The sequence below is a fragment of the Abramis brama genome (genome assembly GCF_963993115.1).
Source record: "Abramis brama genome assembly, chromosome: 21".
NCBI lineage: Eukaryota > Metazoa > Chordata > Actinopteri > Cypriniformes > Leuciscidae > Abramis > Abramis brama.
In genome coordinates, this window is record NC_139983.1 from 30,709,183 (window position 1) to 30,853,361 (window position 144,179).

A 144,179-nucleotide genomic window follows, 5' to 3' on the forward strand; every position below is an offset into this window, starting at 1 on the left:
GTGAAGTGAATTTAAAGCTCTCAGACAATTAATTGCATGTTATTTGCAATTAAATGAAAATGTTTTATAGTTTAAATTTATATTAAATGCAATTAGTTGAACTTTAGGGTGCTTATTTACATTCTTAATTAGGATGAAAGTACATTTCACAATTGTTTTACTGTTTTTGAAATATTGTTACTGTGTACTACCAAATGTACTGACAAGCATTATTGGTGAACTTAATTATATTTTAATGTCATTTCGTTTGAAACTTGTAATGTATATTTAAATATTTGTAACATTTGTATGTTTAGCCACTTTGACGTTTAATTCAAATGTTACTTGCGGTTTCTTAATAATTATTTGTAGAATTTACTCGCAATGTCTGAGTGAAAATTGTTTCAAAGTAAATACTACACCAATTTTTTGTCAGTGTATATTATCTAGAAGTACATTTATATATATACTTTTTATTATTTGAAGTACACTACAAGTGCACATTCAGTACAATAAAGTGAACTTCTTTTTCACAAGGGTTACCAACAACATGATAGCAGTCATCTTAATCTTTATCTACAATCCTGTTTTCCAGATAAATCCAATGGAGAGATCCGTCAACAGCCAGACATCTTTGCCAGCCATTCTACTGTGACATTAACATGTGAACACGATAATCTCGACCACTACAGATTGTACTGGTACAAGCAAACAAAGGTGGATGTGGGTTTGACCTTACTGATATTTTCTGCTGGCCAAAATATGGTGGAGAATGAAGCACCATTTACAACTTCTAAGTATAATGCAACCCGTCCTGAAATAAAGACGTCCACACTGGAGATTATGAAACTAGAGACTGAAGACTCGGCTCTGTATTACTGTGCCACAAGCACACAGTATCATACTACAGCTGCACTGCTAAACAACAACCACAACTCCAACACTGCGCCGAGAACAGGGGGAAAAATGAAGACATTCATCTATATCAGTTAGATTACAGTTACTTTCAAAGGTTGATGGTTGAAGACATGAAACCATTGCTTTACCATTTTGCAAAGTGGTAAATCTACTCTTAATAATCCTTAATATTAATAATATTAATCTTTAACAATTGGTGCTTTTGTTTGTAAGTGGTAATCAAATAATTCAAGTCAAAAACTATAGGACTAAATTAGACATCATTATAGGTTAGAAAAAAGGGAAATAATGAAAAAGGTTAGATCAGGTAACAAAGTTTCATGTATACCACATATGCAAGGCTTTCATATGTCATTTCCTGTTCCTTTTGTTCATAGACTCACTAGTGCAGTCACATCTATCTAGAAGGGGTGAGAGACAGCAAGGGGTTGATTCTCCTCTTTTGTGTCATGGGACTGCTGTGTTTGGGGTTTATTTTCCTGCTAGTTATTAGTAAGTTTATCCTGTAGTCAAACATTTATGTAGAAATCTTATTGTTGTTATGCAAGTTGATATAATCAATTGTTTTCTACTCCACAGAGTCATTAGCAGCGATAACCATCACTCAGAATGATCAAGTTAGTAAAACTCAATTGTTTGCCCAACGGAATCAATCGATTATTCTCAAATGTAACCATGATGATGGCAGCTATTATTATCTGTATTGGTACAGACAGAGAAGTCAAGGTGAACTGTCCCTTGTTGCTTTTTCTCTGGGAAAAGATAACACAGAAATACTTGCCCCTTTCAAAGACACCAAATACACAATGCAACGTCCCCAGATTAAAGAATCTTCGCTGGAGATCAAGGATCTAGTAGAGGAGGACTCAGGCATTTATTTCTGTGCCTCTAGCATTACACAGTACCTTTACTTAACCAAGCACCTGAACAATAACCCCAATCTGAGCCACAGTGATCAGAAAAAAAAAAGATAATAAAGGTGGGTGTGGGATATCCTATCTTTGATCTCACTAATCATATGGCAAAGGGAAATAATTATATAAAATCAAAAAATATATATTTATATTGCATGAAAATTATGAATATATTAGTTAAACTGAATGTTAATGTAAATCCTGAAAAGTAGTTGTACATTTTAATATCTACACTAAATGTATTCATGCATACTTATAAATCAAAATATACCCACAAACCTGTTTGTCACTTCATTTTGAAATGTATGCTCTTTCAAACAGAGGAGTTTGAGGAATAATGACATAAAATACTCAATAAATAAATAGCTATATGCATGTGTGTTAATATAAAATATTTATTATGAATTTAAGTTAAATTAAAAAGCTCTAAACTGAATGATAAATGTCTGTTGCACTGCTTAGTGCTTAATATGTTAAATGTCCACACAGTTATTAACAAATATCTATCTACCTTACAGTAAATGTACACGTAACCTTTGGCCCTCTAGAGGTTAAAAAACAAAACTGCATTCATTTTGCGGAAGAACTTGTTTTAGTTGTGCTTCAGCTCAACTGTACGGATGAATATGGTTCTTTCTCATTAAAAAAAAAAAATAAGATAAAAAAAAAGTATATATATATATATATATATATATATATATATATATATATATATATATATTATTTATACAAACATTAAATAAAACATTCACTACTAAGAGATATAACCAGTTTAGATGGAAAGGATCTCAGCTGACTAACTGAACACATTACTGTTGCTACACCTATAAACACACTTCCTTCTTGCTAATAAATTCCAGCACAGCGCTACAACCATAATGAAACGAACCTGTACAATAGACGCTTTACAATGAACTCTGTTAGAGAGCTACATATGGCAATTTATCTGTTTAATAAAATACCTTACTCACCCGTTGAGTTATAAAAACATCGTCATCTCCGCATCGCTTTTACAACATTTCAAATCCCTCAGTTCTCGCATAAAGCCAAGCTAATGTTGATCCTCGTTTTATTAAGAGCTCTGTCCTGTTCTCTGGTCGTTTTCTCTGTTGTTTAAAACGGGTGATTCCTCGGAGGTTCATGCATGATTTAGTTGCTCCATGTCAAGCTTTCTCGCTCGCTCGTTGTGACAACTATCGAACACCATACAAGCCTTGAGCAACTTTTCATTGTTTACGGATATGACGAAGCAACCAGGGGCGAGTGACGTGTGTGCGCAATTTCCCGCGAAAATCATCCCGTCAGGTCTAAAATATAAATACTATAAGCTTACCATAGTAAATCGGGGTAAGACATGAACACGTTTTGGAAGAGGATTTGATGATGTATTCATTATTTAAATTTTGTTAATTTTAAACAAAAATTTACATAGTGTAGGCCTAGCCTACCTATCTTTAATCTATTGTTAAAAATATTTGTATTGTTTTATTGTAAAAAATTACATTTATAACATTTGACATTAAATTGAAACTTGATGACATCTTTATATCATGGCTGCTATAATTTATCTCTCTGTTTTCCTCTTTTGGAAAGTAATTAAAATACAAAACATTAAAATACTATTAAAATAATACTATTTTTCCCCCCTCTTTGCTGTTGGAAACATAAGTATATGACATGTACAAGAAAAATACAGCAATGTATGAGTTGCTCAATGCTTCGGTAAACAGAATTAATCTGTGTTTTTATTTATATATATATATAAGTAATGTAATGTAATATAAGTAATGATTCAAATGAATTAATTGCTCAAAAAGACAGTGATTTGGTGCCATCTACTTGAGCAAAAAAATGTAACCTGCAGAAATAGAAACATCAGAAATACAACAAAAAAATTCCCTGTCACTACAGCCTAATACACAGACAGACAAACAATAAAAAAATCCCAGTGCTTATCCATGGACTAAATTTTCATTCTCTCGGAAAGCTGTTCAGATTCACAGTGACTTCATATAATTAGATGGTATCTATTTGGGTTCACAATTATATTTACAGACTTTTCAATGTTTTTTCTTTTCTTTTTTCAAATTAATATATTTTAGATTTTTTTTTTTTTTTTGCTATTTCATTGATAAAATGTCCTTGGCTACAGACACACCCTGTCAGTTCAAATCTAGACTGAAAACACATCTCTTTGGCCTAGCATACACATAACACATTATAGACTTCTATAATTCAATGTTTGGCTGCATAGTTTAGGTCAGCCGGAACCAGGAACACTCCCCATAAATCCTGATGTTCTTGTTACATCATAAGAAAGGATGGCGTCTACGCTAATATTAGTCTCTCTGTTTATCCCGAGGTTTACCGCAGTCCGCCGGATCCAGGCCGTATCCAGATCTGATGAAGGACCTGCGCCTGGACACGACGACAACGCAGTCCTGAAGTGTCAACCAGTCCCTCCCCTGTGAAGGCCTCCTTCCCTTTACCTCTGTACAGATAAAATGTTGTCGGGATAATTCCGGTTCGTGTGGCTACGCAGACGCAACAAAAAAATTCTGTATTATACATTTTTAAGGCCAGACAAGTAGTTTATTGAGGGATGATTTGTAAAGAAGGACTACACGCCTGCGCACATATATATTCAAACGCGCATACCTATAGACTAAACACGTAATGCGCATGTGCGCGACGTCTGTGTTTTCACAGGTTTGCGTTTTTGAGGTTTGCGCAGAGATAACAGATAATCGTTTGCACCTTCAAACCTATTTCAGGGAGTGCGTTCTCGAGACACCGTACCAGGCACTGTTATGTGCGGATGGGCGGCTGGAGCGCGTTAAGGGTTTTCCCGTTAGAATGGTGTTCTGTTAGCGGCCCCTAAGTTAATAACGATGATCTTCGCAATGGAAGTGAATCAGTCAATCAAAACTAACTTTAGCTGGACAATAACTTTATCCTAGAGCTGTTGTAAAGCCTAAACAATCTGTTACGGTAATTTCCTATTATCACTGTAAAGCTGCTTTGAAACAATCCATATTGTTAAAAGCGCTATATAAATGAAGGTGACTTGACTAGGCTACAGGGGATCTCTTGAACAGCTTGGCTTTGGAAATCATTAGATAAATCATTTGCAATCTTATCTCTGGATCTGCACATGTGTTCATAACCCATACAAAACAGATGCAAATATAATTCATTAAATATTTCTTGTCTTTTAATCCATATAGCCGTGTGCTCTTCATGCAGTATTCTTCCATTAACACAAACTTTCAGAAGAGGAGCACAGTTTAATATGAATTAATCATCATCTGGATTAAAGATCATATGCTGACCTCTGCAGGATGATATGAGTAACTTTAGGACTGTTTTTATACTGTATTTCACAGCAGCAGATGACGTGATCATCTTTATGTATTTCCACATTTGCCACTGTAATCTCTGATTATGTAATCATCAGTAATAAAGATGTTTAAATGTTGCTCTTGCTTTGCTTCTCATTTGTTTAGTATGTTTCTTATATTGCCAGATTGGATAAAGAAATCATTATTTATCATATTATATGTTAAGCTGTAAGAATTCTGTTACTTACCACTGAGAGAAAAAGTCAATAAAACACAATTTTTGTATTTTTTTAAAGGATGCTGTAGGTAATATTTCGAAAGACTGAGATATTTTAAAACTGCGCCATGACTGAAAATAATATTATTAACGAGCAGGTATTAAAGAGTTATTAACAGAACTATATTCCTCTGGTCATTGTTATCATATGACAGTTGTTTTATTTAGAGAGTGCACATGCTGAAGCCCCATAAACTGCAATATTAAATGCTTTTCTGCACATTTCTTTTACATAGATTTTTTTTTGTCTTACATGGATTTACACAATATTGAGAAAATATAAATGTTTTCTAGTGCATAATATAGAATTGCATTAGGCCTGCTGCATTTCTTCAGCTTTTATAGATACAGGCAACAGTTATTTTATTGCAGTCATTCATTTAAACAATACAGATGTTTTTATGCATATAACAATTTTGATTAATGTTTTTTTTTTTTTTGAAAGGGCAAAAATCTATCTGAATATTGAATGTTGATCATTAGTTGAATTAGAGGTGAATTTTATTCCGATTTCCATAAGTACATAACTAGATGATTTATTTATTTAGTTTTTATCAAATATTTTTCTTGGCTATTCCATGTCCTTGTTTCAGTGTAATTAATAATACATTTAAGTACTGAGTAATATTAACTAACAACTTGTAAGCTACTTACTTACTATAGGGTTAGGGTTTTGGGATTGGTTTAGGTTTAGTTGCATGTAATTATGCATAATTTACTATTATTAGTATAGTTAGCACATGTAACGTGTATCAAAGACACTGTAAAATATTGTTTGAATAATAAAGCATAATCAGTAACACTTTACAATAAGGTCCCACTAGTTAACTTTATTTAATGCATTAAATAGCATGAACTAACAATGAGAAATACATTTGTCACAGTATCTATCTATCTATCTATCTATCTATCTATCTATCTATCTATCTATCTATCTATCTATCTATCTATCTATCTATCTATCTATCTATCTATCTATCTATCTATCTATCTATCTATCTATCTATCCATCCATCCATCCATCCCTCCCTCCCTCCCTCCCTCCCTCCCTCCATCCATCCATCCATCCATCCATCCATCCATCCCTCCCTCCATCTATCCATCCATCCCTTCCTCCCTCCATCCATCCCTCCTTTCCTCCCTTCTCCCTTCCCTCCCTCCCTCCATCCATCCATCCATCCCTCTCTCCCTCCCTCCCTCCCTCCCTCCCTCCATCCATCCATCATCCCTCCCTCCCTCCCTCCCTCCGTCTGTCCGTCCGTCCGTCCATCCCTTCCTCCCTTCATCCCTCCATCCATCCCTCCTTCCCTCCCCTCCCTCCCTCCCTCCCTCCCTTTGTATAAAAATGCAAGAGTTAGTTTTTATTTCATGTTAGTTCAGGAAAAGTTTAGTAATGAAAGTTGAGATTAACATCATCTAAGCTTAAGATTGATAAAATTTACATTTTTAGTTCATGTTACTGTAACTAATTTAGCCAACTAATGTTAAACAATTAGAAAAAAAAAGTAACTAAAGTAAAGTTTAACTCAAGTAAAAAAATATTTTTTAATATCAACCTAACTTAATATGTGCAAACAAGTTGAATAAAGTAAAAAATAGCTCTTTAAGGCATGAGTAGCAGGTTACCACTTCTTACAATGTTATTGTAAAGTGTTACAGACTCAAATCATTAAACAGATCCAGTTCTTGTATTGTTCCCACACTCTGATGATTGTTACATGAGGATGTGGGAGGGGTCGGCAAACTGTCATTGAGACATTTTTAGGTGGAGGAATCTGCACCTGCCCAAATTCTCAGTAATCACAGAAATAGCAACATAGACTTTATACAGATAGACATAAAAAAAGAACATGTGCAAGAGAATGATGAGAAATAAAGATAAAATGGGGGACGGGGGGAGAGTGGGGGGAAAGAGAGCAAGAGAATATTTTGTTTTTGTATAATGTTTTAGCACCGTGGGGACAGGGGGCCACGGTGATACAATCCCATAGAGCCGCTGTACAAAAACCTCCCGCCATGTACAGTCAATTAGATGGAGACAGAGAATACACACATTGTACAGATTTTTATTGAATTTCAACATTAAATATAATAGATATCTAGGACAGAAGGAGCAATAATATTTTGAGTGATTCCCACATTTTTATGAAATTGATCACATTTTATTGGCGGTAAATACATGTACATGTTCCTGAGGTTGGACTTGATTGGATAATTTGATATTTTTCCTGAAATATATATTTTAGATTTACAAGCATTTACACTGAACAGCCTTCTGGGAGACATCTGTTATGGAATTAATGGACTTTTATATGACCATGGAAATAGAGGGATTCTAATGCAAATTTCGGAGCACTCGTTTACAATGTGCCTCTGGCACACAAGCATACTTTGGAAATGGAACAAAACTGACTGTTTTAGGTAAGTTTGCTTGATTTCATTGTTTAAATGCTCTTACTGACCAGTGTTCAATAGACTAATATTGTCCTTTCATATATTTATAATGACTTAACTATGACGGCAGTAGGGAAGAGGCCCATCCAAGAACGCTTTAATTATTCATAACATAGTTTGTGTCATAAATTTGTGCATACCATCTCACTGTGCAATGCTTATCAAGCTCACTTTGGAGATGGAACAAAATTAACAGTTGTTGGTAAGAAACACTTTTAATTATGCTAATATGTAGGCCTACATGGGAATATTAGACAGTTATATATAAGTTGCTGATGATTGTCAGGTAAGACTATGCTGACAATTTGTGTAAAATACAGTGTGATTGAAGTATTGAGACTGTTTTTGACATGACATACGTATGCTGTGCCAATTATCAAGCCTATTTCGGTGGCGGCACCAAATTAACTGTTCTTGGTAAGTACAGTACTACTCAGCTTCAATTGGAAACTTTTACAAATATGCTGTGCAACTGTCTTATAAGTTGCTAATTTAAACTAACATGATTGAAATATAAAATGTGTCATGTAGGAAAACAGAGAGCACAAATATATCACGATGCATTCAAAAAGAACCACATAAGTTTAGTAAATGTGAGGGTTATGCAGTCAAAGTAATTTTAGTGAGCCTGCATGCTGTGCTCTAATACCAGACCCGCTATCTTTGGAGAAGGGACAAGATTGACTGTTCTAGGTAAGTAAATGTAAAAGACAATGCAAATAATGCCTTGGACACATAGAATTACCAATGGGAATGGCATAATATAGTAGAGTAAGATTTCGTAAGTTAGAAGTTAGTGATACGGTCTTGATACTCTGTGCTCAAACATGCCAGCATATTTTGGAAACGGCACCAAACTCACTGTTTTAGGTAAGAAAAACAATGATTATAACTTTAAATCTTCCAGAAATACTAAGTGTAATGTGCAAAAAGTATCAAAACATCAAAAATAGTTGCCAATGTAATGTCTTCATTGTGTCTTATGACTGCTTGAATTTGTTTGTGACCAAGATTTGCGAAATATTGTTAGCCAGTGTTTGTATCATTTTTTATTGATCGTGTTCTATTGTTTAAGTCGTTCCTTAAAGCCAGTGTCAGTTGGATGTATTTATAAAATCTTTAGTGGAGTTTTTTACCGTCGCTAGACATCAGTGTAATCAGTACAGTCCTGCACACTTTGGCAGTGGAACTAAACTTACAGTAACAGGTGAGACATTTTTGACTGAATTTGTTGGATTAGTATTATTAGGTACTGAAGTTTGACGATAATTCTTTTGGAAAAAAGTCTATTGATCAATGTCCAGACCTGGCACATATCCTAGACATTTTATTAGTGCATACGTGTGCTGTGTCTACTACTGGCCAGGCTTATTTTGGTGAAGGAACGAAGTTAACTGTACTGGGTAAGAAACACACCTCATACTATTTAAATTATAGAGCTTAATCAAATGTAAGGCTTCTATTCAAAATTGCAGATTACATTTGTATGGAGACATTGGTCAATTCTACTATATATCAGAGTTAACGCATTTTGAAAGTTCTTTCTGACCCACGACTCTTCATTGTTAATTTGCTCTTTATTGTGGAATTAGTGACAGCATGATGGTATTAAGAGTAGTGGAGGTTTTATCTGTAGCGTAGAATCAGTGTGAACAACTACAACCCTGCATACTTTGGTTATGGCACCAAACTCACAGTACTAGGTAAGAAATATTTTGACCTAATTTTGCATAGCTTGCTGTAACATTGTAAGAAAACTAAGAAAAAATGCCTCTGATGACTCCTTGACATAGGCTTCAAGAAACATTGTGTAATTTTATCATTTGTAAAATAGGTAAAATTAGTAAAAATCATCTTCCCCAGCGTAGATAAAATGGCTAAGCAGCATTTCTGAAGCTTCAATGATTAGACTTAAGTCCACAAAGTCTTGAGTAATTTTATTATTGCACATGTGTGCTGTGACTCTGGTGGAGGTGCACAAGCTTTCTTCGGCAATGGAACAAAGTTAACAGTTCTTGGTAAGACATAAAACTAAAAGCTGACATTTGCAAAAATGCTGTACTGTAAATATTAGAAATGCCTTGTAGCTCAACAAACAAAGTAGGCTTGTTGCATTTTCTGAACACTCTTTAGCTTTAGAAAGTATGCATAGACATTTGATTGTCAATTGTTATATCATTCTGAGAAGTGTTGGTGTTCTCCAATTACTGAAAAAAAAACAAAAAACAAAAAAAACAGGTAAATATGTAAGAAATAGCTTGAGGAGGTTTCATCTGTAGCATAGAATCAGTGTGATCATACACCGACCCTGCATACTTTGGAAAAGGCACTAAACTTACAGTTCTAGGTGAGTAAGTCAAGTATCTTGATGTTCAGGCCTAAAGAAATGTTATTTATTCGGTACACTATGTAGAATCTTCCAAATAACATTGCTTGAATGACATAGACAAAGCATTTGCTTTGGCGTCTTGAGTAAATTTGTTAGTGCACATGTGCACTGTGACTCTGGTGCTTCTCAGGCTTACTTTGGCAAAGGAACAAAGTTAACTGTGTTAGGTAAGAAAAATCTATTTTTATAATTATCTCGGATAATACGAGTGGCAAAGTCTTGATAGCTTGAGGTTTTAACTGTAGCTTAGTATCAGTGTGAACACTGGCAATCCTGCATACTTTGGTAATGGCACTAAACTTACAGTCCTAGGTGAGTAATTTCAGTATTCTGTGTGATATGTATAAACTTATCAAGATATTACAGAAATTAAGCTATGTGATGTTTAGGTATTTACTGACTTTGATATCCAATTAATCTCCTAAGTTATGCTGTTCGTGTATTATATTTATGAAATGACTTACATGAGCACACTAAGTAATATAAGTAAATTTGATTGATGTAGTTGAGTTGCATGCATGAGACATTTAAGTTAAAACTGAACTTGCATTTGCCGCCCTGAGTGAATTTGTTAGTGCACATGAGTGCTGTGACTCTGGTAGTTATCCAGCTTACTTCGGCAGTGGAACAAAGCTAACTGTTCTGGGTAAGAATATTCAAAAAATGTTCATTCTACTTCATTGATTGCCATTGACATGTCGATGCTAAACAGTAAAGCACAACGGACTTGTGTCAAATGGAAGGTAATGTGTTATCCAAAATGATATTAAATTGGAATTAATTGAATTGGAATACTTCTCAGTAATCTTGAGATAATCCTTCTTTAAAATGGAGTTAGATGTATTGCGGTATAAGTAGCATCATTTATGATTTTGACTATCTGAGGTATTAACAGTTGCATAGAATCAGTGTGAACATGGGTAGTGAAGCACACTTTGGCGAAGGTACTAAACTTACAGTCCTAGGTGAGTGATTTGCTTAATCTTTCTTTATGAACTTACAAGCATATTTAGTAACAAATCCAGACTATGTGGTGTTAAGGTCTAAAAGGATGTTATTTTTTGAGAGCTTTTGTTTTATATGTCTCGAATGTATAAATGACTATATGGTAAATTGCTATAAGTATCTGTTCTATAGTATATGTAATGATATTCACAGGGCATTTTAGTAAAAACAGGTGCTAGGGCTTTAGCATTTGGTGTCCTGGGTAAATTTGTTAGTGCACATGTGTGCTGTGACACTGGTGGTTATCAAGCTTACTTCGGCAGTGGAACAAAGCTAACTGTTCTGGGTAAGAATATTCAAAAAAATTTCATTTTACTTCATTGATTGCCATTGACATGTCGATGCTAAACAGTAAAGCACAATGGACTTGTGTCAAATGGAAGGTAATGTGTTATCTAAAATGATATTGAATTGGAATGAATTGAATTGGAATACTTCTCAGTAATCTTGAGATAATCCTTCTTTAAAATGGAGTTAGATGTATTGCGGTATAAGTAGCATAATTTAGGATTTTGACTATCTGAGGTATTAACAGTTGCATAGAATCAGTGTGAACATGGGTGAAGCACACTTTGGCGAAGGTACTAAACTTACAGTCCTAGGTGAGTGATTTGCTTAATCTTTCTTTATGAACTTACAAGCATATTTAGGAACATATCCAGCCTATGTGGTGTTAAGGTCTAAAAGGATGTTATTTTTTGAGAGCTTTCAAAATGACATTGTTTTAAATGTCTCAAATGTATAAATGACTATATGGTAAATTGCTATAAGTATCTGTTCTATAGTATATATTGTAATGATATTCACAGGGCGTTTTAGTAAAAACAGGTGCTAGGGCTTTAGCATTTGGTGTCTTGGGTAAATTTGTTAGTGCACATGTGTGCTGTGACACTGGTGTTGGTCAGGCTTATTTCGGCGATGGAACAAAGTTAACTGTACTGGGTAAGAAACATCATTCTATGCTATTTCATTGACAAATTGCCATATTGATGAATTGGTATTGGATGAACTGGCAGTTCTTGAGAATCTAATTATGTCTTTAAAATTAGGTTAGACATAGTGGGATAAGTAGCACTGTTTATCTAACTGTAGCTTAGGTTTTAACTGTTGCAAAGAATCAGTGTGAACTCTGGATATCCTGCATACTTTGGCAGTGGCACTAAACTTACGGTTTTAGGTGAGTAATTTGAGCATTAAGTGTGATTTCTAGAACGTCTGATATACAAATAAGTTATTTAGGATCGTGGTGTCCTCATGAATGAGAAGAACTGGAATAGTCTTTAAAAATGTAGTTAGATGATACTGGGATGAGTGGCAATGTTCACATGCTCTGCACTAAAGTTGAAGTTTTAACTGTAGCTTAGAATCAGTGTGAACAATCGCAGCCCTGCATACTTTGGCAAAGGCACTAAACTAACAGTTCTAGGTGAGTAAATTAAGTATCATGTGTGATATTTATAATCTAATATTTTAATAGAATATCTAATTTTGGTATTCACATGCATCCGAAGAACTGGAACAGCTATAGTCTTTAAAAATGAAGTTAGATATAGTGGGATAAGTGTCAATGTACACATGATCTCTATACAGTAGCTGAGGTTTTAACTGTAGCTTGGAATCATTGTGAACAATCTCAGTCCTGCATACTTTGGCAGTGGCACTAAACTAACAGTTCTAGGTGAGTAAATTGGGTATTTTGCTATTTAAAAGGGTTTTGATCATGATATCTAAAATGATGGTGAATTAGAAGAATTGGACTAGTTAACTCATCTTTAAGAATAAATAAATAAATAGTGGGATAAGTGGCAATGTTCACATAATCTACACCATAGCTGAGGTTTTAACAGTAGCATTAAATCAGTGTGACCAATGCCAATCCTGCATACTTTGGCACTGGCACAAAACTTACAGTTCTAGGTGAGTAAACTGAACATTCTGATCTTTAAGAACTTTAGTAGTATATCTAAAATGATGATGTTAATTAGAAGAACTGGAGAAAAGAATATAGTTAGATAAGTGTCAATGTTGCATGATCTCTATAGCTGAGGTTTTAACTGCAGCTTAGAATCAGTGTGAACTATAACAGCCCTGCACACTTTGGCAAAGGCACCAAACTCACGGTTTTAGGTAAGAATATGTATTTTTGTTTGCTTGTCTCTTGGTATTTTGCCATCAGTTTATAAGTGTGTTCTGTGAATGGTAAATATTTGGTAAAAATAATTAGTTTAATTAGTGAATGAGGAGTGTTGATATGAATTAGAAATTCTAGGATAAGAGTTGAAAGTCGTCACTGTTCTTCTTCTGAGAATATTCTGTGCTAAAAGCAGTGCTGAGTCTGAGGCACCAGAATCACAGTTTTAGATAATAAATTGCCTTTAGACAAGCTATTTGCCTAACTCAAATCCTTCATAATGTTTAATTTGGTGATATGGAAGCTTGTTGTTTTTCTGAAAAGTTTTGATATATATTTATTGCATATGGTATTGAAATCTTTATTGAGTGTTATATAAATGCATAGAATGCAGTCAGGTTAAAGTGATAGGAAGAGTTTTACTGTAGCTGTTGAGCAGTGTGAACAACAGACCTGCATACTTTGGCCAGGGGACCAAACTCACTGTTCTAGGTAAGAAAGTACATTTTTTGAGTTTGTTTGGGATAATTGTGAAGTGCTTTGCATTGTCAGAGTAGCCAGTGCCAACAACTGGATATATAGATGATGTATATAGTTTCTCTAGATCTGAGTGTTGCACATAGCTGTTCAATGGAAACTCTTGTTGTTGTGCACTATATGAATCAGTGTTTTTATAAACCTGCATTACTGTTGGTATTCTGTATTCTCTATCAAGTAAGATATGAGCTATGAGCTGCATATAACTGTGAGCTGGCGAGTGCAGATACATCAGTTTCATGTAAAGTTGTCTGTGGTTTTCCTGTTGAAGAAGCAATTGAGCACATAAACTGTAGAAATGCAACCTTATTATTTACTAGCTTCCTTGCAGTACAATACACAGAGTTGAGTGTAATATGGTAACATTAGCCACAAAAAGTGCTTAATTTTTTAAAACTTAATGTTCTTGCCGAATTTTGGTTCCCACTTTATATTAAGTGTCTTTAACGGTATGTTCTATCATTTAAATTAATCATTTGATACAATGCACTTATACATACATGGTTGCATTACATATATTATTATAAAACCTGCATGCAATTATTATTTCTGTACATAATTTCAGTACTTATATTTCTGTAATTACATTTATAATTACACTGTTGACACTTCCCGGTAACACTTTATTTTAATGGTGTCCTTGTTACATATGTTACATGTACGTACCATAATAATAACAGTAAATTATGCATAATTACATGCAACTAACCCTCAACCAAATCCTAATCCTACCCTAACCCTATGGTAAGTACATGTAGTTGCTTAATATTACTCAGTACTTAAATATATAATTACACTGTAACAATGACACCTTAAGACAAAGTGTAACCCACTTTATTTTACAATGTCCTTGTTACACGTTACATGTAGTTTCTATAATAATAACTATAGATTGTAAATAATTACATGCAACTAACCCTAAACCAAAACCTAATCCTATAGTAAGTACATGTAGCTAATTATTATAACTCTGTACTTAGCGTATAATTACACTGTACAAGGACACCTTAAATATAATAATAATAAAGTTAACTTCATAAAACTGAATAATTCTTCACATTCAAAATTGTTAATGTAAATATGAATAAATTATGCATTTCTGACTGTTATATGCTTAAATTTTATTTTACAGATCGTGAGCTCAGTGACATAAGTGACATAAATGTCAGAATTATAAAACCCTCTGACAAGGAGCTCTGTAAGAAGAAGAAGCAGAAGGATAGGGTCACTCTTGTGTGTGTGGCCGAGAACTTCTACCCAGACCATGTCAGTATAACATGGATGGTTGCAGGCGTAGAAAGAAAAGATGGAGTAGCGACAGACCCTTCTGCCAAACAAGACAAAGTAACAAAAATGTTCTCCATATCCAGCAGACTTAAAGTCACTAAAAAAGAATGGAACAACGAAAAAAACGAATTCAGCTGCAAATTGAACTTCTACAATGGGTCCGAAACAGAGCCAATTTTCAATAAAGAAAAGGTCTTTGGAACTGGAGGTATGCAATAGAGATAAATAGATAAAAAAAGAAAGAAAAGAAAAATAAACTGCTGACTGTGAATACAGTATGTTTACGTATTTTAATATTTGGGTCTTCTAATTATTTATCATCTAATTGCAGGGGGTGGTTTTACCCAAGGTAAGGATATACTATTTTCTATTTGTATGACTGTGCAAGAGATGAATATTAGGAATTAGGGTCAGAGGTCAAAAGTTGATCAGTAATGCTATATAGAAATATAATATGTTATAATTTGTTCTCTTCATCTCCAGAGGACTATGTAAATTCATCACAGTGGTGTAAGCTCTCATATGGCGTGGTCATTGCTAAGAGTGGACTGTATGGCATTGTCATCTTTGTGTTTGTGTGGAGAAAGGTAAGGCTGATTAAACTTGCAATTAGTTTTAATAATTTCAAACATAAGAATTGGAAGGATGTTAACATCATAAGCAACTTGTTGTGTTTGGTTACAAGTGTATTTGTTACTAATTGTTACTACAGACAGACAGACAGACAGACAGACAGACAGACAGACAGACAGACAGACAGACAGACAGACAGACAGACAGACAGACAGACAGACAGACAGACAGACAGACAGATAGATAGATAGATAGATAGATAGATAGATAGATAGATAGATTTTTTTTTTCTCTGAATGTCCTAATATTTATGTGATATTTGTTTTACAGGGTTCACATAGAAAGTGAAAGAACTGAACATGTCTGGTTTGATGAAGTTACCCAAGAAAACTCTCTCCATTTACTTCATCCAGGAGAAGAGATGCTGTATATATGACTGAAGATTCTCTCTAGTTTTTATTTCTCTCTTTCGGCTCTTTTCTGAATATTTATCAAGTGAAGTTGCTTAAGATCAGATTAATCATAAAATCTAGTTGTGTTACTGTTTTGATATTTTTTTTGTTTTGCTTGGTTCCTTGCTATTTAGTAATAATTTGATAGCAATAGCATACTACTATACTAGAAAAATAGACTTAACAGAAGTAAAAATAATTCATTATTTTACACATTGAGATTTAATGTATTTTGTTTTTATTTTAATTTGTATTATAGCCTATACATAATACAAATAAAATCTATGATGCATGGATATTATCCCCAAAGAAAATTCTCATTTATTTTATAGGCACATTGCATTTTTATTTTATTGTTTTGCTGTAGCCAAACTGGTAGAGTAGATGGCACTAGTAATGCCAAGGTCATAGGTTTGATTCCCAGGAAACACAAATAAATTGTATATACCCTGAAAAGTCCCTCTGTAGTCAATAACCTTTATAGGACTTACTACATTGATCTCCCAACTACTTTGAATCAAGTATGGTAACAAAGATATAAGTTGTTGTTTATATTCTGTAGCCTACAGTGTGGTCTATGAGAAGCCCTCTATAGTGAATACTGTTGAACATTGTTATTAGCAATACATAACTTTTAGTGATCCCACTTCAACTCCAACCTTGAAGAAACATGTTCTAGCTTCTTTAAGCTTCATTATCAGAAGGAGAATCATCTGAATGAAAATCAAAGTAATGAAAAGCACATAGCACATTTGTATTATTATTTATTTCCAGTTTAGACTCCCACTTAATAAATGGGATTTAAAATCTATATTTTTTTTTTAGTTTATGAATGCTGCAGACTTGCACCCGAACACTTTATGAAGGTTTTTCTCAATCTGTACATCCTATACATCCCATTCAATGACTGTCAAACATAAATAGAACATGTTCTCAGTTAATATGATGAACTACACCTGTGGTTACTCTGCTGTGTGAACCTGTGTGAACTTGAGTGCAACTGACTTCATATCCACCAAAACTTTTTAATTAATTGCAAAAAAGAAGAACAGCAAGGTTACTTCTAAAAAAATATCTAGCATCATTTCCCTGCGGATGGTATTTGGTTTGATATATTACAATGCAGTGACATTCACCTACTGTATATACATCCAGCCACTGTACATTTTCATTAGTTTTAATTAGTTGAACATTAGACAAACTACATTTCAGTCTATACCTTCAGCTCACATGAGGCCTCTGAGTAACAGCTGGGAGGCCACTATGGCTTTCATGGTCTCAAACTGAAAAGGGGCCCCAAAAACAGTGTACCATTGCCCATTATTAGCTGAGTTGTTGAGGTTTAGGTAACGAGATAAATCATCGTGTACTAGCTACGCGAAACTAGAATTTGGAGAAGGGACTAAACTGACGGTTCTGGGTAAGTTTGAATTTTTAAACTTTGAAATAGTACTTCAGTAGACATATCAATAAATGCACTTGTTTGATTTGTGAAATGCAGTAAAATGGGTCATAATGTACATGGCATACAATTGAAAAATAGATTGGCAAAAGAAGCAAGGACCATAAAGGCCACTAGAAATGATTTTATTTTATATATTGAAAATGTTTATTTAATCATTACCTTAAGAATGATAAGTGTTTTTATTATTAATAATATATTAATTTCCTATCTATTTTCAATGAGTAAATTGGGGAACATTTCCGCTGAAATAATGCTGTAACTATCTACATAAATGTAATAATAAAAGGATTTACAATAAACTACAGGTGTTAAAAGCATGCGACTATTGAAAACAGTATACAAATGAAATCATCTAAACATTTAAATGTATGTTTAAACAAAGCAGCTAGATTACGTAAAATGCTATGTGCATTTTCCTTTGGGACAGTTACAGTATTTCATCCACATACTGTATTAGCATAAATCACAAAATACATGAAAGTAGCATCAGTGTGTTGCCATGAAAAATCATTGTACAGAAAAATCAAATAAAATAAATGATGGTTACATTTATATATGTAAGTACTGAGTAATATTAAGCAACTGCATGTACTTGCTATAGGGTTAGGGTAGGATTAGGATTTGGTTGAGGGTTAGTTGCATGTAATTATGCATAATTTACTGTTATTACTATGGTAAGTACATGTAACATATGTAACAAGGACACTGTAAAATAAAGTGTTACCAAAATGACCATGCTGCGAATGATCAATTAAAATCAAGCATTTAATTGAGCCATTTAATAATGACAGTAGTAATAACATAGTAATTGTTGTATAATAAACACTTTATAACACTTTAACACCAGTAACACTTTATTTTAGTGTCCTTGTTACATATTACATGGAGCTACTATAGTAATAACTATAAACTGTGCCACACCCAAACCACATCTAAACCACACCCTAATCCTAGCCCTATAGTTACATGTAGTTGATTATTATTACTCAGTAAATGTATTACACTGTAACAGACACCTTAAAATAAAGTGTAATCAAACTTCCTAACACTGCGCTCTCCTTCTCAAGCTACAAACATCACTCTACCTAAAGTCAAGATCCTACCACCATCTCCAAGAGAAATCTGTTCCAAGAAAGAGACAGATTCAAATGTAACGTTAGTGTGTGTGGCGACAGGCTTTTATCCCGATCATGTGAGTTTGACCTGGAAAGTGAACGGCAAAGAGAGAGAGGACAGTGTATCAACTGACTCCACAGCCCAACAGGACAATGAGAAATTACTGTACCATATCAGCAGCAGAATGAAAGTTTCTAAAAACGACTGGATGGATCCCACAAGTAATTTCACCTGTACTGTTCGATTCTACAACGGAAAAGATTATGTCAATGTCAAAAACACCATAAATGGTCAAAAAGGTTTGTGAAAATGCACCAAATCTATATAGACAGATTATTAGACTGTAATGCTTGGATATAATTGCAAACTTGCAAGGAAGGTTTTGTGAAATATTTAGCATACTTTCTTCCCAGATGCCACTTTGTTTGTTAGCTTTATCTATTGAGATTGCAGTGAGATCTTTTTCAGGCCTGTATGAGACAACATAGATTATTGACTATATTTAATTGCCTAATTTGACAGTCATTGAATTCATGACTTCAAGTGATATATCAGACATGTTTGTGTATTGGTGCTTTTAGAGAAGCCAAAGGGATTGAAACTGCTTGGCTTTGGCTACATCGTGCTCCTCTGCAAGAGCCTGCTGTATGCGCTGATCGTGTCTGGTGTAGTGTGGAAACTCAAGGTAATCCCTGATAAACATAATGCACATCTCACACATCAAATATGTATTTAGAGCATAAAGATGTATATGACTTAGCGTACGTTTACACGGCAACACGGATCCGCGAAAATGATCACAAACGCTGTATTCTGCTTTCAGACCAAAGAAAAACTCTGTGTTTTCACAAATTCGTGATTTTTGTAGTTTACACAGAAATGATAACGGTATAGTTTTCAAAAACATGCATTTTGAAACACTTTTTCAAAAGTTTGCATTTTCAGGCACCCTAAACACTGTTGTCGTGTAAATGAAAGGCCAAAACTCTTATTAAGTTTTAAGTTTTTAGTTGAAAACTGTGTAGATACGTTATGATCCCTTAAGTTAACATGAATTTATTTCCCTACAGTTTTCAATGAAGATGAAACCATTACCAGAGGACTGACCATGATCGTGTCCACAAACGTTCTCCTTGAGAGGCCAGAAGTGTCTTTCTTTATTATTTACGAATTGTGTAAGATTTCTGTGTATTTTTCATTTCACTAGATTCATGTAGTTTTGTATGACTTCAAATCACACATATGATTTTATTTTTCTAATTTTGAATAATACAATTTTACAAATACCTTCCTGAACACGTTTTTGCTTGTTACGCACATGTAGTTGAATGCATTTAGCCTGAAACATTAATCAGGAATGAACAACTAAGAATGAGAAACATATTAGCAGAATGTAATGGAAGTTTTAGATTCTACTTTCTGCGATGACTAAAACATCCTGTATTTAACTTTTAGATCTTTGATTTTATGAGAAACAGAGGATATTTGCATATGTTTTGTGCAGTGGAAAATATGTGCTTTTGGAAAGTGTGGGTTGTTATCTCAGTTATGTAAGAATCTTCCACGGCAATAAGAAAATAAGACTTTATATGACTCGTGCCCTCGACATTTCTCATAATGTGAGCTCTAAAGCTTTTCTATAATTCCTGGAACAAGGCACATCAAAAGTACTGAGATCAGTGACTGCAACTGAAAATAACAGCAACAACAACAACAAAAAAATATGGTTACACTTTATTTCGATGCTCCACTTTAGACAGTCTAATAACTATAAGTAACTTTGCAACTACATGTCAACTAACTCTCATTAGAGTATTAGTAGACTGTTAGGGTTCAGGTTAGTAGAATAAGTACATGACGTAGTTGCAAAGTTGCTCATAATCAGTTGAATGTCTGGAATGTGAGGACCATCAAAAAAAAAGTGTTAGCTGATATTAAGCAGACAGTCTCTAATGACTGGAAGTTGACATGTATTTGCAAAGTTACTTATAGTTAGTAAAATGTCTAAAGTGGACAGTCGAAATAAAGTGTTACCAAAAATATTGCTGTTTTTTACTCTTATGTGAATACACCTCAGATGAATGATTGTAGTTTGAATGGTGTCTAGATGAGTTCAAGCATCAGGTTGCTGGAGTTGAAAGCAGGATGTGGTGTCAGCTCTTCTCGAGCAGTGTGAAGGTGTTGTGGAGGATGTGGTCAGAGCGTTCTCGAGATGTTCATGATCAATCCTGCATCTTTCACACACCTGCTGCTGCACACAAGCCTCAAAGCTCATACACGTCTGCAGACTAAACCAATCAAAAAGAGAAGAGCTGTTGGAAACTGGTGCAGAGCTGATTCATTCGAGGAGCATGTTTGCAGGTTATTGTATCAACAGTCTGCACCACACACCCACACATCTGTATTGTTTTTCTGGAACATGGTGTTTAACTCATGCATCATGAATCATTTGCTCAGTCTGAGTAAAATGAAGCCTAACACATTAAAATGTTTTTTGAAAACACCAGTGATTTAGAAAGTCTTTTAGTAAAGTTTTATTTAAATGTGTAAAAAGAATTACATTTTCAATAAATTATACATAATAAAATGCGTAATATTTTTACATGCTATAGAATTTTTCATTGATGTACACAATGTAGCAGTTGCCAGTTGCATATTTGGGTTTGATTACCGTAATTTTTACAGTAAAGTCTAAGCCTACATTAAGAGGGTTAATTCTTCAGTTATATAATTCAAATGGGTTTTAATTAGGTTGGAGAAACATTTTTAAAGAATTTGAAGAGAAAATAAGTTAATACGGTTAAATTGATTATTGTTTTACACATAACTAATCTGGGTCTCTGGGACCCCAAATATAAAACCAGTGAAGTGAATCTCAACACAAGAGTTACATTTTACTGTAGATGATAAAAAAAAGAATAAAAAAAAAAGAATATGTCACCTCTTTGTCAACTAACTCTCATTGGAGTATTAGTAGACTGTTAGTGTACTTTAGGGTTAAGGTTAATAAATTGACATAGTTGCAAATTTACTAATAGTCAATAGAATGTCTGTTGTGGAGCATCAAAATAAAGTTGAAAGAAAAAATAGGGATGTGTGACCTCTTTCAATCAAATAATTTAAGACAAGGCCTAAAATTACCTTCAAATGAACTCAAAAAGTGGTTTTCATCTCTGAGGGCCTTGTCTACACCTGGTATTAAGATGGTCGATCAGATCACAAGTGGACGACGCTAAATACAGGTGTAAACAGGATCTGAAACATTTTGAGCTTGTCCACTTTCGACCACTTCCAGAGTTGAAAACGCATTCGACCGGATTGCTTTCGTAGTGTAAATGTGGTCGGATGTGTTCGAACAGCCACAAAAGACCATCTACTCTCCGCTTACTGACCTAATGCGTAAATTAGCCAGCTTTGTCGGCTGGAGACCCAGGTTTAGTTTGAAGACAAAAAACGTACCAAGCAAAATGTTCTTTCACCATTCCTGATTTCTAACACACACTCATAGCGTCCGGGTGGTCTTGCAGCTGTCAGAGCAGAAACTAAAGCTGATGCTCTCCGTATGTTTTTCTGTCTCCAGTAGCGTTCATATGCAAATTGAGTGAGCTTATTTCATCCATTAGATCAAAAGTATGAAAAAACCTTACATTTACCCGACCATAGACTCCCCTTGATTAAATCAGGACAGAAGTGGTTGAAAGTGGACACAAGAGATGGATTGAAACACCAGGTGTAAAAGGGAATGTGTCTCCAATGTCTATATGATCTGATCGACCAAAACCATCCTAATACCAGGTGTAAACATGCAGGGCCTTAGAGTTTTTGTACAGCTTTCACTATAGTCTGTCATACTGTGGGGACTGGCTGCACAATACCAAACAGCAGAACCAACTTGGGTTACACTCTTGGACTCCAGCAGTATCTGAAGAGACCCTGGTCTGTTAGACGAAAAATCCCCCACGCTTTCTGGATCCACCTGTCCTTTACCAAAAGAAGTGAACATCAGCTTGAAACCGTCTGTTGGGGTCCAGCGGTACCAGTACAGGTTTGGGTTATCATTGCCTGTGATGGAGCAGGTGACTTCAAGAGGTACACCTGGTAGACGAATAAGCTCCAATGGGTTTTGGTTTACCTGAATACCTGAGATAAAAAGAACTGGAATGAGTAATTTTAGATTTAAAACATTGTAAAAGGTGGTTTTGAGCAAATCAACAGCTTACACATAGTGGCAGGCCATTGTAATGATACAAAAAAGATGGCAAAATGCAAATGCATCATGAATAGCTGAACTTAGCAAAGTCTTGAGGCTTAAATAAACACGGTGTGCCTCTAGAGGCGAGGTTGGGTGCTGTAGTTTAGTGGATAAAGATCTAGGTTGGTCTAGGGGAAATCCATCGACTGTCAGCACTTGACTTGAGAACGATAGTGAACCCCAGGTTGGTCAAGGGGGATGTTCATGTATACGATACTGTAAGTCACTTTGTATGTACCTTTTTTCTACAAGGTGACAATCACTTTGAGTGAGTTTTTTTTTTACTCATTAAGGAATTGAGTGTGTTACTTGCACACTTGCTCACTACCAAAAAAACAAGGTGAATAGAGTAAGATTGAATTTAAGGCATAATTACATCTTAGCATACATGAAAGAATAGCATTCTTATGTGGTCTGAGCAATAACAGCAGTGCATTTCTATATTTTAAATTGCGTAGTGTTTGATTGGCTCTCTGTAAAAATATATATATATTTTGCTATTAGTAACTCAGTATTTTGCTAAACTTAGATATGTGGTTATTAATTCAGTGAGATAAGTAATTCAGAGATAAATGCATGGATACAGCAAAAACAATTATTAAGCTGCACTGTAATATATTGCATTAGTAACTTTAACAATGATATGTTCTGATGCATCCCCTTTACCTCATCCCATTAAATATCTAAAATTCTGATTAATTAAACATTACAACATAAAGCCATTGTTTTTGTATTTATTTCAGAGCTCAGTTTGACAAATAATGTGGAGAACAGATGGTAATTACAAGATTACACAAACATATTATTTGTAGTTAACTGCTTGAATATTACTTGTACTGTAGATAACTGCTTGAATATTACTTGTAGTTAACTGCTTAAATATTACTTAACTGGTTAACTGGCAGTTAACCATCTAATTTGCTACAAGGAACTTTTCCAACTAGGTGTGACAAGCTTTTTCTTGTACAGTCTGCAGAAAAAAAGAAAAAAAAACATGACAGAAGCCTCTACTCTACGCCTACTACTTCTCAGGAGAACATAGAGGCCTTAGCATAATGACAACTAAATAACAAAAAATGTTGATGTCTAAACATCATGTAAGCAATAATCATAATGTTTGATTATACCCATAATAGATAGTTAAAGAACACTAAACAAGGCTGGTGTTAACTATATCAGTGGCCTGGGCAGGAATAAGTATTAGGACTGGATAAAACTAGATCCACGAGGTTACAAAACAAAATATATAAATAAATAAATCACGTGACACTATGTTTCCTGTAACTAACTGAGATGTTACTGCAATCTGATTTCTGTGAGCCGCTTCCAAGTCCATAATATTGGTAATGTTATATGTTAGTGCCATCTGCTGGATTCATGTCTTATTGCAGCTCATATGTATGAAGGCAAAAACTCTGCTACGTTGACCTTTAGTCACGTATCACACATATTACATATTACCATCATTAGTACATATTACTATATAGTTATTATTTCATATAGATGATTTTCAATTACATATTTCTTTTTGATAAATTTATTGACTTGCTTTATGACAGGGGTGTCCAAACTCGGTCCTGGAGGGCCACTGTCCGGAGAGTTTAGCTCCAACTTGCCTCAACACACCAGCCTGGAAGTGAACATGCCTAGTAAGAGCTTGAACAGCTGATTCTGGTGTGTTTAACTGGGATTGGAGCTGAACTGCAGGACAGTGGCCCTCCAGGACAGAGCTTGGTTTCATGTTAAGAACTTCCTGTGTAAATAGCTTGTAATGTTCCTCATTTATAAATCTCTTTGGATAAAAGCAAATGTATGTATGCACTTATGTTTATTTTCCTAAAAAGTCACATCATTTGTTGGCTGGTCGCATACATAATACAGTTCTTTGTGGTTTATACACTGCAGTGTCATTTTATGGTATGTTATGAAGTTAAAGAAGTTATAACGTTTGTCATCTTGTAATAGGTTTTTGTACAGCAGCAGAGCAAGTCTGTGTCACTGTGCTCACTCACTGCACAGAAATACACACCACTGTCTTCAGGCTCCAGCTTGCTCACTGTGAAAGATCCACGTTCAGCTACAGTCTTATCAGCTGAGTATTTATCTGTAGAAAATTCACCAAAGTCTGGCTTGTTGTTTGTCATTGTGAACGCAATGAGTCTCATTGTCTCTCCCTGCCGTTGTCGGAACCAGTACATGTAGAAATAGGTAGAACCCATAGTATGACTGCAGTTCATTTGTGCAGATTTACCCTGTGAAGCCCATATTATTGGAGTCTGTGTAACATCACTGGCTTCTGAAAAATAATAATAAATTAGTTTTTTTTTCTTTTTCAGTTAAGTCCAAAACAATGATATAGGAAGTTAATGACATCCTACCTGACATATGTTGCAGAATTATCAGTTTAATGATTATTAGCATAAACATGTTAGTTCTCTGGCTAGACTAGAAATGCCAGAAATAGAAGGAAATCATGCATGCTTTAATGGAGAGGCACAGGATGTGACATCACCACGACTGTGTCTGCTCTTTGTTTTTTAGCAGACTCAATGAGAAATCTAAAAAATAGCTTGTACCAAAGTACAAGTGTTGTGAAAATGCTCCATTCATCCAAGTATCAACATTAAATTTGTCCAGATTCTGTTGGACTCTGTTGTAGATAAGAATATATTATAATGGGACACTAAATTTGCTGTTCAACAATATACAATAGGTCATGAGCTCCCCCTATTGTTTTCATTTAAAATGACAGGTGTGTTCAGCTGGAAGGAAAATATTTGTAAGGAAAAACCAGCTATAATAATGATTGAACACAGAATGATTGTGAACAGTTCAATAAACAAAGCAGAAAACATGTTATATTGATGATTGTCAAGCAGAGAGTGTCCAGATACTTATATCCTCATTCTGAACATAGTCTCATCAATCTGTTTGATTTATTCATTTCTTTTTGTAATCTGTTTGCTTACAATTTTTGCTATTTATCTTAAGAAAATAGTATACTTGACATTTCAGGTGCAAGCCAAAATTTAAAGGTCTGCCCTCTGAGTGACCCAGAGTTTTTTGATCAGTGTTGTTTAACTGGCAGTTTACATTAGATTAAATATCTCTGGCGGTTTGCTGCTTATTTTCATGGAAAGTGATTAGGTATAACAAGCACATGCTTCACATGACTAAGTGACTGGATCTCCTCACGAAAGCTGACAGTTTCAAACGCTTTTCATTATTGGACTATGAGGGACTGTTAAGAAATGCTGCTATATTTTACAGCTCTACTTAATTGAGCTGTAAAACTCTGTGGCTTCTTTCGAGTGCATTTCATTGTTCTACAGTGAAGACCGTGTTTGTTCTAATATTTGTTTTTAATGGGTTCTGCTAACGAGAAATTCTCTCTGTTCTTGTAATCTTGTAATTAGCTTGTTATGACAACATGCAACAAGAGAGCGAGTTTTTTCTGTCTTTCTTTGAGTTCACAAGATGTCCACAATGTCATGTCTTCACCTTTTCAGTTATTGGGGTTTCTGGATGTTTCCGATTTAACATCAAGAAAGAAAGAAAGAAAGAAAGAAAGAAAGAAAGAAAGAAAGAAAGAAAGAAAGAAAGAAAGAAAGAAAGAAAGAAAGAAAGAAAGAAAGAAAGAAAGAAAGAAAGAAAGAAAGAAAGAAAGAAAGAAAAGGACAAAAATGAGAGAGGTAAATTAGAACAATGTGTAGCACTTCTTGGTAATTTGGAACAAAATGCTGAAATGCTCAATCTTTTATTTCATGTTTACAATCATATTCACATGTTCTATCAACGTTTAAATGGGAAAAAATGGTGGACTGCTGTGAAACACATTGCAAATATCTCAGGGGATGCATATAAATCGAAAACAGTTTACAGGGATTTCCTAACAAATATTTATCAAGTAGTTTTGCTGCTATTACACCCGTCGATATCATCAGTCAGATTGTTTGGTAAACTTGGATTACCACATAGATGTCTGGCACGAGTGCACAAACCAGAGAGTTTTGAGATTTCACAGTGCGATAAAAACTTATAAAGTTTATGTTTTGTCTTAAAACGTCTTGGTGTTTTAGAATATATGTTGTTGGTTAACATCTCCTGATTAAATATTCTACGCAGAATCCTTGATATAAATATCAATACTCGTTAATATGTTGCATAAACACACCAGTTGCATTTGAGTTGATCACTGTTTACTGGTCCCGATAACCCAAAAGCTTAAAGTGATCAGGTAAAAGTGTTAAATGTGGTCTTGTCATGTAGTGGAATGCCTTCGGCCCCACGAAACTCAGCCGCAATGTCATCAAAAGTGCGTCCCTTGGTCTCAGGAAGACGAAACATGGTGTAGGTGAAGGCGAGCAAGGCCATACACATGAAGAGGAGGTAGACGTACGCCCCACACATTTTCTGCAAACAAGGTTCAGTTGTTAAAGTAAACTATTATATAAATGTGCAAAACAGATCTTGTGTGCTGAAAATGAGAGATGCACATACCAGCAGAGGTGGAAAGAGCAGTGCTAGTACAAACTTCCCTCCCCAGTTAAGCATACTAGTGAAGGCCATGGCAATGGGACGAGCCGACTGGTCAAAAAGCTCAGCGGCAATGAACCAAGAGATTGGCCCAGGCCCCACTTCATAAGCTGAGATCAGGAAGAAAACCACCAGCACCTGAATATTACGAATCTCTGGAACTATGGTCTAAGGATTGAGAAGAGAGACGAGTAAAAGTCAAGAATTTTGATTCATCTCTGGTGCTTGGAAACATGATGGATGCTCAATCTCACCATTATGGAATATGTGATGGTCATAAGTAGGTTGCAGAGCGCTAGTGACAGAAATCCAGCAAGCAACAACTTCCTGCGTCCCGCTCTCTCCACCAAAAAGAACTTTGCAGAGGGGAAAAACTATTTAAAATCTTTCATTTAAATATTTTACCTTTAAAATCTTTAAAGGGCCCAAATAAACTTTTTATACAATAAAAGTTTTTTTTTTTTAGGACTAAATAGCACGTTTCATGTAATGAACATTCTTAAAAGACAATTAATATTCAATGTCATGTTATGTCAGTTTTTTTGGTTTCATTTTCAAAGACTTTTAGTTTGATTCTCTTTATTTCCTGTTTCCTTCATTCCTATGTTCCCACTTGTCCTCAGTTGTCATTGGTTATTCATTGTTTGATTGATTTCTTACACCTGCCCCTCATTAGTTCAATAGTTCTCTGTGTATTTAAAGTCCCCATGAAATATTTTTTTCCCCTACTTTTGATTATGTTAGCCATAAGGTTATCTATAAGCGAGTGTGCTCCAAAACAATGACAAAATGTGCATTTAGAAGATATAAGCGTTCAAAACTTACAGTCTCTCACTTCCGCCAATTTGAATCAGTGATTTGATGACATCACTCTGCACTTCAGCTTCTTGTCAGATTTTCTATATTTTTCTATATAGATTGTCCAATCAAATGCTCTCTAGAATCTGAAGCTCCACCCCCTACATATATAAATCCCCCTAAGATACTAAAGCTGCGGCTGAAATCGTTCACTTGTTCACACAATTACTATTTTCTACATGGTGAATCGCACATTATGCATTATATAGGGGATAGGGAACAATTCGGACAGTGTAAATATGCTTTCTATTGGGGAAAATAAAGTCTGGTGGGCACTTCAGTGGGCCTTTAATGCCTTCAGTTCAGTCATTCTTTATTGTTTGTGTTCATTCACACTGTTACGTTGCCTTTCTCTTATGTTGCATTATTGTTATGTTGAAATATACTCTTGTTTTTGTTAAATAAAGTTCACGCTGCATTTTAAGATCCTCTACGTCTCATCTTTATCATGCAACATTGACAATGATATTGAACTGAATTGAACCAACATTGAGCTGACTTGAACTGAATAAAGCCACTATTGCCTTCTTGAAGAGCTGCTTATAGCTGAACTGAACTGTTTTCATGAACATGCAACAGTGACACTAAAATGAGCTGAATAATGATACTTCTGTAGAGCTGCTTTAAAGCTGAAATTGATTTTGTTTCATAACTGATGAATTTGACAACATTACTGTTATTTTCCTGTTTATTAATGTGAAGCTGCTTATATTTTATAAAGCACTATATAAATAAATGTGACTTGACATGACAGCCATATCCGAGGCTTAGAAGTAGTTTTCTACATAAAGTGGGTCATGTTGAATTCAGCCAAAAACACTCCTATTATTCCACTTTTTTATCTTAAAAAAAAAAAAGAACAGCTAAAACTATATAGGCCAGTAAAAGATAACCAATACTGACAATGAAATAAGGATTATTTGAACTAATTACAGCAGGGGTGTCCAAACTCAGACCTGGAGGGCCACTGTCCTGCAGAGTTTAGCTCCAACCCCAATTAAACACACCTGATTGGACATCCCTGAATTACAGTAATCACCAATAACAGCAGACTGAATTTGTAGATCATGTAATGAATACTCACTGCTACTATGGTGAATGCCACATTGACGGCCCCAACCCCTAGTGTCAGATATTTGGCTTCGTCAAAATTGGACTGGGCAAACATTTTTGTAGAATAATTTATGATCTGGAAGAAAAGTAAGACATGGGAAAGAGTTATTCTGGGCAATTTTATTTTGCTTGCAAACCCTTTGGAGGATCCTTGTGAAAAAACATTATAAGCACATTCAGCTTGTTCTAATTTGAGATTAGATTCTTGATGTAAAGAACTTTAGTGGAATTGGCACTGAAATTGGCTACAAAATGGAATACATCACTTGTTCTAGAGACATTGGACAAAATGGGTAACATGACTAGAAAAATGCTCAAGTACAAGGGAATTTTGCTAATATTCAAAAGGTGTCAACTAAATCAGATACAAAAATAGTGTGTAATTTAAGCCTTGCATTTAAGAATGAAATATTTTCAGCCTCATCTATTGAATTTGCCATCACCATCAGATTCATGGAGATATGGAAAGAGGAATTTAAAAAAAAAGAGAAATATATCATGAATCATAACCTAGAAAAATGAAATATGATCATGTTTAAATCAGATATTGCAGTGATGGACATTCAGGCAAAGGAATGATTGTTCAATTGGAACACCAACCGCATTGAATCCAGATAACTGGCTGCCCAGGTTTATGATGAGCACAAGTATTATCGGCTGCCTGTAGCGCTGCTTCTTGAGGAATTCTCTCACAGTCACTCCTGTTTCACTATGGGCTGCTTCCTCTCTCATCTCCTCCATTTCTTTCATCACCATCTCTGGATTTCCCCGAAGTTTTCTCAGGGCTGACAAAAGAAAGAAAGAAAGAAGGATGCTGGTCTGCTGGATCGAACTTCTCTTCACACTAGGTTCAACATGTTTACTTCTGTTCTAAGTGAGTCATGAGTCAACATTCTGTCCCAACGGAACTGTCATTAACTCACCCGCCTCTGCTTCTTTTTCTTTGCCCCTGTTGATGAAGAGGAAGCGGGGGCTTTTAGGGCAAAAAGGAAGGCTTAGATACTGGAGCGTTGCAGGAATAAGGGACAGAGACAACATCAGGGACCAGTATTTCTCTGTACCCAATACCGTTTCCAAGCCCACCACCTGAGATATACACAGAACAAACCATCAGGCTTGCATTGATGAGATCCAGGCCTGTATTTACGATTCACGGAACTTTTAAGGGCAAAGCTGGAAATGGAATGGGAGCAGGTGTGTCTCACCATTCCCAGCAGAATGCCTGAGGCGAAGGAGACCTGGTTCAGCGTTGCAAAGGCACCGCGGAGGTTTGTGGGCGAGACACCCTGAATGTACAGCGGGTTCAGACTCATCACCAGGCCGCAGAACAAACCAAAGATCAGCCGACCCACGATAAGCACTTCAAATGACGCTGTGGCTTTGCTCATGAACATCAGAGAGGCACCCACCACTGATAAAGCATTCACTATCAGAATTGCATTACGCCTGCAAGGAAATGTATTGATAGAATTATTTCAAAATAGCACTCACATACTGTACCACTGTGGGTGGGCCAATTAATAATATACTTTCTCTTTAATAATAATATAATTTCTCTTTATCAGTAGCTATCTCACTTAGCTATTTCATATATTCACACTCTGAATTTCATTTGGGTTATGGAACAAAAATTCACAGAAACGACTTTTAAAAAGTTTGGTAACACTTTATTTTGATAGTCCACTTTATACATTCTGCTAAATGCAAGTACCTTTGCAAGTATGTGTCAACTAGCTCTCATTAGAGTATTAGTAGACTGTATGCTTATTATCTGCTAACACTTTATTTCGATGCTCCCCAAACAGACATTCTACCAGCTATACATTTGCAAGTACATGTCAACTTATTCTACTAACTAACCCTAACTTAACAGTCTACTAATACTCTGAGTTAGTTGACATGTAGTTGCAAAGTTACTTATAGTTAGTACATTGTCTGAAGTGGAGTATCAAAATAAAGTTCAACCAAAAGAACAAAGTACAAATTGTGAACATTGTAGAGTCATGAAGTGAATTTTTTAAATATTTTTAAACGTAATGGTAGCAGAAAGATGTTTGTAAAGAGAAATGCAATGGGTTCTTCATTGATGGATGGAATGGGATGGATGGGATTGGATGGATGGATGTTTATCATTACTAACCCCAATGCTATATGTCTGCAATATTTGATCCAAATAAATACATACATACATACATAAATATTCAGGCACAAATGGCATTTTTTTTTACTCCCCTGAGAGTGGGATTCTTGAAGCACAAGTTTTCTCACCTCCCAAAAGTGTCAGCAAGACCTTTGACCCCAAGTGAACCAAGCAGTGCTCCAAAGTCCTTAATACTAACAGAGAGGGACCACAGGAACGTGAGACTGTGCTCTGGTATTGACTGATTGTGTCTGGATCTCCATGTTGAGTTGAAAAACTCCTCAATGACCTCAATGAAGAAAACCAAAAGGATGTAAATAAGATACAGTACATGTACCACAACTTGCTACATGCTCACACACACACACTTGCATGATACATAGTAAAGTCCGACAGTCATTGTTGATTCAGCAAAACTGTTGTGCATGAACACAGTAAATATAGACATTTGGCATAGTATTAGGCATAGTCAATACTTTCATTTCAGACACTTCATAATACATCAACAAGCAAACAGCATACGTAATGCTAACACTGACCAAAACTCAGAGCAGCCTGTAATTTTAATACTTTACTCTGAATTTCACCTGCTTGAAAGACATGACTAATATCTTGAGACCAGTCCCAATGTTTTCATAATGAAAAAGCGACTGGAGGGAACTGGACTATATCCACACACAGACGATAAATCAACACAAGCTAGACATCATAGCTACCTGTGCGCAAATATGGAGCGATCCAAATCCAACGCTGGCTGAAGAGAAATATTCTGTGTCTTGGTAAAGTTTATTCAGTGTTTTATGAGGGCCCTGAGAAGTTTGTATGTAAACTGAGAAACCATGCTAACCAGCGGCTGGCCCCCAAAGTCAACTCTACTCACTCGGGCAGGGGCATTGATGTTGCCTGTGTGGTATCCTATCTGGAGGGAGCCGAGCACCGCTGCCACGATGGAGGTCAGCAGCGGGACGGTCAGCTGATTCTGAGGCCAAGGAGGAGGTTTATTGATTCAACAGTGCAAACACATACAAGGCATTCTTGGTAGTGCTCGAACTATATACACAGGTATATAAACTGTATAATACAAGTAATCTTGCTTACAGTTTACTATAAAGGGTGAAATGAATGAGTTACTGATATGCACTAACCTCCTTAAAAGTCATCGGCCTTGAATGAATCTCACCGCCTAAAATGAAGGGGGTGAAAATGTATTTTTACACTGAATTTTGCATGAGTTTCTTGAATTGCATTATGAAGTGAAAACAAATTACTAATGAAAATGGTCCAACATTTAAAGATGCTCAAGTGGTTGCTTAGCTGAAATATAATGCAATATTTATTTAATGATTTTTAAGTGCATTCATTGCCATTGTCAGGGTTGGTTTTGGGTTTTGTTATCACTTTCATGTCTCATGTCTTTTATTTTGTAATTCTCACTGTCATGCTTCCTGGTTCCATGTCATGTGATTCCTTGCCCTCATGTGATCATATCTTGTGCTTCCCTTGTCTGATGTGTCATGTTTTGAATGGTTGATCGTCTTTATTGCTCACAGGTGTTTCTTGTTAGTCATTAGTCTTGTTGTATAAATAGCCCTCATGTTTCCATTGTATCTTGTCTAGCTTTGTTCATCTAACCAATATTTGGTGAGTTTTATGTGTCTGGCCAAGCCTTTGTTTATTTTCTTCATGTTTGGATTAAATAAATTGCACATGGGTTCAGTTATCATGTGACGTGTACATTGAAAATGTTTTGTGTTGAAATATTTTTCAATCAAAATTGCTAGTAAATATCACAAATCTGCAAGTAAAGCATTCACTGTAAGAAAAGTTGCTGCCTTAAATTAAGTACAATCAACTTGGATGTTTAAGTCATTTCAACTTAAATTACATTAAACTGACTTAAAAAATAAGTTGAATCTTGTATAACTTATAAAAACAAATAAATTTTGAAGTAGAAAGACTGAAATAGCATTTAAATCTACTCTAATAATGTTTTATTTACAGTGTAACATGAGCATCAGAAGCACTGTGGAGTTAGCGGTTTCAAGCTATTCAAATGTCTAATACTTTATAACATACAGAGTTGATGTTTTTATTCCAAAAAACAAAAAAAAAAATGTCAATGAAGTATTTGTGCTGATAAGTTCTCTTCAATAACAAAATAACATATCGCTTACCGGTGCGTAACAGTCGGGATCGGTTACGGATGCCAACAGCTCTGCTCAGAAATGGCTGACAGTAAAATGTCCTCACTGTTCCCTGGCACCTCTTGTGTATGTCTTGACTTCATCCATGAAATTACACCTCACTGAAGCACCGGTGACCGGCGTTCTGCAGAATGGCATCCATCTATCCCAAACTGTCTCTGAAACACCCCACACCCTTCTCTTTTTCCTCCCCCTTCCACCTACGGTGAGCCGTCCCTCACACCCCTGCACATACCGGGACTCACACCACCGTCTCTGGGACCCCTGAGAGCCGCAATGAAGTCACACCGGCCTGGTGAATTTGAGCTGAGTCTGATGGAATTGCAGCAATGAACATTCACTGCTCATGGAGCTCTGGGCCTTTTGACCAGGCCAGCATAAGATATATTTTGCCTCAAAACACATTTGATTTACACATCTGGTGTTTTATCAATATTACATCAGTTTTGCTAAAATATACATAGACAAAAATCTCAATAATGGTGACAACCATTAAGTAAAAAAGATGAGCTAACATCATCACACAACACGTAACTGACCTCATGACATACGTAAAACAACAACTACAGCATAAATAAAGTCAGTAATTATGCTCAGCAATAATGTTTGATATGTAATTGACAGACAAACTATATTAGTTGTCTATGTATTGTCTATATTGAGGTAGAAAATTATATAGCATTTTTGTAGTGTCAGACTTTGGACTCCATTATGTGGATGTGAATGTAAAATAAGTTGCCTCATATTGCTTAGTGCAAACTAAGGACTGCTATGGTTCGATGGTGCCATTGCTGCTTCAACCACTGTAACACAGTCAGCAGAGCTGTATGATTATTGCATACGTATTATTGTGTGTCTATGAGTGAGAGCGTATAGGTCTCATGCATTTCACATGAACATGCAACAATTCACAACCTTTAGGGTTTAGCGCAGTTAATGTGTGAGTGTTTGAACCGCTTCATTTGCAATGTATGCAAATGTTTCAAAGTTGTTTTCATTTCACTGTTGAACAATGACAATTTTTGTACTGTTGAAGTGCAAAACAAAATTTAGCCAAATTAATGTTTGAAATTCAATATGTTCTGTCAACAGTGTCCATTCATTTTGATTCATCTCTCAATTTTTATTTGTTGCTGTTCTAGGCAGATGAACTTCTGCATTACCTATTTGATCAATTTGATCAATTCATGACATATACCACTTTAATCAATAATATATATACATTATTATTAAAATATTAAAATCTTAAAATAATTGTAAATTTTTTGTTATCTTTAACCCCCAAAATGTCAGGTGGTGCAACTTTCCGAACAAATAAACAGACCAAGAAACGATTTAAATTTGTGTCTTAACAATAAACAATTAGAAATACTATATCGCATCATTTTAGGTTTAAAACCTTTCATATAAACAAATTTGATAAATATCAGTCGTTATAAAGCTGTTGAGATAATTGAAAAACATTTGTCCAGCAATTTGTATGTCAGGGTGGCACAACTGAAAACATATAATGAATTGACATAACAGGTAATAACAGTAAACATTATAAGGCATCATCCAGACGACCCCAACTGATCCTTGTGGCAGAGTGAAAGGCAGGTTGGTACACTTTCCATGTCAGATGGTACAACTACAGCATATATACATGATTCAATATAGATAACAATGAGTAGTAACATATGTTCAAGACTCCTTGTATAATAAAAGAACAGAAGCACCCCAAATATTTTTCAAATGTGCGAATTTGCAAAAGTTAAAATCCCCATGTGCTGTAATGCATAAGTAATATATCTCAATCTAGACTCCTACACATCACTCATGTATCTTTTCCCAAATTAATCAAGTGTTCAATCGGAGACAAGGAATCCTTATAGTGTGAAAAAAAATGCCATATAGAGAACAAACCAATTGGAGTTGAACATGTGGGCTGCTTCATCTGTAGCCAGATGTATCTACTCATTAAGACTTCAGATCATGATTTACTGTACACTTCATATGCACTGAGGAAATGAAGCCAATTGGGAGGCGAAGAATTCCCAGGGTACTTCATATGAGCAGCCAATCCAAGAGAATAAAAAGGGGAGGCCAAACACAGTGGGATAATGAAGAGAGGTGAAGAGGCATTCCTGCGCACAGACCACATCACAAGTGGGCAGAAACAGCAGGACAATAAAAGTGGGTGAAAACACTATAAAGTCAGAGTGCCCTCTGTGTGCCCTCAGGGGTGCTGAGTTCCAGGTAAACCTCAGAGAAGCATGTGACTCACTGCTGTTAGCGCAGAAACCACGTCATTCGGCTGCTCTCCTGTTTCATTGTGCTTAGATTGCTTGAAATAAAATTCTAATTTAACTGCTTCACTGATTTCATTTCAAGGAGTTTTGAGAAAGTGGATATTTCAACTCAATGTTACTTTGACTTTCAGTCTTCTATCAGAGGCCAAAAGTAAAATTGGACGCATGTTTTTTCAATTGTCCCCCAACAGGGGGCCTACGTTCACACAGAATGACTTGCCCTTCTATAAATACTGCCACAGATCTACAGTAAAGTTGCTGTTATTCAATTTTAATCATTTAATCTTTAACCATAACGTACATTTCATAAATTAGCTTTTCTTGTTTATGATCTTCAACATAAGAACTAAAAATAAAATAAATAAAAATTCTTTAATTTAGAGTTTGTAGCACTACTCATTGTATTTAGAATGAAGCTGGACTAAAGTTAGATTTGCAATGAGAGCGGATTATGTGATCAAAAACATCTGGCCTATACACAATCCTTTTTTTTTTCTTTTTTTTTTTTAACTATAGAAATGACTGAAATTCATAAGCAGAAAACATTTTCCATTTTTTCCAAACTGGCAGTGATGATAAAATTGTTTATCCATTGCAGTAAAATTTGAGACAATCAGAAGTTTCTTCCAATCCAAAATATAATAAAATACAGATGTTCCAAAACTGAGTCCAAAAGAGTGTAATCCCAAATGAGTGTGTATTAAAAGTGTTAAATTAGCTCTCCATCACAAACAGATCATTTTGTTTATTTTTATTTTTAGTTATTTTAGTACACCAAAACAAAATAAAAATGAAATGAGAAAATTAAGATTTTATATATATATATATATATATATATATATATATATATATATAAAAGGCTACAGTATAGCTCTGACTTTTCCACCTGTTTTATCGGACGCCAGGAAAAAAAAAGTTTGTTTATAAGTTTTCATTATATCAGGTATCATGTCTATAGCACAAAAGCTGCAAGATGAATTTATACAAATAATAATAAAAAAGTTGAACTTCCATTTCCAGTGTGATGAATGAACCAGAAGTCAGTCTATCTATCTATCCATCCATCCATCCATCCATCCATCCATCCATCCGTACACAGTAAGCAGTACTGTTCCATTCGGATGTGTAGCTCAAGATGAAGGATAAGAAAGGACAGACACCTGCCCTGATTAGCCCAGCTGTGTTCTCAATCACACATCACGCCTGTCTGGGATATGACCTTTGACCTCAGTCTTAGGCCTCCTGGCAGGTGACCCCTGACCCTGGAGAGCATGGCCTGTTAGGCAGGTGCTGCTCCAGACAGACAGACAGCAGTGTGTTACACACAAATGTTTCACACTGCTAGACCTAACATGCCCCTTTCTAATTTCACAAGGTATTTTGCTTTAACTATTAAGTGCATTATTGTCTAAATGACTGCCCTCCACGAGCTCTAATGTGCTTTATAATGGCTTACAGAGTTTTGCACATGTGTGGAACTGCTTATGTAAGATCCTTATTTCACACTAGTGAATCAAAACATTTGGACTGACTCCTTCAAAATAATGCATAAACCGCATTGAACGGTCCATTTCTTTTAATCAAATCTGGTTATTTTTCTTTAGTCCATTGAAATACAGTAAAATACTGTTTTCGTAGCTCACACTAGACTGCTGAAACGTCTTTAACTTTATTTTTATATCAGACTTTCAGCTTATTATGAAAGAAAGAACACTCTTTCAAAGAACAGATGGTCTAATTTACCCAAAAAGTCTTCAAATAACATGCATTTTGCAAATAAATAGGTTTATTTGCATAAAATAGTTTTAAATTCTGGATTTTGTCCAAACCCATATAATATACACTCAATATACACCTAAAATATTTGCAAAAAAATCAATATTGTTGTTGGTTTTATTAAAGTTTCCTTGTCCCTAAATCTTTATTTCAGTCGTCCACTTTAAATATTCTGCTAACTATAAATACAACTACATGTCAACTAACTCTCGTTAGAATATTAGTAGACTGTTAGGTTTGGGTCAGTATAGAATAAGTTGGCATGTATTTGCAAAGATACGTATAGTAGAATGTCTGAGGAGTGAGGAGCATCATAATAAAGAGTTAGCAGATAATAAGCAAACAGTCTATTAATACTCTGAGAGTTGGTTGACATGTTGCAAAGTTACTTATAGTAGAATGTCTAAAGTTATACTTTGTTTTAATTAAAAATTGGCTAATCTTATAAGCTAGTAGGCTATTGTTTTAAACCTAACATCTTGCATAAATGATTCTATGAAATCAAGTCATTTTTGTCCCTTCACAAGGCACACATTGTAAAAAAAATGATATGATCAAAAAGTCAAAACAACATATAAAAACGTTTAAAATTGTTATTTTAATATAATTTAAGAGGAAATTATATATGAAGAGTTCAGATGCAAAAACCTCTAAGTGCCATCTGAAATTTTCTTCTAGAATGATCATTTTTATCAAGCTTGTTTATTTAAGTTCAGTAATTTCACTTAAATGGCAATTAATAGGTAATTTTCATTGCCATTTAAGTGAAATTACTGAACTTAAATATACAAGCTTGATAAAAATGATAATTTTAGAAGAAAATTTCAGATGACACTTAGAGGTTTTTGCATCTGAACTCTTCATATACAGCCAATTTGTTTATATATATATATATAGTGTATATGTTTTGCAACCAAAAAATGTAATACATTAAAGTATAAAGTAGTGTAACTCAGAGCTGATTTGATTCCCACAAACGGAGGACCATAACCTGTAATAAATGTACTGTAGGATTCTATGGATAGTTGTCTTCCAAATGGCTGCTTTCAGTACATAATTACATTCTTTTTTCCTTCATTATGTGAACTTGATGATAATAACTGAACACTTAATTGATATTTTAATGAATAAAGTTTGACTGAAGTTAATTAACAGCATGCAACCACTCAACGTGACATTTCTAAGTAATTCCAATGTTTTTTAGTTTTTTTTGAGTCAATACGTTTCTTAAGAACAATGGAAATCTATTATCCTCCTCCGCAAAGCACCCACACACACACTCTTTCATGTACACATCCCTAAGCAGCTGCGTCATTAGAAAATTCTTTTGAACTTCACACTGAAAGTCAAATGCCACATGTGTCCGTGTTAGACACATGCATCCCAGCTGCTTTACAACCCTTATTTCATTTCTCCACCCCCGCTATCACCAAAATCCTTGACCCCACCTCTGACACCATCCTCGTCTTCAAGAACTTATCTCCGTGCTTCTGCTTCCAAGGGAAGATTAAACTTTGGTACCTCAATGCTCTACTGCATTTCAACAATGATCTGACATCCTCTTTGGATCTGTCCTTGTTCGATATCACCAGACATCTGATCAGTTGTGCACCTGGGAACAGGGAGTTGCCTCCTTTATAGAACTTCTCGCTTTCATTGCCATTCCGTACAATTCTGAACATGTGGCCTTTTCTTTACAGTGGACCTTCGAATGGCGATGGTTTAGGCCAATTCGGTGGTTGGGCGACTGGTTTAGGCCCATTCCCATTCTAAATACCTTTCTTTTAAAGCACCTTCTGTCTATCTGTGATATTAACAGTAATCTTTGCCTCTCTCCAGATTGGCTGCCTCGTTTGATTGGCCGTGATTACAGCTCAAACGATTTGAAACATTTAAAACGTGATGAGGCCTCAGCTGAGGTCTGGAAGTACTTCATGGGACGCACAGACCTGCGTTTCAGGTGGGCGTAAAAGAGAAAATGGGCGGCAGCTGTGAACAAGGGTGTGTTTACTTCTCTATTCAAAAACTCAGTTGTCCCAGGACTACTATTGACATACCCAGTTTCAGAATGATGACTGAATGTGAACCATTAAACCTTCAGGCCTGCTTAAAACACACTTGACATTGAAAATTCTGGTTAATACATCCTGAACTGATGAAAGAGAGAGAGAGAGAGAAAAAAAAGACTTAAATTCTTACATAAAAAGTTGCTTATTAAAATAATTTAAAAGTAAATAAGAGGTTAATTTCATCAAATTAAAGTTTAGGACAAAGCCTTGTGAAAAATAAGTGTACTAATTAAATGTGTACTTGTGGTGTACTAGAAATAATATATAACAAAACTGTACTTGCAGATATAATATAATATTAAAGACATAAAAAGCCACTTAAGTGTTCTTCAACACAGTACACTTTGTAATAATGTCAAAATAAAAGTTTTACTTTAAAGTACATTTGAAATCATTGTTTTAATAATCTGCTGTCGTGCTTTAAAAAGTACATGTATTTTGGTAGCACTTTATTTTACACTCCTGTTCCCCATGTACAATGTGCCTATTATAGTAATTTACAATAACTGAGTAGCCTAATAACTAGGTACTAACCCTGGCCTGAACCTATCCTAAACCTAACCGTACCCCATGTAGTTACCTTACAGTGCTTTCTTAGGTAAGTACATTGTAAGTACATGCAAGTACACGTACTGTAAAATAAAGTGCAACTCTTATTTTGATGTGTTGACTAACATACTAAAGCACATATGAAGTAACATGACTGTAGTGTTATATGATAAAGTTAATATAACTTAAATGTACTTCATTTTAAAAGTATGCTAAAGTGTATGTCTTTTTAACAAGGTAATATATGATTTAAAGCAAAAGATGTACATTATCAGATAAAAAAAAACAAACAAAAAAAAAAAACAAAAAAAACAAATGGACACAGATAGAATTTTTTAAATGTGTATTGTCACTGGCTGTCATTTTTACATTGTGTTGAACAGACTTAAAAAAAAAAGAAAAAAAAAAGACATGATGAGAGCAAAACAGTCTACTTACAATTATTTACTCTAAGATATAATCTAATTGATGTTTACATTGCTTTCAGAGTTTGCTAAACAATGTTTTAAGATTGAATTGGAGAAAAGCCCAAAAAAGCACATATGTAAATATTTACAACTTGACTATTTTAATTTTTAAGCCAAAGTAATGGCTTCCAAATACATGTAACACACACACACACACACACACACACACACTCACTCACACGCACGCACACAAACAAAACAAACACATCTTTCCTAAAGTAGAAAGTTATCGAAAAAGAAATAAGGGGTAAATATATTTATATATCTCTATTTTTATTGTTTTCTTGCAAGACGTTGAAAGTATCGCTTTTGGAATGGACAAGAAATGATCATTTCCAAAGCCCAGTAAAAGATGACATAGAATGTTATTTTGAGTCAATGTAAATACATCTATTTATTTCTTTTTTTAATCAATTACCCTTTTCTCGTATTTGTTGCTGCAACATAACTACTACACAACTGATTACATTGGCTGAGAAAAAAAATGCTTTCGAACACACTCCATTTATAGTAAGAGCTACATGAACCTCCAGATTTAGAAAATCCTCTTCTAACCAGAGAAGAAAATGTGAAAAAAAAAAACTGTGGAAATACCATGGTAAAAAATAAAAATACAGTGGTACTGAATGATTACATTGTACTTTTTTCAAGGAATACCATGGAACATGTAAAAAAAAAAAAAAAAAGGTATTACTAGGGTATTGTCTGTTAGTGTATGCCAAGAACTGATATATGGAAAAATGTTACACTCAAGTATTTCTTATGAAAGGATATTATTAATATGTATCCTAAACTAGGCCAGTTGCGTGCATTTATCAGTCTATAGCAATTGGAAAACCCGGTACTATCTAATGTTGTATGTAATGTTCAAGATATGATAAAACATTGTGAAAAAGCAACACCAGTTGTTGAGTATGTGAGACACACCATTACTGAATAATCCATTTGAAGAAAGCAAAGCTAAGCTAAGTGTTTCGTGACATTTACACAACTAATTTTGCGTGATAGTGTTTTTGACCTTTGACTTCTGAACAAACCATGTAGAATTTACTGCTAATTCTCAGGCGATGGTTGGGTGTACATTACTAGTGTCCTGAGGTGCAAGACTGAGAGACCGTAGCTAATGTTTGTTGACAGAAAATAATTCACTCCACTTCTTTTTCACTAATGCTCCATTAGTTCCGTTGCCAAGGTGAACAAAGGAGCAAACATATTGGTTGAATGGACATTTTCATAAACAACAGAAAACAGAAGACATTTAAAGACAAGCTTATTTCAAAATGGAATGCTTGCTTTTTTTCTATTTTTGAATTGACATTCAAAAATGACTCATTCAAAAACAACTATATAATACTGTCTGGATTAGCAGTGAGTGTGGATGTGCTGAAAATGTGGACGGTAGCAGATAATTGTTCAACACTTACAGTCTGTGTTCTCTGACATAAGTTTTTGTCAATCTTTAAGTCATATTAATAAAACGTTTACAACACAAACAAAGGACATTATAAAATGCCTAACAATGGGAGGAGAAAGTGCAAATATTTTGGCTCCATGATATAATTTTCATCATTTTTTTTTCTTTTTCTTGAGGAACCTCTTAATAATTTCTCAGAATCCTTCGTTGTACTCTTCCAGCAGTGAACAGATGCCTTCTCACTGTGCTTCGTGCTACTGCCTCATCTTCTGGAACTTTCTGTCTTCAGACCAGACGACCTACTGGAAAACAGACAGTGTGGTGAGACAGGTGAGCGGCGAGGTGTTTGCGCTCAGTTTGCTGGCCTGCAGATGCGCCAAAACACAGCCATAGCGTGACAAGACGGCAGCATTCTTGAGATTATCTGCACTCATGCATGCACACGTTCACATATGCGCACATACATGCACCCTAGATCTTGTCTGCGATCTCACACACACACACATGACAAATAGGAAGAGAGATATGGGGCAAACAACATGGTTGGATGTGTAGGCTTTGTCTGCGAGCAGAACATCTCCAGATGCACCAAATGCATTCAAGATGATATGCAAGATGGACTGGCTTCCTTCAAATTATGTTGTGCTTATGCGAGCATCGTAATGTTGTTGGAAGGATAAGAGGCCATGTTTGTTCTCTTTCCAAAGTCATTGGGAAACAGACACTTCCCCTGTGGCTGATGTGCAATTCTTTCTCTACTGCTACCTCCTTGTCTTAAATTCTCTCACTTATCCATTTTGCCTTTGAGGCTGGGACGTTTGACATTAGCCCACAAATCACTGATGATTCATGCAAATTGCTGCTTCTCAGTATAAAAAGTAACCCAACATGCGACAGAAAGGGGATTTAGTTCACGCCATGTACAGTACAGTAAACCATAACGGACTGATGTGGCGAGTAATTGGATCATGATGGCATTGGGAACAGGGACATTTGGTGTCCACAGTTTGGACCATAGGACTCCTTTTGGGGCTATCAATCAGAGAGGAACTTGGGAGATGGGTAACACAGACAGATTGCTTGCAGATGGCCGCTGTAGAAGGGAGTACAAGAGTTCCAGTGAAGAACCCCCTCCCCTACCCCATGGGGGAAGGGACTGACAGGCGGAGGGGGGTCCCGGGCCCTGGAGAGTCCATCAGATGTGTGTGTATGTGTGAGGTCAACAGCAGGCATTTGGGGGGTGGGGAAATGCAGGTGGACACCCAAAAGGAACAGACCTGTTTTATCACCTATGCTGAATTTATTACTTGCACAAACTTAAGCCTAAAGTATACTTCAGTTTTTACACAAACGCTTACAGTAGCGTACAGTATGCATACAGCCAAGTGCATTGCCTTTCCAGAATTTATGACAGATAAAACATTTACTCAGTTAAACTACAGTTCTGTCATGACAACTCTCGGAGTGACTGGCATGGTAATGGATGTGACAATGTTGATATATTTGGTTTAGGTGGAATAGATGTGTTGCTGCTGTTATTGCTGCAAGTACAGGACTTGCTACTGCCAATTAGAGACTGCACAGACTAGTTGACTTTAATGCTCTGCCATGACGCAGTAAGCTTGACGTCGACTAGTTGCTGATCATGGCCTATAGAGGGCGCAGCAGGATAAGAAATCTTTGAAGTCCACTTTTACGCTCCGTGTCCAACAGTTAAAATTACAAATAAATGCATACTCTGAGAGCGCTCCATAAGATATGTTTGATTATATCATCTGGATGCTCAATATTGATCAGGTAAATGCATTTTTCAAACAACTTATTGTACACGTAAGTTAACCGCCGTTCTAAACTAATGCACTGCTGGATTGTAACACACAGACAGCACATCACATGCAGATCGCGCGCACAGAAACATTCAGTAGCGCAGAAACATTGTCATTGTTCTGTGATTTATCAATAAAATAGCTTAGAAACTGAAAAGTTCACACATATATTTCTTAGTACCTACAACTCACAGCTTCGCTATTAGTGAGAGCCAGGTAGAATTAATTCACACGCAATCGTTCTCTCACTAATGCATTCATATAAATGTAATCATTACTGTGCTACTTTATCTGTGTCTGATTTAGAACGAGCAGAAATCTGTGAGAAATATAATGACCCAAAGACAAAAGAACTGATAAAAAGAATACAAATATTTAGGAGCATAAAATACATGAATAACATACATACATGAATTACCCATAGCAGATCTATACAGGGGAAGGTGGAGGGTTTCTGAAAGCGCGCTGCACTGCTACAGCAAATACTGACCAAGGTCAAGGCTATAAAGGTTGAGCAGCAAGCTCATTGACTACTGATACAGCAAGAACCAATCAGCTGTGCCATATAGAGAACCGTGTGATTGGACCATCCAAAGCCATCTACTTTGATGACAGAACTTTGCATTTATGAGTGTCTCTTAACCCAGTTATTGTTGTTGTGGTCTAAAGTATCCATCCCTTTTCAACTGTAAAACATGGCCTGCCAGTGTTGCCACCTTGCAGACCACGTAATTAATGCAAAACAATGCAAGACGTATTCGCAGAAAAAAAAAGGGCTGCATGCATACAGTATGCACGTACTTACGCTGATGATGACATTTACATCACGTGCACTGTACACATACCCTAGCGCACACGGAAAAACCAAAGCAGGGTTCGAATTATGATTTCATCTTTGTGGGGGTCTCTTTAAAAAAAGAAAAAGAAAAAAGTAGCCTAAGAGCAGGCGCGGTAGCTTAATAATGTAATATAAAAATATAAAAAATTGTAAATATAATACAAATTTAATAAAAAATCGTTGGTAACACAATTCAATTTAAATAGTACATTTGGTTTAATTTGTCGTTTAATGAGATCTAATATATGCTGTTATCTAATATATGCCGACAGATTCAACCGTGTAAGTGGTCCAGTGGTAGAACATTTGTCAAACGCGTCAGAGGTTCTGGGTTCGAATCCGAACTCATATAAGTTTTGTTTTTTTTCATCAAATCCGATTATGTTTATAAGTGGTTCTATATCAGGCAGAGACACGTTTGTGTGCATTTTGTTTTGTAATTTTACTGGAACGAATAGAGAGTCTCCACAACGGATTGAAGCGCGCCCGAGTGAAGACTGTGCGTGAGCCACAAACAAACACAGTATCCGCGCCAATGATCGCAACGGCACTTTTATCACTTGATTTAAGCATAAGGATGTACTGCAGTGTGATGACGATCCGAGATCCCGTGAGATCCATGTGTTTGGCATCTTGTCCTATCTTTTAAGTCCTGCTACAGTAGTCTGAAGGAAAAAGTGCTTTATTTGTAATTTAAAATATTGGTGCTGATGATTTTTAGAGACCCCCACAGGTGTATGATTTTACTGCTTTCATGGGAGCTCATCCTCTCTCTATGGGAGCTCAGCTCCCACTGGCTCCCACGTAATTCGAACCATGAACCAAAGCATACTTTTAGCTTTAGCTGAAACCACAACCTTGGGGATTACCTGACTAAAAGTGTCTCTGCTAAATTTAAAGGTGTACTGCGGAGGACGTTTGCCTTATTTCGTGTACCCCGATTCACTACGTTAAGCCTACAATAATGATTGACATTTTGAGTTGGATTTGGCAGGAAATTACAGATTTATGTCATTTGTCCTTGAATGCTTACATCATGTCTGTACAGTAAGTAAAGAAAAGAAGGTCCGGCTATTATGGTGTGACGTATGAAACTTCCTTGCGCAGTCAAGAAATGTTTCATCTTGTAGGACTTTCTTTTTAATTAATGTCAGGGGATCTTGGAGTAGAATGACAGATCTGTCATATGAAAAACCACAGATGTATTTTCAACCACAGATGGTGATAGAGAGGCCACAGTTCCATAATGCACCTTTAACTCTTTCAGAAGCATAAGAATACCTGCGTTACTTTCAAAATACTGCAACAACCTACTTTGTCCAACAACTGTCACTATAAAATTGTAATTTTTAACGTCTTGCGCTATAGCTTTATAGTGAACTGAAGTGAGGTTTTACACGCTACATGCGGTCCTTTCTCTGGAAAGTTTGTCTAAATTCATTCTAGTCAATTGGATCGCACATGTACTTAATCAATGAAAACTATTTTTTAACTATTTCGAGTCCCTGCAGAATTTACTAGCTTAGCTATAGGATCATTCATTGTTTTCACCCTGATTGCTAGAATTACTCTCTTAGCTTCAATGTCTTTAACTATTAGCTTGTAGAATAGATAACTACTTTTTCAAAAGAGCAGTTTATTTAACTGTGGTTGAACTATTTTAAATTATACTTAGCTTGCTGTTTTATAAGCTACATTTTCAAGATAGTTTCCCAACACTGACAGAAACATGTTATACTGAATGATAAATATACCACAGCAAACATACCTATTAAACATAGTTGCAGGGGCGGTTTTGAGGCGAATTTGAGAGTATGTCTTGTTTGTCTGTTAGCGTGGAGAATTCTTTTAGCTCTCAGTGTCTGCATACTCATTCTTCTCAAAAGCCCAATTCCCTTCGGTAATTAACAGGCACCAGAAAAAGGGTCCACTTTGGCCTCTACTCTTTCAGAGCGGTAAAGTGATGAAATGACTGTGCCATTAAGGACACAAAGCCTCTCCCTGCTCACCCCCGTCCCCCTCATCTGATAAAGGCCGGGGAAACCAGATCCAGTGTGTCTGAGAGCTGCTTTACCTGACTGCTGATCTCTGATTATAGGCCTTACATTGGAGACCTGGAAGGGGAGGATACTGCCTTGTGGCAGAAAAGGTGTGCATCAAGGTATCACTGATGCTGATTCAAAACGTATATTGTACATGATCTGTTCAACATTTAGAGGGGTACTACTAGTATTCTGCAAAATCAGGTGTTGATACAGAATATACAGTGGTTGATACAGAATATATAGTGGTTCTCAACTTGTCTTGCTTAAGGACTTTAAACTGGCCAACTTTATATTGGGCATTAAGTGGAAACCCAATGCAATACCAATAGTGTTTAGAACTCGTCAACAAAAAATGTCCTTAAATTTGTTTTTACATACTCTCAGACCTGCAACCTGCATTTCTGGATCACAACCCTAGTTATAAAAAAATATTGGGCACTGCAAAAACAGGAAATTTAAAAGCAAATGCTATATAATCTGAACATACAATAAACTCAAGCTAGACTTGTGCTTGTATACAAAAAGCTACTGAAAAGGAATAATAATAATAAAAGCGAGGGCGATTCACTCCCAGACAGCTCCAAATTTCCCAAGTGAGCAAGTAGTCTGCTTCCTTTTTTTTTGCATACTCCATAGAAAACATCACCATGATGTCATCCATAATTATCACAAATGACTAAGATGCAACAAATCAGTGTGTCTGCAACATTCTCCCAGCCAGATTGCGTCAGAAGCGTCTTTTTCACAAGGCTAATGGCACGTACAAACAAAGTCTCTTTCTAACGCAAGAAATAAGAGTTGAGAGCGAGTTGAGTCTCACGTCTGCTGTCAAAATTAAAGCAAACAAACTGACGTATTTTCCAGCTCACTAAAACTTCTTCAGTCTGACATCTACTTTTAGTCCATCCAAGAGCAACTGGCCTTTTTTAGCACTTAAAGCTCAAAAACAGTTAAGAGGCATGCATGCTATCTCAAATATGCTGCTAAAACACTATAAACTGCATTAATGAGAGGAAGTACCAAAATAAGTGTTACAATGCATTGGTAGAATCTGTAGAAATGTGCAGAGCAGGTGAGTCCCATATAGTGATATTTCTCCTTAAACAATTAGCCTGGAAGGATGGCCCACCCCTGTTTTAACAGCCCTCTTAATTTCCAACAAAAACATAAAAGCTAAGCAGCGCATTAGAGACTAATAATTAGTGCATTTAGTTCTGAGTTTCTTACATACAAAGAAAAGAATGCCTGAATGATAGATGGTTTTAAAGTGAATAGCATATTCAACAACACTTCATCTTGATAAAATAACTTTGTATCCCGCCTCCCATCCAATAAATCCCAATAGGCATAGGCAAATATTTTACATATTTATTATAGTTTTACTTAACTTTCTCTTCAATATTTAATGCATATTTGAATAAATCTGTCATAGTTCTAAGCTAATAGTGTTCATCAATGTCAATGTTGACAGTATGGGATAAGATGTAAGCAGTTAAACTAAATATTTAATATTTGACAGCTGTTTTATGAAAGGCATGTTAAATGACGGACAGAATTAATCAGGGATTTAAACTAGTAAACAGTTTTATTAATTAACGGACTAATTTTGCCATTTTGAACTGAAAATATACCGTCTTACTTGATTGCGATTAATGTGTATGTGTTAATTGTAATGTGATTCATGTAATGTAATTCATAATTGTCAAGGTGACAACACACACATTCAAGGAGCCATTTTCAACGTATTAGACTTACGATTAATAATGAATGAGCACATATTGTCAGTGAATTTAATAAGCTAGGTTTTCTGGTAGCTTTCAATAAATTCATTTGTAGTGCTCTTCGGTTTTGAGCTAAAATTTTTATATTATAGTTTTTATTTAATTTTTTACTTTATCGGAACGATATGAAACTTGGCAAAGGTTTTGGCACTTGCTATGTGAACGCACACGAACACTAACACGCACACGTACGCACCCACACAACCTTGATTCAAAAAGGTAAAATGGCCCTGAAAACGCATGTCATGCTTGTACCGCATTGGAAATGAATGGGAAACAATTTTCACACAGTGGAAACGTTTGGTACTGCGCCCAAACAAAATCTTACTAAAAGCTCATATTTTGAAATATCAACCTCAAAATTGGAACACGACTTGTTTAGATTTATGGCTTTGGTTTTCTCACAGATTTAGAGTAAAACATGTTTTGGAAAATATATTTCTTATATATATAAAACTGAAAACATTTTTGTGCATTTTTCATAATAAACTTAAACCACTATAATGTTTTTTTTAAGTTAACTTTTTTTTTTTTTTTTACTTCCGCAATAATCAACCAAGTCTCTTCTTTAAAAAGAGTCCAGACTTAAGTTTGTGCTCCAAAGCATTCAAGATTTAAACAGTTGAATTTTGAAATGTCATGCTCAAAAAGTGGTTAACAGGTAATAAATGGATTATAACTACATAAATATAATTTAGTCCCAAACAAATCCCCTAAAAAAAATTTTTTTCAATAAAAAAAACATTATCAAAATAAAATATAGTACATTCATTACATTGAAAAAAAGGTCATTTTTGAACACCACTTGAGGAGCACCAGAGGGTTAAGAAAACCTCAATTTTGGCACATCTGTATTTATAAAACCCTGCTAATGGCCCAGGTTATAACCATATATCCAGGTTCACAGTGAAGTAAGGAGCATCATCAGCATTTTAAAGAGATAATTCTGGTGTCTGGATTGCAGCAACTAATATTGTAACTAAATAAATGTCATACATTCACTGTCAAACAGCCACAGCCAGATGAAGGAAATGTCCATTGGCTCTCATCACGTTGTAGATATTTTGGCAGTGCACGGTCCCAAATCCCGACTACATCAGACTCATCAATTTTACTTCCAGTACACTTAAGCGACAAGACATAAAACTGTCTTTTAGGAGAAGCTTGGCCCAATTCATCAACCCTCGAGTGTGTACACGAGAGGGGAGGGGGGTGTCGAAAAGCAAACTCTTTGGCTGTGGGCAGGAGAAGCCCCCTCAGCTCTCCAAACCAAGCAGCTGTTTATCTTGGCAGTGCTAGTCACGGTCCACTGGGCCTGAGTTTCTGCTCGTTCCCGGCCACTGTTTTTAGGTTGAAGTGGGCAGCGCCAGGGTAAACACATGAGCTCAGCCCTCGCTGGGTCCTTGTTGGGTCTCTGCTAGGCTACCAGAACCCACAAGCCAGGGTAAACAGCAGCTATGCGACTAATAACAAGGGAATCCCACTGGTCGGAGAGCGAGCTAGCGAGAAACGGTGCTAGTGGGCTAGCGAGCCTGTCATCAAACGCTAAACACCTAACTACAAGCAAAACATTATGGCTGGCAAAAGTCAGACAGTGAGCGCAAAGGAGCGAGAGAGCGACTTGTCATCGTGCTATGAGACAGAACGTCTCTGCTTTCTGCTCTGTGTCTCTGTCTCCAAAACGGTAAAAATAAAAAAAACACAAGTGAGACAGTCTCGGTCTCAGAGCTATTACAGTTGCGATCATTTCAAATAAACAGTCATGCTTCCAAATAAGTGTGTTTTTTCTCTGGCTCTAAAGAAAATATCACTGAAGACTACCACTAATCAAATGTGAAGTAAATGGTGCCACAAAGTCTTATTCAAACCAGTTATAAAGCTGCGCATGACTTCTGAGCGTCTACACACAGGAGCCCAATGAATTAAACCTCACGCTGTAATTTAGCAAAGAGAAACAGGTGGGTCTGGACACACTGAATTATAGCATTTGGATAAATAATTTCTCCCCTTAAGTTCCACTTTAGAGAACCGCAAACCAGAGGAGGCCGATATGGAGAAGCACATCAGGATTGATATCAAAACCACACTTTCCTTCTCATAACCTGGTAATATACAGCCATATTCATGACAGCACTACATATATATATATATATATATAATTAAAAAAAAATGTTTTTATGTAAAACGGAAAAGAGTTAAAAAACCCAGTGACTCCTGGTGGTTATTTTGGAAATCGTATTCTCCTACTAGATTTATGAGGATGGAAACATTTTACAGACTTACTAAAGCACTTGTCATTGCTTATCTATGAAGCAGAACAAATGATGTGTTTGAGGAGAAGAGAGTAACTCCAAACCTGCAACTTTTGTCCAACAAAAGCTATTAGACGGGATGTCTTCTTGTAATAAGTAACATAAGTAGCAAGTCTCTCGGCCAGTGATGGAATAGCAGAACTTCTGGTGCAGTTAATGATGGGATGTAGCATTATTTTAACTCGATCAGTGGAGGATCAGGTGGACTGTGGGATACCGCGTCATCCGGCCTAGTTATCTGAGGTTAAGTAGTTGCTTCCAAGTTCCAACCCAAGGGCTGTTCACCATAATTTAGCTGGTACATGACCTCACAACACCATTGTGCACATCTTATTTAATTTGCTTTGCACATAGTCAATAATGCTGGAAATTTGGCTCACTTGAGCTGCATGAGCTGAAGCAGAACAATGAACAAACATTGCTAAACAGAAGCACTTTGTTAGCTGGTTAATTAGCATTCTAATTCATCACTGTCTGGTGGAAAAAGTAGGAGAAGCCACTCTCTATAAAAATTTTCGCATATAATAAATGACTTGCGCCTCAGAGCAAGCAGACAAAGTGCACTAAATGTGTTATCTTGCGTTTCAAGGCAGACGCCATGCTGTTCGGGAACGCAGTCGTGTAATACAGTTCTGGAAGGTAATTAACCACTTTGACGACAGACTTTACTCAGGCATATCAGAACAACCAAAACACCGTTTCAGATGCTGTGCAAAACAGATGCTGTGTCGGCCCAGATCCGGCCCACATCTGGTACGTGTGGATTCCACATGTACTAGATGTGGGCCGGATCTGGACCAACACTTTGTTGCTGTCTGGGTAGTCCAGTTATGCCGTCCCATCACGCAAAGTCACGTGATTGTTTTGATCCGCATCGATTTATTCGGTAAATGTGTTTCCATCGTAGTTTATGTGCATGTTTTCTTATCGGATCATTTTTTTTACAAAACAAATTTTTACGAAACAAATTTTTTGAATTTATGCGCATCTTGCCATTTCCGTCCAGATGTTTTTTTACGTGATATCCCAAAAAGCGCATAATAGTAGGTGGATGGAAACATTGCTATTGTGAATATGCTCTTTCCGTAACAACACAGACATTAAACAGCTAAAGCATGAATTCACAACAATAGTGTTATACAATAGTGTACTTACTATAATGTTATTTCTAAGGTTTTTACAACAGTTTCCATATGTTGTTTTTGTTGTGATTTTCATTTGCACTTTCTTGTCAACTAAACGTTTGGCTTAAAAAAAAGTGCCTACGAGCAAAGGTTCATATTTTCCTCACTGAGATGACAGCTCAACAGTCTCTAGGAGTTGAATGTGAATTTTCCACCAAATTACTCAAAGTAATGATGTCACTTTCTTTTTATCTACACTTTTTTAGACCCTGATTATTATCTGAGGATAGTTCACTTCTGACTCAATTATATACAGCACCATGACTACCATAAAAAACTTTGATTAAAGTAATCCAGCTCACAAAGAATACATGCACACACAAACGCAGACACAATGTGGGTGGCCATAAAGATGCATCATTCATGCCGTCTCCATCGTAAAAAGCCAAGGTTTATATTGTTCACTACATTGCTTGCTATCTATTCATATTGTTAATATATTATAAGTTCTGCTCTCTGCAGCTGCTGAGGCAAATGTTAGTGCGAAAGCAATTAGTCAGGCCTTACTGAACAAATTTGTCCCTTGCCTTGTCCCCTGACTGCTGCTGCTTGTAGTGCTACCTGCAAACAGAACATACAAGAAAGACAGATGTGAGTTAATAATAAGAAAAAGATCTGAGTAACATGTTTTCCCAGACAAGTGTATCTACTATCGATGTTTCCACCATTTTTCCTGTAGTCAGTAACTACTCTGTGCCAGTATTTGACTCATGTTATACAGTCACTAAAGAAGAGTTATAAAGAATGTTTTTTGGTTGTCTTTCCTGAGCCTTGTTTACTCCCATGTTCTTTTTGGGTTTTTAACATGAACTCAAATTGTGATGGTAAGTAAAAAATAAAGCAGCATTGTGAGCTATAAACTCACATGTGAGATATAAAATCACAACTGTGAGACTTAAAGTCACAATTGGAGTTAAAAACTCATTGACGTAATATCGAAATTAATCGAAATTAAAGGGTTAGTTCACCAAAAAATGTAAATTCTCTCATCATTTACTCACCCTTATGTTGTTCCAAACCTGTACAAGATTATTTTTTCTGTTGAACTAAAAAGAAGCTGAACTACTTCTGCTGATTAGTTTTTGGAATCAGCAGAAGAAAGAAACTCATACAGTTTCTTACTCATTTAGTCACTTACTCATGAGGGTGAGTAAGGGATGAGAGAATCGTTTTCATTTTGGGATGAACTATCCCTTTAAGTCTCAATTTGCAGGATATAATATTACATTGCAAGATATAAAGTCCCATTGTGAGATATAAAGTCATGTTGTTTGACAAAGTTACGGTGGCCGAGAGAGCCCAACGTGCTGCAACTGAAGAAAACACATGCAAATAGAAAAACACCTGCAAATTAAGAAAACATCTTCATCAGTTTTACAACACGTGTGCTCCAAATACTCACAACACAACCAAATACAGAAACGCACTGCCAATAGAACAGAACACAACGGAAATTTTTCCAGGGGACCCCAATAAGTGACGAACCCGGCTAGGACATGCTTATAACTCAAAGTCTACTTTTTGTTATACATTTTTTTAAACTTTTTTTTTTTTGTGCAAAACATACAGAGATGACATGTTTATGACTCTCAGAAAAAAAAGGTACAAAAGCTGTCACTGGGACAGTACCCTTCAAAAGGGTTCTAATATGTACCATTTAGGTACTAATATGTACACTTTTGGTACCAATATGTACCTTTGAGGGACTAAAATGCACTTTTTAGGTACAAAGGTGTACCTTTTGAAAAGGCACTGCCACAGTGACAGCTTTTGTACCTTTTTTTCTGAGAGTGTGAATCCAACATATCAGACTGGTAGGAAGTTGGTTGGAACAGCAACTTTCATTGTGTATTCAGTGAAACAGGAAGTATCAGGGGAAATTAAGTAACTTCCGTAATAACCTCGCCAAATGTGGTTCCACCAAAGCACTTTATCATCCGTTTTTATATCATAAATGCGTTCAGAAAAGCTGCACACCCTCTTTATTGACTCCTAGGCATCCTTTGAGTTCTTGAAGGGAGATGGTCTTGTCCTTGTTAAGGTCGCAGTAGTCGGTGAACTTGCGGGCGCATCGTTTGGGTTTGGCTTTCTTCTTCACGTAGCGCTTGAAGGGCTTCATCTCCTTCTTGTTGATATCGTAACTGCCATTATTATCCAGCTGGGCAAAGTACCATTGAACCACCCGTTCCTCCAGTGTGTGGCTTGGGTCAGGCTCAACAAACCTGGAGCACAAACAATCCCAGTTAGAGGAGTGTACTGTATATTACTTCACATAAAGTCATATTTACACAAGTCTGGCTATTATAAAACTTAACAATTTAAACTTTTTCACCAGAAGCTAATGAAATGATACAGACTGCATCACACTTCGGCAGATTCAATTTTACTATTTGAATTGTATTCTATATACAAAACTCTAAAATCAACACAACTTATCCAGAACTGTTTGTCCTATGTGGACATTAATGGAACCTCTTTTAATGAATTGCAATTAAAACATGATAAAATTGATTGATTTACATTGTGTTCAGACTCTGAACTCATATCATCCTTGGCCACTAGGCACTAGAATATCAGAGAGACGTGGGAAGATCTGGGAAATTTGTCAGGCCAACTCCACCATTGTGGTGGGACGTTTTGCACAAGTAAGAACTACTACTAAATATACTGTGTATACTCATATAGGGTAACAGTTGCTTAAAAGCATGCATATTACTAGGATATTGGCTGTTTATTAGAACTTATAAAGCACATATTAATGCCTTATTCTGCATGACCATATTCTACATCCATTAATCACCCAATACCTAAACTTAACAACTACCTTACTAACTATTAATACGCATGAAATAGGAGTTTATTGAGGCAAAAGTGGTAGTTAATAGTTAGTTAATAGTGAGAACTGGACCCTAATCTAAAGTGTGATTCTCAAATCATTACGACTTTGATCTAAAAATTTAATTTAGTCATCAAGGTTTGCAAATAAACACATAACACTATAGTAGCAATATTTTAGAGAACATATTAAATTCCACATTCATTTGAAAAAGCATTTAATAATTATACCTTTTCTCATAATATTTTTTCTCAGCTTTATTCTCCTAATTTTATTACTTTATTCTAATAACAATTCAGTGTTATTTTCAAATCAATAGAAATGTATTCTGTATTCTATTTATTTATTTTAACTAAAATGCTGATGCATTTGTGAATAACGCATTACTTTATCAAGTTCTTACCTCCCGCCACCAGAGGGGGTTGGTGAGTTGATAGCTTGCACCATGTCAGTAGTAAGGGCATCCAACAGGCTGGTTATGAATTCCACTTTCTTTCCCTCTGGACACCCTGTAACATTTAAAGCGAGTCCCACATAACCACAAGCATTCTCATTTAGTCTTACAGCAGAACACAAAAGAGGAATTTTTAACATTAAAACGTCGTTTTCAATTACGCTCACAGTTAGAGAGGAAAATATTAAGCTGTCCCAATGAAATATGCAACACGAAATCATGCAATATGGTTGTTCTAACATAAATGTCAACGTTGATAATCAGGCTTAACATCTTATAGCAATTCAAAGATAAAATATGCCAAACAAAAGATGTTAGCATTTGCAAATGCTTGAGTGCACGTGTGAAATGTAAAGTAGCAAATAAGCTGGATCGACAAGGTGACGAGGGCACTTTCGCAGACCACCGCAGCCCAGTTAACTTTTACGACACATTGCTGAACACCTTGGGTAGCGCTTTTTTTTTTTTAACTGTCCCAGATGCTCGGCTGCAATGGCGTGCACTACTTGAGTCAATGTTTTGGCCTTAACTGTGTCTCTTAAACGGTGACTTAAAACAGAAGAATGTAATAAAATAATCTCAGTTTACATTTTCACTTTGGTTAATTTTGGTTTTCTCGTGCCACCCTCACTCTAATTTAGCTGGTTCAGGGCAGTTTGGGAGGTGGGGCCCTGTGGCTTACAGTACCAGGTGACTCCAATTAGTATCTGTAAGGTTTGGACAAGTGTGATGACGTGCCGGCTCAGTGCTTCTCAGCCCAAGTGTTAAATTAGAACATATGGAATCAGAATCATCTTGTCAAACTTCCCATACAATATTCAGCAGATGTATGCTCCATAACGCCAGCTTGTGGGAAGCCCTGATGTAGATCAGCCTTGAGTTTGTTTGTTTGTTTGCACTAGTATGATGATGCTACAGGTAGGCCTTGTAGTGGAATTTGGCCTGTGGAAATAGTTATAGTTCATCTATCCAAAAGTTCTTCCCCCCATTCCTGTGTTGAAAGGATGAAACCAAAACTCTTTGCTCTGGTGCCAGGTTGCACTCAAGTAGAGTACATAAAAATAATTTGACTGAAGTCCCCCTGGGCACTGACAGCACCTCTCGGCCCCCCGCTGCTGTCCTCCCCAGTGGTCCACGTCGTCATAAACTACTCCACACATCTGTTACCCAGTCAGGAGCCATGTTTTACTCTGTAAACTTACCAGATGGGGAATTATAAAGGAGTTACAATGAAATTCTAAATGAAAGGGAAAGAACTGGAACGAGCGAAAGCCTAATATTTTTAGGGAAAACCACCTTTAAATGCTAACATGTGGTACTGCATGTTCTTGCAACCATTTGTCAAACATTATTAGCAAGAACCAAAAGAAAACCATACTCTTATTTATTGTAAGCATAGTCAAGGAGAATGAAAATATACAATGAAATAATTTAAATAAACATATTAGCAATATATGGAAGCTTCTATCCGCCACTGAATACAAACATAAAGGTAATTGCGACTTTTTATCTCACAACTGTGAGATATAAACTTGTAATTGGGAGTTATAAAGTCAGAATTGCCTGATATAAACTCACAATTGCTTGTAATAAAGTCTTAGAATTGGTCATAACTCAAAAGTTCGAGTTTATCTAATAATTCTGAGAAAAGAAGTCAGAGTGGCAAGATATAAACTCACAATTGCAAGAAAAAAAGTCAGAATTGTGGGTTTAAATCTCTCAGTTCTGACTCCATAACATGCAATTGCGACTTTATAGCGTCTTGCAATTCTGAGAAAAAAAGTTAGAATTGCGAGATATAAAGTCGCAATTGTGAAAAAAAAGTCGCAATTATCTTTTCAATTGTTTTATTCTGTGGCGGAAACAAGCTTCCATAGCAATATCAGGCATTGTTGCACATAAAACAAAATAAGCAATAGGCTTAAGCTGGATCATAGCCATTAGCCGCTACTTGCTAGTTAGTTGCAGGGGGAAGGATATTCTCATTCTAAAGAGCATCTGATTGGGAAATTAATCAATAAAATAGACTTTGGAGTACACTATCTTATAGGTTATTAATGACTTCAAAGCTAATAGCTAATAAAGCTAACAAATGACTGGTACACTGTATAACCAGTCAGGAACTATCTAACTATTTTAGAAATTATGTAGCCGACATATAAACAGAAGGAGTGACATGTAATGTAGTAATGAAGACAGTTAAGCCAGTCGCACACCGGACGGCAAACGCCATGCCGTGTCATGGACAACTCACCAGTATCGCACACCGATGCACACAAACAGTGAATCTCAACACCAATTCAGTTCACTTCAAGAACAAAGTAGCATCAATGAATTTTAAAGTTTGGTATTTGGAAAAACAGGGCAAACGTACAGAGGATGTGTAATCAATATAATTATAGGTCTCTATATGAAGCATATCGATTTTTTCAAGCCACATAAAGTTGAACGCTTCAATGCAAAAAATTGCACTCACAGAAAACAGTTTGTTTGTCCATAGTCCATAGTTGTGTCCCAAATGACATAATATACATTATGCACTTATACTTCACACTATGTAAACCATCTAGTGTACACAATATCAGCCCAATTTTGGCATGATCCATTTGACTTAGGGTGTTGTGGTGATTTGTAAACAACAATGGGCTTCGGGATGCATGAATCAATCGTTTTATCTCGTATAGTGTCATAGCGGATGACAACTGACGCCACTTCTACAATGCTTCGCAATGTCCTGACAGAAAGACTAGCATGTTACATTTTTTCCATCACATCTGTGACGTCCCGCTTTCTTGATGACATCACGCACGTCGTTAAATACGAGAAACGATGATTGGTTTGGAAACAACATGCAGTCGGACATGCTTCTTGTCCACGACATGACAAGAATTTAGGAGTCAAAATCACACAATCTGACAAAAAATATTGTGTAGTCTGAACCTGACATTATTTCTACTACAAAACAACATAGAACAGTGTATACGTATGCAAATTGGGAGAATTTGCACCTCATGTCAACTGTTCTGCTCACCTGTCAGATCTCTGTCTCTAAAAGGATCTTCCATCTCTGAGTCTCGAGAACGAGCCGCACTGTCACATTCTGGTTTTTTATACCTGATGGAGAACACAAACATGAGGCACTTTTACAATGTTTATACATCTTCTCCTCTATTATCAGTATCTGTACAAAGCCACACAAGCCTTATGTGGAGCCACATTTCTTCAGTTCAGTCTGTCGAAGTCAGACATCTGGGAGTGAAAACGTGAACACACTGGAGAGCTGCTTTAGAGTAGAACTTGAAGTTGTAATTATAATTGAAAGCGACATTGACATTTTTCATGTTTACTACTGTAAAGCTGCTTGCTTTAAAACAATCAATTGTATAAAGTGTTATATAAATAAACACGACATGACTTGACTGGACTGGAGAGCTGAATTACAGTTCTCAGTAATGCTGCAAAGGTATTTTGAACTTACCCCAAAGTGTAGAATGAAAAAGAACTTCACAGTGAATATATCATGGCTTTTATGGAGTCTTTTGACTTGGGACAGTAGGCAGCCACCCAAAACTTCCCAGCAAACGCTTAGCTATGTGCCTACAATATCTCGGAAAACTTGTGACAAACACAAAAATAAGGACTTGGCAACCAAATTATCATGGACAAACATCACGCATTTTCTTGTTCGTAGAGAATGCAGAGTTTGGCCTTCACTGTAGATTCAGAGATAGGACTAAAAAGATGCAGGCATACAAGTCCTGTCTCAGTTAACACAGCTATCCAAACACATGAAGAAATGACAAACCCTGAGTATTTGATTTCATTGTTTGATCCAATTTGGTTGACTGGTTTTTAGTAAGACAGACATAAGAATGCATGACACTGCAGAAATTTAACGGAAACATCCAGAACATCTATCCAAAGGATCACGCCATCTCAGCATGGTTCAGAGGCAGCATGGGCTCCATGCCTGAATTCAGATTGCGAATTTCGTTCAGCAAGAACCAGTTGGCTAAACCTTCTCAATGTTTCCAGGGCAAAAAAAAAAAAAAAGAGAGCAATTTACACATCTCCAAAAGTGGAAAATAAATCACAGCTCATAATGGGTAGAAACACATCAGGACGTGTCACGCTTTCAATTTGAGTGCTTTCTAAACAAAATTCAGCACTGACAGCTTTGCTCATGGAAAAATAAAGATTGTGGTTTGGAGAGAAAATCGATTGTCATAACATTCCACAACTAAACTAATCAGTCGCATTGGATGATCGCCATTCTTTTAGCATTTTGAGATGTTTAGAGCATGCAAGCTCATCCAGAGACATGTTGAATAAATAATGGGGTTACAGCACAGATAATGACACGATTACATAATTCGTCATAGTTTGTTTCTGTCTTACCTTGCAGAAGTTCCAGGTATGGGTCTCCCAGTGTCCACCAGCACACACCAGCAGTAACCAGTGGACTGGTGGCACTGGACTGGTTTGTAGAGTCCCTGCAGGCCACAGTCAGGGATGAAGATGGCTTCCCGCGGACTCTGCCGAGCCTCATCCTGGGCCGTCTGCCTCTCCTGGTCACAAGAGGGAACTTTCTCTAAAACCATGAGAAACACACTCAATACACAGAAATCTCTCATATCAGGTAGTGCACTTCAAGTATGGTTTAATATTCTTCAACAATGGCAATAAAGCAATACAATAATCTATATATAGTGAGCTAGTACAATGTACAAACTGGGACACCACATGGAAAGCATGAGGCATGGCAACAGTCAGAGTTCTCAGAGAGGTGGTATCCTTAATGTAATTCCAGCTTTTCTGTTTGAATGTATTTGTCTTCTTAGCAGTCTTTTTAGAACCACTGTTCAAAGTGGAAGAACTTCCAGTTCTTTGTTGTTAAAAGTGCTTCTGTTTGTTTAGCTTGCGAACACTGTAGAGAATTAGGCAGCCTCCTTTTAACCTCCATTTTAGGTCTCTAACTCCCTATAACTTTATTCCCTCTTCCTGTAACCTGTACAAAGACGGAAAAAGATTGGGATCAGTACGTTTTTATCATTTTTGAAAGAAGATTCATATGTTCACGAAGGCTGCGTTTATATAAAAATGCATGCAAAACTTTTCTTTTGCTGCTTTACGTAGTGCAGAAACTGTGATTCAGTGTCAGTTTGAAAGTTTAAAAGAGAAAGTTTGAATAACCACATTTATTTGAAATAGAAATGATTTGTAGATGTCTTTAAAATGTAACGGTTACACTTTATTCCGATAGTCCACTTCAGATATTCTACTAACTCAAGTAGAACTGATGTAACAACTTTGCAACTACATGTCAACTAACTCTCATTAGAGTATTAGTAGACTGTTAGGATAGGGTAAGTAGAATAAGTTGACATGTTCTTGCAAAGTTACTTATAGTCTGTTGGGGGGCATCAAAATAAAGTGTTAGCAGACGGTCTACTAATACTCTAATGACTGGTAGTTCACATGTAGTTGCAAAGTTAATTATAGTTAGTAGAATGTCTAAAGTGGACCATCGGAATAAAGTTTTACCAATGTAAATAATTAGGCCAAATTTTCTACAGGTAGCATTTGCAACACAAGTTTGAGTCATGCATCCACTGTATCAATCTTTTCACCATATGCTCCCTTAAAGGTGCAGTAAGCCATTTCTGAGAAACACTGTTGATATTTGCAATCAACCCAAACAAACACACCCCTCCCTTCATTGCTTCACCCCCAAAATGCACAAACACACAATATAAGATTGGATGTCTCTTTATCATAACTGAAGTGAAGCAAAATAATGCTTTGTGAAAGATAAAGTGAAGATAACAAACAAAGCTTTTCTAATATTAACGTGGGTCCTAAAGCTCTTGCCTGATCAAAACCCTTCTTTTCCCAGTGGTATTCCTCTGAGCTTTTCTCTTTTGTAATGTCTCTCAGCCATCTCTCTTTCTACAGTCTTTTTTCAAATCTCACTCTCTCTTCTCCCCCATCATGAGAAGACACGCCCCCTACTGCTGATTGGCTACAAGTTTGTTTTGCTGCTCGGTCCGATCCACTTTCAACAGTGTTTCTCAGAAATCGCTTACTGCACCTTTAATTTGAACAGATTTTAACATTCATGGTTAACGTCATTAATCAACACTGTTGCAAATGTTTTCATTCAATATATGAATTCAGTGTATCTGTGAGTTGAACCAATTCAAGTCCTGAAAGATCTGTGCTCTAAATGTCCATTTATAATGGAAATTGTGTTTTCCAGATTTGACTGAGATCTGCTACAATAAAACTTTCACCAAAATTGTGTTAAAATTAATTGAGGCAGAATTGACTTAAACACTTTTAAGGGGCATCTTTGCCCCTTTTCTTTTCTGAGCCATTAGGATTTAATTTTCATGTATTTATTAACACAATGGACACTTGAGAGATGTTCTTTTAAATGTTTTAACACCTTGTCTCATAAAACTCTATTTATGTTGAAATCCATTTAGTACGCTGCTCACTTGTAGTGCATCGGGCCAAGTATAATAGCAGCAGATGTTGAGGCTAATCCAGCTAGCAGGGTGCTGAAGAGCTTTTTAACACTCCTGATTGATGTCATTTTTAATCAGATGTTTAGTGAATATCGTGCCGCAAAAACAGTTATCAGAACCGCTGTTTTCCTCAGCACGACAGCCCGGGACACTCAAGCTGTTAATCATTAGATTGGGCAGATGCATAAGCTATACAAAACTCTCTCAAGTCTTTCCTTTCTTCTTCCTCGTTTCAGTTTCTTCATTCTTGTAATGTTAAAAGTAAGGTTGTGAACTGATTAAAAATGTAACTAATTAATCACACAAGTTAGACATTAAATCCCAAAATAAATGGGTTCAACATAAAGGACACACACACACACACACACACACACACACACACACACACACACACAAACACACACAAACACACACACACACACACACACACACACACACACACACACACACACACACACACACACACTGTATATAACAATACCTTTATTAAATGTATTTTTTTTTGGAGGTTAAAATGAGTGATTATGACCATTTAACATATTTTTAAGTTTTAAAAAAGTTTTGTCTTTTAATAAAACTACATTTTAAGTTCCCAGACTACTGTTTGTTTATCATTCATTTTTCTTAACATATCAAACAACCAACCTAGGCTCATTAGAAATATGTACCTCTACCTTGATTTTTGCATTCCTTTTGCATTCAAGTGCTATGTTATCATCTCAAAACTATTAACAAATACATTTTGATGTTATGCTTTATAGCTTTATAGCTTTTCTAATGTAGTAAACACCTGGTTTAGCGCTGCACTTGCGATGCGGAGAGCATGGTTGCAAGCTAAAATCGCATGGTTGTCGTCAAGTTTGCTTTTGTTAATACTATCAGTTAGGTTTAGGGTAGGTGGTACGTTATTTTCCAATGCGATAGAGCATTAACGTTTTAGCATTACTCGCTGGACATTTAATTTCAGAACTACCGCGATACATACAACAGCCAATGTAATAAAACATTACCAGATTTACATTCATCTGAATGCACTTTTAGCCCCACTCACTGGAATTTCACAAATTTCAAGAAATGTGCAAGAAACAACATAATATCATTTCGCAGAAATGTTGCCATAGGCACGCATTTTAATAAGCCTGGGTTGGAAATTTTTTCTTCTTTCAAAAGTCCGTATTAATTAATGAAATGTATGCATGTTTTTAAGTGATATGAACCGATATGGGCCGTTTACACGAAACCATTTTTAACTAAAAACGGAAAACTTTTTATGCGTGTTGGACGTTCATTTACACGACAACGGCGTTTTGGGGGCCTGATAACACATGCTTTTTAAAACGGGTTTCAAAGTGCTCGTTTTTGAAAACTATACTGTTATCGTCTCCATGTGAACTACAAAACCCAAATTTGTGAAAACAGTGACATCATACGCATGTGTATTACATGTCTATAGGCGAGTAATGTTTCTTTACAAAGTCACATCACCAACTTTTGGCCTGACAGAATAACACAGCGTTTTTTGTCGATTTCAGAAATAATGGGAAGAGATTACGGAATTATGCATTGCGAACTCGAGCACCACAGAACAATGACTAATCTAGTTTTACTTGGAGAGGAGGACCACTAAATGGTCCCCAAATGAATCTGTACCGAAGTATAAAATTCCTGGCCGGAGGGTGAGGGGTGGTACTGAGGAAGGACAAGATCTTTAGTGTGAGAGAATTAAACTGAGAACAGCACTGCCCACTCAGAGTGTTCGTCTGAGCCTCCAAATGAAAACCATGAGCTACAAGCCCGTTCAGTGTAACCAAATCCTGCTGTTTTTGCTTTTGTCTTCATTACAAACAGTTCTGGTAAGTTCTGACAGCGTTGGCACGATCGGGAACAAGGCTTGGGGTGTTTTAAGTGGAACCTGACTGCGAAGACACGGAACGGGGGAGAGCATTAATACGTCCTCTTTTCCAGAGATGGGCTTTACAATCCACATTCAAGTGTTCACGGCAGAGTCCATGACTCCTGCGCTTCCCGCCAAGGTTCCTTCATATCTAAATTATTTAGCACTGTTTATTGTAGCGAGGGTATACTGGCGCCAAGCAGATGGGATTCCCAAAAGAAAATTGTTTTTTTTTCTCTCTCTCTCTTTCGCCATAATACAATAAAACAGGACAGAAAAGGATGGACAGTCTCAGATCCCATTTAATCCTATTTGCGTCACATTTTTGTTATGCATTCATTTTTTTAAGATCTGCACGTAAAACTTGATCCGACCCTCCTCTCTTTTCAGAGTACAGTCATTTTTATGCACTCTGTCCCTTTTTATTCCAAGAAGTGAGTTGCATGAGTTCTGTTTAAACAAACAGACATAAGTGAGATACACCCGAGGTGAGACCTCATTGCTCCCAGAATGCTTTGCTGTTGTTCTCTCTCAGTGTTTACAGGCTGGTATTGATTAGTTTATGCGCGGTATGTTGTAGGTAAACTCTGCTGATTTCCTCACTATAACGGCTGAAAATCAGAGCCTCATGTGTTTCATCGTGCCAAGATCAGGCCAAACAAAATAGCTTGAAACTCAGACTTATCAGCCTCCTTTAAACAAAGTGTTCTCTCTCTCCCTTTCTGTTTTAGATGCATATATCTCACTCTCTCTTTCTATCTCTCTTTCGTCATATGCCATCCCTGCAATTGTTTTCAGCTGTGGGGAAAGTAATCACTCCAGTCTTGGATCTATGCATTCTGAGCTCATAACGTAACAGAAGAGGGCATGATGGGCCAGAAGAGGAGGGGTGGGCAACGTGTTCTCCTCAAACTTTAATATGCTAAATGGAAAGGTTTATAGACAATCATGTCAAACATGTCTTCATCCTCAGAAGTCTAACCTTTTCATTTTTATTTCCTTCACGTGGCCAGTAGTAGTTTTGGCGACTGGATGTATATCGAGAAACACAATATATTGTTTTTCACAGAGAATGAGCCAATAATCGCTTAATAACTTCCTGGGCATGTGACACATCCTGGTTATATCTTATCCAAAGTGACTTACCATATTGGATCATTCTGAGAAATTGGGATTATTCCTCATTAGTGTCCCCATGACTTATGACTACTGACTTTAATTAACAAGATACAGAACTTGGTCATATACAGTGGTTTAATGGTTATAACTCTGTAAAATGCAAAAGAAAATTAATTACATTTTATATTTAAAATGTTTGTTATTCATTAAAATATCAGCCAATTGCATGCCCACATTCATCACTTTTACATTTTAACAAGCTGTAATAATATAATAAAATAAGAATAGAAATAGATTAAGAACAGAAAAAGAATTTAGTAAAAAATAAATAAAAAAATTTCCTCTTCACACTTTCTGTTTGGTTGGTTTGCTCATATAATTGGATTGGAATCATGTATTTTTGGGGGCCACATTAAAAAACACAGGTAACTTAAGTAATTAATATAATATAATATAATATAATATAATATAATATAATATAATATAATATAATATAATATAATATAATATAATATAATATAATATAATATAATATAATATAATATAATATAATATAATATTATATTATATAATTAGTGGTGGGCAACGATCAATCATGATTAATCTTTTCCAAAAGAAAATTTTGTGTTAACATAATATGTGTGTATTGTGTATAATTATTTTGTATATATATATATATATATATATATATATATATATATATATACACATATGCAAGCATAAATTTAACAAATATTTGCATGTATAAACTATATATTTATACATAATTTATATTATATATATAAATATTTTATATATAAATAAACACATTTTCCTTAAATATATACATGCATATGTGTGTATTTATATATACAAAATAATTATACCCAGTATTATGTAAACACAAACTTTTATTTTAGATGCGATTAATCGTTGCCCAGCACTAACTATAATATAATATAATACCCATAACAGTCATGCCTGAAACATTTCAAAATACAACAAGGTTGGTGCAGAACATTAAAAAGAAATGTCAAAATGTTTTACCTTTTTTAGTTGATATAGCACTGAAACTGATTGACTATCAGAATTTACTCAGTTCTTTAAAATGATATTAATAAGTATTTTAATTCACACTGTGTCGGGTTCAAGGATTAGAAGTAGTAGTTTGAGGCCATGTGGTGGTCCCAAAAAGTCTATGGAAATTGCGACCCTATAAGTTTTAAGGCACAAAGGGCAACATTTCCTGAGAATGACAAAATTGTTTGTACAGTCACCATGGTTAAAAGGCTATTCTAGAGCTTGCGGTATCACGGTAACTCTATATATCCTTTTTTTGCCGAATATCTATACCTGCACTCAAACCAGTATAGGGAGCTTTGTATACAGTAGCTAGTCCAAACCTGTAATGCTGCTACTACCCCCAAATCTTAGGGGACACAATGATAATTATGCTTGTTCTGTTTCATGAGGACCACAACCACAATTACCAAAGAAACACACAATTTACCTCACCTCAGATGAGCATGTTCACTGTTATAACTGCACGAGTTGATGTGTGAAAGATCGAACTGATGCGTACCACCCACAATGCACTGAGAGATGGAAACTTGGCTTTCTTCGAGATTTACTTTAGCAGCAAAAACAACATCTCAGTGTTTCAATTTACTCCAGATCCCACACACTCCCATGAGCAGCAACGGTGGAGCCTGATGCCAACTCCGTCACTTCTGCACCAATAGCACCCCTGTGATGACCGTGGATCTGCTACTCTGGTTGAATAGTGTTGATGTGCAACAGATGCTAATTGGTCACAGGAGGAGACTCTGAAGCGTTCCAAAGAGGTGTCAGATTAGATATACAACGTGTCTGCTCAAGGTAAGTGTTTCCTTCAGCACAGAATATCTTTTGTCAAAATTTTGTCAATTATTCTCTGGTGAAATAAATTGATTATTTTTCATTGTTTACCAATTATAGGCCAATAAACAAGGAAATGCCACTGGAACTGCATACACAATTTGACGTATACAGCACACGCACACATACACACACAGACACACACACACACACACACACACGCACACACACACACACGCACACACGCACACACGCACACACACTCTTGTACATCTATCTTTATGAGGACATTCATTGACACAATGCAATCTCTAGCCGCTTACCCTAACCTTACCCATCACAACTAAGTGCCTAACCCGAACCCTTACCCTAAACCTACCCTTAACCTCATTATAACCTTATCCCTAAAACCAAGTCTTGACCCTCAAACAGGCCTTTAAAGGGGTCTCAGAAAGTGAGGACCGGCCAAAATGTCCTCACTTTACTCTCTTTGTCCTCACTCCAATGGTCTAAAACTCAAACTGGTCCTCACAAAGATAGTTGTACAAGTACACACACACACACACACACACACACATGCGCACACGCGCACACACACACGCACCCTCATTCAATCTGCTCTCCTCCTGTGCCACAAATATTCAGATCCCTACCTCTCAACCGCACTGCCCAGAAACCTCACAGAACTTGACGGAATTGACTGAGCTTGCCCAGAGGGTGCTCGACTCATTTGAAGGAAATTGTAAAGGAGACACAGAAAGCTAAACAAATTACACAGAGGAGAGCTGAGACAAACAGAGAAAGAGGGGCGCCATAATTCTAGCGGTGTTGGGTTTCTCCTCCCTGGACATGCTGAATATTAAATCTAAAACTGGAACAGAAATGTTGCACAATCAAGGGCGCTTGAATGTACCAACTTGGACGCTGCAATGACGATGCTTTGAAATATTTCTAGCTGTGTAGGCTGGCCATCAGTCTTGTGTGCGTCAACACAAAGCTCTGCTTGAAATTGTGTGTTTTTGGTCATTACTGTTTCAAGAGGGAAATGGACTAACAGGATTTTCTTTCCATTTATATCTTTAAGAAATCAAATCAGCTATTAACCATTGTGAGACAACTGAAATTGATAGATCAGAATATATCAGACAGACGATGGATGGATGGATGGATGGATGGATGGATGGATGGATAGATTCTCACCTGACTTCCTGCTGTTTGAACTGTTCTGTTTGTTCTCTTTGTACACCAGCTGCTTAATCCACAATGTTGGAGCTGTAATCTCTGTGGTGATAAAACAAACAAAATTGATGTTTTAAACAAATTGATATCAGTCATATACATAAATGCAAGACTCATGCTCATGTTGCTTGTATTTGCATGTGGTCGAAACTTACCCTCACCTTCTGGGACAACATGCGTCTCCATGGTTGGTGTGGGCTTGGAGCCATCATCTGGATTGAGGGTGAGAAAGAAACGGAAAGAGACTACCATTATTGAGGTTAATACAATCTACTCTCCACAACTGTTGAATGATTGGGATTTGCACATGGCCCGGCCATTAGCACAGAAAACAAAGTGGGTGAGGGATAGAGGGTACAAAGAGAGAAAATACAAGTCAGAAAACACAGATAAATAAGAGTATTCATCCACTCAAGAACAGACACACACATCTCAGAATGCGTAAATTAGCTTTCATATGCATACTGTTTAGATAAATAGTACTACGATTGTGTATAAACAAGCAATTGTAGATAATTTAACACACTCAGTCAAAATTGTCATGATAATTGAGAAATGTCAAACGTCCTACAGTACTTACCCACTTATGTTCTATTGCATTCTGGCTGATTTCCTTGTGGCTCACATCATTGTAGGCCCTGGCAGTGGAGGGGCCAAAGCCACAGTGCTAAAGCCACAATAAGGTGGCAGCGAAAACCAGTTCAAAGAATACATGTAGTTCACTGAACTGAATTACAGCCAAAGTGACATTGTAATTTTCCCTGTCCACCGTGTTTGCATTTAAAATCAGTGATCCCCTCTGCAAAATAAGTACATGTTCTGAAAGTGAATTTTATTATTCGCTGTCTTTTATATAAACAAGGGTCATTTAGAAAGATAATGGCAGTAGTAATAAAATGAACTATAAACTGTTAAAAGCCAATTCGTTTTGTTGTCTTTAAGATCTTTAAACATCAGAGAATGTGTCATTGAGAGCAACATGTGACCAATAAAAAAAAGAAAAAAAGTTTCGAGATGAATTTCAGCATCGCAGCATTTGATTCAGTGTAACTGAAGATTGGAAAAAAATAAATAAGACAAAAGGCACAATATTGTGTTCACAAATTTAGAATTGCAAATCACTGCTGTGTTTTAGGCTTTACAGGATAGTTCAAACACTGAGAAATGTTTAATTGTTTCGGTTTTGCGGGAAACCCCCCGAATTTCAGGTTTGGAACACCATAAGGGTCAGAAAATGATAGAATTTTCATTTTTGGTAGAACTATCCCTTTAATGCTGTGCAGATTAAATAATGCTATGTATGTAGCAAGCTTTGTAGCTAGCTTACGAGTGCCCTAGCTAGCCTCCACTAGCCTGTTAAAAAAAGTTCTCCACAGTCAGATTTTTACTGGTCTCGTGAAGCCAAACCTTCAGACTGACAGCAGAAGGTCTGGACTCCATAGCAGCTTCCGTTGGCCAAGGACCGCCCAGAGGCCGTATGACTGACATGTAGAGCAACCAATCACAGTTCATTTGGTTCAGTGTCATGTTTAGGGGGTAAAAAGATATAAAGTCAATATTCCTACAATAACAGACCGACATGCAACCAATAAATCATTCATTGAAGAACGTTGTGAAAATTCACTGCAACAATCAGTCTCCAAATTGTTTACAAAAAATCCAGAGTTTAGTTGATCCCGATAGGCTCTCATTGTCACAGTTGTAAACACAATGTCTTTCTTCTTCCATGAGGGGGTTTGGCATCATGACGGCTTTGTTTCCAGGTGGACCGGTAAAGAACGTGTCACACACGTCTCCCGGAATCTTGTAGAATTCAACCAATCAGATGGCGACTTCGAAACTCCTGAAGTGTTTTCCAATTTCCTACCAATAGTCCATGGGCATGACCAGAGATGGTCTTATTAATGGGAGATATGAGAGTTCGTGGCTCTAACATTGGAGAAAGCGGCCAACGGCCAACTTGGATCACGTGTGCCTTGATAACCAATCACATTACAGCCTTGACGTAATTTAATTTCGTTCATAGTTGTGCGATCACTGTTTGCGGATACCATAGAAATGAATGAGAAGTACCGAAAACCGAATCATACCTGTCACGCAATTGACCGTGACTTCTTTTATAAAACAGCATTTTCTTTGGTGTAAACTCTAAAAATAGATGAATCCAAAACGGATGTTTAAGAGCAAACATGTTGAAGATTACCCCATGGGCTGTCGATTCAGTAAATGATAAGCTATTTCCTCACAAAAGCAGTTTATTCAGCGTAGTGAAGCCTCTCCTCCATTGACATCAATTAAAAAGGCCTCTTGTCTCCTTCCCTGTGTACCGCAGCGTTAGCAGGCGTTAAGCTTTTTTAGCCTAAGTTTGCAGGCTTGCCTTCAATTGGCTTTGGCGTGGCATCTGAGGCTAAGACTAGACTTTTACAGACTAGCGGAGGCTACCCGTTAGCTAACTACCTAGTTGACTACATGTGATTTTGAAGCTTTAAAGCCTAAAACACAACAATGAATAGACTCTTTATTTTTAACAACATCAGAGCTCATTGTAGATCTTTCTTAAAAAGTGTAAATGTCAATTATGCTATCAAGAGTGTGAATGGGATTTATACTTCTGGAACCCAACAGTGATCTCTACAGGACTCACGTACAGTGGCACACAACCACCTTCCACCTGCTGGTGACATAAACATCTGGTGCACATGCACTTTGTCTTGAGTGCAGCCCAGTGCAGAAGAGGTGAAACAAGATCTGAAAAAACAGAGGCAAACTCCATTCCCAAACCCTACCACACATTCCCAGCACAACCATCTCCCACCCCAGTGGTTCAAACCTAAACGCACTCTCAAACCCCTATACGCCACCCTCGGGGCCTGTAAATGACAATCTGGCTTTCCTGAGTTAGGGCCCCAGAAAAGAAGGTGCCTGCCATTGCTGCTCTTAACATCTATATTAGCTGTTTGAGATTTCACTGCTGTAACAGAGCCCAGTCTTTGATGTGTGCTAAGGTCTTACACTGGCTGTTAAACAGAACAACTGGAATAGGTTTTCATCCTTTACGGTCCTTCGAGAAACTGAAGTCTGAAGTAAAAGCTTGACAGAAAGAGTCAGGCCAAATGAGCATGTCAGAGAAATATGAGGCACATTTGACATCTATTTAAATGTGCTGAAACACATTTAATCGTACATAAATAAATAAAAGGAGACACAAAATAGAAAGTTTAGTGGCGTTGCAGTATGGCGTCCTTCTGATTTGTTAGTTTTCAATATCTCTCATACATAAGTGCACACACTCACATTTCTGCGAATCTCAACTCACCTTTTCTGCCGGAGCTTGGAGGTCCCGGTGGCTTATCGGTTACTGTCCCTTTAAAGAGAGAGCAGAATGACTCGATTACTCAACTTTTGAAATGCAGTACAGCAACCACCTCACTTTGGGAGAACAGGTTAAATATGTTTAACCTGCACTTGTAGGAACACAGCATGCACTTTGGAAAGTCAGATACAAAAGAATAAAAAATGTAAGTGACAACTGTAACATCCGAACTTACACAAATGGGAGAAACAGTGATCAGCTCAAGAAAAAAAAAAAAAACCAAAAAAACCAAAACAACAACCTCTAGACCACTCTGAAACCACATTTTTCACTTCTAAATATGTTGAAATGTTATTATCTACAAATTAAGTTTCATGTAATGCCAATCCCTTAAATTATTCCAGGTGTTGGGTGTGTTCATTCATTATGGATACAAAAAAAGAAATAACACACACACACACACACACACACACACACAAACGCGCACGCACGGGCACACACAAACACACGTTTAATGGGGACTTTCCATAGACATAATGCTTATAGTTTATACTGTACAAACTGTATATTCTATCCCTTAACCGTAAACCTACCATCACAGAAAACTATCTGCATTTTTACATTTTCAAAAAACATTACTAAGTATGATTTATAAGTTGTTTTCCTCTTTGGGACCAAAAAAATGTCCCCACAAGGACAAGGATATTGAATATTGCCATCTTTGTGGGGACATTTTGTCCCCATAACGTAGGAATATCTGGAGCACACTCACACGCACACACACACACACACACACACACACAGAAATATTTTATTTATCCATTGTTACAATTATTACAACCATTATTATTATTTACTGTTATTGACAATAGTACTGTAGACATACCTTCCTGCAGAATATATTCCCAACCTTGTTCTAACGCGCCAGATTTTAAGCAATTGTTTTGAGCACTTCTGACTGGAACGGCACTACAGTTTGTTTTTCATGATTAAAGTCTCCTGTGTAGACATCAGTGCAAGGATTGTTCTGTTGTATTTGATTAGTGTTGAAAATAAATTCTGCAGCTAGATAGATCTCCAGGATTTAATATCCATACATAAAACACAGTTTAATGTGACACGAAACAGATAAAATACACTGAGGAGAGGATAGTTACTGTATGCACAAACAATCATCAATCACATTGATCCAAGTACGTGCAAATGCTCAGGATTAAAAGGCATGCATTAGTTCAAGATTAGACAGTCAAAAAATTTCAATGCTGGAGAGAAAGAGAACTTTGAACAAAAGGGCGATTTGGAATGAAATTTACTACCTGACAATCCACTTGTCCCAGCATGAGTTCCCATAAATTCACGGAAGTTTCCTGCAAACGTGTGCAAGACATTTAACTTAAGTGGTGATTCATGGGATTCACTCATTTCTGGGACAGGACTGGTCCATCTTTTGAGCATTCATGAAATATAGAACAGTGAGCCAAGTTTGAGACAAGAGAATACATCGGAGTGTGACGTTATTGCAAAAAAATAAATAATAATAATAATAAAAATTAAATCACTGGTTGGCACCTAAATGTGAATCCTTTACTTTTAAAAAGAAACAGTAACACAATTACAGGATCTTATGCAGGACAACAAGCAGCAGGAAGAAAACCTAGAAATGTATTAAAAAATTACCGGACAGGGGTGCGTTTCCCGAAAGCATCGTTGGCCAACTATGGTCGCAAGTTCATCGCAATGTCCATTGAACTCTATTGGTAACGAGGGAACTTGCGACCATAGTTGGCTAACGATGCTTTCGGAAAACGCACCCCAGAAATACTTTCCACTATTCCAGCTAAATGTGCAGAGACAACTATAAGTAAGCCTTTTATTCACTGATGCACTGAAGCACAGTTTACACTGTCCACAGCTTATTAATTTTAAAAACTAGTGTGTGAAACAGTAAATGATGTAATGCTAAAGAGTTGTGAGCTAAAGTGTTATCATTACCTAACAGCATCTAGCTAGTGCCTTCCAGTTCTCATCCCAAAAAATATAAACATTTCCTCTGCAATTTAATCAAATCTAGAGTAAACAAAGTGAGTTGAATAATCAAATGTTATGAAAAAAAAAAAAAAGTAACAAATCTTTGGTTATACAGAAGGCTGTAGGGATGGCGTATTTTTTTAGGCCAAAACCTAGAAATGAGTTAGCGTTTAAGCACTTCTGGTTCCATAGTTATGAAGTCGAATTTTTTTAATTATTATTTTTTTATTTATTTATGGGTTTTTGGTTAAAGGTAGGGTAGGCAATTTTTAGATAGTAGTATGGTAGCATGCTATGCTAATCACAGCCTGTCTCTGTGATGCTCACAAAGCATTGCTGTTTATTTGAGTGGCCCAATAATAATAACAGTAAGAGTGTTCGACTTTGGCTGGATTTAACCGACCGGCCAGACTTGCCGCTTGCAGTGTTGAAAACGGAGCCGTCAATTCAGAGCCAAGAATTTGTCAAATACATCGACGTTTCAGATGTTTTCATGTAGCAACTTGAACACTTTTCATTCAGTACTTTCACTACATCATGTGCATATATAAGAATAAAGTTCAAAATAAGTCTATTTACTATTTAAACACTAATAAAGTGGGAACTATATATTTTATCAGTTTTATTTTGATAAACATGTCACAATATAACATTAATATTACATGAAAAGAGTTTTTCAGCTGCTCTGAAGAAGCTGTGCAGAATGAATCTGCTTTCGAATAGCTCTTGCATTTGTAACAGTGACGTGGAGTCGATCGATCAGTCTACGCAGCGCAACATGAAGTCGAACACACCTACTGACTCAACCAATGCCATAAGTTTGAGGGCGGGACTTCCTATTCATTTAATTCATTTTTCAATTCTAGTGGTACAGATATGGTAACAGTATTAAGTAAAGTAACTTAGGTAAAAAGTATGTTTTTGTACTATCCCATCATAATAATAACAATAAAATAATGAATTATATTGAACAAGCTAAAACTCCAAAAAGTTTCACAGGTGTCTCTGCAATGTGCTACAGATGAACTGAACTGACAACGGTTGAAGGGACCATCCAGAAAGCTAGTAGACATTTTACATCAGGGTTAGGTAAGCGTGAGATAGCATGTAACCATAAAATGTCAAGAACCAGGTGCTCCAATCCTAACGTAATCCAGTTCTGGCAGGAGTCGGTGGTGTTATCTCCAACAGAACAATCAGAGCCATTTGAGCAAAGTGTTCCCATTCATTTACGAAGAGAAAAGCTCCCTCATTCCAACTGTCCACTGAAAGCAGTTATACAATGAAAAAGAGAACGAGAAAGCAATGATGGAGAAGAAGGAAAAATTGTAGAGAATGAAATAGATGAAGACAGAGATTGATGGAGTGTGAATTTGGAAAGAGACAGAAAGAGAGAAGAGCAGACATGTAGAAACCTTAAAGTAGAGAAATGAAAAATGGATGAACTTTCGGAGTTGGCGCAAGTCCTCCAGGATATTATCCATCAACTCTCGGTTCCATGCACAAACACAGTAGAAGTAAACTAAACAGAGCAGTGGCTAGAGTTTAACATCACGCTGACTCCATCAAAACAAAGAGCACAATTTAAATCAAACAAAGTCTAATGGCTTTGAAAGTGATGGACTACAGGCGCAGCTTCTTGACCGAGGCACCTGATGGTTTAGCGGTTCTGCTTTTCAGCACGACCTAAACACAAAGCGATAATCCAAGCAAACAGTCTAGAGATAAAATCTGCATACATACAGTACCTGAACACACTGGCGTTTTGTTCTGGACAGAGGAACCGCTGACTGGCTTGCCATCTGTGGTCACGCACCAGCAGTATCCTGTGAGGGTGTGACACTGGACCTGGAGGAGATACAGACGGAGAGAGGTGAGAGGAAATTCCAGTAACTGCTCTTGTATCTCCTGGACGACCCGCACGAAACGTCCCGGCGCTTGCGCTGGGGGAATACAATTATTCAGAGTGAAAAACGACTCTCATAAACGATGAGGCATTAAAAGCTTAGGCGGACTGGATGATCGCTGTTTAACAAAGCAAAGGCGCAGGTGAAGTAGAGGCTGCGAGTCTATAAATGCGATTTAATGTACACTTTCCATTCAGATTCCCAAAGCAGCCGTGCTGATGAGAAACACAGGGAAGTGCAAATTTTTGGAATCCCATCAAGGCTGGGGAAGATGTTAGAAGGCTAATTTGTCCACTAGATAGGTTTAGGCTTTAGGATCCGTCGATGTCAGAAGCAACATATTAAGTGCAGCGGCCCGGGACTCTGTCGGACCTGGGCAAATGTTCCGTCGTCATTGCATTCTGGGATAAAAATGGATTCCTGCGGTCTCTTGGCTTGTTCCAGAGCCTGAATCCTCTCAGTCCGACATTTCGTCTGGCCTGCTTCTGTAATACAGAAACAAATATGCCTAATTACACACTTGACGTACAATTGCAGCTAAACTTACATAAAGCTAGTGCCACAATGGGTTTGATTCTGCAGGGATTTTATATTTTAAAAAAAAGTTGCTTTGGAAAATATTATCTACAGTAGGAAATTAACAAATTGAATAACATATAAGGCTGAGTAATAAGGGGGGAAATTCACATAAGACACATAAACACTCCCACACTTTCCCCCCTACTTTTTGACCAGGGTACTCCCATGACATTTCCAGTTGTTTATGATTACTGGATAGGGATTAAAAATAAGGTATTACTCAAAGGTATTACTCATTTTCTGGTTTTCCAGGCCTGGAAATCACCATTTCAAATTGCTTGATGTTTCCATGACCATGGAAATCCTAAAAACAATTAACAGGCGCATTTTTGAAGATATGATTATTAGGAAAGAGCCTTTAAAAAAATGTTTTTTTGGGGGAAATTTCAATCACAAAGAGCAATTCTATTTTAGTCCTGGGCAACTACAAAAATATATATTCATGATAAAAAAAAAAAAATCAATGCCATTTCCATAACCTTTTAAGATATTAATTGTTCATGAGTTTTTCTGGCTTAAAAAACACAATTTTAAAATAGCTGGATATTTCCATGACCATGGAAATCCTGAGAACAATTAACAGGCGGATTTCTGAAGATAGGATTATTGGAAAAGCCATCTCATTAAACAACCATCTAAAGAAATCGCATCACTTGTGGTAAGAAATGCATCATGAAGATTCTTAATCTTGAAACATCATCTAAACAAGGAAAATATGAGGTTTTGAAATGGCAAAGCTGAGTGTTGTGTTCCAACATGTAGGCACTTTGTATGAATACAGAGAGTATTTAGTCATCCTAGTCAAATAAACAACACTTACAAGTTGGACCTCAGTGGTGGACTGCATCCAAGAAATGAGGAGGCTAAAAACCATGTGATACCAGCAGATAATTTTCACTTTTAACTTTCAATATATTCACAGTTCAGCCCTAATATGCTTGCTATACTTGCGTGAAGATATGAACCTGGACAGATGTAAAGTTCAGCAAGCACACAAGGACAAACTGCAAATCTGCCTGTGAGCAGATGCTCTTAAATCATCCATGATGCAAAAATGAGAAACACCTGTTGTATTTGTGAAGTCTGTGACCGATCGACTGGAAGAGACAGGTGGGCTGCAGTCAGCTCCAGATAACACAAGAGCTGAATTATATTGATATATACAGAACAACCAAACCTCAAAACATCAGTTGTTAATCTGACCTTTTTCGTTTTTTTCTTACAGTACAACATGCAGAACATGATTTCACCAAGTGCAACATGTTCCTGGATCAACATCTTTGTAGATCCTGGAATAACATTCCAATCAACCAATCAGATTTGAGGGACAAGTTTACAGTTTATGTCACGGCTTATAGACCCTCTGATTTTAGGGATAATTTATGGGTAGGGATTGGTTTAGGGGTTTAGAATTAAATGTTGATCCATGTCTACAAAAATCAGGACAAAACAAGCCTTAATTATGTATATAATATATTTACAATTCAGTGAATTTATGTACATTTCTATGGGACAAAATATGCAATATTTTTTTGGTAAACGGCTGTCTTTGTTCGTCTCGGGCCCTAATAAACCGACCTTTCCATTTGTTTTTTATTTTCAATTTCCTATTTCAGTTTGCTAAAGATGTTTTTTGTTTGCAAGGTATATGAACTTTACGCTGAGTAAATAACTGTACTTTAACCAAAGTTTCTATTTAGCATTACACAATTTGAAACATCTAAAGAGAGTTTGTTAATAGACACCAATTAGTGTTTTCCTAAAAAACAGTGATGACACCGATCATGCACCTTTAACTGACAGTTTAACACGGTCCAGTCTAAGAAACGTATGATGCAGGCTGACCGTGACTTAAAGACAGTCAATCTGCCTTTCACTATGTGAACACGGCCTGCAAAAACTTACATGCATACCAGTGGGCATACGCGTTCCCTTGGTAGTTTGCTCTAATGCTCCAGGGACTGTATATTCTCTCTGACACGCACACAGATGTGTTCATTTGAGATCAGCCACCTTTTTAGTGCCAACACTTGAAACTAAGACAAAACTGCAACCCAATTAGAAAAAAATGGTGAGGAATGTGAGGCCAAAGCTGCCACAGAAGTTTTAAATGTATTTAGCTTAAAGTAGGTAAAAACACTGCAAGCTTCGAAACTTGTACGAATATTTTGTTTCGAACCAGTGGTTTGGGGTGTGTATCAAACTGCCAAAGTCACCTGATTTCAGTAAATAAGGCTTCTTACAGGTTTCGAAATTTCCAAAATTCAATGGTTCACCACTGGGGGGCGATGATCTCTGTAACCCGTGAACCCATGAATCATGCGGATTCACTGAGATCACTGCCCAGCGGCGAACCATTTAACAAGTGTTTATGGGTTTTACCTGATCTCTGATCAGTTTTATACATTTGTAGATGTTTTAATTAGTCATTCGCATAATTAAAAGGAATAATAGTAGTTAATACTCTCTTATTGGCCTGTTTAGCATGAAAAAACAAAAAACAAGCCCTGAAACTTGATAAAAGAACATAGAGAACAAAAGAGCATTCATTTTTCAGGTCAATCTCATATTCATAATACGCTAAGGAAAGCGATATCTTTGTCTTAGTATCCTTTCAAATGTTATGGGGATTTCACATGACAATGCTAGTCAATTCAGTTGAGTCATACAAGGTGTTAAGTAAAACTAATGTCCATGTATACAGCCTTGTTTCAGACCCTTTCAACACAAAGGTCTTTGCTACTGATTTACCCATAAAGACAGTCTCTTGTCACCAATCAACCTGCACTGAAGTCAAAATCTCCAACACTAACACAGAACATTTCTAAATACAACATACTATTATTAAATACTACTATTATTTCTATAAAATAATATTTATTGAACAATAATATTCCATAAACAACAATCGCCATTATAAAAGTCGCTAAGCAATTCATTCAAAAGAACAAAGGCAGTGCTCTGATGAATTAAAATATAAAGATCTGAAACTTTGCTCTCAGACAAAACTATTTGCTCTGGAACAAATAATAGATTAATGAGACCAAAGATTGCTCAGTAGACATACCCAAAACGAATTATATCTCATGTTTAACCACTATAGAGACATCAGAGCCAGTGGCAAATTACAGAAGAACTGGCCGAGGTAAGGCTGTTCTCGGCGGGTACATGAGCATTGAGCGGCCGCTGACGGCCTGGAGCTCACATCTCTGAAAACATCGAAGAAAAGTTTAAGATAGGCGCTATCTTTATTAATAAACCACATATGTGAAGTTTAAACAACTACAATTTAGTCTAAAAACTTATAGAACTACATTCTGTCACACAACAACAGTACTGTTTGTAAAATTATAGTGGGTTTGCTCTTCCGCCATGACACTCGCTGTGAGAAATGCTGCAAGCGGAGTGATACAAACGGTGAAACTGTTCATAGGTTTTCATCTCATTGTTCATACCTTTCATAGCTGTCAGCTCTTTGACCTCTGAAACCATTGTGGGAGCAGGAAAAGGTTGATCAATCCTCACCCAGTTTTTACCTGAAATTTCAATATTAACAATAAAAAACATTTACATATTAATTACTTAACACAAATACTCAAGAAACAGTCTAGCTTACTATCATGTATGTTTAGTTTTGTTCAGGCTTCATGTTTTTGAATTTGGTCTTTTATTTTGCTATGTGCTTTTGTTTTGAAGTTCTTGTTCCTAGTTCCTGTTGCTTTGTTCATTGTTTCCTGTCTGTCATTTTCCAGTTTCCTTTATTACTAGTTTTCAGCACTGCGTTTGAATATGCCTACTTCTCCAAATAATATGCCAAAAGAGTAGTATAAAACATAAAACTGGAGTCAGCAATTTTTGATGGACACTTTACTATCCCATGAGGCCACAGGAAAAGAGTCATGAATGCCAGATAAGCATCACAATTGATGCCTTGGGTCACATGACAATGCCAATATGGCAGATGTATACGTCCAGTTCAAATTCATAGTACTAAACACATTCATACTATAGAGATTTTTTTGAAGAAATCATTTAATCATGTGGTACAGGTACCTACTTAGTCAGTGTGCAACTTCGGACGAAGCGCAGGTTTTTCTTGTTTTAGGATTAGCTTTCTTGTGAGACCTTAATCAGGGTAGCGCCATATTACATTTTTGACAGGAATGGAAAAAAAAGGCTATGAGGGATAAAATTACAGCGTGTTCAATTGATTGTACTGTTGTTAAACAACATATTGTTCAGCTGATAAAGTATCTTTCCAAAAACTTTCAGTAGACAAAAACATCATAAAACAGATGTGAATGTTGTTAGTTGTGAAAATGACATGTGATTGAGGAACTTTATACAGCACATGCCATTGTAAAGACTGTAAAAGTCCATCACTCACAGCCTCGTTTTCATCCAAATAAAATTTAATATGGTGTCTACCCTGAATAAGGTCTATAGCCCTCTTGTCTAGATTCGTCTTTATATATAACTCTGCATTTGGTGAGGTTTTTGGTCTAAGTTTTCATGTTTATCATTATTAAATTGCACTTGAGTTCATAACCTTGATTAGCCGTGAGTGGACATGTTATACTTATTAGGGTTCAGTAATCTAGTGGTATAGAATATTAAATCCTGCATTACGCATGAGCACCACTGCTTAATTTTTCAAAATGCATATGACAATAAAGCTTGTTTTCAGATAATATAGCTAAGTTTGCTTTCCTTACCCCATTTGCTCTATTTTTTCTGCTTTTAAACCTCACTAAAGTTTGTAAGATTTAAGCTGATATTGTCAGGGAATGTGTGTGTTAAATGAAGTGCACGACAGGAATAGTTTTTAATGATCAAATCCAAACATCTCCTATGTTTGGATTTGACCAACCACGTAAAACATAGACGAGAACGGATACGAGACATCTAATGGGACGACAGGTGAACTAAATGACTAATCAAACAGCATGAGAAAACTAGGTCACAGGGGAAAACACAATATACACGTAACAGTACGCCCCCTCCTGAAAAGGCACGTCCTCGCATCATACAGAACAGTCCAACTGAGGAGGGAGGGCGGATGCTTTGGAGGAGGGCAAAGGAAGGGAGTGAAACAAAACAGAGTCCAACAAAAAAGTCCAAGGGGGAGTGGAGGGTGGGAGGAGCCAAGAGGGAGCCCAGAGCAGGAGGAGCCAGATGTTGGTCCCGAGACCAACCATGATGAGACCCCAGGGTGGAGTCGAAGGCAGGAGGAGCCATGGTGGAGACTTGACAGGAACCACCCTGGGAACAGCCGATGGAGACACCAATGGAGACAGAGACCCAGGTGAAGCTGACATGCCGAAGAGCCCACAAGACACTGCTGGAACTGGAGACAGAGGTGGAGCTGGAGCGACAAGCATCCGAGGTGGAACACAGAAACCTGAAGACTGAGGTGGAGCCGGTGGAACTGAGGATGAAAGCGTAGTTGGTGGAAAGGTGGAGCCAGACGGAATCAAAGGTGCAGGCAGGACGACGTCTGAACAAGGCAGAGTCTGTGGGACGAGGGAGCCCGGTGCAGTCGTAAGGCAGAAGGTTTGTGGTGGAGCCAAGGGAGGGAGGAGCCAGGGCCGAGACAATGCATCGACAGGCTGCTGTGGAGTGTTGGGTTCAGCGGCTGGAGACAGAGCCAAGGGATCCTCTGTTTTAGGCGGAGCTAGTGGCCTGAAGAACCAAAGCGGATCCACACACTTCCGAGCAGGAGATGAAGAGGGGCTGAAGGGTACCAGAGGAGGTGGACGAGAACAGACGAGAACAGACAGAGAATGAGGGAGAACACAAGGTATAAATACACAGAGACTAACCAGATAACTAATGAGACAACAGGTTAACTAAATGACTAATCAGACAACATGGGAAAACTAGGCTGAGGAACAGGCAGTTAGAGGAAGCGGGAGAGGGAGGCTGGGAGGGATCACAGAAGATACAGGGCTGGACAGAACCGGACAGAACCAGCAGGGAAACGGGAAGTTCAGGGCTGGACGTAACCAGCGGGGAAAGCAGGAACAGGGAAATTACCTCTTACATATCCAATGGTGCAAAAAATGTTCCAGAAACCATAGCGATCCCATCCACCGCACTGAGATTGTGGGCGGAGCTTTCCTCCTAGCTCTCGAACTCCATTAACACTCCCTCAGCAGCACATGATGTAGTGGGCTCACGCACCTGGTCAGACACACCTTGTGGTTCAGGCTCCAGGGTGATTACTCCTTCCGTCCTCTCTTCAGGTTCGGTCTAGTCAGTCGCAGCAGGCTGAAGTCCAATGTCTGCAGTGGGCTCTCGTATCTCCATCGTGCCGGTCGTCGGTGACGAACGGCTGGTCTCTGGATGTGGAGTGGGGCTGGTGTCGTCCTCAGCCGGGCCGAAGGTGAACGGGGAGTTGTTGTTCACCAGCACCCACTCCACGGATGCGACGAAGTTTTCCCTTGGACCATCCGCTGAAATGCATGCCTTGGACAGCTCGCTCAGGCTGGTGTGATAAAATACACAGAGCAAGTAGTCCAGGTAGTGTGTCTTACACACTAGCTGGATAAAGTCCCGAATGTGTTCTTCCAGCAGTTCTCCCTGCTCCACCGCAAAAATTAACCTGTATTGGTCCGTTCTTCTGTCAGGGAACGTGTGTGTTGAATGAAGTGCATGACAGGAGTAGTCCAAGTTAATAGTATTTAATTATCAAATCCAAACACAGGAGAACATAACCACATAAAACATAGACGAGAACGGACAAAGACTTAGGGAGAACACAAGGTATAAATACACAGGGACTAACGAGATGACTAATGAGACGACAGGTGAACTAAATGACTAATCAGACAACATTGGAAAACTAGGTCACAGGGGAAAACACAATATACACGCAACAGATCTATTCTGAAAACAAGTCAGAAAACATTTTATGCAATTTTAAAGTCAATTTGTCTTGCTTTAAAGATGTTTAAATATTCGGATGCTGTGCAGTGATGTACACCATAACTATGTTAACAGACGTTTTGGTAACACTTTATTTTGATGGTCCCTTTTGAATATTCTGTTGACTATAAGTAACTTTTCAACTACATGCCACCTAACTCTCATTATAGTATTAGTAGACAGTCTGCTTAATATCTGCTAACTCTTTATTGTGATGATAAACATTCCAAAAACATTCTAATGACTATAAGTAACTTTGCAAGTACATGTCTTACTTATTCTAACCCTAACCCTACCAGTCTACTAATACTTTACTAACGCTCTAACGACAGTTACTAGACATGTAGGTGCAACATTACTTATAGTCAACAGAATGTGTTAAAGGGACCATCAAAATAAAGTGAAACCGACACGATACAATCCTCACATGCAATTCAAGATGCCTCAATGGTTTTCAGAAATGATCACACAAAAGTTTCTGATGTCCACTGACCTCCTTTGCATCGGCCCCTGTGGGCGAGGGTGAGAGTGCGGTCCTTGCATTTTGCCCTCTCCAGGTCACAGTTGGTATCATAACTGCGTCCGTCTGATCCACACACAGGCTTGCCGTGACCCCTGGAGCACGCAGGGGAACATGGGCTCTCTCTTTCCCCTATAAGCCACTGCACACACATGTACATATATAAAGAGCAGTGAGGGCATGACAATATAATAAGCCATGGAGAACTTGACAGAATACCCTGACTAGACTTTAATGATTGTGCAATAAATTAAACAGAGCTGCTGAGCTTTAAAACAGTTCAATGAGTTTAACAGGTTTTAGTTGAAGGATCATTTGGTGCAATTGCCATGAATCACAATTCTTAAAATAGCTCAGCTGAAATATCACATAGCCTTATAAAGATTTCTAGATAAAGATAAAGATCTATCTAATTCAGTTTTCTCACATGCCCTTTGTTGCCTCCATAGACTGATTTTTTGCTTTAAGTCAACATGACACTCTATTCAAGTTCTACTCTACATCCAAAATGTGATGTATTCACAAGTGGGACGGACTTAATTCTATTCTTAGTAACTGATTGATTAGGTGAAAATTCTAAAATAGTATTCCATACCAGAATGGAGGCATTTTTTATATCCCTGGAATAATGGACACTCGTGAATCATGAACAATAAGACCAGGAATGTGCGTTATGAAGTAAACAGGTTAATTTCTGATGTCATACTGACTTTATTAAAATAAATGTTGATTCTTCTCACTCACATTGGAAAAAACGTCTTATTCCCTCTAAACCAGTGTCCTAACTTATTTTCCCTTAGCTGCATTTATCATGTAACAGGCCACCTCAAATATATATATCATTCATGAATTTCCACAATTTCATATTCCCCCAATCATTGAGAGGGCCAGAAGAGTCTGAACAGTTTAGAGGTAGAGAGAAAGAAAAGCCAGCTTAACTCAGTGTAGATATATGCTGGCCTCCCTACAGTAGTACAAGACAAATTTGCTATAGATTGTGCTGTAGCTGCTGGACCATCATGCAGTGACAGTGGTCTCACAGCACATCAGGTACACAAACTGGAGAACTTCTACTGGAAAAAGGGTAGCTTTTGCCAGAAACACAGGGCACATTTTCCATTTTAACCAGACCCATCTGACTAAACAGAGCTGACCGTTTCTGATCACACACACATACACACATACATACAGTACACCGCAAACAACAAAAAGTTGCTCAGGACTGAATCTCTTGAGTTGAGCAATTAAGCAAATAGAGCCAAATTATGTCACTAATATAGACATGGAGTGAATCCGTCTATTTATTTTTCAGATGAGAGTATGCCATTATTAAATCTGGCTCCTTTTCCATGCACTGTACTAAATTATGCTTATATATTAATACATGTATGTCCATATCACACTGTATATTTTTTAATTCTCACTTGGGTAAATAATCCAGAATAGCCACATTAAAAATAAATGCCTAAGCAAATCTTTAGTGTTTTTTAAGACAGGCCAAAATATTCCTAGAGAAAGCTGCCCAGACTAAGTAGCACTATAAATGCTGCATCCAAAGCAAGCTGCTTTAAAGGAGATTTACAACTCAATACACGTCCAGATGGTGATTTTGTCTATTTGTCCATTTTCTGTGAAGGAAACTAAGAAAAAGAAAGCAACAGGCAAAGCCAAACAGTTGTAGTCTCCCTCAGAAAACTGATTACCATATTCATCTTGACCACATGCATATTTCAGTGATGTGTTGTGTATGGTTACATTATGACAAGGCGTAACATAATACCCAGTTGTACGACCTACAGTGCACTTCTTTATAGTCTAAGATACTGTCATCATTTCTCACACTCATGTTGTTACAAACCGGTATGATTTTCTTTTGTCTGTGAAACCAAAAAATAAGATATTTTACAGAATTCCCAGTCATTTGAACTCTAAAAACGACATGAAAACCACTAAAAAGGTAGTTGATAGAACTTGTTAAAAAGTTATAGTTTAACATTAATATTAATATTTAATTGATATTTAATATTTTTGTTGTGCTTTAAAGAAGTACACTTTTGATGTTCTGACTAACATACTAAAGCTCATGTAAAGTACATGATCATAATTTTAACTGTAGTGTGAAATATTACATTTAAAGATATTACATGTAAGATAAGGTAAGTTCAACTTCATTACAAATGTGTAATTACAAATATATTTAAAGACATGACATTTTTCATTTTATTGCAATTAACATGCAATTTAGTGTCCAAAAGCGTTATCTCACACATATTAGTGTCTCACACAACACAAGTTAACAACATACACAACTGACATGGAACAGAGGACACATTTATGCATCACCTTGTATTGAAAGCATGCTGATATATGACTAAGTCTGTGAAAATGTGTTTATTTGTAAAATATGAGCCTAACTATAACAGACTGTTTAAGTGTATAACTGGAAGTGAACTGAATCACACACATTCGGTCAGTTTGTGTGGGCAGGAGTTTAGTTAAGCACAGAACTCACAGGAGCACAGAAGCTGTCAATGGAGGGACAGAAAGCTCTCAAAAAGATGGCTTTACGGGTTTTAAAATGACATTAGGATGTCATTTATGACACAAATGATGACATAATTTTCATTTTTGGGTGAACTAACCATTTAAGTCACACATTTCTAATGCATTGCATTAGATAACAAAATTTCAAACCGAATGGCATCAACAAACAACTGATACTAAAACCTGTAACCAAACCAAACCAAACATGTGACCAAACATGTTCCACTAATACCCGACAACCAAATACCTAAACAGTTTTGTCTGTTTTACCATTTATAACCTAACATACATATATTGATTATATCTCTTTAGTAAATTCCTTGTTTTTGCAACTAATGCAATGATATTCATAAATTTATAGCTGTATTTAGTTGTGGCGCAGGTGCCTAAATACCTTTTGGGGCCACTGTATGTAATTCATTATTGCATTGCAAAGGTTTCTCAATCAGTACACATATTTCCTATTGAGTGAAATATCGGTTCAGTAGTCAGCAATCCATAAATCCTACTCTGACGCTACTAAAATCATATGTAAATCGTTAAAAACAATCCTCTTGTTGATTGAACAATTTGTCAAGCACATTTTTCTAATTACAAGTGATCTCCAACAATTTTCTTGTTTTTCAGTTTGGGGTTTATGACTAATGTTTCTTCTTAGAACTCTATTTTGAGAACAAGGATACTCTTAACTTTTGCCTGGACTCCTCACAATAAAGTGGAGATTTCTGGACGAGCTGGAGACACCAGAGAAATCTCATTGCACAGATGGATTTTTATTCTTGGCAGGCATTCTCTCTCTCTATGTGTGTGTGTGTGTGTGGTTTTCACAAGGAGTGCCAGAGCTACTCTCTATAATGTGTGAAGCACTCATTACCTTTAGGAAGAATAATAACAAAAATGACGAACAAAAGCCGACTTCTGATTGGCTGCTACAAAATTAGCAGGCCTAGCCAAATGTAGCTGTCATCTCACAAAAAGGTACAGAAAATAAGGGAGAATTATGTTTCAAATTAGAACTCAATTTCAAACAATATTTTGCAACTTATAAGGTTACACTTAAATATGTAATGACCAATGTTTATGTAATAATAGAGAAAAAAATGACTTAAAAACCAACCAAAGCTATTCACTTTTAGTGCATACATGAAAATTGAAAAGCAGAGTGTTAGAAACTGGTTATGCAAACTTCAGATCCCCTCCTAAAACAGCTTTGCATTATTCAGTAACGACTGTCAGATTTCATACGAAGGAGATCTGCAATCATAATCCCTCTTCTCTGATCACTAATTAAATCCAGGCTAACTGTAAATCTGCTTCCTCAACTTCCTACTTTGTCACTCTAATGATACAACTTGGCTAAGGAACAGTCATGTTATTTCTTCTGGCGAATCTCACTGACTGTCTGATCACCCACAAAAAAAAAAAAAAAAAAACGGAAGGAGGGAAGGATTGTGATATAAAATGTTAGATGACTAGTAATGTTCTTCTATTAAATTCAGATAAGATTGAGGCAAATTGCCTTTGACAGCAACTTTTCTTTTGGAAATCATATTACAATTAGCTACAATTAGTCCAAAATGCAGCTGCTATAGTTCTTACCAGGTCAAGAAAATATGATCATATAACACCAATTTTGTTATCTTCTACACTGGTTACCTATTAAGTTATGCATCGATTACAAAGTATTGCTACTGACCTATTAGGCCCTAAATGGTTTAGTTCCTGTGTATTTTACCAAGATCACAAAACTCTGGACTTTTGGATATTGTAATCATGATGTTCACAACTTGTAATAATTACTTCAGAGAGTTCATTGTATCTGCCTAACACATCGACACAGTCACCTCTGATAACAGATCACTCTAAATTGTAATGTAGACATGCATTTTCTGTAAAGCTGCTCTATACAAATAAATGTGAATTGAATTGTATTTGAAGAAAAAATCATGTGGCATTAGTTCTGGCAGGTCACGTCAGTCAAGCTCACAAACCAAGCACAATGTTCTCTCATCATTCCTGATTTCTAACACACACTTACAGCGTTCGGATGGTCTTGCGGCTTTCAGAGCAGAAACGAAAGCTGCTGCTCTCCGTGTGTTTTTCCATCGTCTCCGGTCACGTTCATATGTAAATAGCTTATTTTGTCCATAAGATCAAAAGATCTGAAAAAACACATACATTCACCCACCCATAGACACTCCCCTAGAAATCAGGACAGAAGTGGAGACGGATTAAAACACCAAGTGTAAACGGGAATGTGTCCCCCTCGTCTATGTGTGATTCGATCGACCAAAACGCATCTTAATACCAGGTGTAAACATGCAGGGCCACTATCAATTATTCACTATGAATTCCACTCTCTGGGTCTGGGTTCATTAAAATGGACAGTATGATTCTTGGACCAACAAGGATGGATCTGGTTCTTGGTTAATCCCAGTGTCTAGTCTTGGAGTGAGTTCTAGGGGTTCTGGTTTTGTTCTGGGTCTTGTATGGTCTGGTCTGAACTCTATAGCTAACCATACAACACATCAATGAAGTCATTATGGGAAACTGATTGATTGACCACTGCTGAAACCACATAGAAAGTATGAATTAGCATTAGCCATAAATCCCTCTTTGTTTTCACATTTTTATCATTCATTGGGGGAAAAAAATAATACTTTTGGTTTGTACGCCATCTACATCCTTGGGATTCACAAATTTCTTCAAAATGCCACAATCACACACAACAATCACACAAAGAGAAGATACCGCTTCGGCGTGCCAATATGGCGAATTTGTGACATGCTTTTCAGTTGATGAAGCCTGCTATGTCATGACTAATGGCTGTCCGGTGAATTTAAAGAGACACTACTTTTATCGGTCTGTAATTGAAGCCTCTGGGAGGCTGGTAATCTCTGGTATTTTCTCAAAGAAAGCCGTATCATTAAATGCTGATAGCCACTGCTATCTCTCCACAGCAAAATGCCATAGCACTGACCCAGAACACATTCTCTCTGTCAGAAAACCTTCCTTATCCAAATCCCAGCTGTCGCTCACTGTATATCAAGCACACAGCGCTGCTTTTGGCCCACACAGGGAGAACAGCCTTTTGTCCCCTGACTCTGTCTCCCAACTTGTTCTCTATCCCTCACACACACATTTCCTCTCTCTTTACTCGACTATCTAGTTCTGTCTTGCTCACACTATCTCTCTCTCTCTCTGTCTGCTCCAGTCCTTGTCCAACTCTGCTGTCTCTCTAGTGTAATTGAGTCTGGAAACATGATGCACACACACACACACACTAGGGGTTGAACTCAAAGGTTGTGCAAGAAATAATCATTAGTCAACACTTTGACGTACTTGGTTGTGTATAATTTTTCAGGCTCTTTTGTATCGCTTGGTATTTTTAATGTGACAGAAGTTTACAAGAACTTCTGTAGAAAGATCTCTTGTAGTGTTTTGGATTTTTGGTTATGCTTTATTTTAACGTGATTCAATGAATTCTGAATAATTTATTGCCATTCTGTGGATATTAAGTAACCATGAAATTAAGTATTTTTTTAAGTAATGCAATTATAATTATTTATTTTTGATTACATATAATTCAGATTACATATAATTAGTTGCTACCTAGCATTGCTTGCAATGCATAATTTACTGTTACTTATTACTATAGTAAGTGCCTGTAACATGTTAATATGTCACCTTAAAATACAGTGCTACCAGATTTTTTGCTTTTTATTTTGCCCTCACATTGTGAAAAAGAAATAGACATTGAGGTCTTGACATCTGACCTCTCAATTTATTAAATAATACCACATGAATTATTCCATTGGACTACACTTGGAATCTTTCATTTTGCATGCTAAATTCTCATGCATCCATTCCCATCTATTTTTGCATTTTCTTAACTTTTCATTCACAATTCATCCTTCAATATCTTTGCCAATACCTTTGATATACAATAATCGTAACAACCATCGTAAGGAACAACTTCACAATATAGTAATTCAGCCTGAAATCAGAGATGTTCCGAAATTAAATTACAGCCATATCCTATATTTCTCAACATTGTTGCTTTAATGACTGCTAATTAAATTTGGAAAATGTTAAACTCACATCAGACAACTGCCTAGTTTTCCCTAACGACAACTGGTTGTATCTTCATTGAAGAAGAAGAAGAAAAAAAAAATCATCATTGTTATACTGTATATCGTCATATTGCCTATAGCCCTAAAATTTGCTCTATGGTAAAGGCATTATAGACATAAAAGTATGACTTTCTGTAAAGCTGCATCAAAACGATATGTATTGTGAAAAGCGTTAGACAAATACATTTGACTTGATTTTATATTTTTTGTCAAAATGACGGTCTCAGTCCGCTTGTTTGGTGCACCAGGGTTCAGATGGCAGCGTTCACACTTATTCAAATGAACCGCACTAACAGAGCAATCGCATCAGGGTTCGTTTTAATCAAACCAAACATGCCAAGTGTGAACACACGCTTAGTGCACATAGCCTCTGCCAAATTATAGGCAAGGCAAGGCAAAGCAAGTTTATTTATATAGCACATTTCATACAATGGTAATTCAAAGTGCTTTACATAGAAGGAATTAAAATAAATCAAAATAATTACAACAGATGCATAGGAATTAAAAATAGCATGCATAAGAATAAGAGTTGAGAATAAGAATTGATATAAAATATATTACAAGAGTTTAGAATAAAAAAAGGAGGATACTGAAGGCTAAACTACTATTCCTGACTACCTGAATCACTAAGCTTGGAGATCCCCTATCTGGAATGGAAGACATTGAGAGTCAGGTCCGTGATTTTACACTAGAAATTCTGGCACAATTTTTATGACATTACAAGTAGTTTGAACTGAAATCTGCAAGCTTTTCTTCCGCATCATCTCAGCTGCGCGGACATTCATAGACTGTCAACAGAGTGTTGAACAGCGAAGCCCGCTGATGCTATACAGTGTATCATGAGTTATATAAGGTAAACAATGACCTGATGACTGACTTCTTTTCTAGACTATTAGATGCCTGGTTAATACTCGTGCAACACACACATAACAGACACTCTTTCGAAATACATTCAGATAAGAACCTTACATATTCACAACCCCCAACATAAACTCTCTCTCGCTCTCTCTCTCTCTCTCTCTCACTCTCTCTCTCTCCTCTTTCTCGCTCTCTCTCGCTCTCTCTCTCTCTCCTCTCTCTCTCTCTCCTCTCTCTCTCTCTCTCTCTCTCTCTCTCTCTCTCTCTCTCTCCCACAAACACACACGACACTAACACCTGCATCATTGGGTCACTGGGTGTGATGTGGGCCGCTTCAATAAAACAGTGGAGAGAAGGGGAGGGTTGAGGAGGGTTGGGGGGGGGGCTTGGCGCTCATCTGCGGCGTTGGGAGAATGTTGTCTTGGCATGAAACTCGCACTCGCCTCGCTGTGTTTGTTCTTTACATGACTTTACAAGGTTTCAGTGATGTACTCGAGCAGGTATGTTGTATACACCGCGTTCCTCCATGTGTCCATTTTTCAATCACCGTTATGTTATGTTTGGTTTTTACAGGGCAGCTTAACCAGAATGCCATGATGATGATTTGTTTGTTTGGATAGCTATTTCAGAAAAATGTGTGGGAATGCTTATGTTGTATCTTTTAATTGAACTACTGAATGAAAACAGATTAGACTATGTTTTTGTCATGTTGGAAAAAGTTCACACTCTATTAAGTCCATACTTCAAAGGGAAGGGAATTTTAAAGTGCTCTAAAGAGGTCTCGTACGATTCGTGAGCGTTCTGTTGAAAGCTGTTGTTACTGTTGTAACATGCAGTGCAATGCGGGTTTAGGCTGTGTGTACTGTAAGAAAAATGCATCACACCAATTAGTATGTAGTAATATGTTATGTGTTCAGCTTGAAAATTCAGCATCATAATTTGTATCTGTATCATTTAGCTTTTAATTAATTTTAAAGGTTATTTGGCCTTCCACATTGTGTTTTGTAACAAGAATAAGAATAAAACTACCCTGTTCGTGTCAACCCAATGCCAAAGTCAAATTCATCACCGTTTGTAATGCTAATAATGTGTTTTAATTCACCATTAAACTACATTGACAATGTGTTTCCTATCGAGGTACTCAAGCTGTAAAGTTTTATTTCTGTTTTTCTGAGTTGTCTTTTTAAATGTCAAGCTACCACGAGGATCATGTTTGTCAGACTGTTAACAAGTAAATAACAGTGAAACCTTTGCACAGGAACAGATTATATGCGTAATTTGTTTGATGCTAAAAAACTTGATCCAGCCTTATATGCATGACAACTCTATATGGCTGATTCATTGTGGCACTATGAAAACACAGCAATGTTGGCACAACCAATCATGTGTGATTAGGGGCAGGACTATCTGTTTATCCAGCCAATGGCAGATGAGGGGAGAGTTGGGGAAACTTGGATTATTTCATATAATTATTTATGGAATTCCATTTGGTGATGCTAGTAGAAAGAAATTATACTTGAACCCAAAGATCTTAAAATGGACCAATGCCTACTGAAAAGTCGGTATATTCACTGTGCTCAGACGCATCACTGCATGTTGACAGAATTAAATCCTCAGAAAATATTATCTTCTAAGTCTGCGGCATGTCAGAATTGGCTCGGTCAAAGAGCTCTGAATAACTGTGACTGGAAAAGTGTGCTAAATTCATGTTAAATGTGGAAAAGGAAACCTAAAATCCCTCTACTGTCAAGGGACACTTCCTTTCTTTCTTTCTTTTTTCTTTTTTTATATATAAACCCAATCACCCAATTGGCTTTCAGGAAAGAGCTTGATCCTGTTATTGGCCCAAATACGTCTTCCAGCCCAGTTGAGCAGCCATAAGCCCTCATGAAACTTTGGGTTCTTGGAGCTGACAGCATTCAGAGATAAGCTTTTACAAATGAGGCACTGAAGGGAGTATAACTTTTGAAGCGTTTAACTCCAGATTTTTTTAATAGCTTTTTTAACGCAACCTTTCTGGCCTCCTGTAATGATTAGATGAGGATGATGAAGGATGTTTTAGCACCGTGGAGATATTTCTGCACTGTTTTCTGCTGTTGAGCAAAACAAATCACACACACACACACTCACACACATATATGTATGGCTACTATTACAGTACATTTCAGTCTGTAGAGTTCTTGCCAAAAATAAAATAAGTAAGCAGATATTATATCACAAGAGATAAAAGTCTGTTGGTGTTAATGGCAAGAAAAATGAGAAAGTGGCTGCATAAGTATAGAAAAATGGCAAAATCATTAAAAGGAAAGAAGTCATTAATGAAAAAGATTAATGCTTCTCAATTCTTGCAAACAGCCCTCAAGAACGAGCACCACAATTTAATCATACAGAACTTCATGTCTTTCAAGTAATCATGCATAACGGTTTCTCGTCCATAATTAAGAATTAAATTATGCAGGGCTATAAATGTCTGTGATGTGAGTTAGATACAGCTGATGATCCCAAGGAATTTATTTTGATCCACTTTTAAAACCTATTTATATCTCAATGAGGTCCAGTGTGTTCCATGCAGATTAACTGGTTTGGAAAATATTTCCTGAAGACAAAAAATGTGATGTTTTTATACTATTAGAATCTTCTCAGCAAAGCTTTTTTTTTTTTTTTAAAGAAATGAATCTTTACTCTGTTCACTTTTGGAGATGTGGTGTGTTTTTAGGTGTGTGTGTGTGTGTTCCTGGAATTCCCTACGTTATGGGGACCAAATGTCCCCACAAGTAAATTTTGACCTTGAGGGGACATTTTTTGGACCCCAAGAGGAAACAAGTGTATAAATCATATAGAATGATAGTATAAAAATCATTACGTCTATGGAATGTCCCCATGAAACATGTAAACTCAGGGTGTGTGTGTGTGTGTGTGTGTGCGTGTGTGTGTGTGTGTGTGTGTGTGTGTGTGTGTGCGCGCGCGTTCGTGCGCATCAGATTTTTATACCGACCACCTCCTCCAACCACAAGTATTACAATACCTCAGCAGCATCCACAAATTTCTCTCTTCTGCTTTCTTTCTGATTTGTTCTCACTTTCATTCTCAATGGTCAATCTCAATGGTCTCAGTGCACAACTGAATGGACATTTACCACAACAGCTCTGCGGCAATCTTGACAAACCATTCTTCTGTCTGAATTGCTCAAATACTTGAGGACATAAAAGAATGCTGCGGCAATTCGATTTCTGGGGCAAGTTTTCATGCCTCGACCGGATAGTGTTATTAATCACGCATGTAAGATCCTATAATTGTCTCTTTTTTTTTTTTACTTTACTACTATTAAAACAAAAAGGTTGTTAGGGGTCAATAGATCATCACCTTGACACAAACTTACTGACTTATAGAAATCCTGACAGATGAATTTGCATTTTTTTGCGAGACATCATATAGCTCAACTATTCAATATTTTGTCAGCAAACTGATTCAGCCACAGAAAGAAATACTCCACACAGTTGTCTTTGTTGAAATCGTATGAAATGCTGCATTGGAAAGGCAACGGTCCTCTTTTCTATGGGCACAGAGGGGTGCACAGGAAGCAAAAGACCTTTATGACAAAAGGTCAATGGGTGTACTCAAGTCTCACTGACAATGTGCCTCAGCAAGCAAAACCCAACTATTCAGCTGAATCACCAAATATTCAGCTCTGATGTTGGGTTATTACGCATTCTAGAATGTTTAATCCTTCCAATAACAAATATAGGACTAAAAAAGGACTAAAAATAAGGACAGAGAATGAGTTGCCCTGGTATCCAGGATGCAATCCAATGTTTTTAACTCAGTGTCACTGTTTAAGGCAGCAAAAAGATGCTGTGAATTTTTCAGTGGTTGATTGTGCATTCTATTACATAGTTATGTATATCACTAACAAGTAAGATGAATGGTCAAACTCATATTCTGAGTAGGATGCAGAGGAATATATTTGGGGCACTTTGATTTAATGGCATTGTAGAAATGTTCATACATAGAAACACTGTATCAGAATATTGAATTGCATCATTATTTTAGCATAATGCATTGACATCGATACAGTATAAACACTTTATGCGTCACATTGACAACTTTGAATGACGCACTTAAGTTATCAGAATGACAAATGCGTAAATGTGCGGCGTTACGCACGGACTTACCCGAGGACCACTGGACTTCTGCGCTGAGGCTGGTGGCAGGCACATCATCATCAGTAGCGCGTGGCAATACAAAAACACAAAAAGGACCCGATTGTGGAAATACATTCTGTCTGACGTTGAAGTATTTAGACAACTGACAGCCTACGGACAAGATTAACTTAAGAATTGGCGAAGGTCCCAAAGTTGCAGGAAATTCCAAAAGTTTGTTCCCAGATAAATTCGTCCTCAGCGGGTTTCTCCTTCACATGTGTGCGTTTTCATAGTGCCAGAGAGAACGCAGACAAGATGAAGATAGTCGTAGTGATACACTATTTCCACTGCGTGGGATGTACTGTCCTTTCCAGAGCTACAGGTTGAACAGTTTGTCTTACACTTTGGGACGCGTTTAAAACCTCAGGAGGTGGGATTGGTTGGCGTGATTGACAGCGGGATCGTCCAATGACAGCGCAGTTCGACTGGGTGGGGGGTGCAAAAGTCCGCGGATTAATCATCAGTCCACTTGGTTGCAGCAAGAGTAATGACGCACTCTACGACTTTCTTTGACACAACTGTCCTATACGCAACTTATTTCTTTTTTACGGTTGTTTGATTAGCGTAAAAGATAAAGCGTAATATTTCATCATTTTTATATGTAATATTTAATAATTTATATTATTAGTTTTTATATAAGGGAGATTGACGCAGCTTGTCAGAAATGTTTAATCTTCTTCTTCTTATGATTATTAGCCTACTCATTTCAATAAAAGCGACTTCATTTAGTGAAGGCAATGGCTTTGACAAGCAATTCTTCTGTTGTTTAAATATTCCCAATTAAAATATAAAAGCCCATTTTATGTTTAAAATATTGATATTCTGTGGATATTTTGTTTTGTATTATTGTATTATAAGAAAAAAAAATTCTAATCAAGTGATTATAAATATTGTGACGCCTTACTACTATTTGTTTTAATAATTATTTTTTCAAGACATGATTATTAGCTAGCATGATTGTGTCATCCCATTTTACCTTTTTTATTTATTAGTTCTTATGAGATGTGTGTCTAAGTGTGTGAGAAAGAGAGGAAGAGTAAAAATATTAAATAAAACATTATCTAGATAGATAGATAGATAGATAGATAGATAGATAGATAGATAGATATCCATCCATCCATATATATATATATATATATATATATATAGAGAGAGAGAGAGAGAGAGAGAGAGAGATATACTTATTTAAAAATTCTGAAATGTATAATAAAAATATATGGTTAAATTTGTCCCAGCTTCTCAAAAGTTCAATTCTACCCTATTCAATTGCATTGTAAGGAGAAAAGCAGAGAAAGAGAGTCGAAGCTCAGGCAAGCAGGGCTCAGGTCTGCTCAGGTCTGCCTCCGTGTGGTTCTCCTATCATGGATGTGGGATGAACCTCGATCTGCCGTTAGGTTTCCACTGGGATCTTGGCTATGCCGTGTTCCACACCGTGTCAGCTGGTCTGTGTGTCCGGGACTGTGTGAAGCTCCCCTGGGGGAGGCGGGGGGGGGGATGGACAGGAGTGTCTAATGGAATGTTAACGAGATCACTTTATGTCCTGTATCCACTTTCCTTTAACCATGTCCTCAAAACAAAGACGCTTTCTGGCGTGTGAAAAAAAAAGGTTGTTGTTGGAGAAACGTTGACCAACACAGACGGCTGTTGTCACTTGGCTGGACTTGAAACAAATGTTTGACAAGGGGCAGAGAGAAAGGAAAGGGCGAACAAGCTGAAAAGGTCTGTGCTGCCCAATTATCACACCGACCCTTTCCACAGATCCTCAATGGCGGTTCACTGTCTGTTTATAGCAAGCAAAGCCGACAGAAAATTAGCAGGTGTCTGTAGACAAGAGCAGCCAGCCCAAACCAGCGGGCACCCTGCCGACTCCAACACAATTATTACCAGGCTATGCACATTTCGTGGCTTTCATCAACACATCAGTACAGAGGAGAGGTCTCTTATGTTATTATGATGTCTTAGATAAGCATGACAGGCCCGCTTCATGTTAAGTGTCCTTAATACCTTTGTACTTTAAATTGTGTGCTTCTAACTGCTGTTAAACCCATTTACAGCTTTTATAATTAGACATCTGGACCGAGCTTTATTGTGGTTTCACCAGCTTTCAGAGAAGTTAAAGTTTCAGTCCTAAGAGATTCCTTCATGCTAATGTCTTTGACAGCAATTGTCTTCTTCAAGATGTACGGATCCTCGCCAGATGTCTAATTAATCCATGAAATGTTTTACTGTGTGCACTTTTTTATCTTTTCAGAAATGCATGGTTTTAAAATGAGAGGCAAGGAGAAATTCTTCTAAAATTAATTTGGAGAAATAAAATAGACAGGTGACTAAATTGTTGACATTCAGGAATATTCCATGTTCTGTTCAAGTAAAGCTCAGTTGACAGTATTTGTGGCATAACTGCACAATGCTGATTATCACAAAAAAAGTTTACACTTTATTTGAAGGTTTTCATGTTACAGTGTAATTGTACAAGTAAGTATGGAGTAATCTAAATTAACTATGTACTTATAGGGCTAGGATTAGGGTTTGGTTTAGGGTTATTTGCATGTATTATGCATGATTTACTGTTATTAATATAGTAAGTAGATGTAACGTGTAACAAGGACACTGTAAATCAAAGTGTTACCAAAAAGCCCTTTCTTTTATTTAAAAAGTATTTTTAAAGGCACTTACACTGCAACAAAGTCACCTTAAACTAGTTTATCCAATTACTGTGCATAGTTATGACTAAGATCATTTATTATTGGATGAGTTTAATGCAACATATTGAAGTTGATACTGAAAAAGATCACAAAATCTGTCCTGAAACTGCAACACTGTGTTCTTTTACTCAGGAGAGAAAGAAGCAGAAGTCTCCATTTCGTCTCAGTGTAATCTCAATGGAGAAAGAACTCATTAGAGATCTCATTAGAGGCTGAACGTTCCTACAGGAACTGTGTCTGTGTTCTCAGTGCTGGGTAATAACTGATTACATGTAATCTGGATTACAAAAAATAAGGGTTACACTTTATTTTAAGGTGTCATTGTTACAGTGTAATTATATATGGCTAAAATCACACAGAAAATTGAGAGGTCACACAGCATTTGACCTCTAGATTTACAGAAATCATTTTGTTGTGTTTTTTGCATAATTGCATATCATCTCCTGACGAACACATTATTAATTATATGAATTATTACTCAGTAATTTAATAATGTATTGATGTGTCTTTATAAGGCTTTTGTCTTTCAAACACATTTTTATTATAATTTGTATTATTTTAAAATTATTTATAAATTGTATGATAGATTTTCAATATACTCATAAACCCTCTGCAGTTCCATCACAAACCCCAGTCTGAGAAACCCTGACCTAATGTGATGTTTAATGCACTTCATGTTGTTGATAACAAAGAAAGACATATATTTTATTTCTCTTTGTATTTTTATATCAATATGGTAAATTCAATGTGATGGTCAAAAGTATTCAAAAAGTAGTCTGATTATATTACATGAAATGTGCTGTAATTACGTTACTAAATACAATTTTTGTCTTGTAATTTGGAATTACTATCAGACTACAATTTGTAAGTAATCTACGGCACTGCTCTCTGTGATACATTTAATCATGTATTATTAATTTAATCATTTATTATGCTTTTTGGAAGTTTTTTTTTTCTTTCACGTCATTTTGTATTTACATGTGATCAGGGATGGGCAGTATTTCAGATACATGTATTTAAAATACGTATTTGGAATACAAAATACTATTTTGTATTTGTATTTAAATACATTTTTCCACACAGTATTTTGTATTTGTATTTAAATACATTTAAGATGAGTATTTTTGTATTTTCAAAATACATAAAATACTTTTTGCCAGTCAACCTCTTTATCAGGGTATTGATTTTGTGCATCAACTAGTTCAGACATTCACTAGCTCAGCATTGGATCAGCGATTTCTTTTGGAATAAGGTGAGAATGTCATGATCAATTCTACTTGTTGATTAAAGTTAAAATAGTGCATTATTCACTTCAGTTAACATGAAAGAATAAAAGAGCACAGACAAGTGGGCGTTAGCCAATCAGACTTCTTGACCGGTTGTTGATTTTGATCAACTAGCTTGTCAAATGTGTTTAAAGGTTGTATCAGCGATTTCAGGCCCAAACATAAATGATCACATTCATCTAATCTTTCCTAATGATCCGCTAGCTGCCCGCCCCATAAGCATGCTGTCAAAAAAATGCATCTCTGTAGGCAGCCTAGGCTCTGAGATCTGCACACAAAAACAATTGGGTTCACCAACCACTCAAAACCAAAATAAATAGTGTTCCAAACAATCACCGACAGGGTGTTGTGAGGTTTTGCAACCTCACAACCCCTACAGAGACGTGTTTTTTTGACGGCCTTCTTATGGGGCGGGCAGCTATCAGATCGTTAGGAAAGATTACATGAATGTGATACTTTATGTTTGGGCCTTTTTTGGGCCTGAAATCGCTGATACAACCTTTAAAGCATTACTGCATGTTAGGGCTGGGTGATATGACACTACATATCATAGCGATGATATAAAGTTTGAATTGATGGAACTTTTTCTAAATCGTTTACATAGATGGGCCTATGTGTGGGGTAAGCAAATTTATCCGTGCAGCTTTTAGTGGGCAGGAATTACTGGAACGTTGGAGTGGAAAAACAAACACTGATGAATGATACACCACAAAAGTGATACACCTTTTAGTTTTATTGTACATAAAAATAATAATAAAAAAGGGGTAAATAGTGTCAAATGAATCTAAATTAATTCTAATTTAAAATTTTAGATACACTTTCTAATTTTAATAAACTTATAGAAACAAATAAACTTTACATAAAATAAACATAAAATTACTTAAAAAGCATTGAGACTAGCCTACCTGCAAAAAATAAATTAAAATAAAAAACCTCAAAAGAGTTTGAAATTCAGTTTATTCTGTGGAATCAAAACTGATATTGAGAATTGTGAAACCATGATACTGTTACTGTGAAGTAAAATTGGGATTTTGGTCATATCGCCCATCCATATTCTTTACTAGATAGCAGAAAAGGTTCCCACAGTTTTACATACAGTATGAATTTTTTAATAGTGTTCACCACAAGTAATAGACTACATTGTAACCAGAAATAAGTATATAAATGGCTGCTATTTTGCATAGGTTTATTTGTAATTGAAAGAAAGAATGCCCATCTCTGCATGTGATACAGGGATTCACAATTATTATTATTATTATTTTTTTTTTTTGTCAGCCGAACCTATACAATATTAAAATATAATACTGACTTTATATATATTATTATTTAAATAAATATATTAAAATATATTATATAAATATATTATTGACTTTATATACTTTCATATATTTAAGTACCCCCTGAGAATTTAAATGTAATAAATTAATAATTTATTCATTTAAAAAGTAGTCAGACTATATTACCTAAAATGTGTGATGTAATTGGATTACATTACTAACAACAATTTTTGTCACGTAATTTGAAATCTGTAATTGACTACAATTAGTAAGTAATCTGTGTGTGTGTGTGTGTGTGTGTGTGTGTGTGTGTGTGTGTGTGTGTGCGTGTGTGTGTGTGTGTGTATTTATTCCTTGTCACTTAATACTTTAAGATAAAGCATTGTGAGTTAAGGGACTCATATAACAAGACATTTCAGATCTGAGGATTGCTTAATACATCTTTGTCTATATTTCTCACAAGTGCCTTTTTGACCTGATCGTGGAAGAATGAAGAAAATAGATGGACGGAGAGAGGACTTCAAACAAGAGAATGTTAGGTCAGATGCGGAGCCCTTTCACTTTAAAGTCCCTCATCTGGCTTTCATTTGTGGAATTCCATGTCTTTTACATGTACTGGCTGCAGTTTTCACAAGCTCCCGTATCTTGAGGAGTCACATGATCCCAGGCCTGGCCAAAGAGTTCAGTCCAGTCACCGATTTTTACACCTTCTTTGGGGTGTTCTTTAAAGGATACCTCTCAACAGACACACACACACACACACACACACACACACACACACACACGCACACACACACACACACACACACACACACACACACACACACGTTGGGTTTCCATTTTTTTCATGGGGACTATACTTAGACATGATGATTTTTATACTGTACAAACTGTATAATCTATATCCCCTAACCCTAAACCTACCCCTCACAGAAAACTTAATGCATTTTTACATTTTCAAAAAATATAATTTAGTATGATTTATAAGCTGTTTTCCTCATGGGGACCCACCCAAAAAAGCCAAGGACAAGGATTTCGGATATTGCCATTTTTGTGCCATCTTTTGTCCCCATAACATAGGGTTTACCAGGACACACACACACACACACACACGCACATTTCGATTTATTCTTCATCCACCTCGTTTGATGGACACAGCGTAATTGAGACAGAAAAAGAGAGACTTTATATAAATGTATATTAAGGGGATATTCCATGTTCTGTAGAAGTTAAGCTCAGTCGACAGCATTTGTGGCATAATGGCATTATGTTTTCTTTAAAGGTGTCCTTGTTACAGTGTGACTACACAATTAAGTTCTGAGTAATGGACGTAAGAGGGATTGAGACAGAAGTAGAGAATGTTCAGAGGAAAGCGGGGCGTGAAAAGAACCATTGAGACAGTGTCCAACGAGTGGTGTGTCCAACACCTGCACCGCCTATTCACCCGAGTGTTTACACACTGTCATCCACAATTAATGGCTCTCAGGGGTAGGGCTGCTGGGGCCCCAGACCCTTCCTGGGCCCTTATGAGTGCCTAATTGAGCATACCACCCTCCTGATTGAATTAACAGCTTGGTCCCAGGGACCTTCACCCCACCGGAGAGGGGGGCTTCGTTCCCTCTGTGCCAGCCCGATGGAGGAGGGGGGGGGGAGGAGCAAGGGGTCGAGAGCGCAGAGTTGTCAAAATGTCAGCAAAGCGTGGCCTTTGCTGTTGGCAAAACCAAGCAAGAAATGTGAACTGGGGGCATTCAGAGGTCCCGGTCTTCACAAGGACAGGCCTGCCAGGTGGACACTGGGTCGCAAGGCTGGATGTAGTCCATTCTGCATGTTTGGGGCCTACAAAGTATTGCTTCCTATACCTATACCTAATACATTTTGAAAGTAAAGGTACAATAGGTAAAGTATAAATACTTTAGAGCTTGGGCAATTAGACAAAATATAGGCCTACGTAACAGCATAAATGATTATCTGAATGGAGCATGGCCATTTAAGATAAATCAAAACACTTAAAAATCCCAATAAGCTTCCACTTCACTGTGTGGACGGCTGGGCTTCGCTGGTTACTTTTAATCCAGAAAAAAAGACCTATGAGGAAAGATATCATGCTCTAACGTACAGTTTTTTAAACAGTTTTTACACACTAAAAGTGTGATTTGAGGCCATTCACTCATGTACCTAATCTTCAGATCAAGTCACATTAAAACACATTATATGCTTTTCACTTTTTCAAAATCAAACTTTTTGCAAAATGCTCACAGTTCCCTACATTAGACACATCGTTTTAAACTAACAGCTCTTGTGTTTCATTTGGTAAACACTGCCATTCAAATAACACACTCATTTTCCGATTATACCTACATCCAGTGATCATGGATGAAAACTCTTATACATAATTTGTTCACTAAAAAATCAAAACATTATTTTTACCCCTTGCATTTCTGTTTAAAGTGTAAATATACCTAATTTGATCACTTAGAAATCAAAACTTAATGTTTTGAGAAAAAAACACATTTTCACCCTTGCATTTATGTTTATTTTGTAAATACTGAATATTCACAAGTCGTCACCTTTATTTCTATAGTGCTTTATATTGTTTCAAAGCGGCTTCACAGTAACAAATTGAAATTCTGCTGTAAAGCAGCTCTTACAAGCCAATAGTGTCATTACACAACTGAAGTCACTTCAGTGTTGATTTAGTTCAGTTCAATAACTGTAAAGTTCATCAATTGTGCACTTACTGTATATACAGTGTATTTGTGCGCATACATGTATGTGTGACAAACTCCTGTACACTCGACTGCACACTGAACAAGCAAAAGACAATATTTTTCACATTCGTGTGTAGTTTGACGTGTATGGCTAATAATTTGATGGTTTGCTTGCACAGTTATTATACAAAAACACAATTTTTAGAAGAGTTATAATAGTTTTGAATGAAGTGTTTGCTTTTGCAAGAGATGTGTGATGTTCTGCATCTTGTGTGTGTTTGTGGTTTTGTGTAGAGTTCAGAGAAAAGGAGCCATAGTTTGAGAAATTGTGTGTAAGCGATTTTAAAAAACTGCAATAGAATTCATATGTTTGCCAAATAAAAGAGATATGTCTCATACTCTGTATAATTTCATATATAGACCAAACCTTTTTATCCATCCACAATGCACCAGTTCTAAAATCCAATAATCTGACTTTGAGTCAAATTAAAGGTGCAGTAAGCGATTTCTGAGAAACACTGATATTAACCCAAACAAACACACCCCTCTCTTCATTGCTCCGCCCCCAAAATAAACAAACACGCAATGCAAGATTTGATGTCTTTTTATCATAGCTGAAGCAAAGCAAAATAATGCTTTGAGAAAAATAAAGCAAATATGATGAATATACAGTAGACAAGAGTATATACAAGCAAGAGATAGTTGTTAGTTGCCAGCAGAGCAGCTCCAGACAAACAATGACACATTAATAACTGTGCTGTTACTAGAGCTAACAGTGTATCTCGGTTCTGTGAAACAGCAAAACCAATGTTACTCACAAATGGAGCAGAAACAACGCAACCTCACGTCCGTTTTCAGCTCTTCCCGCTTAGGTCTTTCCAGCGCTGGAAAGCTTTTCTATTATTAATGCGGGTCCTAAAGCTCTTGCCTGATCATAACCCTTCCTTTCCCAGTGAAATTCCTCTGAGCTTTTCTCTTTTGTAATGTCTCTCAGCCATCTCTCTTTCTACAGTCTTTCTTCAAATCTCACTCTCTCTCCTCCCCCAACATGAGAAGACACGCCCCCTACTGCTGATTGGCTACAAGTGTGTTGTGCTTGTCAGGCCGATCCACTTTCAACAGCGTTTCTCAGAAATCACTTACTGGATCTTTAATTACAATTAGCTTTTGATTACAGCACCGTGTGTAGCCAATAATCAAAGTTTAAACATGAGGATTCTACAAAAGATCACCATTACACTGTCAAGTTTCTATATTCCACTATATGTTAGCAGCAATTTAGACATGACATCATGGTTCATGAAGCTGTCATTCAATCAGCCAATAGTGCTCATAACTGAAATGCAATCCAGATGGGAAAAAACCCTGTTGTGTCTTGATTAAGGCATGGAAACCTTTCCATATGCTATGTCTCAATCCGCTAACCCCAACCATTTTCATCACTATACCATGCAACTCACCTCTCTGTGACCCCCAGCACATAGCATTGTGAACTGTGCAATAGCTATATCTCCCATAACCCCCCCCCCCACACACACACACACACACCAGATCTCATGCCCTCAAATGACAAGACATCCTGCACGTTCCTTGATGTCACCCCGGTCTCACAGCTTTTCTGACGGAGTCCATGGACGGGGCCAATTAAACTCGCACTGTTCTTACACTGGGTCAAAAGTTTAGTGGGTCACCACCACAGACTCCCCCTCCAGTTATCTAATCCTTTTCCATGAAAAGTGGCTCCGGATGCCAATTAAAACGCATCCTGTTGGTTTTTAAATTTAATTTAGCACAACTGATAATGCAGTGATTTGCTATTCATGAGTTCACACTAACAAATAAGTCGGCTGTGTATATATTTATATGCCTCCTTTTGTACTGATTGGATAGGCAATTTGAATGTGTTCTTTCCGAACTTTGTTAATAAAACATAATTTATTGGATAAATCTCATGACCAGTCTGTCAGGGTTTCTTTCATAATTTCTGGACAGTTAAAGGACTACATCATCCGCTGGCAAAATCGGCTTTCAATAAAACTTTGTTGCCTGTACAGTTGAAAGGTGATTTTTTTAATTTTTTTTAATTGGTGCTACCTGACTAGAGAAAACAGAAAAATTCTGTTGTCTTCCCTTTTGAACGAGGTAGGGAAACGTTGACACCCATTATGCACTGGGAAGGTCGCTGTCCAAAGGTGCGTTCACGCCATGTTGTAATTACCGTAATTACAAGATTTCAACTGGTAAAAAGCGTTCACTTCCTCGTAGAGCTCGGATACAGCTTGTAAGATGGGACATTTCTGAGAGCTCCTAGTTGTACCTCGTGACCGCTGCAGATTCATAGGCGTTGATAGTGTTGCCATAGAAAACCATAATTCCCAGTCCGAGGACATGAACCAGTCTTATTATTGGGAGATACGAGGGCCCTTGGCTCCACCATTGGAGAATGCGTAAAGGCCAACTTGGATCACGTGTCCCTTGATAACCAATCAGCCTTGACGTCATTTAATTTCGTTCATAGTTGTGCGACAGTCAATCACTGTTTGCGGATACCATAGAAATGAATGAGAAGTGCCGTAAACCGAATCATACCTGTCGCACGATTGTCCGTGACTTCTCTTATACAACAGAGTAGATCAATCCAAAGCAAATGTTTATCAGCAAACATGTTGAAGATTAGTCAATGGGCTGTTGATTCATTAAATGATAAGCTATTTCAGCACAAAAGCGGTTTATTCAGCGTAGTGAAGCCTCTGCTCCATTGACATCCATTAAAAAAGCCTCTTGTCTCCTTCCTTGCGTACCGCAGCGTTAGTAGGCGTTATACTTTTTTTCAGCTAAGGTTGCAGGCTTGCCTTCAAGTGGCATTGCGTGAACAAATCCAAATGAATTAATCTTGAGCCTAAGTTATTACTGGCGTGAACGTAGCACTCCCACAAGACTGCTATGGTCATGCTTATGCTAGAGCCACACCAAAAGATATTTAAAATCTTGTAAGATTTTCAAAATGTGAGAGACCACAAACATGAAGACAAAAAATCCTAGATTTAACAGTTCTGCTCCTATAGTGTGTGGTGTGCCGCGATGTGAAGAAGACAACACACCACACAAACAGATTTTCAACCAGAGTCCCGACTGTGAACACGGGAAATATCGCGAAATCTCTCGAGACTTCAGAATAAACATAGCGGACGATAGGCAACAAGAAATTGCTATGAAATTGTGGTATGTTCTACAGGACACGTTGTAAAAACACTCGTGCTGTTGCCACAAATCGACAAGCTGATCCTCCTTCTCTGATGTCCATATCCATTTCACTGACTGCGGTTGTTATGCTTCCGTCTTCTGTCAGCTCGCTTTCTGATTGGGTATTGTTTCGTTCCACCTGACAATCAACATGTATGTGCGACTTTGTCGTCAGGGTTCCCCCCACACATCAGGATTTCAGATCGTAAATATTCAACATGTTAAGTATTTACGATTCGCGATCAGGGTGGCTCGGACATTCTTCCGAGCTCGTTCGGTCACTCTTAACACACCTCACACCACAGATAATCAGGACTTCACTTAGGATTGTCGGAAAGGGAGAAATCGGCCCGAATATCTTGTGGTGTGGCCCCAGCATTATCAGAGTCAAATACTGTCCTGCTTTAGAAGGAAACACTTCTCAGCAAACTTTTAGTCATAATAGTGTCGACTTGTATTGTTCCCGGGTGACAGAATTCAAAGAGAAAACGTTTAGAGGGAGTGAGTTTACTTTGTGTTTCCAGTGAAGGATTCAGTGTGTTGTAGGCAGCAGCTAACGGCGGCAAAGAATCGTAAATAAAAAGAGAACAACGCAACGAAAAATCGAGTAAACCTCTGTGTTTGTAGTCAACATTTCAAACTGATGACCACAAACACAGTGTTTTAGGCCAAATGGAGGGGAAAACGGCTGTTCTGCAGCCAAAAAACACCGTACAGGTAAGAAAGCTGTTTCCACACTGTTCCATTTTTACCATAATGCTGTTTAATGAGATAAAGTATTATACAATTTTCAGTGATAAACCTATTCATATATATATATATGAATATATATATCTTACGTCAGCAGCGTCACTGCGGAGTCGTGAACGCGGATTGACAACAGACCCGGAAGAGAATACAATGCTGAATAAAGTCATAGTTTTTGCTATTTTTGGACCAAAATATATTTTCGATGCTTCAAAAAATTCTAACTAACCCACTGATGTCACATGGACTACTTTGATGATGTCTTTATTACCTTTCTGGACATGGACAGTATACCGTATACATTTTCAATGGAGGGACAGAAAGCTCTCGGACTAAATCTAAAATATCTTAAACTGTGTTCCGAAGATGAACGGAGGTCTTACGGGCTTGGAACGACATGAGGGTGAGTCATTAATGACATCATTTTCATTTTTGGGTGAACTAACCCTTTAAGGATAAGTATATGGAAAGTTGTTTTTACTGGCAGTCTTACAAGTATATGGTAAAATACTTGGCCGTTTGTTTTGTGCAGTGACTAATCTTCTTCACTTCATCCATCTCTGTTTGATTTCTCAGCTTTCCCCAGCTCTAAGACCAGCAGGTGTTAGTGTGTCATCTGCTCAACACTGGCTCTCATCCTCTATCCATTAAAGAGATTGGATGTTAATAAATGCTGCAAATATATATTGCTCATTGTTAGTTTTAAGTTAATGCATTAACAAATGTTAACAAATTAAATCTTATTGTAAAGTGTGACCAAGATATTTATACCCATGAAAGAGAAAAAGTAAAAGAATAACACCCTACCAAAATCCCTGTAAATATCTTATAGGCTACAGTGTCCAACTGTTTAAACAATTAAGACATAGGCTACTTAGAAATGTAAAAATGCTATTGCATTAGATAAACTATTTAACCAAGCAGCATTCAGCTTTCAAGCAAAACATTTATCAAAATATACGTCAGGTTTTAAATAATGAAACAATGCCCATGCTGTTCAAAGACAAAGGATATTTGGCCACTTTTGTGCAGCAGCGCTGATTTCCACAGAGCCACATTATATTTGTGGATAGTGCGCCCTCTAGTGTATACATGTACTTATTACAGCATTAAAAACAGACTTCCCCTTTTCTCCAAAATAACCCACTGAATTCCTGTGAATTCTTTAATAATAATAATAATAATAATAATATTTATAATAATAAAAAAGTATTACTATTAGCATTACTATTTATTTTGCAGAAACATGATAGGCTATATTATAAATCTATTTCAAGTCAGATTTTAAAGTAACACCAACAACACTGATATGCGTAAATACAATAACGCCTGGCCATTCTTCAGCACATTCATCATGACAGCATCGCAGAATCGCTCATTCTTCGTTCATATGGTCAAAATGTGGGGACAAAGGGCTGAATATTTGCGATATCTTTAGAGCGCAGTCACGCGGAGGCGGAGCACAGATGCTTCACGGCCAAGGATGCGAGTGTCAAACAGCAGGTGGAGACTGACTGACTGCTGAAGGAAAGAACGAGACGAGAACCGACCATAAAAACACATTTGATGAGGAGGAGAGGACATATCAGCCTCCTGATCCCCTCTGAATGAGTGGGCCCTGATAACGGTAAGACTGGCGTTTATTATCGTGATGTGTTTGCAATATCGTCGTTCGCTGTGTCCTTGTGGATTTCTTGATTTCTTGCGCATTCATGTAATCAGATATTATTGCGCCCGCACACTGTAAGCAAAATCAAAGCATCTGCTCTGGAAACCGTCTGTGATGAGAGATGCTGCTTGTATTTGTGCTTGGATAGAGTCGTACTTATGCAGTAGCCTATGTCTTCTTTAAAGTCAGCGTTTCTTTACTGTACAAACAACATCTGTCTTTTTAGGGCCTATAAAACTAAGCTGTTTATCGAGGCTTTCGATATACATAACCTCAGTGTCACTAATGTTAAGGAGTGCACGAAACGACATAATTTGCATGCATAAAAAATATGCAATATGACATTTAAAAATAACAAAATTGTGACAATTCTGTTTATAAATGAGTAACTGTGTTAATGAGGTTTAGATGCAGATAGATAGATAGATAGATAGATAGATAGATAGATAGATAGATAGATAGAAAGAGCAGACGTGAGGCATATTGAAATGGTTTTACATGCATGCATGATTACATCTGAATCACAGACTCCAAAAATAGCTGCACGAGTTCTTTAATATTGCCCAGCATGCATGTAACCTTATTTAATTACCCTGAGGCAGGAACCGTCATCACATACAGAAGCAGAGCGTAAAAAATATGCATGCATGTGCAAGCTTTATGGCGTCCCTCAACCTTAGATAGCACTCTTAAGCCTTGATCTCTAGACAGAACATAATAATCCCTGTGATTCCACTCTAGAAAATATGTGTGTGGGTTATCCAGTGCTGTCATTGAAACACTGTAGAATTCATTCTTTTTGCCTTCTGTTTTTTTTTTTTTTTTTTTTTTAAGTGAACCATGGTGGATCCATTGGAACCTGATGACCAGAGTAAATTCAGAGGGACCCAGTCTGAAAGCCCAGCTGCAGCCTCTGAAGCACCATGTCTACCTGAGCCAGGTGATAATAGAGAGACAGATGTTAGTGTGGATTCCAGTCCACAGACAGAGCCCAGTACTGATCCTGTACCGAGCTCTCAAGAACCATGCCAGCAGCAAAACAATCAACCAGAAGAGCAAAAATTACATCTGGACCTTTACAATTTTGACTCGCCAGTAGCAGAAGGCAGTCGGTATGTCCTGACAAGCCCTCGCTCTCTCGAGGCATGTGCACGTTGTGGAGTGAAACCTGTGGAACTTCTGGCTCGTCCACTGTCTGATTTTGCCCGTGAGGCACCCGGCCGCAGCATGCGTGTCGCCACAGGAATGTTTGAGATATATGAGAGGGATAGACATGCTAAACTCCGACACTGTAGAGAGGAGAGAGAGCGGATTATCAGAGAGGAGAAGAGGCGAAATCTGCAGGCAGCTCTCAACAATAATGGTGGTCCGCTGGCTTCAGAGAAGTCACAGGAAACTGTAAATGCTAATAATAATCATAGTTTAACAAATCAAGCCCACAAAATAGCACCTACCTGCAGCGGTGCACCCAAAAAACAATCTGCAACATCTAATCCTAAAAGCATGACAGCGGGATCAGGACTGGTTACTACAGTGTCCACATCCAGCTCTCCTCCGTTCTCAAAAGCCAATCCAGTGAACTCTGCTACTACTGCTAAAGGAACGTCTGCAAAAAAGTCCAAGTCCCTTGAAGTAGAATCTGGGGGAAAACCTCAAGGTTCAAAACCTTCAATAATCCAACGATCAATTCAGTCAGCTCCAGGAGGTCAGGCCACAAAAAAAACTTTTAGTACTCCTACAAATGCTCCAAATACCTTCCCCAGATCAATACAAAAACCTCCTTCTTTTCCAAGGTCATCAACTTCACTTGCCCCAACAGTGTCGAAATCTTCTGTCCAAAGTCCTGCCAATGGCATCACAAGTACGTTTGCACAGCATAATGGACACATCATCTCCAAATCAAAGGTTAGATGCAGAAGCCACTCGCTGGAGTCTTTGCAACGAAGGCGTGATGCGTTTTGTTCCTCGACCACTTCAACAACGAACACCACAACTACTACATGTACCTCCTCTGAATCTGCTTCCTCTTCCTATAGCTGGGAAGGGGCAAGAGATCACTGGGCTAAGACATCAAGCCCTCACGCCCGCACTTTAGCTACCTTTAACTCTCTGATGGGTCGCAGTTTAAGCTTGGGAGACCTTAGCCACTCTCCACAGACTATGCAAAAAGTGGAGCGCATTGTGAAGGAGGTGAAACGCAGAGGACTTAAAGCTGTTCCAGAACGTGACCGAAAGATTGCTGCGTTAATGCTTGCCAGGTACCAAGAGGAGGACATAATGAGCCAGACACGCTACGTAGCACACCTGCAATGGGACAGTGAGAAGCGGCTAGAGGAGCTGCGACGGGAACGTGAAGAGCGGGAGAAACAGAGGGCCGTGCAGCAGTGCCAACGAGCATGGCAGTCGCAAGTTTCTACCCGGCAGCGCTGGCTTAACCAGCAGGAGCGAGAGGCTGCAGATGCCAAACTTCGCCAAGTAGTGGAAAGTGAGGAGCGTTGGAGGGAATTGGCTGAGCAACAAGAACGCAGCCGATTGCAGAAACTGCAACAGGCTGCTCGTGAGGAGAAACACAAGAAGTCATTACAAGAACAGAACCTTAAAGCTCTGGAGGAGGACCGAGCTGCTGTTCTTGAGCAAGAGAAGCTGCTCCTCAAGGAGAAACTGACTATTGCTGAGCTGAAGCGGCAGGAGCGAGAGCACCAAGCACAAGAGGAGCGTCGTGGACTCAACCGTGCCGAGAAGAGGCGCCATGCGGCTCTTATCCAAGAGATTGCACGTCGTGAAGCAGACGAGCGAGAAGAAGCTCGGAGAACAGCTGTCGAGAAGCTAAATAGGTCTTTGGAGAACTATGAGCAGATACAAGAAAAACGTGGGCAAGAGCTAAAGGAGAAAGCTAAGCGAGAAGAGAAGCAGATCCAGAAAGCAAGACGGGCCGCAGAGCTGCGTGAGCAACAGCAGAAGGAACAGATGGAGGCAAAGGCCCGGGAAGCTGAAAGACGAGCACAACAAGCCGCTCAAGTGGCCGAAGTGCGGGCGCGGGAGAAGGCCCAACGTGCGGGGCAAAGCCGGCAGGAAAAAGAACGACTTCAGAGGCTCAACCGTCAACGTGTAGAGGAAGAGGAGAAACAGCGCCGGCTAGAATTGTTGCAGTCCATTGAGCGCAAACTGGAAAAAAGTGAACAGATTTTCCGAGAAAAACGTGCAGTGTTGGAAAGTGCCCGATCCGTGGCCCGCGCATCTTTCCATGTGCGAGATCGTGTTCGCGAAGAGACAAACATGCGCACCTTTGACAAGATGGCCCTGGAGGCTCAGTTAAATGCAAATTTAGTTGAGAAGTGAGCAACTGTGCAACTTATTTGCTCTTTCCATGCACATCTGTCTAGAAATAAGTTGTGCTTGAGCCTACATGCTAGCCTCATCACCAAACTACAGCAACAAAACTGATGGTCATGCCCTCAAGTGTTTAAAGATTCATTATTCCTGATGCTGGATCATTTTCATCATGTCATCTAAAGAAATATTTTTCTGTATTTATATATTTTAAATGTTAATCGAAGAACTTTGTGCTTATGTGTGGATGATCATATGTCGGGGCATGATTGTTTTTTTTTTGTAACTTGGCAGCCATGTTGCTTTGAGAGCTGTATATAAAGAGTTCATTGTTTACAAAGACGGTTGGCACTATGGCAACAGTGATGGCTTCTTTCTAAGGGTGGCTTTATTTCTTAGAAGAAGAGAAAGAAAAGGGGGAGGGGATGCTTCTTCCAGAGTCCCAAAGTAAATCTTTTGAGGGAGACTCAAGGCCATTGCAGGGTGATCCATGACTTGATGTGTGTAAACCAAACTCTGGCGAAATGCGGAGTCAGGACATGACAAAGAATGATCTCAGCACAGCGTATCTGCTGATGAAGCACAGGAGTCTTCGGTCAGCAATTCCACACTGTCATCCCCTGCATTCCTTCAGGTGTGTTCAATCATTTTTTCCTCATGAGCTTCATTCTTCTTTACTACTGTATATATGGCATGTTAGTATACACTGTATACTTAAAAAAATATATATAGTGACACAGTAGGCATCATGTATGGGAATAATGCACAGTCATCCAGACATTTTTGCGAAATAAACCCTGACATGATGAACAAAAACACAATCACTGAACTCCATCAATGGTCATTATTCAGAAATAATTGATCGCTGAATACAATTGACCAATCAGTATCAATTATTTCTGAGGGGGTACATTATTGATCTCATCACATTTTGTGAGGACCATCCAATCATAATCTTGGGAATAAATATGATAACTAAAAACAGAGAAAGTGGAGAGCATTGCATTGTGGGATATGGTGTTCTGTGCAGTATGCTTTGTTTTATACTGCACATTTTGGGAGAATACTAAAAAATTGCATACTATGCACAGGATGCATACTACATTTTGAACATTGTCTACACATTGATGGTTAACGCATGTCCACTATCATCACATTAAAATAATTTGCTTGTGTAATGTAAATGAAAGTGCACTGAAGCAATATGCATATTGCATGCAAGTTCATATTACATAATAGCTAGGTATTTGCATTCCAACCTTAATTAGGCATATTCACACTTTTGAAGGTGACATTGGGAACTTGTGAGAAACAGGGCGCTAGTCAGAAAACATTTGACTAAAAAATGCCATGTCATCTTGGTACGTATCTAGAGGACAGGATTGGAGGAGAGCTCGCGTCGATATCGATGAGAAAAGCACTGCAGTCGGCATTTCAATTCCTATGAGAGCTTAACCCACAGTGATGTTTGTCACGGCAGCCATCTGTCACAGGATTTCTTGTTCTGTACAGCAGTCAACGACCTGGAAAAAAACTGTATTCTAGGGCTAGCATTTTTTTTCAGTGCCTCTGTATACAGGCTCTTTAAATAATTATTTCATTTATTTGTATGATAATTGCAAAACACATTTCTATCTTTGTTATATAAAAAAAAAAAAAAATCAAATAAAAAATATATTTATATATCTCCTCTAAATCCATTCTGTAATTAAAATTAAACTATATTAATGCAGCATTTTACAAAGGAACTACTGTCTTCTAATGCCAAATCTGTTATCCAAGCAAGTGTTACAGCTTAATTATTAGTTATGTGATATAAGAAAGCTTCTGTTAATTGACTGTTGTCTGGTTTGTCTCTTCTGATGCAGGTTTGGGAGAGGAGAAGATGAAGATGACATCTGCGACCTGATTCAGTGAAAAATAACCTCCAGGAGACCGCAAAATACATTTCACTTTAATTATGGACCCTTATTCCCTCTCTGGCAGTGACTCAGCTAGGCATGATGTAATTGGAAGGTTTAATAAACACTGAAGCCATTTTACTTCCAGCATATCCAGATGGCTCACCAACAACACTTTTAATAGCATAAAATAGCCAGAAAAAAAACATTTCATTTGTATAGATTATTGTATAACAGGTTCGATTTTAAATGGAAGCAAAGTAGTGGTGCTGGATCATAACTAAGTAATCAATTATTCCTAATTATTGTAGCTAATAAGTCATACCTATCTCAGTTTTAATGATGATAACCAAAACAGAGTAATTCATACTCGAGCCATAACAGCGCTTTTTAGGGCTATCTGGAAAGCTAGATATAATACAGATCTTGATTTGTTCACACTGACATTTTTGATTATTAGTTTTGCTGTAGTAAATTTGGCCAGCAATGACTTGACGATGACTGTAGCATTATTATTTTAAATCTAAAAGTATATCTTATCAAGGTGTTATATTTTTGTCTCAGTACCATTCTTTTAATTATGTAAATGAAAATATGTTTCCCGTTGGCAGCAATGTTTTATTTCTCATTCATAGCCTACTGCAAAGAAATGTGTAGTTTATGAAAAAGTAACATGCAGGGTGATACTTTATCTGAGAACCAATTATTCAGTTTTGAAAATAACATTATGTATTACAAAATAAATAATTTCTAAACAATGCAGGTATATTAGTTGTTTTATGTATATGAACATAACAATGTTAAATGAATTCAGTTCATGTGCAAAATTCAGGTTCCGGAAGTAAAAAATGGCATTAATTTTCTCCATATAGGAATTGATTTTTAATGATAACTTGTAAACCTTTAAAGACAAATTACAATAAGCTACAAGGTTGTGAATCAATGGAATATGCTTTTGTTGAGGCCGTCAGCCTCTATTTCAACCTACTCTTAAAATAATCATGTTTAACTGGAGTTCCTGGGGGAAAACTACATTACCCATGATTCTGCCATGAACTCTCCACCAATCAGAGAATCGTGATATATATATATATATATACATATATATACATACATACATACATACATACATACATATATATATATATATATATATATATATATATACACACACATGCATATATATACATATATATATATATATATATATATACATACATACATATATATACACATACATACTTATATATATACATATATATGTACACATGTATACATATGTTATATATATATATATATATATATATATATATATATATATATATGTGTGTGTGTATATGTGTATATATGTATATATATATATATATGTGTGTGTGTATATATGTGTATCTCTCAGCTCTCTTTTTAAAAAATAATTTCCACAAAAATATTTCTAGAACCAAGGTCGCTGAAAAGTACACAGAAAAAAATCAGAGTGTGAAAAATATCAAATCATTAAAAAATAAGAGGCTTGAAGCCATTTTTCTCAGTTACAGTTTTGACAAGTACATCATAGCTCACCATTACTCCTCAGGCTTAAAATACATTTTAATTTGAAGGACATATTTTTCATAGAAGCTATGTGTTGTTGGACTATAGTTATTTTATTTTCACTAAAAGCTAACATTTGACATTTCAAAGTTCTATTATCCTACAGTGTTATAAATTTACAATTGAAGGACATATATTTCCAAACTGTGTTTGTACTTTCCTCTTACTGAATCATGTTAAACTTGTTAAACTTTCACCAGAGGTCGCACAGCAGAGATTAGGGCGTTAGTTTCTCCTCCGTCCCAGGCCGTTCTGTCTGTCAGAATCGTGTTAGTCCTCAGACTGAACGGTGTCCTGGTGGGTGATGATCTTGAAGACTCTTCGTCTCAAACAGCTGTCTGAAGTGAGACGCCGGGCGGTTTCCCTCAACTCTTCCAGACTGGTGGAGGATGCGTCACCGCGAGAGGAGGCGAATGATTGAGAGTGCTTCACTGCACACAGGGAAAGAGGGTGGAGCATATGATGAGGAGGTGGAGGCTATTTATTTCCATTGACAAATTAAAAGTAATTTTGGCCACTCCACATGGCATTAGTTTCTCTCATATGTGACCCTGGATCACAAAACCATTCACATGTCGCACGGGTATATTTGTGGCAATAGCCAACAATACATTATATGGGTCAAAATTATCGATTTATCTTTTAGGCCAAAAATCATTAGGATATTAAGTAAAGATCATGTTCCATGAAGATGTTTTGTACATTTCCTACCGTAAATATATAAAACATTTATTTTTGTGAATGAATGCTGCACAATCGCGAACATAAATGGACAACTTTAAAGGAGATTTTCTCAATGTTTCAATTTTTTTGCATCCTCAGATTCCAGATGTTTAAATAGTTATATCTCGACCAAATATTGTCCTATCCTAACAAACCATGCATCAATGGAAAGCTTATTTATTCAGCTTCCATATGATATACATCTCAAAAAAAAAAAAATACCCATGTGACTGGTTTTGTGTTCCAGGGTCACATATTATGTGTAAAAACAACTGTAACAATGTGTGTTCTTGTATATATGGTTTATGAGAACACAAATGTGTACATGGCATGGGTATTACAACATAAACATCGTTTATGAGGACACTTCCCCAAATGGCTTAAAAAACATACTAAACAGTGTTTTGTTTTGTTTTTTTTTTATTTAAAAAAATGCAGAAAGTTTTCTGTGATGGGTAGGTTTAGTGCAAGACAGTTTGTACAGTATAAAAACTATTACGCATATGCATAGTTCCCGTAAACCACATATACAAGTGTGCAGCCTTGGTATGCCTATGTGTGTGTGTGTGTGTGTGTAGTTCAGGTAAATGGGGACAAAATGACATTTTTTGGTCTCCATGAGGACAACAGCATGTTTTTTTGAAAATGTAAAAATGCAAAAAGTTTTCTGTGATGGGTTAGTGTTAGGTGATAGAATATACAGGTTGTACAGTATACAAATCATTACGTCTATGGAAAGTCCCCATAAAAGATGGAAACTCAATATATTTCAGGATTCTTTGATGACTAGAAAATAAAAAAAACAGCATTTATTTCAAATAGAAATCTTTTGTAACATTATAAATGTCTTTATAGAAAAATGTAAAAGTAAATGTATTCAGTTATTAAAAGCATTCACCCCCCAAAATAAAAATAAAAAATCTAACTGATTCCAAACTCCAATAATAATAAAACCGTAATGACATAAAAGTGAAGTCAAAGTTGTTACGGTTTCATTGTCTTGTTTCCAAAAGCGTTGTTAGCCAACTATGTTCATAAGTTCCACTAAACTGTCTGTTATGGCAGAACTTGGCTTTGTAAAAACGCACCGCTGTTTAGTTTATAGCCATGCTTTTCTTCGTCATTGCATTTGCCTGAGTTCAGATTTGTTCCAGTGTTTTTGATTAGTGCACAGTGCAACAGTTAACGTTGTTGTGTGTTTGTGTTCTCGCTCTCCATTTAATAAATATCGAGTTTCACACAACTCTTTATTGGATTCGCTACATTGGCTATACCCGTTGCAAAAGTAAACTGCAGGACTGACAACCCTGTTACTTTTCTGAAGACATAGTTATATCCTGAAATATATAAAATAACACTTTACCAAAAAAAGTTATATTGGTTAACATGTTAAGAAAATTTATAAAAACAATTCATTATATGTTTTGAAAAAATGTAAAAAATCTATTATGCAAAGGATGTTTAAAAATGTACAAAATAAATCTCCTTCAATGGAACCAGGTTTATAGTGTTACTCAGTGGTAATAGATGCATACGTTACCTCAATATAGAGTTGAGGCTAATGGAACTACTTAGGTGATAATGTGATCATGTGTGCATGCATGCACCTATACTGTACGTGTAACACTTACACCAGTGCTGTCTGGAGGCCCGTCTCTGGACACGGCAACTTTTGATGCGCCGGGCAGCAGCTTTATGCAGATACACTGCGTTCTTCATGATGGATGGTAACTTGGCCTCGATCTCTGCAGCACAGATACATTCCTCAAAGAACTCTGGGAGAACAATATACACAACTGTAAGTTCTTATGCAGTTTAGTAACGTTTACTAAAAGATATTTGGAAATAACAAAATAATTCAAGTAATTCTGGATTGAAAGGGCTTTCAAAAGTGGTTCACACTTTATATTAGTTTACAAGTGACTTAATTTGTTCATGTTGTAGAACACGACTGATGGAAAGTACTCACTGCGGAGATGGCTGACATCTCCTTTCATTCTTTCCTCCCTCTCGTGGGTACGATCTATTGCATTTAGACCCTGTTCTAGATCTTGCAGGGCTTCCTCAGCCAATTTCAGCCTACGCTCCAGTTCCACACGAGACTCCATCTCCGCCTGACACACACACACACACACACACACACACACACACACACACACACACACACACACACACACACACACACACACACACAATAGTACAAATACACACAAACAACATATAATGTATATTATGAAGATGAGTGTAAGGGAAATACATTTCAGATGTGAAAGGTATGAAGGAAGGAGCAGACATGGGCGTTTATAGAATTTCAATAGATTTTTATATCACTTAGAAGTGAGAAAAGATGAGCAGATGATCCAGAGATGGAGAAGAGGTAATGTGACACACAATGCTGTGTGTAACTGAACAATTAAGTATACTGTTAGATCCAATGCAACCTTAATATAATAATTAGAATTTTTGTTCTAATTATAATTAGAAGAAATGTATAATTAGAAGAATTGTTCCACATCCAAATTTACAGCAAGTTTAATTTTTTTTTATTTTTATTTATTTATATATATATAGTGCTCCCCAATTTCAGGGCACATTAGTGTTCACCTTCAGCTCTTCCTCGGTGTGCTGTTTGTCTGCTGTGAGCTGTGTGAGAGACTGCTGGAGAGCTTGAGCTTGAGAAGAATAAAACTCCCTCTCCTCCTGCAGAACTTTGGCTCGCTTCTCTTTCTCCTTCAGCCTGCAGGGGGCGACAGAAACAAGGCTTGTCTCACTCACACGAACACTAGGGACTAGAAAAGCCAGCTTTGGCGTGTAGTTTGTGATAAGATGCCAGAGATGCCACATTTGCAGAGGCTTGTTCTTTGCTTGCTGTTTCCTGTGTAAAAGTGCTGAATAAATTATTGATCATATTCTTTTGTATATTTATTTATCAAAATTTAAAGGGACACTATCTAACTTTTAGTGAAAAAAAAAAAAAAAAAAAAAACTGCATGCATTTTGTAGAGGAACATTGTTTTGGTTGTACTTCGGCTCTGCGTGACTGCATATGAATATGGTTCTTTCTCATAACTAAAAAGAGAGAGAGATTATCCTAATGCTCATAAAACATTCACTTCTAGGCTTAAGAGATACAGTATAACCAGTTTAGATGGAAATAATCTCAAGCTGACTAGCTGAAGTTATTACTGTAGCTTTACCCATTAATAGACATTTGAAAATAAATTCCAGCACAGCACTACCACAGCCATAATGAAATTACCCTTCACAGTAGACAGTAGATGAAGAAGTTTTCAACATTGATAATAATATTAAATGTTTCTTGAGAAACATATCAGCTTATTAGAATGGTTTCTGAAGGATCATGTGACAGTGAAGATTGGAGGAATGATGCTGAAAATGCAGCTTTGCATCACTGTAAAAAACTTTGCATTTTTAAAATATATATAAAAAAGAAAACAGTTATTTCAGATTGTAGTAATATTTCACAATATTACAGTTTTACTGTATTTTGATTAAATGCAGCTTTGGTGAGCAGAAGATACTTTCTTCAAATTTTTTTAACAAATAATGTTTTCAAACTTTTGACAGATATTGTACATACTACAATGTATATATTGCAGCAAACAGTAGTAGTATAAATTCAATTATATATTTATTAAATCTGACATTTTTTAAGAGTTAGCATCAGCAAACAGAAATAAACTTAAGTAAAAAAATAAAATAAAAATAAAAATCAATGACATCTTATCAGGTTGTTATTTGTAAAATTGTTGTATCATGCGTAATGGACCATACAGCAGAGTCACATGTATTTATATCCTGCTTTTGAGGTCACTCATATCCGCTAGTCAATCCACTCTCTGTCTTGTGTGCTTCATTCACATCTGATCGATAGACTGGATCATTTAGGGATCAATGTACATTTCCACTGTCAGGATCTCAACGGTCCATTTATTCTAATGCACTTTCTGGACAAACGATGGCTCTGCACACAAACACTGCAACATTCCAAATAAATGTTTTGTTTTTTGTTAAAGGAATAGGAAATCTTTGTACATGGAAAGACTGTTATGTGAAAATGTGTTATTAACCTGTCATCTGCCTGTTCTTTCTCTTTCAGCAGACTGCTCATCTGCTCCTCGATCTGCCACAGGTTTCCCTGAAGCTGCACCTCAGGATTATGGGAGTCTAAAGAGGCCCGACGATCACTTCCTGTTCCGGCCACATCCTGTCCTCTTTCTCGCAGCAGCTCGAGGGTGCGCTTTTTCTCTTGGGATAACTCCTGAATTCAGACAGAGTCAGATGTTTGTTATGAACCTTATCAGGGCACTTAATATTCATTAATATTATTGATTTCTCTGCACTGACACTATTGGGTGAGAATTTACAGTATGGGGCCGCTTTCTGCAGAGCTGCTTTAAAGCTGATTTGACTTCATTTCATAATTGATGAATTTTGTATCATCAACGCTGTTACTGAACACTGAATTGGCTCAAAGTGAATAACGACACTATACTGTATAGTGTTACATATAAAGTTTGTAACACTATAAAGTTACATGGTAATCTGTAACACAGTTATTGAACTGAACTGAATCTACACTGAACTGACTTTAGCTGAATAACAGCTGACTTTACAACAGAATTGAATTCTGTTTGCATTATTAATTCTGTTATTTTCCTGTTTATCAAGATGCTTTGAAACAATCTGTATTGAAGGTGCCTTGACTTGACACACCTCATGGATAAACACAAGCCGGAACTACATTGTAAAATGTGCTAGCTAAATATCTTTCGTATGACTCTGCGGTCTCATTCTTCTCACAACATTATTATTTTTAAACTTCATTTATTTATTTATGGTCCACATCTGAGTTCTGATAAGTATATGGGTGATTTTGTAATGATGAATCTGACAGTACATTGTCCCTTAACTTCTATAAGGACTATATTTTATTTTTGGATACCTCTAAAGACTTCTGCAGAAGTGTGGTAAGATTATGAAGCTCCTCTTTCTCATTTTCCACTCCCTTCAGACACTGAGAAGTACCATCCATATCTCTACCAACACAGAGAAGTAGAACATGTTCAGGGTAAATGACGTGATAATATAAACATATTCATTTAATATCCTATCTATTCTAAAGTTGGATTGCTCTCAAGACCCATTTTTATGGCTGGATGGATGGATGGATGGATGCAAGAATGACAGAAGGATAAACGAAAATGTTAATATGTTTGTAAAACTGTTTATAATAGTAAATGTGGTGGGGTGTCTTACATTTTAATTTGCTCTTGTTCTACTTTCAGCTCTTGAACCACTTCTTCAAACTTCTGCTTTTCTTCTTCCAGCAATTGATTCAGTCTCTCCAGCTCCTACAAAACACAGACACACACAGACATATTTATCCATCAGTCATGATGGACTGCATATCTAAACGTATCTGTGTACAAACATATGTCATAATATAGTAAAAAAAAACTGGAGAACTAAATATTTGTGGGTGTAAATCATCATAAATAGTGAGCTAACCGCCTTCTCTTCTCTTTGCAAGCACAGTTCCTCAGTCTCCTCCATGAGCTTATCTACATAAAATAAATACAATCAAATCAAATAAAAAGACAATACATCACCCTTAATAGATTGTATTGTGAATTTGACATGAAAAAAATAAGATAAAAAACATACCCAGGTATTCCTGCTTTTCCTTAGCTAGCTGTAACCCCTGAGCTTCAAGACTCTCGATCATAGCCTCACCCAACTGAGCATTCTTCCAAGTGCTTTAAGAGAATACATAATAATAATAATAATAAAGTAACACTAAAGTCATAATCTATAGCATCTAAAGGCTCAAATGCACTTTTTTTTTTAAGTGATGGAAATGATATAATCATTTATCTTTCCACAGAGATGTTAGAAGTCCCTCACACTTTCCCCGACTCGTGTAGCATCTCCACCCACTGACTCTGCTCTGACTCCGACTCCGCAGCCAGGACAATGTTTCCCTGTGTCAGGGTAAGGAGAAACATACAGACATGTATTTATTATTTTATTTATATATTATTTATTAGTGATTATTTCTTCCACGGTTAAAAAAAAAAAAAAAAAATCACCAAAATAGTTTTGTGGCTAAAGACTAAATACAAAAATGCAGCATGTGTGACTGAGTGACTTTTTCCTTATTAGAAAAAAATGCTAGATCTGATGTCCTACTAAAAAAAATAAAAATAATATGTCCTACTTATGCAAAATACAAAAGAAGAAAATGCGTTTACAGTGAAGTCCTCGTGGTTGATGACCATGGCAAACGGCATGCTTTGGTCTTCTCTTGGCTCAACAATGCATCCACCTAATGGAATCACCCCCTAACATGGAGGAAAAGGTTCAAACAATTATACATATCATGCTTTTAGTAAGAAATATATTAGAACACACTGGACATATTTTTCTGAAGTTACTCTGTATGTTATCTTGGTTAGAAAACCTTTTAAAAGTAAGCAATCATCCAACAGCTGTGCTGATATTCAACAACCCTTTTGCTTGTGTGATGCATATGATTATATAATTCAATTTATAATCATTTATATTTAATTAGTTTAAAATGCATAGTACACTGTAAAAAAAAAAGTTGCTGCCTTAAATTTTTAAGTACAATCAACTTGGATGTTTAAGTCATTTCAACTTAAATTACATTACACTGACGTAAAAAAGAAAAGAAAAAAGAGTTGAATCTTGTTTAAAAAAAAAAAAAAAGAAAGTTAAAAATAGCTTAGTTAAAGCAATGTAAAAACATATGTTGTCATAACTTACTAATCAAATCATTTTTTATGTGCGATGTTGGTGTACCTTAGGGTGAATGTTGAAATATTTATTGGTCTCAAAGCTTTTTTTCTCGTTTTCAGCATAGTACAACAGAAAACTATCCTTGATGATGAAGAATCTGTTATGAAAGCACAAACATTCACGATTAACAGCAACGAGAAATTCAATGATCACCTCGCAGCTAACGCAACACATAATGAACACATTTCCTCCTTTAAGCACTTGTTGAAAACTGTCCCTTGCTTCCACCACAAATTCATAAATGACCGTAAATATAACATTCATTTTCCTGGAATTGATCTTTATAAGTCCTAATGTACGCAATAGATATGACTTACTCAGCTTTAAAGGCACATTTAAAGCATCTCAGGTCAGTAAGCTATAATGATGGGTTACTCAATATCGTCTAAGCTGCAAAGCTTTTAAAGTGCACTATAACAAGGCACCACACAAAACATATTCCAATCATACCGTAGCTTCTTCTTTTGCATCATTATAGCATTACGTATTTCATAATAACATGTACTTTGTTATTGACCAGAACAACAAAAACTGATAAACAAAATGTGTATCTCTGTGCAGGGAAAGGAAAACATAATGAAAATAAGATCACTAAAAAGATCTTCTAATAAAAGAGTCTCAAGATTATTTTTTTGTTGATATTTTTGAATGCATACCTGCGGGACCACTTGGCCGAGGGCCTGCCGAAAGGTCTCTTCCACAGAACCCCATGCAGTTGCACTTTAGTGCTGATATCCAAAGCGTCCGAGTCGGCTTGCTCCATGGAGGTCCAGGGTGAGAGTAGGGAGGACGAGGAGAACATAGCTGACTCTTTCACAGGAAGAGGGAGATGAGGAGGTGTGGTAAAGAAAAAGTCAATGCAGTTAAAATGGTAGCATGTACACTTTCCAATAGAGACGCACTGAATCAGGCAAAGTCTGTGATGATATCCTCCGGTCATTCAGCGACGTGGAATGATGCATCTGCCAATATAGTGACATCAGCTGGTACTGGACAGTGTGGAAATAGAATCAGAGCGGGAGGGAGGAATAGATATGAGAGGGTTAGACCAAGAGGCTTTAGGAATGAGTGTTTTTTTTTTAATCTGAAGGACGTCAATGCAGTATTTTGAAGGGAAATGCTATTACTTTATGGATTATCTCACTTATGACGTTGGAACTTATATATATATATATATATATATATATATATATATATATATATATATATATGCACACGCACGCACGCACGCGCATGCACGCACACACAGACACACACACACACACACACACACACACACACACACACACACACACACACACACACACACACACTGCCGTTCAAAAGTCTCTTATTCTGACCATGGCTGCATTTATTTGATTAATAACACAAAAAATAGTAATATTGGGAAATATTCCAATTTAAAATAACTGTTTTCTCTGTGATCAAAGCTTAATTTTCATTATCATCATTACTCCAGTCTTCAGTGTCACATGATCCTTCAGAAATAATTATAATATGCTGATTAACGTATATCCATTGTTGGACAGGTGGGCAAACTAGAAAGAGAAGTAAAATATTTTAAATATTTTTAGCATATGTTTTAACAAGTTTATTTTCTAAAAGTCCACAGGGACAAATTTTCTTATATTTACCATATATAACCTTAGACAGGTGGGGAAAGGAGATTTTAGACATTGTTCTTCTTACATAATAGAGCAATCTGTCCAATTTCACAGACAGATTAATCGGCTAAAGAGCCATTTGGTGTGTTTGTGTGTGTAAGTGTTATGAATACAGATGTAATTCCTTTTTCAAACAACTTTATCAAACACATTATGGATCTATATGCTCGTAAATCTGCCATGTTTACAGCGTTCCATCTTATCCACCATTGAACATATGTGTATGAGCATGTAGTTTGCTAATGGATCAGGGATTATGTATCCTAGACAGTTAACACAGCTTTAATATGCAGTGGATTTATATTTAATAACACTTAATCTGTGACTTTACACATGGACTAAAGGTTTACAGCTTAAACCTTGTTATTTGCATAGTACCATACATCTTAAAGGAATGTTCTTGGTTTAAAGCAAGTTAAAATGTAAGTCACAGATGCTGTCGATTACCACAGAGAATAATTTCAATTTGAAAAGCAAAATTCACATTGACTGTAAAGCAGGCATATGTGGGATTTAAAAGCAGGAAACTTAATAGTGTACTTTGTTATATTGTGTTGTATGTCATTTCACACTACAAGTATGCATTTAGCAGATGCTTATAATATTATTATATATGGAAATTATGCCACAACACAGGCATGACTTGTATACTTGAGTTGTAATTTGTGTAATTGATATAAATTATTTTCACATTATTTTTCACTGTTTGGATTTTATTTTGTATTGTATTGTATTATATTATATTATATTATATTATATTATATTATATTATATTATATTATATTATATTATATTATATTATATTATACAGCAGGTCTGGTTCTTGAATCTGATATTCTGTAAAAAAAATTATATGATCAATATGTTGACAACATGTTTTTACACTGATTTAGCTCATCAAATTAAGTTAAGAAATTTGCATTTGTTTTTAGTTATACAAGATTCAACTCATTTTTTAAGTGTATTTATAATGTGATTTAAGTTGAAATGACTTGAACATCCAAGTCTATTTTTTATACTAATAGCCTATCACACAGAAAACGTTTCACAATTTGTATCACTCCGCTTGTTTCTGCCGGATCTATACTGGCTGCATTTCTCACAGCGAGCGTCAATGGCAGAAGAAAAAACCCACTATCATTTTAAAAATACTTCTGTTATTGTCAAGAAATGTAGTTTTAAGAGTTTTTTTAGGCTAGAATGTAGCTGTTTAGACCTCAAATACGCGACCGGTTTATATGTAGACATTGAGCCTATTTGGAAATGTGTTGTTTGTGTGTTGCCAGTGTGTGTACACAACCACCCATAATGGTAAAAATCCACCCACTCCTCTTTTTAAATCCCCATAAATCATAAACAGTGTCTCAGAACAAGGCATTTGTAGATTCTAGTTTTTGTGATGTCACAAATATTAGGCCCCACCCACGACTGCGGATGGACTCTGCCTTATTAGCATAGACTCCGCCCTCAGTGAGGTGTACACCATCCGCCATGTTTATCTCCTCGCCAAAACATTTAACAGCAGCATTCAAGTAAGAAATGTATCCTTATTAAAGCTATAAGTTATTCAGTCAAGAGCAGTGAGTGATTTTCTGTTTTTCTTTGTTGCTTGATTCATGTTAACAGCATAGGTACTGTAAATTACGCTGCTTTCATTTTATTAAAGATCTAACATACACATGCAACTTTTATACTTGCTGTTTACGTTCACAGACATAACCCACTGTGTGTTTGTGAACTTTGGTGCTTGGACATAACATTGTGTGTATTTGACAGAATAAGCCCAATAAGACGTGTAAGAGAACTAGTTTAATACTCACTGGACGCATCCTCTGACAGCCAGCTTTCGGTGTGTGCTTCGGATGTGTGCGCTCAGAAAACCATATATCAGAAGTTTAGACTGATATGGCTTTAAAACGCATGCAGATAATAAACTTTCATGATGATGAAGAATGTCACGTGAGAGTGACGCAATAGAGAATATAATCAAAACCAAACAGATGCTTTGTTAGTTTTTGGAAGAGTATCAATCTGAGGCACGAGCTGTAAAGGCTCCGCCCACTTCTGGAAAGTGTGGTGGGAAGCAGCAGCTCATTTGCATTTAAAGATACATGCACGAAAACAACATGTTTTTCCTTACACTCAAAAATGGCCATTTACAACATGGTGTAATAAATGATCTATGGGGTATTTTGAGATAAAACTTAAAAAGGGGCATAACCTTTAACTTAAATCCTGTACTAACTAATGCTGCTTTTGAACTTTTGACTGAATTGTTTTCTTGTTTATTAACTATCGTGCAAACTTCTTTAAATAACTTATAATGCTTATGGCCTAATCACAGACGTGCTGATATAGAGCCATATCACACTCCTACTCAAATAATAATGCTCAAATATTATATTATTTTATTTCAGCTAATAGTCTAATCAAAACTGGAGTAATATATATTTCTGAACTTCAATGTGAAATCACTAAAAGTTAAAAATGTTGAAAAATGTCCCAGATTGCTGTCAAAATCCATAATGTGTGCCTGTTCTTAATTACCAGACAGTAACTGTGTGAAAAGCACTAGACAAATAAATGAGAATTAAATTGCAAAATTGTTTTTTAAATGATTACTCATTGCTCATTTATTTGCTTTATTAATTCACAAAGTGAAAATATTTCTCAATGCAATTCCAAATGTTCTTAGACAGGCAAAATAAGGTACGTAGTACGACTTGCATCCATTAAAAAAGAAAATAAGTTTATTCAAATCATGAACAAAGACTTTTGCAACCATTTTAAGTTAAACAATTGCGAGAAAAATAAGGCATACTCCTCTTGTGGAATGATCACATAAAAGCCCCAAAACTGAATTCATCATGTTCCGCTTCATTGTAAAATCTCTACCCCAATACAATCACTCTTCCTAGACTCTGCAACAGCTGAGCTGTAGGAGAAGAATCAATCAAAATAAGTCAATATGGCACAAAATTTCACCTAACCAATCAAAATTCAGTTAAATTACATATCCGTGCCAAGTCTCGAGGAGGTCATTTTAAGATTCGCATTTTCCCTTTCAGAGGAGTCATATCTACAAATCAGCGTGAAGTCTCTTTCGTCTGTATATCTTCCACAATTTGAGATTGATGCTGCACTTTTGCACTATAGTAAGATGAGGGCGCTAGAGAGCTAAATGCATTAAAACACAGCTTTCACATAGACTTTAACTATCATTTTTCAGAGCAAGAATCCAACACTTTGTAAACCAGGACCAGGATGTTGCTGGAGTCCCAGTTTACCTCTTAATGCTTTCCTATTCAAGCTTCAGAGGCAACCTTAAAAATAGCTTGGTGATGAACACAGCAGCGTTCCAGCTCAAGGATCACTTCTTCATCAAGTGCAAAACCTTCAGGTTGCCAAAACAGAAATCCACCATATAATCTTCCCAACTGACCTCAAATTCCCTTCGGTTAAGACAAAGAACAAAAATGGACCTTTAATGTCATTAATTTAAAAACGATCTTTCTCTCCCACCGATTACAGAAGCTAAAATGAGACTAAAAACTACTCTGGGGAACATGGTGTCAAACAGGGTCTTTTTTTGTCATTTATACAGAGAATACATATTTACAGTACACAGGCTCTGCTCTGAGCAAGCATCACAGTACAAAACATCTGACTGACCAATGAGATCCTTTTTCCAGGATTAAACAACCAATCAGGATCCAATAATAGTCAAATAATAATGCTGTACATGCACTGAACTCAACAGAACAATGTGTTCATCCGCTAAACCTTTGGACATTTGAAAAAGAAACATTTCATATTTGTCAAATTACCATATACATGATGAAACTAGTTTAAATTTAGCAGTAACCAAGTAGCCCAGTGTATGTTCCCATATTAATCATATTAATGGAATACTGTCATCTCATTATTATGATTTGTGCAAAAAGGGGGTAAATAAGCTTAAAGTAATTACTCTGGGCCAATGAATTTTAATATGTTTGTAAAGTATCAAAACTTTTTTAATTTTTGTAAATGAGCACAACTGTGCAAGTTCATCATTTATCAAAGACCCATGAACATATTCCATATACAAAAACCAAAAGAATAGCAAATTTAAAGCAAACATGACTACCCAACCACAAAAGATTCTTTTAAACAAGCACCACTGAAGAAAGAAGAAATTAAATGAAGAGTTGGACACTTGATCGCTTTTATTTGTGTATGGTCATCGTAAGCTGTCAGTCACAGTGTTTTGTGGAGCAGCAGGGCAGCCCATTCCTGATGTCCTCAAATCCCATTCCCGACTGCAAAGTTCCTGCGCTCACTCCAACCACCGACTTGAATAAACTGACAGAGGCATGATTCAAACCACTTCTGTGAGGGTGTTGTTTGGCCAAAGCTGTTCAGAGTTCAATTCGCACGTTTCCGACCTGTGGCTTGAAGTGAAGAACACTAGTGCTGGTGTCCGATGGACAGCACTAGAGGTATCAGACAGCCGAGAACCAGAGCTCCAACCTCCACTTTGCTCAGTCCTTTCCCCGCGCTGGCCCCGGGCGAGTGGCTGTGGCCGCCCATGCCGCCCACTTCCGGGAGGACGTGCACCGTAGCCACGTACAGGAAGGTGCCGGCAGAGAACAGCATGGCCACACCGGTGGCGTTGACGTCAGATAGCGCCTCTTTACTGCTCTGGATAGAAGAAGAGGAAAAGTGTTAAGGCCCCGATATACTCACGGCGAAGCTCTTTTTTGTTCTTTGCTTGTTTGAAATAGGTGAGCAGCGATATACTGTTAGTCAAGTCAAGTCACCTTCATTTATATAGCGCTTTTAACAATATGGATTGTTTCAAAGCAGCTTTACAGTGATAATGGGAAATTACCGTAACAGATTGTTTAGGCTTTACAACAGCTCTAGAATAAAGTTATTGTCCAGCTGAAGTTAGTTTTGATTGATTGATTCACTTCCGTTGCGAAGATCACTAGTTAATAATTTAGGGTTCTAGCAGGAAAACCCTCAACGCGCTCCAGCCGCCCATCCGCACATAACAGTGCCTGGTGTCTCGAGAACGCACTCCCTGAAATAGGTTTTTGAAGGTGCAAACGATTATCCGTTATCTCTGCGCAAACCTCAAAAACACAAACCCGCGAAAACACAGACGTCGCGCACATGCGCATTACGTGTTCAGTCCAAAGGTATGTGCGTTTGAATATATATGTGCGCAGGCGTGTAGTCCTTCTTTACAAATCATCCCTCAATAAACTACTTGTCTGGCCTTAAAAATTTATAATACAGAAATTTTCTGTTGCGTCTGCGTAGCCACGCGAACCGGAATTATCCCGACAACATGTTAGCAAACATCCGATGCCGCCAACACTGCTGAGAGCGACGTTTAGATGAATATGTAAATATGTTCTGCACGCTTTCCTCTAAATAACAAAATAAACAACCAAATTGTGAAAACAGCAAGCATTTTTTTAAATAAAGCATAAGAAATGCATATGATCATAGCAACGTGGATGTTTGCACGAGCTCTGCAATTCGGCACTCTAGTAAAGTCACGTCACGTTTATTTATATAGCACTTTATTAGGGATGCACAGATTCGAAAATTTAGTCCGATACGATAACCGAAAATTTGTTTTATTTGAAAGCTGATAACCCATATATCGGCAGATAAATCCAAATCTATATTTTTATATAATTTTTGAGAGCTTGATTACAAAAACAAAAGTCTCACTATTAAAAGCCATGTCCCAAGCACATAAATATAATGTTCTCATTATGATTTTATGTAGCCTATTTGACAGACTTGCACTGCACGTTGTACTTAACCGTATTTTTATTTTTGAAGTGATTTCAATCATATTTCAAGCAATTCAAAACCATCATGGCGAACAGTGCGTATCTGAAGTGTCTCAACTGAAGGAAATAATCCATTATTCCACAGCATTAATATATCAACCGAAATGTCTTATTGGGCCGATAATGATAACATTAAAAATGGTGGCCAATATAACGTGCATCCCTACACTTTATACAGTAGATTGCTTAAAATCAAGCAGCTTTACTGTATTAAACGAGTTACTGACACTTTTTCATAAGTACAACTTCATTTTCTACTATAAAGGCACTGAGATACTTCAAGCGAAACCGAAGAACGAACTGCTGTGATGTCATTTTCAACAAAATCAGGCCAAAACGAACTTCGTTTGGAGTTTGTTTTGGGAGTTCGAAACAGCTTGCCAAAGTTTGGAACTTTGTTTTGGCCTGATTTTGTCCGAAATGACGTCACAGCAGTTCGTTCTTTGATTTCGCTCGAAGCACATCAGGGCCTTTAGATAAAGGGTGAATCTAGGACGTTTTTTTGGTGAACATTAAATATTCATGATTGTTACAGGGATGATCGTTGGTGTCCCAGCGGTAGAAATGGCACTGCATCTCAGTGATTTCCAGGCTGTCTAAAGAAAGAGAAATGGGGCGTTTCACAGCAGGGGAGCAAGAGGTGAGTAATCTCCACTCTGCCACCTCAGCTGTTCCCATGGCGATAGGATGTGGGATGCCTGCGGCGAATCTGAAAAACATAGCGTGGGCCTCCATGGTTGTTATGTAACCCTGGTGAAGCATCTGAAGTTTTATTAGTTATTGTGCCATTATGGGGTAATTAGTAGACATAAAACAAAAATGTTAGCACAAATACTAAAAAAAAACTATTTGCCAATTCAGCACATATTTAAATTAGAGTCTGAATTTTTTTAGAGGCAAATTGTAATATTAAAAATAACCTATTAAAACATTTATTTCATATTATTATAGTCACTATTTACATATTTTATGTTGTTTTATTTTACCGCATGTTTTTCTGCAAACGAGTATGAGTGTTTAATGTTACTTGTGCTCGGCATATTGAAAAGAATCTCAACATTGACAAATTAAAACACTCCAGGTCTTTATCACTTTATTAATATTAAACAAAACAAAACAAAATGACAAATGTTTACTTGCCGTCACATTTGCGAGCTTGCAACAGGAATCTGAATTAAAGGGATGGTTCACCCAAAAATGAAGAATGTTGGTAACCAGACAGTTGATGGTAGCCATTGACTTCCATATTAGGAAGAAATATACTATGGAAGTCAATGGCTAGTCAACTGTCTGGTTACCAACATTCTTCAAAATATCTTCTTTTGTGTTCAACAGAAGAAAGAAACACATACAGGTTTGGAACAAAATGAGGGTGAGAAAATGATGACAGAATTTTCATTTTTGGGTGAACTAGCGTAGCATCTTCTGGGATTTCCAACAGCATTCGATGAATCCTCGATATCAAGAACACATCCGGGTTCTATATGCGTCTCTACTTGCGTTCTTGAGTATAGGAATTGAACTTCAACGGTTGATAATGACGTAGTACGAGAACACGCATATTGAGAAACTGCCAATGACTTTACTAACTGGCGATTGGCTCTTTTATTTAGAATGTAGTAGGACTTATTCCGCCATATTCTCCCATTCATAGTAATATGAGTGCACTGCGTCTTTGTATATCTAAAGTCTTTGTTTTAACCTAGTTCAAATGTTATGCAGATATTGTCTTAGATATTGTCTTTATCAAATTGACACTAACAAGGCTTACAAATACTGTCTGTTTTATTTTAATACTTGAACATACCTGACTGAGTCCTACGTAGGTGAGCATGGCCAAAACAGGGGCAGCCAAGGCAAAGACTAATAGATGTTTCCGGATACGGTTTCTTTCTAAACCCGCATGCATGAGGAAAGAGACGAGTCCAAATGCAGCAGGAGCCTGAAATACAATACAAAGCATCATAGAAGACTTGCATTTAAATCAGTATGAAAAAAATTGCATTTTCAATGCATAAGAAACACATTCATAAAGCTACACAGTTCATACATTTTTTTTAAAAAAATCACGTAAAATATAGCTGTATTGATTTATAGCCAGTCAATAAGATTTTTTGTTGTTGTTCAAAAAAAAAGAATAACTTTAAGCAAGGATGCTTTAAATTGATCAATATGAGAGTAAAGTGTTTAACTTTGTCAAAAAAATTGTTAGATATTGTTAAAAAAATATCTATTCCACATATACTGTTCTTTTGAAACTTCAATTTATCAAAGAATTATAAATAATAATTCTTTTGCACCAAATCAGCATATTAGAATGATTTCTGAAGGATCATGTGACACTGGAGACTTAGCCGTCATGCGATTTTGCTTTTTACTCATTTATAATATATTGTGTTTACGTTCTGAAATATTTGGAGAATTTATTTGGAAACATTCAGCAGGTCTTTCTAAACAAATCGATTCAAATGAGAAACAGCACCAACGAGTTATCATAACTATAATCACAGAACACTAGAGAAATACACAAGCTAGAGTAGAAGTGCATTAATTCATTAAGGTTGACTGTACCTTATGCAACATAATGGCCACAAATACAATGAGCTGGACGCTGGTCTGAGACGTGGATGCAGCCGCTCCGAGAGCAACACCATCAGCTGGAGCCACAGATAAATCAAATATGATTATTGGTCAGATTTAACAGAACACAGAATATACACTCCTGGTCAAAAGATTGGAATAATTACGATTTTTTCATGTTTTTCAAAGAAGTCTCTTATGCTCACCAAGGCTGCATTTATTTGATTAAAATAAAGTAAAGAATGAAATATTATTACAATTTAAAAGAGTTGAAAGAGAAAAATATTTTGAAATATATAATTTTTCCTGTGAAGGCAAAGCTGATTATCAGCATCATTACTTCAGTGTCACATGATCCTTCAGAAATCAATCTAATATGCTGATTTGTTGCTCAAGAAATAATTATTTTTATTATCAATGTTAAAAACAGTAATCTTATTAAGCAGCCAAAACTGGTAGTTGATATCAATATTAATAATTGAGCACCAATTTATTTGTTAACAACTGAGAACCAAATCAGTATTTTATATATATTATTCAAGAATGGAGTAATGGTATATAAACCCAGAAAACAGTTATTTAATATAAACTATCACATGTTTCAGAATATTAGTATTTTTTAATTTTTTTGATCAAATAAACGCAGCCTTGAAGTGCATAACATCTAACATGTATTCAAATAGAAACCAGTTATTTTTAAAACAGAAAAAATAAAAATAATTCCCAAACCTTTGACCGGTAGTGTACAGCATTACAAATATGACAAAATTACAATCTGAAGCTACCAAAATAACACACTACATAGAACACATTTGGATATCTCAATTAAAGATGTATCATTACCAGTTTTTTCAATCAGTTTTACCTGCAGCATGGACGACCAAGCCAAGCGTAGTGGTGACTTTAGAGCTAGCAGTCCTCGCTGCTTCTGGATCTAAAAGTGTGGAGAGAACGGTTTCAGACACATTATGCCATCAGTGTAAACCACTGTAATTTGTCAACACGGACCATCACTGTTGTGCATGTGAGCACTGCCGATCTGATCCACCAACAGCATGAAGACGAAGCCCAGCACCAGAGAGACGCCGATATAAGCGTGGAGCTGCTCGTGACTGTGGCTGTGTTCACTGCTGGGTCCCACCACTCCTTCTGCAACCTTCGGATCAGAAACCTCTGCTTCCACCTGCCCATGGCCATGGTGGTGCCCACCTACACCAAAACAGGAACCAGTACAGCTTTAGAAGTCGTTCATACGTAACATCAGTGATGACACATGAGGAGTTGGGAACTACTAACTTAACTACAGTTATGGTGAATTAGTGGTGCAGCTAAATGCTACAATATTTTAAAGGGATAGGTCACCTAAAAATATTTTTTGAATATTTTAAATACAATAAACTGTCTGGCTACCAACATTCTTCAAAATATCAAAAGAAAAAAACTCATACAAATTTGGAACAACTTGAGGGTGAGTAAATGAGGATACATTTTTCATTTTTGGGTGAACTATCCCTTTAAGAAAGCATCTGATCATAGAGCTGATGAAATGTTTGCACCAGCTATTCACCGGCATCATGTTGACAGATGAGATAATAAAAATTACACTGATATGATTGATTATAAAGTATATTTGAGACTATAGACTGTAAAGATCTGGCTGCATGAGACTATAGTTTGAATGAAGCCATTTTCTTTGCATAACATAGACATTTCATGTCAATATGTTATGCAAAGAAAGTTTATTTATTTCGGCATTATCCTGAACATTGTATAAGCACTTATTTCATGTGTCATTGAACAGAAGAGAGGCTCTCGGGAGCACACGTAAACGTCACATACTTTTGATGTTCCTTCACATAAAAATGAGTCTACAGGCTTCCATAGACAACCTACGAAGTCGGGAAGGTCTTGTTTTTTAAGTTTCATTACATGCTGTTCACACATTGCCAATAAAAAAGTGATAATACATGAAATTTCTTACATATAATTCTTTAAAATTAATTTAAAAATCCTTGCTGTTTTGTGCCAGAAATAATACAGGTCTAATTCAATTAGAATTTCTATAAATCACATGCATTTAATGATATAGATAACTAGAAAATAACCAGAAACTTTTTGTTAGTATAAAGTGAAGCAATAAAAAAAAGGTTTTTATTAAACTATAGTTTAACTACTCTAAATTATGAGTAGCTAGTAGCTTTACAATCTAAAGTAGCATGTCTACCAAACATAAACTTCTAGCTATCAGTTTAGGATTTACGCATGGAGAGCTCAGCCCAAAACTTTGATATATATATTCATTCTGCATTATTAAGAAAAGGAATCAATGCATTAACTGAAGTGTGAACTTGAATGTCACCTTCCAGCATTTCCTCATAGAGGGCATGAACTCCCTCTGGAATAATGACAGCCAGTGCAGTGCCACACAACAGCCCAGCTCCCAACACCGTCACCAACTTCAGCTTCTCCTGCAGACAGGAGAGGAATCGCAGAATCAGTAAGCATGACTAACCAATGGGCTCTACTTTATGTATTTAGGTGTGAGGTTGACATTGTCAATAACCTGGACATCATGAAAATATATTAATCAGAAGAGGCATGCAGGTACAATCACATTTCTGAATTATAAACTTCATTTGAGCCTAAACTTCATCTGGGTCCACAAAAAAAGCGGTTTACCGCTATACCGCGGGAATTTCTTGCTTTTCAACCGCGGTAAGAAAAAATCCATACCGTCCCAGCCCTATTACGCAGCACGTTTGAGCTTCAGCAAGAACCAATGAGGTTCATTCTCATGTTACGCAGCACGTTTGAGCTTCAGCAAGAACCAATGAGATTCATTCGCATGTTACGCATCACGTTTGAGCTTCAACAAGAACCAATGAGGTTCATTCTCGTGTTACGCATCATGTTTGAGCTTCAGCAAGAACCAATGAGGTTCATTCTCATGTTACGCAGCACGTTTGAGCTTCAGCAAGAACCAATGAGATTCATTCGCATGTTACGCATCACGTTTGAGCCTCAGCAAGAACCAATGAGGTTCATTCTCATGTTACGCATCATGTTTGAGCTTCAGCAAGAACCAATGAGGTTCATTCTCGTGTGACGCAGCGCATTTCAGCTTCTGTTTATGTTCGTTGATGAATGTTTGTGTAAATAAAAGACTACATTAAAACTGTTCATCATATGAACCAATCGTGTCTCTTCAGAAAATTTGGACTAAACCACTCAAATCATATGGATTATTTTCACGATCTCTTTGTGAACTTTTTGAAGCGTCAAAGTGTAGTTGCGTAGCTGTCAATGGAGGGACAGAAAACTCTCAGATTTCATCAAAAAAAAAAAAAAATCTTCAGGTGTGTTCCAAAGATGAAAGAAAGTATTAGGGTTTTGGAACGACATGCGCGCGAGTAAATTACAGAATTTTCATTTTTGGGTTAACGACCCGTTCTAAATAGTAGTGTACCTATTAAAATAATAGTAGCAAATTATTATATGAAAAAATAATAATAATAATAATAATTTCAGTGTACGAGCACATTCTACTGCTATTTATACTGTATAAACTCACATAAGCATTTTATCAGCCTCCCGCTTTTTAGTTATCTGTATTAGCAACTAAAACAACACGTTGGATGGATGATAAACCATAAAATTAACTTGTCCAGAAAATCATCCTGAACTGCATTTTAAGACAAAACAGGCGTGGGTGGCAGGTTAAACAGCTCGTGTCTACACAATACAAACTTTAGGTTGATATAACATTCAAGCTTATAAGACCATTTGCCCTTGGAAGCTTACGTTAAATCGGGGTTGCTCGAGCATTTGAAGATCAATGCAAATCTCAAACCTGTTTCTGAAAACCTCAGCACCGCACATTATAGATGTCTGCATTTTCAAACACATCTTCTTCTGCAGAGAACCAAACACCCCGAAGCTCACACTGAATATTGAACACACCTGTCCTAAATAAACTACTGTAGACGTGGACAACTCGGGTTCAAGCTCACCTCAGAGAAGTTAACAGCCAAGGGAATAGTTCCAGCCACATAACAACCGACTAGCATAGACAGAGACAGCAGACTGATGGAGCTGAAGTCATCCATTTCTGCTGGAGATCCAGGAGTTTAACAACAAATCCTGTGCAATCGGTCGATGTTTGGTGCCAGTCAGTGTATTAGCCGATTAGCTAATAATAAGTTGTTTGCATCTACCTTTACAAATCACACGATTACAAACGAACATCCACTGCTGATCTGCTGTTAAGGCGGTTTTGGAGCTCTCAGTACATTGACCTGATCGATTATCTAAACTTTAATCACACAGAATCACGTCACGCTTAGCAAGGGCTAAAATCATGACAATCAGTCTGCGAATAACCACATAAATGAACAGATTTGTTAACGCTCGTCATGGTCTGCTTCTCTGATCTCAGGCCGCGGTTGATGACAGGCTGGTTCCTAAATAGGCAACATTTTTCTAGTTTGCCACCTTTTCCGCAGTATCGCCACACTGGTCGCTAACTAGCCGAGTGTGTGATGTTGGCAGTCTGAGCGAAGCACTTCCGGGACACATCGTTGTCAAAACAAAAGCCCCCACCCCTCTCCAAAATACGCCAACAACGTCATCAAGACGCAGCCAGACTGTATGCTAACTACTAGCATTTCCCCCATATCTTTCTAAGGCAAAATAATAAGATTAGTATGTAGTTCCTTCCGAATTCATCAATTATTATCAATTATTAACAACAGAACACAGAGTATACTCAGCAAAACTGTAATTTATTATTTAGAATGTATAGTATGTCCGGATTACATCCACAACACACACACACACACACACACACACACACTTATTAAAAATAAGTACTTACTCAAGACAGTATGCTATTTTGGATGTGTAGATGATAATAAATGAAGACATGGAAAAAACTGCAAAAATAAACCATGGTTAATACAGTGTCTGATAAAATGCACTGGTTTGCTGATTTAAAAAATGTTGAAAAAGGGAAGCAGATGACAAAAAAGTGGTTCTAAACAAGGATGTTCTGTGTGAGTGCTGAAAAAAAAACAACATTGTGTTTGTATAGTGGCTGTGTAAATAGGAGAATAAACTAAGTGGATTGGCCACAGAGCACCAAAACACACTTGTAGCCAATCAGCAGTAGGGGGCATGTCCACTCATGATGGGGGATGAGAGAGAGTGAGATTTGAAGAAAGACTGTAGAAAAAGAGATGGCTGGGAGACATTACAGAAGAGAAAAGATCAGAGGAATATCACTGGAAAAAGAAGGGTTATGATCAGGCAAGAGCTTCAGGACCAACGTTAATATTAGAAAATATTTTAGTATTTATATATAATCTGATGTTTTTGAAAACCATCTAAGCTAGTCTTTTCATTGGGGGGAAACAAAGCTCACTAGCAAATACCATCAAATTAAATAATTAAAAGCAAAACTAAAATCCGAGGACAGAAAATAAATATAAGTACTTAGAAATATATAAAAATATGCTTAGTATCTGTTCTTAGTGGATGCTGCAGCATGGTGATAAAAACATTTAAGGGTTCATAAGAGAACAGGTCTGAAAACATTAAATATCACTTCAATTGACCTCTTCTCCTTCATAATATAGTGATGGCTGATGTCTAATGCTCACAGGCTTCTGACTGCCCTGGACTTCAAGCTGAAAGGTCCAAAGTGCCAAACACTGCAGTGCAAATGTAAAATGGATATTGATTGAACAGTGCTTGAATGTGAGCCAATGACTGTTGGCATGATGTAAAATCAACAAAGAAATGAAAAATGTTACTTATTCCAGGCACTGATATTGCCTTCTGAAAGCCTTATTGCAGTTTTTGCACACTATTGTTGTCACCGTTACAATTTATTAAACACATTATGTGTTTTGGTATTTTAAATGTGCCTTTTGTTCTCACAATTACTACTTCATTTATTGTATTTTCAATGTAATTTCTCGTTGTTTGGATAATAAATTTTACAATTAAGATATGACCGTTTTTTTTTATATCATCCACAAAATATAAACTTGGAATACCAAGAAAGCCATAACTCTTAGTCTTTCAAGAATAATTTTGAAGTCACCACTACTGTCAATAAAATTGCAATGGTAGAATGCAAAACGTTACATAATTTAATTTGAATTTCTGTTCCTTATTCTGAAAATGGTATGCAACATTGTTGAAAGATGAATTATGCTTTATTTTAAATTTTTTATAGCTAATGAGAAAGTAGACCTCATTCAGCGATTAGCATTTGACCTCCAGTTTGGGGAATGCTGACTACACTAACATTAAACATTTATTTTAATTATATACCAAGTCCTTGAACGTCGCTTGATTCCTCCATTAGCATCTAAACCTTTAAATTAGTTAAAACACACCTTGACATAGACCAGACCTATTTTGCCAGTAGAAATCTATTTTCTTTTCTGACCTTGGAGCATTAAACATTAAAGAGACAGCACATGCATACATGTACAAATAAAATGCAGCAACATTATCCAGTGAAAATGAGCTCTTCTTTTAGCCTTTGAAACCAAACACTAGATGGAACTGTTGTGTTGTTTGGTAATCGCTCACTTGTTGCCTGAGCCCTTTTCAGGGGCTTGGCATTATACATTTATACATTTGTCAAAACGACTTCAAGATATTTCATGCTTCCAAGTTCATGTATTCCCTGGGATTGATCACATGACACTGACACTGCTAGTGCCATACTGTTTGAGCCACAGGAACAGAAGTAGAACAAGTAGCGTAAGGACTAAAATGATATTTCAGATGTAAAAGGGACACTAGTTGTCGTATGAAGTTGAATCCAGAAACAATAAGAATTTGAGCCAAATGCCCAACTGCATAGCGTTTTCTCTGGTTTTGAACATTACAAACACCTCGTTCAAAACGGTTGTAAATTACAATGATTTCTTACAAATTCTGTCCAAAATGTATAATATTTTGAGAATAATTATTGTATTATATTATATCGCTGCCATTACTCATCTGCTTACCATAGTTCCTGCAGTGTCAATAAACTTACCATTGTGTGTATTCAACTTATCATCTCGTTCTTGTGTCTGAGTATTCTTGACACTTACTGAAAAGCTATGAAATATGTTCAATACAGTATGTAATATGTTTTAAATTCAGATATGTTGTTTAATACATTAGACAGTATTTTAATTTTCCAAATAAGAAATTGTTGTGGTTAGCATAATATAATGCATAATATAATATAATATAATATAATATTAATTACAGAATAGCTATCTGTATTTTAAATGGTATTATGCTGCCTTCACGTGTTATCGAAATTATCATAAATACGAGTTTCTTAGTTAAAAATTTAACATGAACGCTCTCTCAAGTCGTGTTTAGCCTACCAGAAATTCCAGAATCATAAGCAAGCTGACTAGATAGTGTGGTGAATGTTTATATGATTGTTAATGAATGGGAGGCTATATCATTTTAGATTTAATACGATTTTCCCAATAAATAAGCAAGATTAAAAAGGGTGTCCTTCATGGTTCTGACAACTTTCGGATGACATCTTAATTCTTTAGCTCAACTGTCACAGAATGGAAAGCACAGGATTGTGGGATATCAAAGGCAGGGAAGGATACATCTATACTGATTTCAAAAATCGATCAGATGAAGATATCTTATGAGACTGGAAGTGAAGCTATTTTTGTATTCGGACATGTATTGATGCCTTCATACCTTGGAAAGTTCCTCGAAGGCTGCATTTTTCAGTTTTCAGATTCCATTGTCCGGTCTCGTTTATGAGAAAACTTACCAGTGTTCCAAAGCTCTGATGTTACTCTGTGATTCTCCTGTGTTTTCCAGTGTGTTCGCATCTCCATTGTGCCTCCAGTGTTGTTTTCGTTTGAAGATTACCTACTCACCACCAGTGTTATATACGAGGTGTGTACAGCCCCGGTCCACGATCTCCTTCATCACCTGCAAAGGCAGTGAACTCATCCATTCATCATCCCTATACTGCAATAACTCTGATTTGTACCTGCATTTCCTATTGTTCATTGCTGTTATAAAATATCTCAGTTTCTCCACTAAAAACCTGTCTTGAGTCTGTGATTCCATAACAATTACTTTGTTGTTGTTGTTTTTTCATATATTTCATATAACAAAACAAGATATTCTTCTAACAGAGTACCTCGCCGTATGTGTGTTCCCCATGCAATAATTGTGGAAATGTGAAATGTTTAATAGCTTTCCTTCAGTCACAATCTCAACCTCAGAAATATTCACTGGAGTTGTCCCGATCTCCAATGTTTATCACTCTCAGAAATAAAGGTACAGTGAGGGTACAATTAAGTACTTTAAGGTACAAATTTCACAAATATGCCAGCAAAGGTACAAACATGTATCCAGCTGAGTACCAAAAAGTACCTTTCCAAAGAAAAGGGGTACACAATGAAATATGCATGGTGAAAGGTACATATAGGTACCCTTTGAAAAGATACATTGTCATATATAAAGTAATAGTTAAGGTACAACATTCACAAATGTACCATTAAAGGTCCTATCGTGTTCCCATGGGGTACTAAGAAGTACCTTTCAGGTACACATCCTGTAGGGTACAAAAAAGTACCTTATTCAAGTCAAAGGGTACACTTCCTGTGGGATACTAAGAAGTACTTTTCAAGTGACAGGGTACACAATCCTCTGGGGTAGCAGCTACTTATGCGTTCAGGTGACCCAAGAAGACTGGAAGTCCACATTTGGGGGACGAAGCTCCTGTTCCCTGAAGGTAGACAGGGTCGAGGTGTGTGAAGGCATGAAGGTAGGAAGCCACGATCTCATTGTTTTATTCATATTTTGTTTTCAATCTTGAATACCAACCCAAAAACAAGAACAATCTGACCTTCCTCCAGCGATGTATTGCGAAAATTAATGTGAAGGGAGACCGGCCTCTGCCGACGACTGTAACCAGAGTTATAAACCTCCTCTTCTAAATGCCTCGTTTACACCCTCGTGTACACCAGTGCCCTAAGTGCCAAAGAAAAACTTTCACTCTCATGAAGTTGGTCCAACATGTGGGACTAACTCATGTCCATGAGGTAGGCTTCTTGATCACATGTGGACTCAATGACTGCCAATCCACTTTTTCCATCTTTCAGATGTCATGTTTATAGAAAACATAGAGCTTGCATTTTACCTACTGGTGATCCTGCTAGTGAGGAGCCTGCTAGTGAAAACCCTGCTTTTGAAGATGAACATGAGCATGTTATGTGTGATAATGATGCAGATGTCCAAACCCCACCTTGTATGGATAAACTTTTATATAACTTTAAAAATAATCTTTGTAGCTTCATCCTAAAATGCAGGGAAAAAAACAATTTACCAGAATCTGTTCAGCAAGAAATACTTAGTGATGTAAACTTTCTATTTTGTTTTTTTTTTAAAGGAGAATTACGATGAATTTTTATCTTATCATCTTAAAGAAAATGGTTTTGATGTCAAAGGATGTCCTGAACTTCAGCAGGTTTTACAGTCCAATGATTTTTTTGAGGAAGCATCAAAAGAGTTCTCTTCTCAGTTCAAATTGAAAGAATACTGTAAGTCGGTGTTAGACTTGACTGAACCAGTTCAATACACTTTAAGAGGGTCTACTGGACATAAAATAGGTAGCTTCTCCTATGTTCCCATTTCTGATGTTTTAAAAAAATATTGTTCCCATGAGGATGTATGGGATGACATAGTCTAGATGAACAGGTCTTAACTGACTTTTGTGATGGATTGTACTATAAAGAGCATCCTTTCTTTAGAGAATATCCAAATGCATTACGACTGCATTTTTATGAGGATGAATTTGAGGTAGTAAATCCTTTGGGTTCAAAGAAAACAAAATACAAACTGTGTGCCATGTGAGCTGAAAGGTTATCACCTGAAATGGTAGCTATAGGGGCTGCATGGACATTCTGCTCAACCCCACCAACAGTGAGGGTGAACCCATCTGTTGAGAGCACTTTAAGATCTTTTACTTTAACTCGATTACATTTCTAATGAAAAAACGCTCCGGTTACGACTGTAACCTCGGTTCCCTGAAGAGGGAACGAGCGTTGCGTCGAGTTTGACGCTATGGGAACGCTTTGCGTGATGACGTCTTGAAGCACATGTAAAATCAGTCCAATGGTGTAGCGGGACGTCAGAGGCGGGTGACGTCACGTACCAGGAAGCTATAAAAGCCGGCCTGAAGCAGGAAACAACAGCTTAGTAAGGTCTGAAGTCGTGCTGACAGGCATGAAGGAGATATGGCAAGGTGACGCAACGCTCGTTCCCTCTTCAGGGAACCGAGGTTACAGTCGTAACCGGAGCGTTCCCTTTCAAGGGAACTCGCGTTGCGTCGAGTTTGACGCTATGGGAACGTCTATACCAACGCCTCCATAGCTACAAATGTCTGTCCTGTGTGAAATCATGAAGAGCAGCACTAGGATGACAAAACATGAGACCCTGGAGCAGAGTCTAGATCCAAAGAGTAAAACCTGACGAAAGTGTGCGGTGAGGACCAGCCTGCCGCATCACAGACATCCTGTAGTGAAACTCCTGAAATAAGGGCCTTAGAGGCCGCCATACTCCTTGTAGAGTGCGACCGGACAGCCAAAGGAGAA

At 36.9% G+C, this 144,179-nt stretch overlaps 6 protein-coding genes and 1 long non-coding RNA gene across 22 annotated transcripts in view; 3 read left to right on the forward strand and 4 right to left on the reverse strand.

The window, feature by feature from the left end:
- Nucleotides 1-2,453, forward strand: part of LOC311071852 — a 3,581-nt gene extending 1,128 nt beyond the window's left edge. Inside the window, exons 2-4 of the long non-coding RNA XR_014603936.1 lie at nt 575-1,039; nt 1,275-1,389; nt 1,477-2,453. This is a non-coding gene — a long non-coding RNA (uncharacterized lncRNA). The remainder of the gene's footprint in view (nt 1-574; nt 1,040-1,274; nt 1,390-1,476) is intronic.
- A 5,765-nt stretch (nt 2,454-8,218) lies between these two features.
- LOC311071853 (T cell receptor beta chain MC.7.G5) lies at nt 8,219-16,553 on the forward strand. 6 transcript variants are annotated; one of them, XM_084096419.1, is made up of 5 exons: nt 8,219-8,300; nt 15,078-15,440; nt 15,564-15,581; nt 15,716-15,819; nt 16,136-16,553. In XM_084096419.1, the coding sequence occupies exons 1-5, from the start codon at nt 8,234-8,236 to the stop codon at nt 16,151-16,153; spliced, it is 570 nt and encodes a 189-aa protein (XP_083952545.1). In that variant the 5' UTR covers nt 8,219-8,233; the 3' UTR covers nt 16,154-16,553. The 6 variants fall into 6 exon arrangements, with proteins under 6 accessions (XP_083952545.1, XP_083952546.1, XP_083952549.1 ...); XM_084096420.1 differs by lacking the exon at nt 8,219-8,300 and adding an exon at nt 8,438-8,576; XM_084096423.1 differs by lacking the exon at nt 8,219-8,300 and adding an exon at nt 8,654-8,753.
- A 10,736-nt stretch (nt 16,554-27,289) lies between these two features.
- Nucleotides 27,290-32,991, reverse strand: slc2a1c (solute carrier family 2 member 1c). Its single transcript, XM_084097512.1, has 10 exons — nt 32,883-32,991; nt 32,618-32,716; nt 31,866-32,026; nt 30,803-31,043; nt 30,521-30,683; nt 30,198-30,382; nt 29,569-29,673; nt 27,881-27,982; nt 27,591-27,794; nt 27,290-27,503 (listed from the first exon to the last, which is right to left on the reverse strand). Exons 1-10 carry the CDS (start codon nt 32,895-32,897, stop codon nt 27,324-27,326), a joined length of 1,455 nt encoding a protein of 484 aa, XP_083953638.1. The 5' UTR covers nt 32,898-32,991; the 3' UTR covers nt 27,290-27,323.
- A 7,963-nt stretch (nt 32,992-40,954) lies between these two features.
- smoc1 (SPARC related modular calcium binding 1) lies at nt 40,955-95,777 on the reverse strand. Of its 11 annotated transcripts, none has more exons than XM_084097072.1 (15): nt 95,383-95,753; nt 83,649-83,817; nt 79,684-79,764; nt 76,022-76,134; nt 75,491-75,590; nt 73,031-73,081; nt 71,718-71,765; nt 68,557-68,613; nt 68,363-68,443; nt 60,182-60,374; nt 58,815-58,897; nt 55,733-55,838; nt 54,471-54,715; nt 53,021-53,054; nt 40,955-42,809 (listed from the first exon to the last, which is right to left on the reverse strand). In XM_084097072.1, exons 1-15 carry the CDS (start codon nt 95,485-95,487, stop codon nt 42,770-42,772), a joined length of 1,506 nt encoding a protein of 501 aa, XP_083953198.1. In that variant the 5' UTR covers nt 95,488-95,753; the 3' UTR covers nt 40,955-42,769. The 11 variants fall into 11 exon arrangements, with proteins under 11 accessions (XP_083953198.1, XP_083953193.1, XP_083953192.1 ...); XM_084097067.1 differs by having other exon boundaries at nt 40,955-42,806; nt 95,383-95,744; XM_084097066.1 differs by having other exon boundaries at nt 40,955-42,806; nt 68,557-68,646; nt 95,383-95,744.
- Nucleotides 95,778-108,712: 12,935 nt separating this feature from the next.
- Nucleotides 108,713-115,443, forward strand: ccdc177 (coiled-coil domain containing 177). The gene is made up of 3 exons (XM_084096954.1): nt 108,713-109,005; nt 109,882-113,011; nt 114,246-115,443. The coding sequence occupies exon 2, from the start codon at nt 109,888-109,890 to the stop codon at nt 112,384-112,386; it is 2,499 nt and encodes an 832-aa protein (XP_083953080.1). The 5' UTR covers nt 108,713-109,005; nt 109,882-109,887; the 3' UTR covers nt 112,387-113,011; nt 114,246-115,443.
- A 459-nt stretch (nt 115,444-115,902) lies between these two features.
- On the reverse strand, nt 115,903-124,421 carry plekhd1 (pleckstrin homology domain containing, family D (with coiled-coil domains) member 1). The gene is made up of 13 exons (XM_084097475.1): nt 124,091-124,421; nt 123,438-123,531; nt 122,867-122,956; nt 122,520-122,596; nt 122,280-122,371; nt 122,124-122,176; nt 121,872-121,966; nt 121,558-121,651; nt 120,683-120,873; nt 119,196-119,328; nt 118,561-118,705; nt 118,223-118,366; nt 115,903-116,299 (listed from the first exon to the last, which is right to left on the reverse strand). Exons 1-13 carry the CDS (start codon nt 124,372-124,374, stop codon nt 116,139-116,141), a joined length of 1,653 nt encoding a protein of 550 aa, XP_083953601.1. The 5' UTR covers nt 124,375-124,421; the 3' UTR covers nt 115,903-116,138.
- A 3,405-nt stretch (nt 124,422-127,826) lies between these two features.
- Nucleotides 127,827-138,106, reverse strand: slc39a9 (solute carrier family 39 member 9). Its single transcript, XM_084097567.1, has 7 exons — nt 137,544-138,106; nt 135,893-136,001; nt 134,542-134,742; nt 134,399-134,467; nt 133,525-133,610; nt 132,761-132,895; nt 127,827-129,781 (listed from the first exon to the last, which is right to left on the reverse strand). Exons 1-7 carry the CDS (start codon nt 137,637-137,639, stop codon nt 129,548-129,550), a joined length of 930 nt encoding a protein of 309 aa, XP_083953693.1. The 5' UTR covers nt 137,640-138,106; the 3' UTR covers nt 127,827-129,547.
- Nucleotides 138,107-144,179: the final 6,073 nt, after the last annotated feature.

Bases quoted from the DNA above. Each gene is read 5' to 3' on its own strand.
- LOC311071853 (XM_084096419.1), top strand. From the start codon at position 8,234: ATGACATACGTATGCTGTGCCAATTATCAAGCCTATTTCGGTGGCGGC. The intron at 8,301-15,077 runs GTAAGTACAGTA...TTTATTTTACAG, and splicing joins CACCAAATTAACTGTTCTTG to ATCGTGAGCTCAGTGACATA.
- slc2a1c (XM_084097512.1), bottom strand. The intron at 31,044-31,865 runs GTGAGAAAACTT...ATTTCCTTGCAG, and splicing joins CTTGCTGACACTTTTGGGAG to GCGTAATGCAATTCTGATAG. The intron at 27,983-29,568 runs GTGAGTATTCAT...CCCTCTGCAAAG, and splicing joins TGGCATTCACCATAGTAGCA to TTCTTTTTGGTGGAGAGAGC.
- smoc1 (XM_084097062.1), bottom strand. From the start codon at position 95,487: ATGTATTTCCACAATCGGGTCCTTTTTGTGTTTTTGTATTGCCACGCG. The intron at 58,898-60,181 runs GTAAGACAGAAA...GTTCTCCATCAG, and splicing joins ATACCTGGAACTTCTGCAAG to GTATAAAAAACCAGAATGTG. The intron at 53,055-54,470 runs GTGTGCAGCTTT...TTCTGTTTGCAG, and splicing joins CCTAGGAGTCAATAAAGAGG to GTAGCACTACAAGCAGCAGC.
- ccdc177 (XM_084096954.1), top strand. From the start codon at position 109,888: ATGGTGGATCCATTGGAACCTGATGACCAGAGTAAATTCAGAGGGACC.
- plekhd1 (XM_084097475.1), bottom strand. From the start codon at position 124,374: ATGACCGGAGGATATCATCACAGACTTTGCCTGATTCAGTGCGTCTCT. The intron at 122,957-123,437 runs GTACACCAACAT...CCTCCATGTTAG, and splicing joins ATTTCAACATTCACCCTAAG to GGGGTGATTCCATTAGGTGG. The intron at 121,967-122,123 runs GTTAGCTCACTA...TGTGTTTTGTAG, and splicing joins TGCAAAGAGAAGAGAAGGCG to GAGCTGGAGAGACTGAATCA.
- slc39a9 (XM_084097567.1), bottom strand. From the start codon at position 137,639: ATGGATGACTTCAGCTCCATCAGTCTGCTGTCTCTGTCTATGCTAGTC. The intron at 133,611-134,398 runs GTAAAACTGATT...CTGTGGCTCCAG, and splicing joins CTTGGTCGTCCATGCTGCAG to CTGATGGTGTTGCTCTCGGA. The intron at 132,896-133,524 runs GTACAGTCAACC...ATTGTATTTCAG, and splicing joins TGGCCATTATGTTGCATAAG to GCTCCTGCTGCATTTGGACT.